Here is a 107,474-nt window from a genome sequence, read left to right on the forward strand (position 1 = left end):
TCCTCCCATTCTCTATCATTTCGGATAGAATCTCCTTCTCTTGGTTTATAGTCTGAAATCCATCCTCCATCTTCTCCACTGACTGCAAACAACTTAATATCTCTCCTTCAACGGCATGCACTCCCGTCTCCAATTTCTCAGATTTCCTCTTCATAACTACAATTTCCTTTTGTAAGACACCCAGCTTTTCTCGGGTCTGCTTTATCTCGGTTTGCAACTTCGTCCTCTCCTCCTCAGACTTGAGTAATTCAGTAGCTTTCCCCCCAAAATGCCAATTTTTTTGTATGAGAACATCTGTTCTACTTTTATCCACATTGTCTATTTCAAATAGTACCTTTTCCGTCTCTTTTTTCTGATTTTCTTCCTCTAGTTTTGATTTTAAGCAGATGAGGTTCTGTCTTAATTCAACTTCAGATTCTTGAGCCTTCAGTTGAGCAACCGCAATCTCTTCCTTTTGGGCTTGAAGATGGGTCAGTTCTTCTTTCTTCAGCTCCAGACAAGTAGAGGATGCTTCCACCTTTGCCCTTGCTTGTGCTTCTCTTTGTTCCCAGTAGACAACAGATGAAGAAATGCTTGAAAGAGAAGATTTCAGAGCCAATAACTTGTTATCGACGATAGTTCTTTTGTCTTGTATCTCCTTAGACAAGAGATTGAGTTCTGAAATTTCATGTTTCTTGACCCAAACACCATTCTCTGCAGCTTCAATTTCTCTGGAGAGTATATCTACTTCAATAGTAGTTTTCTCAAAAAGCCCAAGTAGACTTAAAGCTTCAGCTGCATTTCCAAGCTTATCATGTGCCATGTCCAGCTTCATTCTAGCCAAATGTAGCTCATCTGATGCATCTCTCTCCTCTGCCAACATCTTCAGTTCGCCAAATTTAGAAGTAAATTCTTCTGACATGGGGTTTTCGCCTCCATCCATTTCAACAAGCTTTTCCGGACAATTTAATTCTTCTTTGACTTCCACACTGTTTTGACCATTGGAGCAAAGCATTCTTTTAAATTCATCCCTCTCTTGCATAGCTTTCTCGTATAAACCCATTAGCTTCTCGTTCTCTTCATGCATCTCTTGAAGTTGGTGTTCTAGGTGTTCAATACCTTTATCTTCAGGAAGGCCCGTAGAACCATTATTATGATTTTCAGTTTTATCAGTACGAGCATCCCTCGTAGCTTGCATAGCTTTCTCATATAAATCCATTAGTTTATCATTCTCTTCATGCATTTCTTGAAGTCGGTGCTCTAATTGTTCAATCTCTTTCATCTTCTCCATACCACTCTCTTCAGGAAAGCCCATGGAACCACCATTATTGTGATATTCAGTTTTATCGGCAGCATGAGCATCTCTATCCTGACCAGCTTCTGCAACAGCACCTTCATACAATTCAATCAATTTATTGTTGTCCTCGATTAAAACTTTCAGTTTCATTCTTAGTTCTTCATTCTCTTTGGCCAAAATAATTGCTGTTTCATGGGCTTCTGCTTCTCTTTGACTTGCAGTCGCAATAGCATCGACCATGGTTTTGATCTCCATCTGATCATTTAAAGCAACATCGACTTGTGGTTGTTGCATTGCTTCTATTTTCATAGTTCTGCAAGATTGTTTCTCCTCTTCTAGCTGCATTACCAAATCATCAATCCGCCTGCCAAAATTGTGAAAAATAAGATATCAACAGAAAGCAAGACCAAATTTCACGACTACATCTAAACAATATTATTGTTTTTTATGAGTATAAACTATCAAGAGCATCTTAAGACAGAAAATATCCATCTGATCTGTACAATTGTTTATTTGAGTCTTTTACTATACTTTTTTCAATGTCCAAAGGAATATGGAAGAAAATTGAATGTTTATGATCATCCAAGCATATTAAATTTTGACTGTATTAAGCTCTCAGGTGGGACCCATTAACAAGTTGGATCCAGATCTTCTGAACGCCAGCCATGTGTCGAAATATTGTGCTTAAGGACACTTGGCAATGTGGCAAGGATTGTCACAGTATAGTCATGCAGTAGGGATGTCATGGTATGGACATAAATCAATAAACCACGACTTGCGTAAATGCATCCAGAGAATTAACGTTCTAATGGTGCTGAAAAAGACCTTAAAATAAAGTTCAGTTTACAGGTGTACAAAATATTCTCTCTATTCAAGCATTTTATTCAATATTTTTTTTGAGAAGTAAAGAACTATGAATATAACATTTTATTCAATCTTCAAAAGACTAGACGAGTCAAAAATATTTCCAAATATTCAGAAGCAACTCTGTTAAAAAAAAAAACTCTATTTTTTATAGATAAAGAAGATTTAATTAAACAACTAATAAGAGTGATACACACAAAAAATACTCCATATTGGTGTCAGGAGCAATATTACATAAAAAGTAGATAATAAAATTAATACCTCTCCAAATTTTGTTTTTCTTCAAGGCAGGAATTCAATTTCTTGTGTAGTGCTTCCATTTCACTCTGGTTTTGAATAGCCTGCAAAACATAACATTCCACATATATGTAAAGGAATGTAATGGTGGCAATATGAATTAAATCTAGAGAAACTGAGTTTCGAGTGGAAAAAGATGGAACTCTTGTATGAAGAAGCACACATCACCTGCATACGAAGAAATTCATTCTCCTCATTGATGGCAGAACTCCAAGATGATGTTGGTTCCTGTGTCGAAGTAGCAAATGAATATTAAAGATACAAAGTCTACAACTACAAGAATAACCTTACTTAGAAATTTGGACCTGAACCGAGAAAATATGTATGAAGTTAAAAGAAATGTAGCATAAACCTTGCAAACCACGATATGGGTTGATAGAGAAGAATGGTTGTGATATGGGGGTACAGGAACACAACAACTGCAATTTTCAGGAATCTCTCATACAACCTAGAGATTGATTTCTGGAAAGGACTAGTGGAGCACCTATAGTTTTCAATTGAAATATATTGGTCTCACAAAGCATATATATCTGACACAAATAAATCCTAGGTTTAGGTACCATTGCAATTAGGACTTCTATAGCAATTTCTCTTGAAGAGCCACAAACCTAGGAAGGTGAAGAGAAAACTAAAGAGTTGCCCATTAAGATAAATGAATCAATTAAGAACCATAACGAAGATAATAGATGGTTAAATTTATAGTCCAACTTCAAGTTTGTTTCAGATTCTATATGATAATTTGAGAAACTAAATCTACATAGAAAATTCATGATGACAGAAAAGATGGGTGAATCTTTATCATACCTGACTGGAAGTGAGCAGATTATACTCGTTTTGACCAATGGCTGCCAACTCAGAATTTCCTTTCTAGCATATTATAAAAATTCAAAAGTTTAGAATGACAAGATATACTTATGAAAGTAAGATTCACTGAATACTTAATAATGTATAGCTTGCATTTAACCTCAACTATCCTGGGATCTGTTTGATGCATAAGCTTCCAATCCAATGCTTCGAGTAACTGTACATTTTACAAAATATGCACAGAACTATAAGCAAAAATATGTTCTAAATGACATCAACCACAAATAAGTATATATGCTCATATACCTTATTCTCTAATATCATAATCTGCTCACTCATCGTCTCACGTTCTCCCTCCTCACAAAATGACTTTAACCTGTGAATTAGAGCATGGATCAGCCACAAGGAATGAAGCTTCAGACCACTGTTTTTAAATTTATCATATCAGACTTAATATTGGAGACTTCAAACTCTGACCCAAAAATTACGTTTTGTTCTTGTTATATTTTAAAGGATTACTTCAAAGGTTTTTGTGGAAATGCAGTAGCTTTTATCTTTACTTCTATAATGAGTCATTTTTATTCGTATTTTTTGACATTTTAAACTTTTAATTTCTTTTTTTTTTTTTAAATATTCATCAAGAGCAGTTGTGAGTGTAGTCTTCAAATCAACTTGACTTGACAGTGAAGATGAGCTTCGTGTTTTGAACTGCTTCAAATAATAATTATAAAAAAAAATTGGTTAAAAGTAGGAAAAAAAATTAATAGTAGTATTAATCTTTGGAAAATTAATGGCACGAGGAAAAAGAGTGACACATGAGAATAAAAAACTGCAAGAATACAATCAAGGACATGCCTTCTGAGTTCTTCTTTCAACTGAAGGTTTTCCATGGCAAATCTTGTAACTTCTTGGTTTCGATCCACTTGGTTACGGAGAACCTCTATCTCCTTTAAATACTCCTCCTTTTCTTGCAAAAGATGTTCCTCAGCTGAGATCTTGCCAGAAGAAATTGCCTCCAACCTCTTTATTCCTGCTTCACGAAACCGAAGCCTCATTTTTAAACCTTGTATTTCATCTTCTCTTTGTTTGGCCTGATTCACAGCAAAAGTTTCATATCCTCAAATTTCAATAAAAATGTTCATGCATGTGAAGTTCCACACTAGAATAAAATGAAAAGTGCCCAAAACATATAATGACAATGATTTCTAATTAATATTATCTTTTTTTAAAGTAAAACTGCAGTTAGATACAACCACTTGGGGAGAAGCTTAAGTTAGTCTTTTGTATTAACATGATTTTCACACACAATTTTCTTGTAATTATACAGTTTTCATGTAGGCTTGTCAAGTTTTGCAATAGTCATATCTGACACTCAGTATCCATAGCTGTCATTCAAATACAAGTATCCAGTTAAAATATATAAGAAACATGTGTCATGCTTAAGTACATATAAGCTATCTGATTAAAGATTCTTTTTAATTTTAAAGACAACCATATTTTTATTAGTTACTGACATTTTCAGAAATTGAATAATAGTCACATTCTTGAAAACCTACATTGCATGGATTTTTTTCTAAACAAAACACATATCCGACTCCAATACTCAAAGAAATCTTGTGATAGACTTTGGGATCTCCTTTTGCATTTTCTAACATCACAGGTTTACAAGTTCTACTTTTTTCATCTTAAGTTTTCTATATAAGACATGCAACATTATGTATATTAAATCATAAGATTTTCCCATCCAAATCCATGAATTCTAAGTTTCCGGATTACACATACAACCCTGTCAAAGTGATGAGAACAAAGAGAAATGAAAATTTCAAACTTACTCCCCTTAAAATGTTGATATCCATGACCCACCATTTTCTAAACATACACCAGAAATCAGCTTCATGGGTGATTTCTTTAAGTTGGATTTGAGGATTTTTCATCGAGGGCTTGAACCCTTATGTTTAGATAAAGAAGGAAATGTCGTACATACAACAATGGCTATAAATCATCAATTAGGCTGATTTTTTGTGCGAAGATCCATCAAGGGTAAAAATGTAGGGGGTCAATCAGCCAAATGAGATAGGGAGTTCAACTGGATAAATAAATAAATAAAAAGATAGGGAGTTCAATTTTTATCTTACCAGCTGCATGGCTGCTTGCTTTTCAGCAGCTAATGCCTGAAATGCAATTTCTTTGTCTTTTTCTCTCCTGAAAGCCCCAACAAGGGCCGCTTCGTATTCTTTTTTCTGAAAGTGTGGAGAAAAATATATATATATATATATATTAAACCAACTAGATTGTGAATCAAACAATTTCCACAATCTTGAGAACAGCCATAATAAGTACCCGTGGTGGCATCCTTTTATCAGTCGTAAGTGGACTGAATGATCCCTGAAGTCCTTCCCATTTAAAAGAGCCTGGAGATCCCGGAAAGCATACAGTCCAATTATCATTTTCTTGGTTCTCAATCCCTCCACCATTAACTAAGCCACGCAAACGACTCACTTCTTTCTGGAAATAGATAGCAAGTGAACTAAGAGGCTCTTCAAACCAAAATATGATACAAAATGGAAAACAATAATTTTTTTGTGGCAAGTGAAATGATCACTAGATATGTTATAAGCTATAAAAATGTTCATGGCTAAACCTTCAAAAATGAAAGTCACAAGAATTTACTAAGAAGCTTAAGAAAGCTGATAAACCAAAACCAGCCCGGGTTGTTCCCTTGTTCAAAAACCCTAAGAGCGAAAAGTTTGACTATGGTTTAAAATTCTACATGTATGCAAATCTCTTGATTATTAAATCTCATAAGAAGACAACACATAATTAAATGAAACAAAATCTTTGTCTCATGAAGCGCTGAAGAAGCAATAAAGTTACCTGATTCAGACACTTATGAGATGTGGCAATAGTGGTTGTGTTTAAATATATATAAACAAATTAATGAAAGACTTATTTTAGTTCACTCATAATTCTTAAAAAATAATCCTTAGTTTATTGAAGTTTAATTAATACATATTGAAAAATTACCTTAATTGTTTGAAAACAGAGAGCAGCTTAGTAGTTTAAAAGCCACTTGATCGGATATTGAATAAACCCAAGATTTTCTTCTTCCTTATTGTTATTTTGATGCTTCATCCACACTTTTTATTTATTTATTTACGTGGATCATCTATGTTGGAACTTGACTCTTGTCCAATAAATATTGCAAAAGATGTGAGGTTAAAGTTCTCAATCCAGTCATACCACTATCAGAGAATTAGTACACCATCATGTGAAGTGACATGAGTTAAAGAAAAAGAAGGCACGACCTTCAGTGCATGATTCCCTTTCGAGAGAGAAGAGATTTAAACTCATTGGACATGTATTCTAATTGTATTTAAACAAACTTTCACAGGAATTCTCAAGCACATTTCGCAGATCAGATTTCCATTTTGATGCTAATGGGGCTGGATACCAAATATTCGATTTCACACACACACAAAACAGAAAAAAACGGGAAAAAACTAATTTAATTCTCAACAAATAGGGTACAAAAGAGTGCTGAACAAAAACACATGTTTCACATTTCTTACATGAATGTCTACTTAAAAATATTACAAGTATTGATTGAATCTATATCATACGGGCCAAATCATTTTAGGAAGCTCCAATATCAGTGAGTTTGAGTTTAACCATTTTTAAAGCATATTTCGGGTTGACTAAGGAATATTACGGCACTCTAACACCTCAGAAAGAAAGAATCTCAAAATTTACATTAATACCTTGAGTTCTTGAATCTGTGAACGCATGATAAGGACATCTCCAGATGCATCTTCATTGACAATTGCCTGGAGAATTAAAAATTAAAACAGTTTTACATCAATTATGCCTCTATATAATGATTGAAAGAGGTACACTATCCAAAAAGGTAAATAATGGGTTTAAACCCAAAGATGTATGGAGAATGATGAAGTAAAAAAAACACGAACATTGTTCTTAAGGAACTTAGCCCGTTGTGCGAATTTCAGTGTGCTCAGTGTTTCTAGCGAACAACTGCAAGGAGACAAACAATTTATCAAAAACATATAAATTAGATAAACCAAGGTAAAACGAAAGATTTTTCTAATATAAAAGGTAATCCAGCTTGTTGAAAATTATAGAGATATATTGTTGCATGTCTCTTAGGAATTAAAACATATAACGAATAATATTAGAAGGAAAGAAATGCATATACATGAGTCACATACCAATTAGATGGACTTATATTTGCAATTATAGTTGTTTTGGAGTTCCCTCCGAGTGAGTCCTGAAAAAAAGCAAAATAAAAAAAAGAAAAGGTAGTTTAAGAAGTCGAGCCTGGAAGAAGCTTAAACCAAGCCTGGAAGAATGAATGTCCCACAAGGATAGATAAGTGAAGTCCATGATAAACAATGCACAAATATGATTATTATTATTTTTTTTTGCTTCATATTCCATGCAAGATTTACAATCTCAATTAAACCAAGTACCCAGTGCTAGTTCCACAAAACTCAACTAAATTAGAATATGTTTTGCTTGAGCTATTCATGTTTTTTTGTTGGAAATTTTCTAAGGGATAATTTTGGAATTTCAAAGCATTGTTTTGTCTGGCTTTATTTCAATAGAAACATGCATTTTTATTTAGTATTGTACTTCAACATGTTTAATAAAAGCAACCCTATTTTGGAGGGAAATGAAGTGTTAAAAGTTTCTATAAAATATATAAGATTTAACTTTTAACTAAAAGTTTAGTCTTACAGTGGCTAGGAAAAGAGTTTCCTTCAATCTTATACAAAGAACCTTTCATATTTACTTTGTTACTCTTTAATAAAAGTTTGAATGTGAGTGAAAGTGACGAAGCAATCATGTCTGTGCATGCACACATGACGTACATGTATGCACTTATGAGGTGCACTTAGCATTTTATTCAAATGATGACTCTTGGGAAGGTAGCCTTGAGGAGCCATTTTTATTTTCCAAATATTCAAAATTTTCAATCCCCTCCGTTGGGTGATATAGGATTGGTTGTTGGACTAGTATGTTTGAGTTGGGCTGACCATTGGGTGCTTGATTATCAACCCCTAGTTCATAAATTGACCATTGAACCAATGATTAAAGGATTTCACAATGGGTCGATTATTTGATCATTGAACCAATGATTAAAGGATTTCACAATGGGTCGATTATTTGATCATTGAACCAATGATTAAAGGATTTCACTATGGGTTGATTATTTGATCATGATATTTTGACCACACTCAATCAAGTTGACAATTGATCTTGAGAGGGGATGCAACCATCCAAATTGACCATTAGAAGTTGGGTGCAATGTTTCTATTAATGCAAAAATATTAAGAACAGAGAGATTAGGGACATTTTTGCTAATAACACCATTTGCTATGATAGTTCATACGAAAAGGGGGCAACTAACATTTAAAGAAAGGGTCGGCTTCAACTTGCCTCAGAGATTATTGGGGGTGGACACTAACTCAGTGGTCAATTTGCAAAGAATCATCCCTTCTTAAGACCAACGATCAACTTGTTTGAGCGTGATCAAATTAACCAATGATTAAATAGTCAAGACAGTCAAATCCCTTTGAACAATGGTCAATTCATAGTGCTAAACCTCTTTATCCAAAATTCATCTTGTCGGTCAAGCACCAACTATCAACCCAAGTCCAACAAATGGTATTGAAGATCAAAAGTATACCAGGTAAATAGAAAAGAGATCATTAAGGCTCCTCGTGAGGATGGGTAGGTGTGAAATGCAAAGTGTGACTCATAGGCGCCCAAGGGCACTATGTACACATGCGCAAACATAACACATGGAACGTTCTCGCTTAGTACATGCATGCAAACCTTTTTTTTTTAAATAACAAAGTAAATACAAATTCTTTTCTTAGCCAATGTGGGACTAAACTTCTAGTTAAAAGTTGTCTTATACATTTCCAAAAAATATAAATTTTGAAATTTCATTTTCCTCTAAAATATAATTGCTTTTATTGGAAGAGCTTGAAGAAAAAATACTAAATATCATATGTTTCTTTTGAAATAAAAAGAACAAAATAATGCTTTGAAATTCCGAAATTTCCCCCATTATAATAAAAAATTAGAAAACTTCAAACAGTTACCCATGATTTTTAAAATAATCTGGAAAATAAGAATTGGACATAAGAATAAGATCAAACTAAATACAACCTTCACTGTGCATAAAACATTTTGAACCTTCACTATGCAACCTTTTCAAAGTGATTAGGTTGCTGAGTGAAATATATTCTTGAATTGAGGACCTTATCCAACAAACCACACACACACACACACGGTTTAGAATTACTCATTATTCATTATGAGGCCGTCAAATTTATGTCATTGTATTTATACCCCTAGTTCAATGAGTGCTCTAAAGGAGTCTATTACACCTAAAAAACATCGACTTCAACATGCCTCGGAGATCAGTATTGCTCTTCTTTGTTCTCTTTTGGCTCAATTAATATCCAAAAAAAAATTCCCACATGTTTCAGCCAAGTCAAGTTTTGGGTTAATCAACTCAATCAAGGTTTGCCTCTGTTAAACCATGTCCAATAGTTCTCCAATCCAACAACGAAAGAATTGGCAAAGTCATAGGCTGGTTGAATCATATAGGAATCACCTGTATCCTACCAATTTTTCTTAAATGCTTCAGCCAAGTTGAGCATTGGGTTAACCAAGTCAATAATGGTCAGCTCCCATTAAACCATGTCTAGTAGTTCTTGGATCTAACAAAGAAAAAATTGGGGCCAAGTCATAGGCTGGATGAATCATATAGGATTCATGTGAGTCAAACTACAATAACCTGAATTTTTAAGTAATTGAATCAGCCTATAATATTAAGACTCTAAACCATGTCCATGAATAACTAAAATTTGTAATAAAAAACCACTAATTACCACAAGAAAATGATTCAATGCTAGTTTCATGTAAGTTTGTAAGACCAAAACTTACATGCTTTATAAAGTTACAAAAAAAATCTAAGAACAAAAGAGAATTTGTTATTTCAATAACAAAAAAGTGCTATAGTAAACTAACGAGTGACTTTTACATAAAATAACACCTAGTTAATCCAAGTAACTACTCTTCTCCATACTATCATAGTAAACAATACTTATTTCGTAATAGTCATGAGTTGTACAATTAAAAAAAGACTAAGAACAAAAGAGAACTTGTTCTTTGCATAACAAACAATTGTTATAGCAAATTAAGGAGCGACTTCTGCTTACAACACCACATGATTTCTTAAAGTAACAACTCTTCCATAAGTAAAATAGACAATCTTTCTTTCATACAAGCCATGAGTTATATGCATTTCAATAGAAACTCAATGTCTTTTGGCTAGTTTCAAACACGGGAAAAAAACCCTTATAATATATTGAACAAAATAGTGATATAGGATGATAAAAATTTCTTCTTAAATTTACTTTCACCAAAAAATCTCTCTACCTGAAGCAAAAATGTGAGCTTTGAATCCCGATATGGAACATGGAGAGACTTTCCGTTGGCTATATTCACTAGGTTCATAATCACAAGACTGCAGATCTCAAAAGAAACTCAAATAAAACATCCCTCCCAATTATAAAGCAAACCAAAATAAATTTTGGAAGAAGCAGGGAAAGGAAAGAAAAGAAAAGAAATGACTGGTTAAAAAAAGATGAACATAATATGTCACAACTTGTAGTGTTTAAAAGTGATAAGTAGGGATGAACAAACCCCAATGCTGAAAGTGATTTGTTGATGTTAGTGGCTTCCTTGAGACGTTCACCTTCGGCCCCAGAGCTCTTTTGCCTAAAGTGGGGGTAAAAACAAATACCAGTTCATATGGTGATGTAAAAAACACTATGTTGTCTGAATACAGAATGTTGTATTGAAAACTCAAAAGCCTTACCTCTCCGAACCAGCCAAGTCCACAAGATTAAGCCGAGCAAATCTGTGATGAGTAACACCTTGGGATTCCCACTGCAAATGAAAGTTCAATAAGAATTTTTTGAAATGTCTTATATAAAAAACATCAAGAAAGTAGTTACAAAATCCATTTACAAGTAACTAATAAATATTAACTATGATAACCAGCCAACTAGCAATATTGAATCAATAAAGTTCTTAAACAAGAGCCAAAATTGGTGAAAACCATAAGAGACTTAACATAAAGATATACCCACCTTACTTTCAATAACACAAGTAAACACACTGTGAGAGCGGCTACTTGCACGATTCATATTTGTGGCAGCCACCTTTCTATTTGCTGCACCCTGAAAGAATGAGCATAATAGTTGTCAGGCTACTATCTTCACTACTCAACTAAAAGTTCTAGACGACGAAATATCATTTACATAGCAATAATACTTACTAGACAGTATACCTGATTCATACAATATGAGTCATGGGCCAGGATTCAATCAAAGTATATGTTTCAGTTGTACCCAAACATTTTAAATTAGTGAAATTAAAGTGCAAAATGAAATTTAAAAAAAAAAAAAAATGAAATGTGACAATTTTGAAAGGTAAAAGAATAACTACATAGTTAACCTGCCTCACACTATATGGAACTAATTGTACATAAGATCCTTGCGAGGCCTAGGGAACTCATGTTGATCCAATACATGGATGTCAGACGAATTCAGTAAGTAGCAGTTTTACCTTAATCATTTATATTAACATGCTAAAAGAGATTAGTATTTCTATATAATTAAAATAGTTAATATGTTAAATAATGAGAAGATCAAATTAGTAACTAATTTAGACATTCCCCTTGCCCTAAGATTTGGTGGTTGGGCAAATCAAATACCTTAGTCTAGAACCATACCATGTTCAGGAACCCTATGTGCAACCACTAAAAAGATCAATCTGATAGATAAACTTCTTAAACTTATAAAATGCACAATGTATTATATCAATAATAGCCAATTGGCATATCTAGATAAATAACTGAAAATATTAGAAACCACCACAGACCCTGCATTGGGGAAATTATTATTCAGTAAGCAATATTTCTTACTAGAACATAACAAAACAAGGCAAAATTAGATGAGTACTTGAACAAGTTGTTGAATAACGTCTCGAGCACTTGTGACTTCTAACTCCTTGAGATTTTCCACGTAAACTCCTTTCTTTGCATCTTCCCTTAACTGCAAAATACCAATCAAAACTCTGAATAAGGTGTACACTAGCAAAGAAATAAAGCAAACTTGTTTAAAAAGAGGGACAGAGGATGCAAGGTATCACAATAATCGTGTTAGCTCAACAAGGAAAAGTTATTCATAAAAAGAGCCGTTTTGTTGAGATAGAAAACTCCTCAGGGTTGAGAAAACAAGTTGCACAAGAGAAATTATTGATGGGGAAGCAAGGGATGGGATATCAACATATTTCTGATTATTACCTGTAAATTGATTGAAGATGGATCCAACAGATCTAGAATTTGTTCATTGTATATTTCTAAAAATGAGCATTTACAGGTAAACCTCAACTTCTCATCTCTGCGAGACTCTTTTTCCTGCCACATGCAATCGAAACATGAAGTTCATATGAAATTTACAAGCATATAAAAAAAAGAAAAAGTTTAAATAATTTAGAATAAAACAGAACTGCCAAAGAGACTAATCGCATAAGTAAGAAAGGGAACATAAGAAACTAAACTAACTCCAAAGCTTGAACAGTTATATATTGGAGGCTTTTAATAGAATTAGTAGCTGAAATTCTGAAAGATCTACAACTTTTCCAATATAACAAAATTCTTGTTCATTTTATTAAAAAGTAAAACTGCTAAGAGACTCTCAGCAGTTAAATTGCTTTCAACGTTCATACAACAACAAAAATTCTCTCTTACACTGGTGAACTAAAAACAGATATTGTAACCCTTAACAAAGTTACGTACGTGAACGGAATGAAGTACACTTCAAAAAATAATAATAAATACTTCCACCATGTGTAGCATCTAAAGGCCTTCTTGGACTGTTCATGTAAAACATAACATTTTTACAATTATATGGAATTGAAGTTATTTGCTATAATATAAATTCTTCTAGTTCCATAACATAATTGCGGTTTTTCATTATTCCTTTCAAAGCATCCTGAGATGATAAGAAACTTACCTTTTGGATCCTCAAAAATAAATGCTCAAAAACTCTAGGTGTCATCCCACAATTGACACTGTGTCTTCGAGTGCCTCCCTCAATGTCTCCCAACATCGTGTGGGTCTTCCCACTACCAGTCTACACAGAAACAAATTTGTTTTAATAAATCTGGCCAATAGGTTCGTAGGAACCAAAAAGAAAAAGGGAAAAAAAAGTTAGGCAAGCCTCATTGAAAAAGATTTCATTCATTTTATGGTCCATATGATAAGTATGAAGATGCCCTATAACTATTACTCCAAAGTAACCAAAATAACACATGCTCTAGACTAGACAAACCAACACCAATAGAAAAATATTATCATTTATGTAAAGAAAAACTTTATATACATAATTAAGAGTGCATAGAAAAGTATTTTCTATGGTAAATTGAATGATGTGTCATTTCTTTAAATATGAAACCAATCAAAACTATCAGTACGTGTAAAGATATAGAAAGTTAATTGAAACTCACTTGCCCATAGGCAAACATGCAACTGTTATAGCCTTGCATGCAGTTCTCTACCATTGGTAATCCAGCAACTTTGAAGAGGGTTTCCTGTTAAGTAACTTGAACAAAGTTCATACTAGGACAAGATGACCATTGATCATAGAGAAAGATAAGAAACAAAAAGGTAATCAAAGACTACCTGGGTAACATTCTCATCTGCAACAAGATCGAATGTGAAACGAGATTCTGGATGCCCAATCCAAGTGACTGATTGACAACTATCTTGCCTAACACATTTGTTGTAGCCTTGTAGAGATATTTCAGAATTGTTGAGAGGGCGTATTCGGATGATAACCTACATAATATGAAAAAATCATACATAAAAATAATTAAATGTACACAATGTGCGACTAGTACATGCTATTCGCATATGCTGCAAGGAAGAAAAAAAAAAAAAAGGAAAAAATGTTTAAATCTTGAGTCTTGAGAGTGAGAGAGTGACTTAAGTTGAGACTTGAACTTTGAGAGTAATAGTGTAGAGTAGAGATTAGAGAATATTTATAATTATGTGAGAATGTATTAGAAAATGTAACGAGATTTAATAGTTAGAGACTTTGTGAGGGTAAGAAAGAGATTAGAGGGTAAAAGAGATGTTGTAAAAGGAGAATGGGGGTAAAAGTGGGATATTTATAAGAGAAAAATGAGTTTATGTTATAAAAAAAAAAAGAAGAAAATCTGTGTCCAAAAAATATGTCTTCGCATACAAAAGTATGTCATCGGATATTGTGCAGATAGCATACTTTTATATATGTCATGGTAGCATATGCGAAATATAGTTTGGAAATGGCATATGCAATCACATTTGACAACACTAAATGTACATCAACATTTGAATATGAGATGAATATGATAAAAAATGATGCTATACAAGGACTAAAGCATAGGATGACAGAGTAAGTGTTCTAGTCATACTGAACAATGTCCACCTAGTAGTTGGCCACTATGCATGCTTATCATCGGTTTTAACTAAGGTGTTTCCTCCGTCAGCTTCTCCCATCATTAACGGAAAAACTCCCCGATCCCCTCAGCTTGGAATTAGGGTGTATTTGTAAAAAAACTCTACCTCAGGTATCACTTCTACCGCATAACCTCAGGACTGGACCTTGTAATACTATCTATCAGCAACCACACCATAACTTTGTGATATCCACCTTTGACAAATCTAGTTGCATAGGTTTCTAAACATAAATGGCATATGAAGTAAGTTTCAATAATATATTTTCACCACAGAACTATGAGCTATACTCACTTCAAGGAAACATGAACTATGGTTGTACCCATGTTCTGCCAGGGTAATATAATGGTACAACAATTGTGTCAGGACGATAAACTGAAAGAAGTCATCTCCTTGTGTATGTGTGCTGGGAATGGGGATGTTGTGATCCTACCACTCCACATGTTCCACGAAGGCGATCATCTACCTAATAGTTAAAAAATGGATCTTTTAGGTAAATATTTGATGCAAATAGGTAACTGAAATTGCCTAATATATGAACTATGGTCGTACCCATGTTATGATCAGGATGTCACAATCACCCAATCAAAGATGATTCAGAACAATGCGATGTTTAAGTTGGAACCAATTGAATGGTGAGTCCTAACCCCATGAAAGAGAGATGTTTATGGCACAAGCAAGGAAAAAAGGCTTCTTCACACCATATCCTTTCGCAAAAAAATCCAAAACATTGTAGAAACGAGGTTCCATTTTCAATTAATTTTGCACAAATTTTGTCCAATAAATGTTCTATATACAATGTGAATTAAACATAGACTTGGGATACTCTCATGAGAAAGAATATTTTCATAAGTAGAGACTCACATTGTGACCATTAAAATGGTCAAATATAGCTACAGATGACATTTTTAATACAGCGTTCAACTCTTCACTGCAGAAATATTCAAGAAATCTCACATTTTGAACACATTTAAGTTGACTGGAAGATCGAGCAGCGATTCAAGAAGAAATTACCCATAACAAAACACAACCTTTTTAGGGTTTTTAAAAAACGTAAACGCATCACAGTAGTAATCCACAAAAACCTAATCAAGATGCTAACTAAACCAAATTTAATCCTAAATTTGGAAAATATGCATCAAATAAAGTTACCTGAACATTGTGATCCTTCCAGAAAGAGGGATCTTCATGCAACTCGAAGCTCTGATTCGACGATCCTCCACTGATAACTCCACAATCGTCTTTATCACCATTACTCCGGATCGCAGACGCAGTAGTTGCGGATTGAAAAAAGCTATCTTTTGAAGAAGATTTGAATAGAGCCGGAGAACTTCGGACTGAATCCGAATCAGAGGGTTCTTGAAACCCAAATCGGCTTCTGAGAGAGCTCGCAGCATCAGAGAATAACGGCATTTTTTATATTCTCAAACCCTAAGAGAGAACTAAAATTTAGGTTTTCAGAAAGAGAAAATGGAGAAGAGAATTAGGGCTTAAAGAAAATGAAAATTGCAAAATCTGGGGGAGAGAAATCTAAAGAAATGTGGAAGTATACCAAATGGGGGGGAATGAGTGATATTTGAAAAATTAGATTCCAGATCGAGCGGCTGAGATAGTTTTGGATTAACGGTCATGAAACCACGGATTCAAATTTTTAGACCGTTTTGATGGAGAGATGTCAGAGAGACTTTAATCGATCTATTCCTCTTGTAGAATTTGAAATCTCTGTTTAATTACGTTTTTGCCCCTTTGGCCTTATCATTATTATTAAAAGTTAAAACCATAGTTTAAACCGGACTGAACCGGTGGTCCGACCAGATTTTGTGCAAACTCAGCTCGATTAGTGAAGAATTGGTTTTGTCAATTTTGTGAAAATAAAATGAAGGCATTTTAGGTGTGCAAAGGGAAAATTTTCTTTATAAAAAATCCCTAACTATTTGGGGTATCTTTATAGTCTATTTAGTAAGTTTTTTATATCTAAATGATCCCTCAACCTCACCTCACCTCACCTCCCCTATAATATTTTGAGAGTACTCAAGCTACCCTTTTCTTATCTTTTTCACATAGCAATTTTTTTTTTTTTCACGTCAATGATAAATGGAGAATGATATACTCCCAATTTTAAATATTTAGGTGTCGATCTATTTCCTCCTTTTTGTAACAAAAAAGAAATGATGAACAAAATAATGATTCTAAATTTTTTGAAGATTTCATTATAACATTAGATTTGAATGTCTATTTTGCAACTATAATATTCATCTAATATCAAGGTCTAAAAAATCAAATCACATTTGCAGTGTTAAAGTCATCACTTTTTATTATCGAATTCAACCTTTTTATTGTCAAGGTCAACAATTTAGTGTCATGTTCAATATTTTTTGTATTGTCAAGTTCAACAATTTTTATTGGTAAAATAAAAAAAACAAAGTAGTGTTAAATTCAACATTTCTTTTGTAGTCTAGAGTTCAATACTTCTTATTGTTGAGTTCAACATTTTGTCTTTGAGATAAATATTTTTAGCTTCTAAGTTCAACATTTTTTAGCTTGAATGTTGCCAATTTTAGTGTTGACTCAACATTTTTTATTGTTGAGTTCAACATGTTGATCTTACCAATAAAAATATTGAACTAGACAATAAAAATGGTGAAGCTGACACTAAAGTTGTTGATCTCGACACTACAAATATGAATCAAATTTTATCAATTTTTTTAACCTTTACACTAGATAGATCCTCTTGAAATGCCTAAAATACACTTTTCAAAATTTGTAGAATCCCATCTTAACTCGTCATTATATTTATAAAAGTCATCAAATATATATATATATATATATATCTGTGTGTGTATGTGTGTGTGTGTGTGTGTGTGTGTAGGGTCAGGTTTGGCAATAAATGTTAGAAAGCTAGCCAACACATTTGTCCTTGTAAACATCCCATTTTTGTGACTGTTTGATTCGATAACTTATCCTTTGATTGTCGTAGATCTCTAATGATGAACACATGAAATATGTGAAGAGACAAAAGCTTGCGAGAGAACCTCTCTCATTTCCTTTCCAATCTTTCTCTATTCTCTATCCTTGGAACTCGACATAGCAAGTACACATGCTTAGGACCGTACATTTTTACTTAACATAACAAGTATGTACACTTAAGATTGCTACACATTTTGATGACCTATAGACCTCGCAATGCTAGGGAATACGACTTTCAGACTTAGAAAAAATCACATTGCGAACCAAATGAAATCGTTCATCAAAATTCAAAAAAATTAACAAAATAATGAAAATAGCCATCGTGGTTCCCACACTTCCAAAATGTCTCGAAAATATTTTCATTAATTTTAGAACTAGATTTTGAGTTTAGGAAACTAAAATTAGTGAAAACAGAAAAATTTATGAAGAATTGCAAAAAATGACCAAAATGCCCATTGACGTCAATTTTTATTTAGAAAATCTCAATTCCTAGGAAATACGACTTAAAATAAACTTCCAACAATATTTATGCATATCGAGAAAATACTAATGATCTCGCATTTAGGAAGATCTCAAAATTTCATATAAAATAACAAATTTCTCACATGAAATGACGAATTTTCTCACGCTAAATGCCAACTATCAATCGGCACATGAAAAGATGAAATGTATGCCATTTAAATTTTACTTATTACGCCTCAACTCAAAGTACAAAGTGAAGAATTATATTGAGGAAAGGTGGGGTGTCAATAGTAATCTTCATGTTATGACAAATCCTTTAAGATTGATCAATTGATCTTGAAAATCAATCATCTATCACCAATTTTAGGAAAATGCAAATGTAATCACCAATCGATAAATAAAATCAAACCAACTAACAAATTAATATTACCCAAAATAAATTAAAACATTCGAAAGTCAATTGTTAATTTCAAGATTAATAAGAAACTAATGGATATCGATCGCTATCCCATGTGTCTAAGTTAGAGATCATTTAGAATTCACTCTTCTACAAGTTTGGATCAAAGGAGCAAAGCCATAAGAAAGAGATGAGTCCCAATGGGACTCTACCTCTCTCAATCTCTCTTTTCCTTCTATTTAAACACATCCAAAAAATAAATAAAAAAAGAAAACATAAAGAAATCACAACAAGAAGGGATTGAACCTTGGGCAGCAACAAGTGAAAAATCTGAGAAGAAGAGAAGAAGAATAATTCTTCTTCAAGTCCAAAAATCGAAACTCAGACCACCCACTCCTTCATCTTCTCCATTCAAACCAGTTCACCTTCGTCATCCCTAACCATCAACATTTCTGCCATTAAACTTTCATACCAACTCACTTCCGTCCTCATCTTCCATTAACTTTTCCCATTAAAACAAACTGAACCTCATCTTCACTTCCCTCAATTAAAACAAATCGAACCAAACACCACTCTCCATCACTTTTTCTTGCTGCTCAAACACCATCACCATCACCGTCACCTTCCTTTGTTTCTGCCATTAAAACCAAACCTGACCTTCTTTCACCTCATTTTTTTAACCCATTAAACTACCTGCTCTACACCCACTTTACATTCATTTTTACCATCCATAGACCCCACAACAAACCCCGTTGCTGACAAATATCAGCCCCAAATCCGAGCCAGTAGAACAACTTTATCCTCCATTCATGTTTTTGCAGACAGTCCTACACGTTTTAATCAAATGCAAATAATTTTCTCTAGAAAAATCGAATCCTCGAGTCATGTTTTGCGTTAAAAATTAGAAATGAAGGACTTTCCAAAAATATATCACAAGGCTTTAAAATCTTATCCAATTAGTAAAGATTTTCCCATGAAGTTGTTGCAAAATTCAAGATGAAATCTGAGGCAGTCTGACACTTTTTAATCTAACACATATATCTTTTTTTTACAAAATATTGGTTTATGAACGACTTTTTGCGTTGGAAACTAGACATATAAAAATTTTCAATCGCATATTGTACACTTACTAACTCTTTCCTAATCAATACAAATTTGTCTGTGAAGTTGAGATAAAATTTAATATATGACCTTGATTTGCATACTTATTAAAGCCCAACTCGTTCAATAAATTTTTTGAATGAATCGCGGCAATCAAATTTCCAAGAGCGCTTTCAATCCTATGTGGTTTAAAAGTTTTGAATCAAGCTGATTTTTTGTGAGAATGATCTCTATGGTGAGGAGATCATCCTCATCCTCATAAAAAATCAGCCCAATTTGAAATTTCTAACCAATCAAAAATGGTTTAAAATTGTGGATTGTCGATTTTTTATCAAAAATTGTAAACCACTATTGATGGATTTAGAAGTTTCAAATTGGGCTGATTTTTTGTGAGGATGATCTCCTCACCATATAGATCATCCTCACAAAAAATTAGATCCATCTGAAACTTTTAAGCAATATAGGATAACGTTGGTTACTGAACGCCACCCATATATATGTATATGGACATCGCTCGATAGACGAAGTTTTGTCTTATATGACTAAAAAGTTTTGGAATGGGCTGATTTTTTATGAGGATGATCTCTATAGTGAGGAGATCATCCTCACAAAAAATCAGCCCATTGTGAAACCTCTAATCCCATGAAAAGTGGTTATAAACTAACAAAGTCCATCTTTTCACAGATATCTCCCATGAAAAAAGAGGAGAAATTCCTTGAACTCATGAGTTGTATTATGCTCTAAGGCATTTCATACTACCAAAGGGAATAGGACATCACATATTTTCATAGATTGACTCACTGCTTCTTGAAATATAACACATTATTTTTAGATTTTCTACAATCATTTTTTAATAAATAAAAATAATTTGTTTTGTGTACATATATATAAGGATCATTTGGTAACATTCTTGTAATGGATTACGAGACTAATAATCAATTATTAGCCTCAGTTAATTTTGAGACGCGATAGTGACGTTAGATAAATTGTGACATAATTAATTAATTTAAAAAATTGATTATTTTATAAACAAGTGAGACTTGTTTGCAAAATAAAAAAATATTTTACGATCGTGCGCGACGCTAGAGTTGAAAGATTCAACAAATCTCTAACATTTTCTCATCTCTTTCTTTCTCTGTGATAAGTCAATGGTGGAAGAATCACATATTCTTAGGGAGTTTCATCCTTCCTCCTCTCTCTCTCTCTCTCTGTGAAATCCTCAATTGTCATTCTCTCTCATTCTGGTCAGAAAAGAAACCATCGTCTCTCTCAGGAAGTGAAGAATCTACATGGAGGTCCATCTCAAATATATTTTGGAGGTTAAGAAATACAAAATTCCTTTTTTTATCCATCAAAGTAATCTATTTTTCATTAGTTAATCAATAACCCTAATTGTTGCATTTTGGAAGATCTTAGATAAGAAATGATATAAATGCCCTTTTATTCAATCCATAACGAAAAAAAAAAATCCTTAAATTTTCTTATCATAGCAGTCATATTAATAATAGTTTGCCCCCTGGCTTTGGTCCACTTTTGGATGAGTCAAATCGTTCTAGGTTAAGTCAAATCAACTTCTATACAGAAAATTATGACTGAGTCCGACTTGCCTTACTAAGTAACAATTTGATCCAATGCTTCAAGGTTGTAGAGGATTAAATGCTATAAACTTTAAATAAAAAAAATCTCAAAAAATAATAATTTTTCACTGTCAAATTTAATTTCAATTTTAAGTTTGAGAGTTATGTGAAAGTTCGGTAATCGTAATTTACAAAACCTTGGATCAAGTTCAAGCAAAAGTATATTTTCATTTTTATTTTTATATTTTTTGGATTTGAATTAGTGGAAGCAACTTAAGAGGGCTGTGGTGTTGGATATCTATTTGAGCAACTTGACCCTTAGTAAGACTCAAATCTTTACTAAGTTGGTTAGTAAAATATTTCTGTATGTTTTTTAATCATAATTTGGATTAATAGAAGCTCCAACCACAAAATGTCATTTTATTATAATAAAAAATTATCAAACCAATTTTACTAGACCAAATTCCTGGAAAAATGTTTAATCCGACAGATTTCGGATGAGGAGAACAAATTAGGGGTGCACATTGGATTGGGTAAATCCGAGATCCGAACCAATCCGAAGCTTTTGGATTGGATTGGTTCGGATTAAACACACACGGTTCGGGTACGGATCGAAGAAAAAAAAATCCGATTAATTTGGTTCGATTCCGGATTAGGATATAATAGAACTGAACCAATCCGAAAACCGAACCAATTATATATATATATATATATATAATTATTTAAAAAATAAAAATTTCGGTTTTTTATTTCTTTCTTCTTCTTCCTTTTAATTTTTTTATTATCCCAAAGTCCACGTTTAAAAAAAGTCCTACTTGTTTTAAAGGTTTGAAGATTGGAGGAGATAGAATGCTTGGATTGAGGAAGAAGGTATTTATTTTCAATAAGTATGAGAATCGAGAATCGATCCGAACCAATCCGAACCAAAATTGGATTGGATTGGTTCGGTTCTATAGGGTAATTGGATTGGTTCGGTTTCAAATTTGTAGAACCGATCATGTTTGGTTCGGTTCCAATTTTGCCAAAATCCGAACCAATCCGAACCATGTGCACCCCTAGAACGAATCACAGTCTAAAGATTTGTGGTCCGCTAGACAAATTATGTTCCTCCATCTCTGTCCTATTGGGCCTTTCTTTTTGATATCTCAAATCCTTCTACTAATTGACTTTCTCTTAGCTTATCACCTTTCATAACAATTCTTACACATTTTATCAAAGAAAATTCCAAAGAGACTTACCACGACACTGAGCTGACATGGAGGTGTGCTTAAAACCATAGATGCTTTTCCTCGAGATACAAGTGAAAAGAATCTATGATTCTGAACATACCTCCAATTCAGCTCAGTGTCGAATATGCAGTGTCATCTACAGTCACTCTTGCAACGTTCTTTATCAGATCCATTTATTTCTAATTTTACCTTTCCACTCATCTATCTCAACAACACCGTCTCTGCCGCACTTGACCTATGTTGAACATGATGCTTCTAATTATACATGAATAATATTTTCCCAAACAAAAATAGAATAATTCCCTAAATAAATAAATAAAAAAAAACAGAGAAGATAGGGAATGTTAATGATCTTATTTCATACACATCTGAAATGTCAATAATACTCAAAAGTGGGGCAGAATTGTTACCTTATACAGTAGAAGCAGTTAGGAAGATGAACTGTTAACAGAAATTATCAAATTTATGTTTTAAATACAAACATGAGGAGGAATGAGCTTTCCTGGATTCATGATATTGTTAGGATCTAAAACTGCCTTTATTCTTTTCATTGTCCTCAAAGCCTCTATTCCAAGCTCTTTTTCAAGGTACTGGAATTACAAACAAACTTCTGTTAGACCAATCATTATTATTTTTACAATAATCAAAAACATAAAATTCTACACTGCATTGCATTATTGCTTCTTTTTTAGATATTCCAGTATTTCAGTAATAACATTTTAAATCTGTGCCAAACAGAATAAGTGGCTACACCAAACTTTTTTTTTAAATACCACACGCCATATACGAATAGACACAAAGGCTTCTAAACCAAAAAGGAAAAAAAAAAATGGGGGATAAAGGGAATCCAACAGCAGCCACTGTTGTGCAATTGTCTGGTATTCTGTTTCTTTTTTAGGGTTACTAAAAAGGGAATTATGTAATATTTTCTTAAGGGGTTTCTTCAATTTTGGGGGTTTTCTGTTTTGGGAAGATAAATGTGTTTTAACAACTCCCGGCTTTATAAATAAAGATTTATAGGACTGTAAAACTGAAGAGAAAATAATAATTGTTCTTGTTATGATTCGTGGACATAGGCACACTGCCGAACCATGTAAACCCTTGTGTTTATTGTGTGATTTTTGTTTTTGCTCTCTTTATTACTTCGTATGGAGAGGAAATACAGATTGACTGTTTTCTGAGATCTTACTTTCTCTTTTCATTTGGGGTTTAATACGATGGTAGTGAAGAGTTCAAACATGAAGTTCGAGGTCAAGAGATTTGACATGAGTGGTAGTTTCAATCTCTGGCAAAAAAGGGTGAAGGATATCTTGGTTCAACATGGCCTGGCTAGAGTGTCTTGAAAGAGAAGTCCAGTAAACCAGAGAATATGACAGACGGTTGTGAGGTGGTTCCTATGATTTGAGAGGACGAGTCGAGGTCCCTCTTTGGAATCGACTAGGCAGTCGGCTCAGGACACCTACACATGTTCATTGGCCGTGTGATCGAACCGGGTGGACCAAGATGATTCAATGATGTGTCTAGCTGGTGATTTTACAAGGCCAATGGTTGTTTGCGGAATTACTAGACAGGTGATTGAGTCGGGTAATTCACGTTTGAGGTAGAGTTGCATACCGGGCATAGGTGATGCAAAGTACGTTGTGGAAGATGTGCAATTTCTCTCCAAGGTGGTTTTGGTATTTAGGCAAAGGTGGAGCAATGGGCACGTGTGATAGGTTATTGTCCCAGGTCTACGGTGAACAGAATTCAAGACAAGGTGGAGATTTTTGTGCAATTGTCTTGTAATTCTTTTTTCCTTTTTAGGGTTACTTAAAAGAGAATTATGTAATATTTTCTTAAGGTTTTATTATTTTCTTACTATTTTGGGGGTTTTCTGTTTTGGGGAGATAAACGCATCCCAGCTTTATAAATAGAGATCTCTAGGGCTATAAAATTGACGAGAAAATAGTGATTGTTCTTGTTCTAATCCGTGGACCTACCACACTGCTGAACCACGTAAATCCTTGTGTTTCATGCAATTTTTTGTCATCTTTGAAGTTTTGTTTTTTCAAAGCCACCTCTCTCTCCAATCAGTCCCTTCAGAACAGATTTTCTCACCTAAGTCGAAAGCCTAGAACTATTATGGAGAAGAATAAATGGAAAAGGGGTAGTCATTGAAAAAACAAAATTAGAATGGTCATTCACACCATGGTTTAAAAATTCACTTTGTCCCGATGTTTCGGTTTTTGAAGGTTTTTCCGAAACGATCCCAAAACATTGAAACATTAATAATATTAAAAAAACAAAATCTTCCTCAAGAGACCATGGTCAAGGGCCACGTCACCAGTTTTAAAACACAGGAGTGTTTCAAATATTTACTAAAACATGAGGCGTGGTCTAGATGACCCAGTCTTCAACAGAAGACCAAGGTCAAGCCATCTCATCCATTTGAAAAACTACTTGAGATGAAAAACTGCCCTAATTTCATAGAGACGAATGGAAAGAAGTCGATCAAAACATGAGGGGTGGTCTAAATGACCCAGTCTTCAATACAACTGGGTCAAGCTATCTCATCCGTTTGAAAAACCATTTGAGACAAAAAACTGCCCTAATTTCATAGAGACGAAGAGAAGAATGGAAAGAAGTCGATCAACCACCAGGTACACCCCTCTCTCTCATATACATCTCTCTTTCCCCCATATCTATCCCTTTCTCTCTCGCGGATCTCTTTTTCTCCCCAGATTTCTCTCTCTCTCTCTCTCTCTCACACACACACACGCACACACACATTTCTCTTTCTCCCTCAGATCTCTCGTGTAGACTCGTGGATTAAGAAAAATCATAGAGAAAATGATTGAAATTTCAAAAAAATTGGATTCAAGATCGTTTCGTCTTTTGATCGGCTGAAAAACGGAAATGTTTCGTACGAAACATTACGAAACAAAATGGATCTTTAAACCATGATCCACACCACCTCAAACACGTAATTTATTTTTATTATTGGGTGTTTTATGAAAAAAAAGTGTGGGAGTCTAAGTTCCTAATATTAAACAACATTACTAGAGAAAAGCACACATCTAGAAATTGAACATCTATTAGACCCCTAGCTCAGTTGGGTTGATATATTGCAAAGGAACTTTGAGGTTGTGGGTTCAAGTCCAGTTTACCCACAAAAAAAAAAAAAAACTCCTTAAATTGTGTGCACATTACACCAATGTAGATTGGGGAACATTATGTTTACATTTACTAGGTCTTACAAAACTATCTTTCACTTATCTAAGCAAATTTGTTAAACAATAGAATATAAGGATCTAACAAAAAGAAAATAAACGAGAACATAAAGGGAAAAAAAAGAGAGTTATAGAAGGAATGCATGTTTACTATGTGTCTATTTATATAGTAACATTGCAACAAAAACTTGTAGTGGCGTCAATGCGGGCCATGGTGGCCAGGATTTGAACTGTATGATAAGGCTAGGTCAACAGGCCTATTCAAAATTTATCTGACCCGATCCCAGCCCATTAATACCCCCCTATACTAAAGTAGTAGTTGGTGTGCATGGTGCAACATATAGTAAGCCATGGTGCAATGATAATGCTGGCTACTTTGGCCCGATGGTGTTGGAAAAAGGTGAAACTCAATGATGCTACATGCCATGGTACGCTATTTCAAATGCATAACTGAGAAATACATACCTTCATTTTCCCAGTTCCAACACCATGTTCTCCAGTACATGTCCCTGTTCAAATATAAAGAGCAGATCTTAAAACTACAGTGGCAGTACAAGTGTAAAAACTAGCTATCTAGAAGGTGAGATACAGTAGATAAGTCAAGAATGAGCAATTACCCACTTTTTCGTATTTTTATATGCAGTAAGCAGTTAGCATAGAGCATATAGCACATAACCTAATTTCAAAGCCCAGAGGTGTTATGTTTGGCTAAACCGCCCAATGAATAGATTCGAAAAGGATTTATCTGTGGTATCTAATGATTTTAGTAACTTCTTTGAGATTGAACATAAATATCAGAAAGAGCGTTGAAGAGATTATGCAAAGGAATAGTCCTGGACCTATCCAATCAAACTCGAGGACAAGTTTTTCTCCAACAGAGAGAGAATGATACAAACCAAAGTAGAAGGCCTTCTAAATCGTCCAGTCGTAGATCAAAGATCAATAGTTGTTTGAAGCCACAAAATGTGAAAATGCAAGTTAAGGAGATCCAGGTTCTCCAATTCAATCGACCCTAGCTGTCATTAATTTCTAAGACAACTTTTACCTCATATCTCGAACTGAAAAGCAGTAAGATGTGTTCGAAAGATTATTCTAATACCTATGATAGTTATTTCGTGACTTATATGGAGGTTATGATGCTTTGGGCATCAATACTGTGTTGAAAGTCTTGACTTTTGATGGTGATAGAAGTTTTTCTTGTTTTGCACTACCACCTTTCCAACTTCCAGCATCACAGTATCAAGCTCGTTACCAGTAGAGATAAACCATAACCAATTCCTTGTTTCCTCCTCTACCTCTATCTCTAAACACAACCCTCCTACTTCAATCTTATTGATTTAATGGGGAAAGGTGGGGCGAGAGAAAATTTCATTACTGGAATCTCAGAACCTTATCAGTTACCACAGAAGTCATGGGTTTTGGGAGAAATCACAAGGTTTCGTGTAGTTTTTTATGTTTTACTTTACTTTTTTTGTAAAAATGTAGCTGAGACATGCAAAAACATTTTAAATCAAATGTGGAACACTTGGGAATTTGATATTTTACTAATATTTCGTACAGGTGAGGTCAAAAGCCAAAGTATCTCAAATGAGACAAAGTGAGATTTTGAACCAAGATTTTCACATCTACTGACCAGGAAATAAGTACAGGTAGAGAGATTTTCAAGACACCATCCAAAAGGTCAAAATCTGACTAACAAAAACCCACCATCCCAATATTTTATTAAGAGCAAGAATTGCTTAAATATTGGTTCCTAGTATTATCAGTACCTTCCATTGATAAGGCAGTATGAACCATGAAGTGGTTTAATCTCTCCGCTTCCTGCCGTTGCTCTTCTTGGGCAGGATCAAATAGAATAAGAGTATGAAAGTTCCCATCACCAGCATGAGCAATGACTGTACTGGAGTTAGAAACGGCAACATAGATAAGTTGACTCATGGAAAATCCTCCATTGCTAAATATGTTTTAACCTAATTCAGTTATTTTTTAAGCTTGGTATGTATTTAGAATAAACCAACATACCACACCAAGGGTGATGCAGTAAGCTCTTGTTTAGATTTTGATATTAATTCTGCAAGCCGTGACAAAGGAACACATACATCCTGCAAGAAAAATAGAATATGTGAAAATTTCCTGGGACAGTCAAGGCAGAGAAAATAAAAAGTTGATCATACCATACAGAAAGAGTATTGACAAAGAAGGAAAAACGAGACAGGGTAGTTGGTTAGTTTTAATCTTTTTTTTTACACAATACAACAACAAAAATAAGTGAAAACAAATATGGTAGTTAAGCTTTCTAGCAACTCTTACAATGGTGACAAGATTGAAAAGTCCAACAACAAAGGAAAAAAAAAAAAAAAACACAAGGTAGTTAAGCTTTCTCAAATGTTTTTGGTTAAAAGCAAGGACCAGACTGACAATCATTGAGATGAATATTCCCATCCCTTTTTCATGTAATTAAAGTGCTGGGAATGCCCATAAATATGCAAAGTCTAGTGTCGCAAAACTTTGCGGTCTTTGGAGTGATTTTTGAGATGGCAAATTTTTGAGCCATTCCTTGACGGAAATCATGGGGGCATGCAAAACTTTGAAGTGATGCGTGGTTGACGGAGGGAAACCAACCACCTGATAAAATTTTGACTGGAGACTGCAGTACTTTTGTTTACATTGTTTTGTGGGCATACCAAGCAGGTCCTTATAATCAAATCAAGGTAAAACTTAGCAGAACCAATTTGCAATAATGATCAGATGAATTAACTTGCACGGTCTAATCAAGTTTGAAGTACAGAAGTTTTACATCTTATTCTTTTGAACGGTATGCTTTACATCTTACTTTAATTAATGACAAGAATTTTCACTCACGACACATCATATAAATTCACAACTTCCACATCAACAAAATTCCAAATACACTATAAGATAGTAAAATCTAATATGTTAACAAAGACTGACCGAAATCATTGCTTCAAAAGCAGGCTCCATCGCAAAGCAAGCCCAGAGTGCCTCCTTCCTTATCTACATGCAAGGAACCACCATATTAGATTTACCAGAAATTGAAAGAAAAGGGTAAATGTCATGCCTATTTCTACCAAGTTTCTCACATGGACATCATCACACAGACAACTTCATTAGTTAAAATCGTAACATTTGCAATAAATAATTAAAAATGGACAACATTTGATGGTGCAAGGTGAAAACTATTGCAAAGATATACAACAAAATAAAATCAAGGTCACCCTTGAAAAGGTATATGAGAGTTCTGAACCACTTTTCCATAAAACTTAGTCAACTATGTTTACTAGCTAGAAAAAGAAATAGGGAAAAAAAAAGGCCGCTGGGGCATCATAATGACAGCTCAAACTTCCAAGTACTTAGATTGAGAGTGTGAAGAAACATGTAGACGATAGCCATGGGAACATCAAAAGCCACCAACAAATCCATTTAATGCATCAATAAGAAGGGCATACATTCTCTTTATATTAAGGTTGTAAGTGCTTGGAAAGAAATTTGATGATGAAACTATATAGTGATTTTAAGTTCAAGTTGCATGCAAGGATTACAAGAAATCTCCCTCATTCAGGAGTATGAACATTTCCTACTTAATGATGTAATTTGTATGGTTTAGCAATGCTTCCATGTGAATGGACATTTCCTACTTAAGGGATGGCTTGTGTTGGCTCTTTAAGACAACTATCCAAATTATTCGAAAGACATTAAAAAATTGCCCTCCAAAAGATTACAGATTACCCTAAATCATTGTACAAAGCAGAAATTATAGATTTTTATTGCTTTTGGAAAAAAAGTGCCAAAATATTGATTGTCACAAAGGGTTCATTTCCAATATTTATACAATAAAACACAACAGTGGACCTCACTCCCTTTATCCACCATAATAAAGAGGGGCTCAGATTTAATTTCGTTACAAATCTCGAGGATAACTTTTAACTTAATTGCCTTTACTCTTCTCTTCCTTTCTAAGCATACCCTTCCAACTTTATTCCCTTTATTCTTCTACCCCTTTTCTAAGAATACCCCTCTAACTTTATTCTCTTTCCTTTACTACCCCTTTTCCAATAATATCCCTCTTTATTGCCTTTCCTCTTCTACCCTCTTAAACCCAAAGAGAATGTCTGGCATAGGCAAACTCTAGTGTGTGTGTGTAGTAAAACACAACAGAGGACCCCACTCCCTTTATCCCCCACATAAAGAGGCGTTGGGATTTACTTTCCTTACGAATCTCAAGGAAAACTTTTAACTTTATTATTTCAGTTGAAGTTTAGAAAAAAAAGAGTTTATTTGATTAATTAGCCCTAATCAGGCTTTAAAGCATTACAAAGTCTGTATTTAGTAAAAAGACTAAAAAGGACATACTAAAATAAGAAACCTAATAATAACAGAATTATTTAACACTCCCCCTCAAGTTGGTGCGTGGATATCAACAACACCCAACTTGGACAAGACACCTTCAAAGGCAGTTTTGCTAACACCTTGAGTAAGAATATCAGCGAGTTGTTGAGATGTAGGTACAAAGGGAGTACAAATCTGTCCAGAAACAATCTTTTCTCTAATAAAATGACGATCAACTTCGATATGTTTTGTTCTATCATGCGGAACCGGATTCGCTGCTATGTTAATAGTTGATTTATTATCGCAATAAAGTAAGAACGGGACAAGCACAGGAAGACAAAACATCTACTAGTAAGATCTTGAGCCACAACAACTCACACACTCCAAGTACCATAGCTCTGTATTCAGACTCAGCACTTGATCGAGAGACCACATCCTGTTTCTTACTTCGCCAAGTTACCACCAACTTTAGTACAATATCCAGAAGTAGACCGTTTATCAGTTACTGAACCATCATAATTTGCATCTGTCTATGACTCAACACAAAGATGACCATGATTACCAAAAAAAATACTTCGACTAGGACATCCTTTAAGATATCTAAGAATGCAATAGACAGCAGTAAGATGAGAAGTTCGAGGTGAGTGCATAAACTGGCTTACAACACTAACAGCATAGGTAATATCAGGGTGAGTCATAGACAAGTAGATCAATTTTCCCACAAGACGCTGATACTGGCCAATATCCGACACATACTCCCCTTCAGAATCAGCCAACCTGGGATTCTGCTCAATAGGAGTATCAGCTGGACGAGAACCAAGCTAAACTGAGTCACTGAGTAAATCGAGGACATACTTACGCTGAGAAATAAATATACCAGAATGGGACCAAGCAACCTCAATACCCAAAGAATAGCGAAGATGCCCAAGGTCCTTAATCTCAAATTGACGTCCTAAGTAAGTTTTGACCTCGGCAATGCCATCATCATCATCTCCAGCAAGAACAATATCATACACACAAACAATCAGAGCAACAGTTTTGCCTCGGGAGTGACGTAAGAAGAGAGTGTGATCAGCAGAACTCTGATCGAACCCAAAATGATGTATTGCATTAGTAAAGTGCTCAGACCAGGCACAAGGAGACTGCTTCAGGCCATAAAGAGAATGGCAAAGACGACAGACATGTGTAGGAGAAGCAGATGTAAGAAAGTCAGGAGGTTGGACCATATAGACTATTTCTTGCAAATCACCATTGAGAAATGCATTCTTGACATCCAATTGAAAAAAAAGGCCACTCTTTGATAGCGGCAACAGAAAGGAGAACACGAATGATAGTCATCTTGGCAACCAGAGCAAATGTCTCCTGATAATCAATCCCGTAAGTCTGAGCATAACCCTTGGCCACCAGACGGGCCTTATAACGAGCAATAGAACCATCTGGATTATGCTTAAGAGTGAAGACCCAACGACAACCCACAAGTTTCCTACCAGGTGGAAGAGGAACAAGATCCCAAGTTTGAGTCTTTTCAAAAGCATTCAATTCATCAATCATAGCTGCCCGCTACTCAGGATGGGTAAGAGCATCTGCAACAGTAGTAAGAAGAGAAACAACAGAAACAGAAGCAAGAAAACTCCGATAGAAGGGTGAGAGAGTAGAATCAAATATATAATTAGAAATGGGGTAGGTACAAGTGTGCTTCCCCTTACGACTTGCAATAGGACGATCATCACAGGGAATAGACGGAGGCGGAGCTGGAGGCGAGGAGGTGAGCTGGTCTGGCATAGAAGTGATGGTAGTATCGCGTGGACGTTGAGAGTAAACCTACAATGGAGGAGTTAACGAACTGACAGGAGTTGGAGAAGGAGGAACTGGCAGGGGAAGAGGAAATAAAGAAGAGAAATGATCATCAGAGGAATCTAGGAAAAACCACTCAGATGGAATGTCGACATGTTCATTGTAGTATGGGGTTTGTTCAAAAAAGGAAACATCTCGAGAAATGAACCACCGTCGAGAAAGAGGATGGTAACAACGGTATCCTTTCTGGGTAAAGGAATAACCCAAAAAAATACATTTAACGGCCTTAGGGTCAAGTTTAGTACGAGTTTGGTCAAGAATTTGAATAAAACAGACACACCCGAACACACGCGGAGGAAATGGAAACACAGGACTACTCGGATAGAGTCGAGAAAGGGGCGTGGCAAACTGAAGGACCCGAGAGGGGGTTCGATTAATAAGATAAACAGAGGTAAGCACTGCATCGGCCTAATAGGATTGGGGCACATTCATGCTAATAGAGAGGGCACGGACTAACTCTAGAATATGACGATTTTTCCTTTCTGATCAACCATTCTGCTGAAGAGTCTTAACATTGGACATTTGATGCTCAATGCCAGACTCCAAACAAAGTTTCAAGACCTCACTGTAGGTGTACTCCGAACCATGATCAGACCGGAAGGTCTTAACAGTACGACCAAACTGCGTATGAACCATAACAAGAAATCGTTTAAAAATTCCAAAAACTTCACTTTTGTTTTTCATAAGATAGACCCACGTGGTACGACTGTAGTCATCGATGAATAAGACAAAATATCGAAAACCAAGAGTTGAGGTGACGGGTGAAAGAGCCCACACATCAGAATGGATTAGGCCAAACATAGCAGGTGCAGTAGTATTCATACTAATAGGATAAGAGGAATGCACATGTTTAGTTAATTGACAAGTTTCACAAGAAAATTCAAGTAAATTTTTATTATTAAACAAAGCAGGGAACATGTGTTTCAAATATCCAAAAGAAATATGGCCTAAGCGTAAGGGCCAACGCATTACAAGAGCCTTATTAGACTGACTACTATTACTAATTTGGGAAGTAGAATGGGTGCTACGTAAACTAGGTATGTCCAAGAGATACAGTCTATGCACTTCACGTTCAGTGCCAATCGTCCTCTTTGACTCCAAATCCTGAAAGATATAATGAGAGAGATAAAAAATCACACTACAATGAAGGGAGTTCAAAGAAGATAAGGGAAAAACTCTCAACAACACCCTTGCTGTGAATACAGGCTCCAAATAGCATATGTGCTAATCGCAGCCCTCTAACCAGATCCAAAAAACACCCTGTGAGGCTCCAAACAGCCTCTGTGCTAATCACAGATTTCAGACAAATCTCCAAACAGCCTCTGTACTGATCGTAGGCTCCAAACTGCACCTCTGCAGTGATCGTAACCCTCAAAACAACCTTCTGTTATGATTGCAAGTCTCTAACAGAACCTCTGCAGTGATTGTAAGCCTCAAAAACACCTGCTGATATGATCGCAAGGTTCTAACTGCACCTCTGCAGTGATCGCAAGCCTCAAAACAAGGTTTTGCTATGATTGTAAGATGTCAAAGACAACAAAACAACAATCTGCTATAATAGGAAGACACTAACAGGATGTTTGTTGTGTCGCAGGAGAAATAATAGCAAACTGTTGTAATCTAGCGGGTCAAAAATAGCCTAACGATAGCAATTGCTGTGTCACAATGCACTGTGGAGGTGTCGCAGGCTTAATCTTCAGCAAACCATCACATTGCTGTTGTCGCCAACCCCAAACAGCAGTGTTGCTGATGGAACAGCCTGATTGCAGGCTTCAAACAGGTCTTAGGCTCCTATCGCATGATGCGATTAGGGTATACAGTAAAGAAGAACCCCCGTAGGGGTGATAAAAATGAAGTCCAGAGGTGTGGAGGGGATTTAAGGAAGATGAGGGCAGTAAAAATTTGAGCAGATGAAGAAGTGGGTGGTGCTAGAGGTCGAGAGAGCTTGGCTCTGATACCAAGTTGAAGTTTAGAAAAAGAAGAGTTTATTTGATTAATTAGCCCTAATCAGGCTTTATAGCATTACAAAGTCTGTATTTAGTAAAAAGACTAAAAAGGACATACTAAAATAAGAAACATAATAATAACATAATTATTTAACGGTTTCCTATTCTCTTCCTTTCTAAGAATACCCCTACAACTTTATTGTCTTTCCTCTACTACCCATTTCCAACTCCAACTTTATTGTTTTTCCTCTTTTACCCCATTAACGCAAAAGAGGATACCCATGCCGAAGGCATAGACAAACTCTAGTATATATATACACATATTACGTGTATCTAAGCCTTATATATTTGGGATATTTATTTCCAAACAAGATTTTGTGGTATCGCTACTGGGAACCGACTCGCGTCTGTCTTTCTTACATGAGTTCTAAGAAAGAGAGTCAAGTTTATGGGAAGTAGGGAGAGTTTCTATTTTGTAGACCACAAATTTGTATAGTAAAGGGAGGAGTACAACTCCCCTAAAATCTCTTATTTTTTGCAGCTTTAACGAATCTTATTGGTGTATAACTCCCCTTAACCCCAATCTTCTGTAAGAGATTAATCCAAATAACCTTAGAACCCAAGTCTTAAACCTCTAGCCTAAACAATTATTTCTCTCCCAAACAAGCCATATGCGATCTCTAGGGTAAAATTTTTTACCCTCATCTTTATCTTATTGTTTGATGAGTAAATCTACTAGATTAAAGAGGGAAAAAAGAAAAAAGATACAAAAGAAGGACAAGAAGACCTGCCTGAAAAAAAGAATAAGGAGAAAAATGCAAAAGAAAAAGGACAAAAGCTGATGACTACTACACCCATATTTTTATCCTCACCTTTTACAATGAGATTGTATCTCCTTCAACCTTGAACAATAGGATTTTGAGAGAAAAAGGAGTTAATGATGTGTATTGGTGACACATGACAAAAGCAGTTATAAGGGATATTTTTAAACCTAAAACATATTTTTTTCTTTACAATATTTATCTCTAAAATGCTGATTCTTACGAATGTTTAGAAACGTTTTGAACGTAATGTTCAATTTTGTTTCGATTTTTTTCCTTGACCAAAACATTTATCCGAAACAAAATTTTAAACCTAATAACAACCTTTAGAAGTTAGTTATGATTCTCTATAGCTTTTCCAACACCTGAAGTTTTGACAAGCCAAAGAGTGAAGATTTTGACTTCTAAATGGCTTGGAGGCGTTCCGGCATGACAAATCTAGTTGGACCAAGTGAAGCCTTTTTCATAGATCAGGCTTGTTTGGTTCACTTAGATCACAAATCTTAGCAAATATTCATCATTTTAGCTCAAGAAAACCCAATTCATAGATAACACAACTTACTGGAAAACCACATAACCCTAGCCTTATCTTCAGATTTCGTAATTTAATTATGGGTATGTAACTAACGAACATCCCTTTGACACTGTTGAGAGGGAAATAAGCTAATCAGAATCAACATATTGGCTTAGAACTACCATGAAAACCATCACAAACCTGAAGAGGAAAAATAAGATTTCCTACAGGCAATCCAAAAGCATGGGATATGGTCCAATGATCCAGAAAAGTCTATCTACCCTCTCAAACATCAGCAGTTCACCACCACTAGCATCTATGCTTTATCCTCAATACTTTTTTTTGACAAGTAAAAAAGATTAGTGGTTAGACAGGTGAAGTTGGGTTAAGGGGGTTTGAACCTAGGACATCAAAGCAATTCTCCACACATCTTACCAACTTGGCTAAGTTGGCACTTACTTTTCCCAAATACAGGAATGTAAAGTTTAACATCATTTTGCAATTCCTTCTTATTTTAAGCCAACTCTGTTAACCAACCATCTATCCCAAAAGGTCGACCTGTTAGGAATGGGACAAACAATGAATATAAATGGGTCATGGGCTAAATAGGAATATGATAGTACATAACACCTGGGAGGAGGCAAATCCCAAACTCAACCCCAACCTCCCACAAGCACGTGCATGCACACCACTCCCCACCCCCACCCAAAGGGTGGAAAGAATCAAACCCATGACTAATACAGACCTTCTGCTCTGATACAATGTTAACCAACAATCTATCCAAAAAGGTCAACCTATCAGGAATAAAATTAGGTAAAGGAAGAAAAGTCAACCTGTTAGGGGGTCATCTCATCCTCCTTTTTTGAAATAAAATTTATACTTAATAAAAAAAATCTATCCCAAAAAGGCAACCTATTAGGAAGGTATCGAACAATGAATATAAGAGGGTTATGAGCTAAACAGGGATACAATAAATATAACACCCAAAGCAGGCCAATCCCTCCTCAACAAACTCTGCCTGTGAAGTGTTTCATTTACCTACATTCTGTCCCAAGCCCAGAAAAAGAGGCTTATATCAGGTCGGCAGCCAATGTAAAAAAAATTTTCACGTCCTGGAATCTGAACATCAATGGGTCCAATTGAAAATGCAAAGAATTCAAGCACTTGGTCAGAGATTGGAATAAACTTGTGTTTGGAAATGTTACCACTTACTTTTTGATTTAGTGAAAGAAATAGCCAATATGCAAATAGCCAGACACATGCTTTCATCAATCCCTGAACCGAGTAATGAAGAAAAAACTAACATGAATCGATATATTAAGGCTCAACTGCACACTACAGCGCATTATTTCCATAGAAACCCTCTGACACAAGTCAAAGTGTGCAACCTCCTTTATCCAGGCTTGGGGCTAGCAATGCAGCAGGCCTAATGCTCATATAGGCAGAGTTCCTCACAAACACTCCCTTGTAAATTTAATTATATAAGATTAGTAAATAAATCCATTCTAGAAGGAGCATAGGACAAACAGAAAAGCCTACAATAACTATGTCTATATGTATCAAAACAAAAATAAATCAAGCCCATTGCAAACAGAAATAAACCAGGGTCCCTAGCAGTCAACTGATTTGATGGAGACAATTCAATTCCTGTAAGAATTTGTAACTAATTTTACCTTCCACAATTCCTTTTTAGCTTCTGGGTCCTCTGCAAAAACAAAATCAGAACCATTATGTTCAGAAACAAGATTCTGAACAATCAATGTTTGCTCACGTGAATATGCTTCTGAAAATAATACAGGAGAAAAATTATCACTTAGAACACAAGACTGAGGATCATCAAGTGCAAGTCATACAAAAAAAAAGCCATGTATGCATACAGGACATAGCGGATTTGGTCATGAGAAGCAAGTGCAACATATAATCCAAGACAGATAGACAGAAACTACACACATGCACAATAGAGTGAGGAACACTCCATTGGATGTATACTGGCATCCTGCAGAAGAGATCCTTCTATATTATAAATCAGCATATCCTGATTTCAAAAGAGTTAATTCAGATTCAAGAATAAAGCACTCAGGAAAACTCAAATTTTGCAATGAGGAATTTTTTCAGAGTGGTCACAAGGAAAAAAAGATTTGTTAGCTAAATTTTTTCGGTTCGATTTCAAAGAAGAGATACATGATGTAACATGAAGATGGGTTTCAAAAAAGGGTCAAATTAGTTGAGGGGGGTTGGTAACTAAAATTGAGAGTGGGATGGATAAAAGGTGATAACAATAGTGCTTTCTTCATCCATGTGGTCCATAGCAGCTCTTTCAAAGAGATGGGAATATATATAGACACCATCCCTGGGAAAGCCTGACGGCCTGGTGGTCGGCGTAACAATAATGACATTTGTCGATATGCCACCGCCTGTTTACTAAGATCATCATAGATTATTAATGCGTGCATTCCATTATCGCGGAAATATTCCCCCATGGCACACCCAGAATATGGGGCCAGAAATTGCAGAGGAGCAGGATCCGAAGCGGTGGCTGCTACAAGAATGGAATATTCCAAAGCATTCGCTTCTGAAAGAATTTGAACTAATTGTGCCACAGTTGAGCGTTTCTGTCCAATCGCTACATAGACACAATACAATGTCTCACTCTCAGAGGGGCCCCTTGAGTTCATTTGCTTTTGGTTCAATATGGTATCGATAGCTATAGCTGGCACATACACTCTAATTTCTTATCTAGATTGGCCACCACGGGTTCAAAATATTAGGAGAGGACTGTTTAATGAAAGAAACCATGGATTTCTATGAAGAATTGTATTCAAATTGGGGCAGTCCAAGACACTACCTGGACAATCTGTCTTTTGACCAAATTTTGGATGACTAATAACATGGGAGGCCTTTTCATGAGGACGAGGTTTGGGAGATCATAAGATGGAAGGATGAAGATAAATCTACTGGATCTGATAGTTTTACAGTGACCCTTTTCTCAGAAAAGGAAAAAAAAAAAAAAACGGTGTTGCAGTGAGGTTATTGAGGAAGATTTTCTGTAGGTGGTGAAGAAATTACAAGGCAAGGCCTACCTTGAGTCATGCTCCACTGGCACCTCCATGGTCTTGATCCCTAAGAAGAATGGGGTAGAGGATCTATCAGCTCTGATGCAGATTAGTCTGGTGGGTACAACATATAAGATATTCACTAAAACACTAGCAACAAGAATAAAGACGGTCATGGCCTCAGTGATTGCACCAAAGCAAGGAGGTTCCATTAAATGGAAACAAATTTTGGATTACATCCATGCAAATGAATGTATTGGTACTAAAAAAAGGAGAGTAGACCAAATGCTATGTATAAGATTTATCCTGAGAATGCCTACGATTACATTAATTGGGATGTTTTAGAATATATGATGAAAATGGCATGTTTCAGTGTATCTGGATAAGATGGATTATGAGGTGTATATCATCAACGGCCTTCTCGATCATGATGAATGAGAGTCCTTGGGGTTATTTCAAGAGCTCTAAGGGTCTAAGACAAGGCAGATCTTCTCATCGTTCCTTCTTGATAAATTGGTCCAGTCCCCAAGGAAACTTGCTTCAAGAAAGGTCTGACAAGGCCACATCAAAGGCTTTGTGGCTAAAACTGGAGGGGCATAATCTTCTCACCATTCCTTTTTTACATAATGGTGGAGTCCCTAGAGAAACTTGTTCAAAAAAGGTCCGAGGAGGAAAAATCAAAGGCTTTGTGTGTAAAATTGGGAGGGTCATGATCTATCAATTTTAGCTTGCTGATAATAAATTGGTATTCATGGATGCATTCCATTCCCAACTTAGATTTTTCAAGGGGTTGTTATACTATTTTGAAGTGGTGTCATGCCTAGCCATAAAGCTGTCAAAAATTGAAGTTTGCAAGCTACGGATCAAAGGCCATATGGGATTCGATGCCAGAACAAGATGCAAGAATAAGAACATAGAAAACTAGATTTTACTCCAGAGGAAACAAATTGACTCTTATCAAGAGTCATTATCCAGCATGCCAGTTTATTTTCTCCTTTTTTCATTCATGAAGTCAGGTGAAAAGCGTTTGGACAAATTTTTCAGCAAATTCTTGTGGAATGACAAGGATAGGTCAAATAAGATTCATCTAGTCCAACGGAATAAGGTCGATCTAGAAAAACAATGGAGGTAGGAATGCAGAACCTAAGATAAAAATGGCTCTAATGGGGAAGTGGCTTTAAAGGTTTAGTCTACACCAGAATTGTCTAAGAAGGAAGATCATTCAAGCAAAATATGGAGGCTGGAGTTTAGGATGGGCAAGTGGAGCAAGTAAGACCTCGTCAGATGTGAGACAGAAAGACATCCCCAAGGTTTTGCCCGAATTTCGTGAAAGGGTGAAGTTCAAGGTTTTGGAAGATTGCTGGTATGGGGAGGCACCTCTGATGAATCAGTTTCATACCTTAACTCCATTTCACTGAATCAAAATAAGCTTTTGCGAAAATTTTCTTATTGAGTCTAAGAGTGATACATCTTAGAACTTTGGACTCAAAGAAAGTTCCAATGATTGGGAGGTGAACTCCCCAGCCAACCTTACCAAAAGCTTCTTGAGCATTCCATTCTCCGATACTCAGTTTTGGTTAAGAGTCAAGATGGCTCCTTCACGGATTATTTTATCACTTTCTCACGAGCGTATCTCAAGATAGTTCTGATGCTCCGGCTATTCTGGGATCCAAAGTGGTATTTTGTCTAGATTGCCACTCTGGATAAAATCCTTCTTTTTTTTTTGTCTAATAAGCAAAGAATTTTACTAAGAAACGAAAGAAAAAGGGTGATCAAGATGAACAACCTAAATACAAGAAACAAAAACAGTAACAACACACACAAAGAAAGTCAGTGGAGAATCTCAAGGAAACTGTGACAGCCGGTCATCTCATTCCCAGAACTTCATCATAGTAGATTTTTTGCCCATTGTGTAAAGTTAGGGGGAGTATCAACAGATTATATCTCTCACACTGATATTGCCAAATCCATCTGGTCCCCCTGTTTTAATCTCTCAGCCATTCACTGGATTCTTCCTTGGTCTGATCTCTGACCATTCTAGAATTGACAACCATCGACTTTCTCTTCAAGGAGTATCATTTGGAATTTGATCTCCTTTACTGTGGTTTGAGGTCTCTGAAAGGAGAGAAACAAGATGTCTTTAGAAGGGAAGGAACAGTGATTCCATGACATCATCCTTAGAGTTAAAACCTTTTCTATTGGTCTAAGTTTTTTAACAAGTTTAAGGGTCGATTATTTGAGGATTTCCTTTTTTAGACGGAAGCAAGTGATCCTTGGAGATGCCTAATTTCTCTTTGAATTGTTTATTTTGCTAAATACATTATTAAACCTAAAAAAAAAAAAAAAAACTATGACATAAGATTATAGACTGTTGAAATTAATAAAGGGGCAAAAATTGTGGAAAAGAGGACCAGGTGGACAAGAAATGACAAAAATACCATTTTTCTATCGCACAGAATTTTAAGGAAACTGCAATAAGATATCATATTTCTTGGGAGAAATGCATTTAGAATATATGATGTTTCACCTGTGCCAATAAATTCAAACATCAATGTTGGAAGTTCAGGCAAACTCTTCCCATTGGCGATATTGATAGCCTTCACTTGAACCTCATCCAACAGCTCTACCCTCGAAACCTAAATGAGGACAAAGAGAAAATATGCAAAGGAGCCAAGTAAGTAATCAACATGCCTCTTATCCAATAAAATATTTATCAACAATTAGCAATGCTTCTCAACCACAATTTTTACCCAATTATTTATCAACAATTAATAATCAACATGCTTCTCCACTCCACATGGCCATAGGTTATTCCCATGTCAATTTGACCCACCATACCCATCAACCCAATATCCTTCTAGAGTCAATGCACTCACTAGCAATTAGCAACCCCTTTTATCATCTCTCCTTCCCTCTGGCCCACCACACCCATCTCCCCCGTATCCTTCTAAAGTCAATGCACTCACTAGCAATTAGTAACCCCTTTTATCACCTCTCTCTCTCTCTCTCTTATTTACAGTAGAGGAAGCTATGAAATTTCAATGTCAACATATTTTCGGTCTCCAAGGAAAAGAAAATTCTCAACTCAGTGTTTAAATAATACCTTTTTCATGGAATTGATGGAATATGGAGAAATTTTACGTTGAAACTTTAGAAAACGTTGTTTAAAAAAAGAGCATGAAGCACCCCTAAACTATCAACAATAATGAATATATATTTTTTAATATGTACCAACTATAATAAATATCCATAGAAACCAAGGAAATAAATGTTAAGGGAGTTCTATTACATGTTGACTCAAGTCTCTAAGGGCCTACACACAAATGTAACTATATTTATACATGAAAATAATAACAATCACATTGGTTTCAGTATATAAATAAATAAATAAAAAAACTCATGACTATATGACTTGCATTTCCCTTGACAAAGTTTAAAATCTCGACTCGAGGAGATGTCCAGGTGAGGGATAAAAACTAACATTTCCCGACTGAGACATTCCAAAACATCCAATTTTGGGGTCAATTGTTTTTTCTTCAGTCTCGGACAAAAATTCTGGTTCACAAAACTTTGAACCATGTCCCTCATGACCCAGAATACTAAATGAGAAATCACCATCCTCATAAAACTCAACCTCCCTTATAACTCGAACCAAGTGTGTTGTCCTCTAGACAGCCTATTAGAAGCCTCTGCATGTCTAATCTCACTTTGAGACATGTTGTGTACTGTACTCCACAAACTGCAAACTTCAAAGTCCATGATTTTTTTTTTTTTTTTTACTTTTTTTGTTTTTATTAATAAAATTCTTACAAGTTTCAATGAAGTATACACTAATATTCAATTGTTACCCAAAACGCATATAGGAATCGATTTTGATAAAAAAAAAAAAAAAAAAAAATTATTGGGGTTTGGATAGGTTCTAAATGACAGTTGAGAAGTTTGATTTTCTAAGCTATCAAAAAAATTAAGAAATAATGCAATTTCTTTATCGCATTTAAAAAACAAATGGTGGAAATACCTTGTTCATAAAAAACTAAGCAAAATGAATAGGGATTTCAAAGAAAATTTTGCAAAAAGAACTTCAAGTGTCTTGATGTTGGTGCTAGGAAAGGAAGATAGTTTGCCTATGTTATGTTTCCTAGATATTTAAAAATGCGTGGTGTATCTATGTCGTGTTCATATCAGGTACATCTTGCATCCTTGTCGTAGTTGGGCATCAAGGTTTCTAAGCTCTTCTCATATTTTTAAAACATATGCTGATCTCCTTGGTTCTTATTGTTGTCAAGTGTCTAGTTTCTTATGGGTGTGTGTGTTTGTATCATTTTTGGTGTGTGTGTATGTATGAGGATATACTTGTACATTTAAAATCTTCTCTTCATCTTAATATACAAAGGCTTGTAGGATCATTGCCCTGTAAGCATGTTTTCCCAAATAATCAAGTTGGTATCAAAGCTAGGGTTTCCCTTGCTCCTTTTTCTGCTGATGTCAACATGATGTCATGATGACATCAGCCCTGTTCAGCTCCAAACCTCCATTGATGAGTGCTTCCGATGGAGTTTCATCTCTCAGGTCTCATGGACTCCTCAAATCTGGATTTTGAGGTCACTTGATGTGGTTTTCGAGCAATTGCAGGTTGTGAACTCATCGTCCTCAATTTGCATGTTTTGTTGATATCTCTTCATCCAACTCTCCGATTTTCAACCCCATTAAAAAGTAGGTCATTTTTGGCTCTAAATCCCATCTACAACCTCTGATCTTTGGATCATCGAGGTTTGATAGGGTTTTTTACCCTTCTTTTTCAATTTCAGCTCTTAGGAAACCCATTTCTACATCGCGTTTTTCTGTTTCTGGCTAATGAAGCTCTCTTTGGTTGTCAACATCTTGCTCATTGATTTCATCTAGGATCCAACTTCTTTACTCTTGTTTATCCGATATCATAATAATTGCTTTTTGGTGAAGCATCTTTGTAATGGATTATAAATCCCTTGTTCCTCCCACCCTCTTCAATCAGATTGCTAAATCTATCATCAATTTAACGTTCAGTGGTGATAATTTTCTCGCGTAGCGTCGACCTATTACTCTCTACATTGGGGGTTGATCGAAGATGGGTTATCTTACCGAGGATACTTGATGTAGATGGGCTTGTTGACACTTATCTTAATGTCGCTAATCGAGTTAAGCGTTGAAGAAAGAAATCAGCAATATTGACAAACCGAGTTGACTCAATCAAACCGGGTCAACTTGGATTTCACCAGCCTGGTTCAGGTTAACCCAGTTGGGTCAAGACTCATCCCAACTTTGATTTTAGCCATATGTCTTTAAGTTATTTTAGTTTTAAGTTATTTAGAAGTTGGTTAGTTTCTCTTTCAACTCTAAGAAATTTCTATTTTGTTTAGTTTCTAAGTTTTTTAGGTTTTAATTTATTTTCTAATTTCTATTTTTGTTTTAAATTCATTTTTATTATTTAGACTATAATTAGAAGTGTTCCAATTTGAGTAATAGGATTAGAAAGTTAGCATTATGCATAGATAGGTTAGGAATGTTAATTTTTTATCTTTTAGTAGGGTATTAAATTGTTATGATGGAGTTATCTATAAAAAGAGCTCCAAATCCGAAAAATAATAATAATCAATTAATTCAATTATCTTTTCTCTTTTAATTACTTTTTAGCTTTATGCTTTATTTTCTTTCAAACTATTACTTGTTTATCAATTGAATCTATTGATTTAAATTGATTTTGAGTGTTCTATTGAATACAATATCTTAATTCTTATCGAATCTATTGATTCACACGCTTCCGCTACATATTAACTTGGTTAGACTGAGTCAACTCGATCCAATCTTTGACTGGTTCCCAAGACCTAGTCCAACTTTCTCTTAGGACTCTTTCTTTTATTAAGTTTCTATTTTTTAAGTTGCTAAAGTAATCCTAATTAGTTTCTATTTCAATTTTAGAAAGTTTCATTTCCTAATTGGTTTTTAATTTGTTTTATGTTTCTATTCTTCTTTAATTCGTTTTTATTCTTTAGATTATAACTACAAGTCCTTTTAGATGTTCAAATTGAGTTCTAATAGAATTAGAAGGTTGGTATGTTATAGATAGATAAAAAGTTACATTTTAGCATTTCAGAAGTTTTCTAAGTTGTTATGGAGTTATCTATATAAGGAGCTCCAATAAACAAATTCAATAGTTAGTTTTTTTTAAGATTGAATAATAAAAGAAAAAGAAGAGACTTTTCTTCCTTTTTTTTTTTTTAGCATAAGAGCTCGATATTGGTTATTAATTTTAGTGTTTGCGATTGATTTCCATCAATCTCAAACTTCGATTGAAGTTTCTAGTCTATTTTGCTCGACATAGAGATTCTGCATTACTCCTACTTCTTGGGATTTCACCCTAGAACCAAATTTTTAACAAACTCTAGATTTGTGTACTCTACCCTGCATCAGTTAGTATTAGAGACATACTCTTTTGTTTTTCAACATGTCGATGGGTACAAGGAGCCATGATCATTTAAAGAGAGACGCACGAGAACACATTAAGCGCGAGAAATACATAACGCATTTGAGGAAATTACTGCTCAAATTGATAATGTTCATCAATCAATTGATGAGAGATTGGAAGTGAATTTAAAGCAAATTCAAGCCAAGTGCGACGAAGAGTTGGCAAAGCATGATAGAACGATAGAGGAACTTCAAAGGAAGAAACAAACTCTTAAAGAGAGACTTAAATCATTTCGGAGTGAAATTCAATCCGTAGTCAAAGCCGAACTAGAACAACCACTACAGAGAGTTCGCCAAGTTGAAGAAGATGTTTTACAATTCTCTACACGTCTGTATTCTCTTTCTCAATTTGCTGATGAAAGTATCTCTTCCCATCCTCAAGTTGTTTCTGCCACCAAAATCCTCCCCCAACTCTCCATAGCCAAAATTGAAATTCCCCATGCCCAACCCTCCCTCCCCAACAAAATTATTTTGTTCCACCATCTTCAAACCAAGTTGTTCACGTATTTTACCCCAACATTATACCTCTCTGAAACACCAAAATCATCATCAACTTCCATAAGACACTACCTATTCACCAAACCCAAAACAAGTATCTCCCCATTACCCAAATCTACCATCTGGATGACACTCACCATGAGGAGTTACATGTTTTTTCGAAGTATGGCAACGACACACAAAGGCAAAATTTTTAACGCCAAGTGGGAAAATGTTTCCAAACTTGAGGTGCCTACCTTCCATGGGACTATGGAACCCAAATTATATCTTGTTTGAGTAGTCCTAACTAAAGACAAGATGGCTTCAGGAGGAAACCTTGCTTTCAAGAAGATTGGGCCTTAAGAAGTGCTAAAGAAGATTAATTATAAAAGCCAACCAGCTCAACCTACCCGCCACTATACGCATTTTCAATGTTTTAAATGTCAAGCTCCTATCTCCATACTTTGGTGATAATACTTCCGATGATGCTACTGTGAATTCGAGGGCAAATTCTCTCCAACTTGGGGAGAAAGATGTATTAGGCTTACCGATACTTATCTCAATGTCTATGATCGAGTTAAGAAGCGTCGAAGAAAGAAATCAACAACATGGACTAAGTCAAATCTGTTTGAACGAGTCAACTCGATCCAATCTTTGACCGATCCACAAGACCTAGTCCAACTTCTCTTAGGACTTTTTCTTTTATTGAGTTCTATTTTTTATGTTGTTTAAGTAATCCTAATTAGTTTCTATTTTAATTTTAGAAAGTTTTATTTCCTAATTAGTTTCCAATTTGTTTTATGTTTCTATTTTTCTTTAAATACGTTTTTATTCTTTAGATTATAATTAGAAGTCCTTTAAGGTGTCCAAATTGAATTCTAATAGGATTAAAAGGTTAGTAATATGTTATAGATAGATTAAAAAGTTACTTTTTAGTATTTTAGAAGTTTTCTAACTTGTTATGGAGTTATCTATATAAGGAGCTCTAATAAACAAATTCAACAGTTAGTTTTTTTTAAGATTGAATAATAAAAGGAAAAGAAGAGACTTTTCTTCCCTTTTCTTAATGTTAGTGTTTGCAATTGATTTCCATCAATCTCAAACTTAGATTGAAGTATCTAGTCTGTTTTGCTCGACATAGAGATTCTTCATTACTCCTACGTCTTGGGATTTCACCTTAGAACCAGATTTTTAACATAAACTCTAGATTTGTGTGTTCTACCCTACATCAATACTCCTCGGCCTATTGATGTTGGTACTATTACTAATTGAGATTTTGAGAATTGCATCATTATGAACTGGCTTCTCAACTCTATTGAGTCCTAGATTATTGCCAAGTACATTTTTTATAAGATTGCTCATCAGGTGTGGACCTCACTTTCACAGACGTATGCCATGGCGAAAATGATATGCGAATCTACCAACTTATTCGTCAGTTAGATACTTTTCAATAGGGAGACAATTTTGTTTCTGATTATTACAGTGTCCTCTAGAGCAATTGGGAAGAGCTAAGTCAATATAAACCTCTTTATATGCTCCAACCTGAGTCTACTAAGATTGTTGCCAAGCAGGTTAAGCGTCACTAGATCTATGATTTTTTGGGAGGTCTTCGCACTGAGTAAGAGCAATTGCGCACTCAGATTCTAATGACATGCCTTATTCCTCCACCTCACACCATCTATGCCACAATTTTGAGCGACGAGCGTTGTCATGCAGTTATATCTTCAGGGACTTCCTCAGTTGCTCATCATGATCGTATTGCTTTTGTCAGTGCCTTTCATTCTCCCATTCATCCCTCTATTGGACGTGGTCGAGAGAATGATTGAGGTTGTAGTGGCCATAGTCACTCCAGTATGATATGTTCTCATTGTGGTATTGTGAGACATGACTATGCTCAGCGTTATTGTCTCCATGGTTATCCTGAGGGCTACCGTTCTCATTCTGTTGTTGTTGCTACCAATAATTCAACAGTTGTTGATGCTTCCCAACCTAAGTCTACTATTGATGCTTTGAGCTCCATGAAAACACAAATGGCTGAAATTATGCGTACCACTATGTTACTTTGTGCTGAGATGCAGCTTCCATCCAACCCTACTGCTACTGCTACAGTTGACCCATCCTCCTCGGCAACTTCAGGTATCCATGATTCTTCAGCTTATGCAGTCACTACTACATCATCCCCTACTCAGTGGGTCATAGACTCATGAGCCACTGACCACATGACGGGTGAGTCATAGAGTTATTCCTTATATTCTCCACCTTCCTCTCCAAAAAGAAGTTTGCCTTCCTAATGGTTTTTCTACACTTGTTACTGGGATAGAAACCATCCTTACCTCTTTTCTCTCTGTCTCATGTATGTTCCTCATTTTTTTAGTAATCTTTCTATCAGTAGTCTTATTAACCACTTAAATTGTTATGTTATTTTTTACCCTACCGATTGTGTTTTTCAGGACTTGTACGAGGAGGATTATTGGTAGGGGTGTCGAGAAAGGAGGCTTATATTACTACACTTACTCTTCGACTTTTGTTGTTGCCTCCACTACTGATGGCGACCTTTCTACTATTTTTCCTTTTTCTATAGATGCTAGTGTGGATACTTCAAATTTGTGGCATGCCAAGCTTGGGCATGTTGGCTTTCAGACCTTGTGTGCTTTAATTCCCAAATTTAGTCTTTTTTTTTTCTTCATCTAAATTTCAATGTGCGGTTTGTGAACTCACTAAACATGTTAGAAATATTTATCTTTCACGCATGCATCGTTGTAAGTTCATGTTTGAGTTGGTTCACTCTGATGTTTGGGGTCCTTCCCCAACCACATCTCTTGATGGTTTTCGCTACTATGTTACCTTTATTGATGACTACTCTCGCGCCACTTGGGTCTACCTTATGAAATCTAAGGATGAAGTTTTTTCTAAATTTCACAAATTTCATATTATGGTGTCCACCCTGTTTGGTACTCCGATTAAAGCTCTTCGGTCTGATAATGGTGGTGAGTATTGGTCCACTCCCTTTGTCCACTATCTTCTTGGCCATGGTCTTATCCATCAATTTACTTGTCCTTATACCCCTCAACAAAATGGTGTTGCTTAAAAGCCGCCATTTGGTTGGGGTGCCTGCTCTTTGTTACGTGATATGTAGATTCCTAACACCTACTAATCCATGGTTATTCTTACTGCCTGTTTCCTGATCAATCGCATGCCTTCTCGGATTCTTCATGGACATACTCCATTCCAGACTATTCATCCCGGGCGTCCCATTTTTCCCATTGAGCCACGTGTCTTTGGTTGTACCTGCTTTGTTCAGGATCTTCGTCCTAGTCGTCACAAGTTAGACGATAACGCGGTTCGTTGCGTTTTTGTTGGTTATTCTAGTATGTCTAAAGGATATCGCTGTTATGATCCTACATCTCGTCGGTTCTTTACTTCCATGGATGTTACCTTTTTTGAGGATGTTCCTTATTTTTCTAGAGATCCTTCTACCCCTCATGTATCCTTGCCTTTGCCCGTCCCAGTTGATCTTCCTCAACCGAAGGAGTATCTCACTTATGTTCGTCGCAAGTGGCATGGTTCCTCCTCTCATGCACCGCAACCACCTCTCTCCACGCAGGCACCTCTGGTAGGTCTTTCTCACCCTATTGATGCACCCACTGCTTCTCTTATTCCTACTGATACTATTAGTCCTACTGAGACTTCTGCTCTTGAGTTGCCTATTGCTCTTCGTAAGGGAGTTCGTAAGTGTGTAACACCTTACCCGCTTGCTAGATATGTTTCTTACCAAGCTATTTATTTTCCTTATCAAGAGGCAATTTGATTTGCATGGAAAAGTAAAAAACAACCAGTGGTATCTCGCTCGAGTGCTGAAGCTGAGTATAGGGCTATTGCTCATGGTACATGTGAGCTTCTTTGGCTTCGATCTCTTCTGTGTGAGTTAGGATTTCCTATCAGGAGATCTATGCCGCTATATTGTGACAATGAAGCAGCGGAGAAGATTGCCTCTGATTCTGTTTTGCATGAGCGAACCAAGCATATAGAAGTTGATATACACTTTGTCCGTGAAAAAGTCCAAGATGGTTCGCTTAGGTTGCAACATGTCTCTTCCTCTCATCAGCTCGCAGATATATTCACTAAAGTTGTCGAGCCATCCATCCTTTAGGATGTCACTGTCAAGTTGGGCATGTTGGATGTTTAAGCTACAACTTGAAGGGAGTGTTGTAAAGTGTCTAGTTTCTTATGGGTGTGTGTTTATATCATTTTTGGTGTGTGTATGTATGAGGATATACTTGTAAATCTATAATCTTCTCTTCATCTTAATATACAAAGGCTTGTAGGGTCATTGCCCTCTAAGCATGTTTTTTCCCAAATAATCAAGCCTCATATCTATCCCTTTAAGATAGGACACTTATCATAACCATCGATGACAATAAGAAAATCATGAAACAACATGAAGGTTTTAACAACCCCTTACCCAAGTCAGGATGCTTCTCATTTAAGTTGTGAATTAAATTATTGGATGAAAGCTACCATCCAAAAGGACAACCAAAATGAGAGACCCCCAAGGAACTTGAACTCCAACTTACTAGAACAAAGCAGGTATGAGAAGAGAATATGAGAATTCATGTTTCTTAGTCTGCAAAGAACTCTTAAAGATCAATCAGAAAAGCAAAACCAAAAATAAAGAGAACCTAACTCCAGCTTACTAGAGCAAAGCAGGGATGAAAAGGGAATATGACAATTGCAGCCGAAATTCTACCTGTATTCCAGAAAGCATAGTGGCAATGGCAACATCAGCTGCATCCTTAACCGATGGAAAATTGCACATTGCAACCTACAATATCATTGAATCAAAAGCAGAAATTTGAGAATGCAGGCAGACATATCTGGTAATCCATAATCAATGTGAAACATGGAACAAGAACTCAAATCACTTGACAGAACACCATTATTATTAATGGAGAGATAACAATTGCAGGGTAAATATATGTTAGACGAGGACTGATTTTGATAAGGTTGATGTCCCCTATAGCCATTTAATGAATTTGAAGTTATGCATAACTAGAGACTCCCAAACAAATCCTTCTATAACAATCAATAGTTCATGCAAAATATATACAAGACATAGCAACAACAACAAAAAAGAGCATACAAACTGGAAAAAAAACATATAGAAAAAAAAAAAAAAAAGCAATTGACTTGCTTTTATAACTAACTTATCACCAAAAAAAAGTATGAGAGGAATTTTGGGACTCTCCACATAGAGCTCATGTTGCCAATGTTAATAATGAAACTATTACCAGGATCATGGTTTAAAAATTTGTTTTGTTCCAGTGTTCCGATTTTTTCAAAAACCAAAACGACACTGAAACATTATGAAACATTCAAAACACTAATAATATTTTAAAAACAATAAGTCTTTCGAAAGTGACCATGGTCAAGGGGCATATCTTCAATTTGAAAACATAGGGTATATCAAATATTTAACAAAATATATGGGGGCTGGTCTAAATGACCCAATCTTCTAGAGAAGACTAAGGTCAAGGGAAAATAAATGAGGATGCTAGAGACATACTAGTTCCTATCTCTCTCAATTGATCTATCGATGTAAACACCTCTCTATAGAGCAAAAGCATGGGTACCTCTCTCTCTCTCTCTCTCTCTCCCCCCCCCCCCCCGATCTGGCAATTCCATATCACTCCTCTCTCCAAATTAATTTGTCCAGATTTCTCTCTCCACAAATCTCTCCACCAGTTTTTTGTTTCTTTTTCCCACAAATCTCTCTTGTAAATCTGTAAATCAGAAGAAAAAAAAAAAGTTAACAGAAATTGAATGAAACTTCAAATGTTTCGATTTCCATGTGGTTTTGTCTCGACAAGTTGAAAATCCAAAATGTTTCGTACGAAAAGAAACAGATATTTAAACCATGACTAGGATAACCATAGAACTGGTGCAATTCATCCTTTTTCCAACCTTGAGATATATGGTTCAAGTTCTCTGTGACCAGTTCGAGGATAAAGGAAGCAATCTTGATCATTGCAAAAGCTCCCCCACCACATCCATCAAACATCACTTTTGCTTATCATGTGTCTCAGACTCTCAATTTCCACCTTCAATGCATTTTCATTTCCCTATGCTTCCCTCAGAATGCATATCAGTGGTGAAATCTCCCTTTTTTTTATCTTCATCTCTTTCATTTGAAGGAGAGATGGTTAAACATGCAAAAGGAGGCTTATTTTATTAATTTATGTCTACTTAACTTAGAATTTTTCTGACATTATAATTGTACTTATAACTTGTATACTTGAATTATATATATGGACAAACAAACCAAGCTAGGAAACCAAAGTGAACCAAGAAATGAATTATCTCTACCCAACTAATGGGGACATCAAAGCTTGAAGAGTATAATTTATTTGTATTTAATTTTATGTTTAAGGACTTTATTTTTATGTTTTTGGGCTTATTTTCATGTTTTATTGGCCCATGCTCTTAATATAATGTTTAGGGGTAGTTCGATAAATTTAACTTGTTTTTTATTTAGGTTTACAAGGGTTTAAACTTTAGGAAATTGTAAGTTACGAAAATTAGGTCATTTATTTAGTATTTTAGTTTTATTATGATTCTTAGATTTATTTTCTTTATGTATAGATTGTACTAGGATTTTTTTTTTAACGAAGAATAATTATGAATAAAAAAAAGAGCTTGAGCTTTGATCTTCCCGACAATGCGTGTGGTGTGGAGCCATTTTATAGTGAGTCCAAGATAACATTCATTTTCTCTATCAATTTTTGTATTTCTTTTTTAATTTTTTAATTTTTCTTGATTTTCTTTTTGTTCCTTGTTCTTGATTTTCGAAATCCCTTTCTTGAATTCCTGAATTCTTGAAAACCTTTCCTGCAACCTTAACATTTTTTCTCAATCCTTAATCTTTTCCTCCTTTCCTTTAACCCTTATCCAACCCCAACTAAAATATCGTAATTTGCAAAACTTTGCATTTTATATCTCAATAGTCAATTGAGATTTTGGAAATCATTTTCTTATTGTCACCCAAATCCGTAAATCCAAACCAATTTCCTTAAAACCATATTTTTGTTTCTCTTCTTCCCTCATCATCCTGCATCAAATTTGGCATCAAAATCTAAGTTTAGACAACCAAAACATTAGTAGATCACGTTGAAGGAAGATAGACACATCAGGCATGGTTCTCTGATGAACTAACAATTATGTTGTCAAACATGCCACTCTTGGGCATATTTTTGTTGTATTCGTGACCACATTATACAGGAAAGCGAAGAGCACCGACAACGAGATGAAAAATGGTATGAAGAGCTCAAACAACAGAACTTACGCTGCAAGTGCAATTGCGGTGGACATTATAAATCAAATTGTTCAACTTCAGTTCTTACCAGAAAATAAGAGTCCAACGTTTAGTTTGATGAAATCTATAAGAGTGTGGAGGGTGCCTTGAATGAGAAGCAAGTTAGGATCAGATTGTATGTGGATTATAGAGACTTTATATACTGGGGAATTACCAAAATTTTATTTCGATAGTGGCGAAATCTTCCTAATCAAGAAAAATTGATGGGGGACATCAAAGCTTGTAGAGTAGATTTTATTTTTATTTAATTTCTGTTTTATGACTTTACTTTTATGTTTTTTGTGCTTATTTTCATGTTTTATGTTAAAATAAGTCTAGATGTCCTTTTTGGTCTTTTTACCTACTTAAATTATGTAAACACTTTAAAGCCTAATTAGGGCTAATTATTATGATAATCTTTTTCTCTCAACTTTTAACTTGGTATAAGAGCCTGCGATCTGAATCTCTATCGAACTCCTTCTTCCACTACAAACTCAATCGACTCATTCTTCCTTGGAACAAAACTCTACATCACTCATCTTCAACCCATATCACCCCTACGGGGGTTCTTTGTTGCTGCAAACCCCATGCGATAGGGAGTTAAGTTGGTTCAGAGCCTGCGATCAGGCTATACTCATAGCAACGATGCTGTTTAGGGCCTGCGACACCCAAGGTGGCTGTATCTCAGCCTTGCGACACCCCTGGTGGCTGTAATGAAGTCGTGTGACACCCCTAATGGCTATAGTGAAGTCGTGTGACACCCCTGGTGGCTGTAGTGAAGTCGTGCGACACCTACAGTAGCAGCCTGGACATCTGCAATTACAGCAGGTGATTTGTTTAAGTGTTTTCAACACAATAGGTGGCTGTTCTGCTTTGTACGACACAGCTAGTGGTTGTCTGAGCCCTACAACCATAGCAGGTAGTTGAATCTTCAGCAGACGACACTAGTAAGTTGTAGTTCTAACCTGTGCGACACAACAGGTGACTGTGTTTTAATTTTTTGATTCCCATAGTGGTTATATGAGGGTGCCGGCAGTGTTTTTGAACACCTACGAAGTTTTTTGATCACATCAGGATGCTGTTTGAGGTTGTTCTCCCACTTATCTTGCTCATTGATTACCTATACTTGCGGTAATGATTACTTGGGTCACCCACAACAGTGCTTAATCCGCCCTTACAGCTCTTTTGATCATGCATTGTCACCTTTAGGGTGCTGCGATCACTTTATCATAGGGAGTTGTGCCTTCATCTTCTTGAGCTCTCTTCAAACCAAAGTACTCGGATTATTTGATGGCCTCTAAGTCATCCTCTTCCTCGATCACTGGTACTAGTAATGGATCGAGTGGTTTTCCGTCTCATTCAACCGACTTTCCCGGCATTCAAATCACTACCGTGAAATTAGATGGTCCTAACTATATTCTTTGGGCATGATCGGTTGAAATGTTCATTGGTGGAAAAGGGAAGATCGATTACCTCACAGGGACGGACAAACAACCTACACAGACCGACAATTCTTACTCCCAGTGGTTTGCTAATGATTCTATGATCTGTTTTTGGCTAGTTTCATCTATGCAACCACACATTGCAGCTGGTTTTATGTTCTCCTCGACAGCAAAACAGATATGGGATTCCGCAAAGAGTATTTACTCGCAACGACGAAACAATGTCCGGATTTTTAACTTAGAGCGTGAGATTTCTCATCTCTCGTAAGGTGACTCTTCTGTTACTACCCATATATCACAACTACGTGCTCGGTGGGAAGAGTTGACATTTTATTCCTCGTATTACGCTTGGAAGGACCCTCTTGATGAGATATTGTATGCGTCAATTCTGGACAAGAATCGGGTTTTTCAATTTTTAACAGGTCTCTGGGATGAGTTTGAGTATGCGAGAGTTCATTTATTGGGTATGGATCATTTTCCGTCCCTCCAGACTGCGTATTCTTATGTCTTGGCTGATGAGAGTTGTCGTGCCGCTGTCCTACCTCTTTCTTTAGGAGATCACTTCGCTATGCTTGCTCGCCTACCTTCTCCACAGCCCTCCAGTGGATCTCTGCCTACTCGTCAGCGACATAAGTGTGATCATTGTGGAAAGTTGGGTCATGTGAAGGCTCGTTGTTATGCACTTCATAGTCGTCCTAATTAGAACCGTCAACAGTCTCAACGATCTTCAGCTCATGTAGTCTTTCAGAAAACAACTGATTTAGCACATCCTTTAGCTACTACTTCCTCATTGGAATCAGTATCTCTATCACAAGTCGAGCTTGACAAGTTTAGGAAATTCTTCAATCAGATGGAAACCTCATCTTAGCCGGTTTCTACCTTCCCTCACTCAGGTACCTTTGCATCTGCACACAGTGTTTCCACCATTTCCTCACCATAGATCATTGATTATGGTGCCTCAGATAACATGACCGGTACGTCTTCTTTTTTTCAAACTTATAGTGTTTATTCTGGTCATTGCAAGGTTCACCTGGCCGATGGTTCTTTGTTTTTTATAGCTGGTCAAGGTCATTTTCCTATTACATCTTCGTTATCCCTACATAACACACTTCATGTTCCTCAACTAACTACTAACCTTATATCTATCAGTAGTCTTACTAAAAATTTGAACTGCAGTGTAACCTTTTATCCCTCTCATTGTGTCTTTCAGGATCTGGGGTCAAAGAGGACGATTGGAACTGGACGTGAAGTGCATGGATTGTATCTCTTGGACATACCCTGTTCACCTAGTATCCATTCTATTTTTCAACTTAGTAGTAGTAGTCAATCTAATAAGGCTCTTGTAATGCGTTGGCACTTACGCTTAGGTCATATTTCTTTTGGTTATTTGAAACACATGTTCCCTGCTTTATTTAATAATAACAAGTAGCTTGATTTTTCTTGTGAAACTTGACAATTAGCTAAACATGTGCGTTCGTCTTATCCTGTTAGTATGAATAATACTGCACCTGCTTTGTTTGACTTAATTCATTCAGATGTGTGGGGTCCTTCCTCAGTCGTATCCACTCTTGGTTTTCGTTATTTTGTTTTATTTATCGATAACCATAGTCATACTACTTGGGTTTATCTTATAAAACACAAGAGTGAAGTTTGTGGGATGTTCAAGCAATTTCTTGTTATGGTCCAAACCCAGTTCGGTCGTACAGTCAAAACCTTCCGTTCTGATTATGGAACTGAGTACACCTATAGTGAGGTCTTAAAACTTTGTTTAGAGTCTGGCATTGAGCATCAAATGTCTAATGTTAAGACCCCTCAGCAGAATGGTCGTTCAGAACGGAAAAATCATCATATTCTAGAGTTAGCCCGTGCCATCTCTATTAGTATGAACATGCCACAATCCCATTGGGCTGATGCAGTTCTTACTGCTGTATATCTTATTAATCGAACCCCCTCCCGGGCTCTTCAGTTTGCCACGCCTCTCTCAGCTTTGTCCGGATCGTCCCGTGTTTTCCCTGTCTCCGCGTGTGTTTGGGTGCATCTGTTTTGTTCAAATTCTTGACCAAACTCGTACTAAACTTGACCCTAAGGCCGTAAAATGTATTTTTTTGGGTTATTCCTCTACCCGAAAGGTAATCGTTGTTACCATCCTCCTTCTCGACGACGTTTCATTTCTCGGGATGTTTCATTTTTTGAGCATACCCCATACTACAATGGGTCCGTTGGCATTCAATCTGAGTGATTTCCCCTAGACTCTCCTGATGATCCCCTGCCTGTCCCCTTTCTTCTTCCATTACCTGTTCCTCCCTCTCCACCCCCTGTTAGTTTGTCATCTCCTCCCCTACAGGTTTACTCTCGGCGTCCACGTGATACTACCATTACTCCTATGCCAGATCAGCTCGACTCCTCGCCTCCAGCTCCGCCTCGTTTTGTTCCCTGTGATGATCGTCCTATTGCCACTCGTAAGGGTAAGCGTACTTGTACTTATCCTATTTCTAATTATGTTTCTGATTCTGCACTCTCACCCTCCTATCGGAGTTTTCTTGCTTCTATTTCCGCTATTTCTCTTCCTACTACTATTGTAGATGTTATTATCCATCCTGAGTGGCGAGCAACTATGATTGATGAGTTGACTGCTCTTGACAAGACTCAGACTTGGAAAATTGTTCCTCTCCCACCTGGGAGGAAAGCTGTGGGATGTCGTTGGGTTTTCACTCTTAAGCATAATCCGGATGGTTCTATTGCTCGTTATAAGGCCCGTCTGGTGGCCAAGGGTTATGCTCAGACTTATGGGATTGATTATCAAGAGACATTTGCTCCGGTTGCCAAGATGACCTCCATTCGTGTTCTCCTTTCTGTTGCCTCTATTCGAGGCTGGCCTCTCTATCAGTTAGATGTCAAGAATGCATTTCTAAATGGTGATCTACAGGAAAAAGTGTATATGGTCCAACCTCTTGGGTTTCTTTCATCAACTTCTCATACCCATGTTTGTCGTCTTCGCCGTTCGCTTTATGGCCTAAAGCAGTCCCCTCCCGCATTGTCTGAGCGTTTTACTATGCCCATGCATCAATTTGGATTCCATCAGAGCTCTGCTGATCACACTCTGTTTTTGCGTCACTCCCAGGGTAAAACTGTTGCTCTGATTGTTTATGTGGATGATATTGTTCTTACTGGAGATGATGATGATGGCATTACCGAGGTAAAAACTTAGGCCGTCAATTTGAGATTAAGGACCTTGGCAATCTTCGCTCTTTTCTGGCTATTGAGGTTGCGCGATCCCGGTCTGGTATATTTATTTCTCAACGCAAGTATGTCTTGGATTTACTTAATGACTCCGGTCAGCTTGGTTCTCGTCCCGCTGATACTCCTATTGAGCAGAATCATAGGTTGGTTGATTCTGAGGGGGAGTGTGTGTTGGATATTGGTCAGTATCAACTTCTTGTGGGAAAATTGATCTATTTGTCTATGACTCGTCCTGACATTGCCTATGCTGTTAGTATTATAAGTCAGTTTATGCACTCACCTCGAACATCTCATCTTACTGTAGTTTATCGTATTCTTAGATATCTTAAGGGATGTCCTAGTCGAGTTATTTTGTTCAGTAATCATGGTCATCTTCATGTTGAGGCATGGACAGATGCAGATTAAGCTAGTTCAGTGACTGATAGACGGTCTACTTCTGGGTATTGTACTAAAGTTGGTGGCAACTTGGTAATATGGCGCAGTAAAAAGCAGGATGTGGTTTCTCAGTCGAGTGCTGAGTCAGAATACAGAGCTATGGCACTTGGAGTATGTGAGTTGTTGCTCAAGATCTTACTAGTTGACTAGTGTCTTCCTATGCCAGTCCCATTCTTACTATATTGTGATAATAAATTAGCTATTAACATAGTGGCAAATCTGGTTCAGCATGACAAAATGAAACATATCGAAGTTGATCGTCATTTCATCGAAAAAAAATTGTTTCTGGACAGATTTGTACTCCTTTTGTTCCTACATCTCAACAACTCGCTGATGTTCTTACCAAAGATGTTAGCAAAACCACCTTTGAAAGCGTCTTGTCCAAGTTGGGCGTTATTGATATCCACGGACCAACTTGAGGGGGAGTGTTAAAATAAGTCTAGATGTCCTTTTTGGTCTTTTTACCTACTTAGCTTATGTAAACACTTTAAAGCCTAATTAGGACTAATTATTATGATAATCTTTTTCTCTCAACTTTTAACTTTTTATTATCCCTTGGTGTTAATATAATGTTTAGGGGTAGTTTAGTAAATTTAGTGTCTTTTATTTAAGTTTACAAGGGTTTAAAATTTATGAGAGAAAAAATTATGAAAATTAAGTTATTTATTTGATATTTTAGTTTTATTAGAATTCTTGGATTTATTTTCTTTATATATAGATTGTATTAGGATTTTTTTAACGAAGAATAATGATGAATAAAAAATAAAGTTTGAGCTTTGATCTTCCCAACAATGGGTGTGGTGTGAGTCCATTTTGGAGTGAGTCCGAGAAAACATTTTTTTTCTCTATCGATGTCTCTATTTTTTTTAATCTTTTGTTTTTCTTGGTTTTCTTCTAGTTTTGTATTGATTTTGTTGAATTCTTGATTCTTTTTTTACTATATATACATAGGTATCCAGACTTAGTCCAACTAATCCCATGGGTGTCCAAAATTCTTGATTCTTGAAACCCCTTTCTTGATTCTTGAATTCTGGAAAACCTTTCCTGTAACCTTTAACATTTTTCTTAATCCTTAATTTTTTTCACCTTTCCTTTAACCCTTATCCAACTCCAACCAAAATATCGTAATTTGAAAAACTATGCATTTTATATCTCAATAGCCAATTGGGATTTTGAAAACCTTTTTTCCTTCGATATATTTAGGGATCCAACTCAAAACCAATTGGCAATGAGTGGAGAAGCATAGAAGTTTATAAAGAGAGAGACAAGACAATGAGTGTCTGATGTGGGACTAAACTCAACAACTCAACACGCCCCCGCACATGTGGGTTGGATTGGGCCAGAGCACGTGAAGATATGAACTGGGTGACGTGGAGGAGAGGCAGGCCCGCTCTGATACCATAATAGATTTGGAGGTCCAACTCAAAACAATTGGCAAAGAGTGGATAAGCCCAAGAGCTTATAAGGGGAGAGACAAGGCAATGAGCATCTGATGTGGGACTAAACTCAACAATTCAACATCCTTATTAACGCCAAATCCTTAAAACCCAATTACAAATCCTAAACCAATTTCCCTAAACCCCTATTTTTTTTTCTCTTCTTCCCTCAATTTTCTTGCATCAATACCCCTACAAACTAGGTTCATTCTAGAGTGGCGAACTACGAACCCAAATTCGAATGAAGAGAACAGACAAACAAAGTAACATAGATCAAGAGTTCTTGCTAGCATTTCGAAATATTTCCTCTCGATTCACTGTGCCAAAAAGTGTGGAGCTTAAACTTTGAAAAGATGTGTAGGGACTTTTTGGGGCACGATAATAAAAACAATGAAGGAAATTCCACCTAGTTAATTGAAAACACATATGATAATCTAAAAACCAAGGCGAGCTAGAGTTCAAAAGACCACTATCAGGAACTCTACGTTGTTCGGAAAATGGCAATAGAGATTTTGTATCGACCAGATAGTCTATGACGAACAATAATTTCTATCAAGTTCAGGGAGGATGAACTTGGTTGTGAGAGCAGATCAATATGTTCTTTCGATTGCGGTGTTTGAAAAGACATTATTAAGGTTCTTCCAAGAGTTTTATTCAGAATTAGGAAAGGTAACAAGGTTTTTCTTGGTAGCATCCTAGGGTAACGCATCGTCTTTGACGGAGCAATATCCATCTTTGTATGCGTTATCAAATAAGAAGATGATGCCATTTGCAAACTTTATGGTAGGAACAGGTAAAACAAGGGGATGGGATTTGAGTTTCCAAAAATTATCCAATGACTAGGAAGTTGACATGATTTCTAACATCACTGATTGCATCTCATATCTCAAAAAATCAAGAAGAAGAGGATTGTTGGGTTTGGGATGGTAGTTGAGACGGGGTATTCTCCGTCACACCTTTTTATAACTTCCTCACCACCGCAGACTTCTTTTCCTACAGACACAGTGTGGGGTCCCAATGTTCCATTGAAAACATATTTTTTCAGTTGGTTAGCGACATAGAATGGGATTCTAACTATGGACAATATCATTCACAAACGTTTTTACCACAACTAATTTTTGTCATGTGTAGAAGAAAGGAGAAGTTGTCAATAATCACCTTTTCTTCACTGCTCATATGCTCAGGATATTTGGACTCTCTTTGAAATCTCCACTGATTTCCCTAGCTCTGGCATAGCAGGTTTTGATGGATGGCATCAGCTTGGGCTCCCTTTTTTAGCTTCTTAGTGGACATTATGGGTCATAACCCCATTTATTCTCTGTTGGGGAATTTGGAAAGAAAGGAATGATCAAATCTTTGAGGGGCATGAACATTCAATCCAAGAGATTATAATCAGATGGGATAGAGTTTGTAATATTAGAGATTCTTAGGTCATTTAGGCTTTTATAGGCCATAGAAAAGTGCATTGTCTTCTTATTTGTTTGAACTCCTTTTTCTCCGATAGATCTCTTTGATTCCCATTTTAATGGAGTTTTATTTTATCAAATACACACGCACACATGCATGGGTGCAGGCACACACATGTTTCACGTAACTTGAATTTATTGTTTGAGCAGCTGCTTTTAGATGTTTTATGTGTACGATACATGGCTTGTAACAATACACATTGGAACTCAACATGCTGGACAGATGCATTGTGCAGACTCCCGTGGTCTCAGACCAACATTTGTGCTTAAGGCGCACAATGAAATTCACCTAAATTATTGAGTTATATTTCATTAAAAAATGATTAAGAAGACCGACCAACCAAATAAAGAAAAAAAAATAAAAGGGAGAAAATAAATTTCTTGCATGGCCGAAGCGACATGAATGCTATACATTCACCCCCATCTCCCTAAAAAAAATCAATAAAGGCCTCTTTAAATTCCTTAAAACACCTTACACCTTAAAAAGAAAAGAGGGGGGAAGCAAACTCAAAATGGAAAAAACTTTCTAGGAACTCTTTAATGGGGGACATTAAAGCTTAAAAAGTAGATTTTATGTATTTTTTTTTTTCCTTTAGGTTTTGGGCTTTTATTTTATGTTGTTTGGGCTTATTTTCATGTTTTATTAGCCCAGGGTCCTAGTATAATATTTAGGTGTAATTTGATAGCTTTATAATATCTTTTATTTAAGTTTATGAGGGTTGAAAATTTAGGAGAGAGAAAGTTACGAAAATTACCTGATTTATTTGGTATTTTAGTTTTATTAAAATTCTTAAATTGATTTTTTTTTTTTTTTTTTTATATAGATTGTATTAGGATTTTTTTTTTTAAAGAAGAATTTGATGATGAATAAAGAATGAGTTTCTTTTCTAGGAGTTTCTTGAAGTAATTCTCCACCATTCTTGGTGTGATTCCAAGGTTCTATCCTTCTATCCCATCTCTTTTCTTTTCATCTTTTCTCTTCTTATTGATTTGCTTTGAATTTTCTTGTTCTTGAATTTTAGAATTTTGATTCTTAAATCTCGATTATTGATTTCTTGAAACCCTTTCCCGCAACCTCTAATCCTTACCCTACAAACCTAAATCCTTGATCATAATTGCAAAATGCTGCAGTCAAACCCCACAACCAAACTCTTGGGGTTTATCCTAAACGTTTGAGGTGTAGCCCAATCCCAAACCAGATTTTCTCTTCCCTCACTGTCTTGCATCAATTTGATTCTTAAATAATCCTTACCCTACAGACCTTAACCTTAACCATTTCCTTTACCATAAAAACCTAGATCCTCGATCATAATTGCAAAATGCAACAGTCAAACCCCACAACCAAACTCTTGGGGTTTCTCCTAAACATTTGAGGTGTGCCCAAATCGTAACCCAATCCCAAACCAGATTTCCATCCCCAGATTTCTTCTTCTTCCCTCACTGTCCTGCATCACTCTCTCTCTATCTTCAAAGATGTGGCAATTACGTTCCTTCAAGACAGCAAACCCCATGACAAAACACTTGGAGTTTACCCTAAACGTTTAAGGTGTAGCCCAAATCTTAACCCAATCCCAAACCAGATTTGCTCCTCTCACCGTCCTACATAACTCTTGCTCTCTATTTTCAAAGATGTGGCAATTTTGTTCCTTCAAGAGACTCCAGCAAATGGCAAAAGTTCCATAATACTCTCTTAGCGGCCGAAAAGAGCCTCACAACCAAAACCAACTTTCAAATAAAGCACCAATGGAGTTCGGGAAACAGCCATTGATGTTAAATAGGAAGAAGAAATGATCCCAAACTTCTTAAGGCCACAAAACAATGAAGGAGGAGGTGGTCCACTGATTCCCCATCGCATATACACATCACATAAAAATTGCCCTTGAAGACGACCCATCTAATGAAGAGTCCGAGGTAAAAAAAAAAATTCTAGAAACAGTTGACCACAAAAAAAAAAAAGGCAACTTTCGACAAAACTCTTGGGCCCCAAACCATAATGGAAGAAAGGAACTAGAACTTGGGAGAACCAATATTCAGTAGAAAGACTTAACCAAAAACAGTCTATCTTTACTAGCCACCCACTCCCAACCACCATCATCCTCAGGATCCAAATCCATCCTTGAGATATTACTCACCAGATCAGAAATCCTTGTTTGATAAGAAACAAATTTATGAGAGTTGTATCAATGCAATCATATACCTCAGACATCAAGAGACCTGTGTGTTAGCCCCACATTACCTCCTAGCAAGGATTAGGCAGTAAATAAACTAGGATTTTTTATTTATCATAAAAGTAAATAATCTAGGATTAGAAGTTCATTATAGGTTTGCCACAATAACAATTTGAAGAACTAACAAAAATACCATAATCATATGGAATCAAACACATGAAGCAGGACAATGAAGTTTAAAAGATTAAAAGAGAGAGAGAGAGAGAGAGAGTAATGGCATTGAATGAAGAGCAGAAGGTACCACTGAGTACTGGGGAATTTTCTGAAGCTTTAGAGTAACCTCTGTTATTACACCCAGGGTTCCTTCACTTCCAATGATCAACCGGGTCAAATCATACCTAAGATAGAAGTAACCAAAAAGGTTAACGGTCTGACCAATGTATGGATAAAGAATCATTTCTTATGTACTTTAACAAGACTAATACTTTATAAACCACAAGCACATTGAATGATCTCCTTATAAAACTCATGCAGCTAGAAAAACTGGTATTGAATCAATAAAAAACGAGGCCGATCATAGCTAACCTTTATTACTCAAAAAAGAAAAAAAAAAACCAAAGCTGAAAATATCCAAACCATAATGAGACATAAACACAACAGCAAATGTGCGCACAGGCAAAATAAACTACAAATGATACAAACTTAGAAAACCCAATGGAATCAGAAAATAGTACAAATAGAATTGGACTGAAACAGACAAAACTTTAAGTTCGGTGTGAGCCCTTTTCACTCAATGGACACAACATTCCCTTCAAAGATGTAATAAGAGAATTGGCACCACAAACATGGTAGATAGTAGCTATAATGTCACTTAAAGAAATATATAGTAGTTTTCAAACTCAGGGCTGCATCAAACAAGTTTCAAAAGTCTAAAAAATGTATTGATATCAAGTTTAAACTAATAATAAATCCCTTAACTTCCAAGCAGTATCACCTATCAACAAAAGGAAACACAAGCGTCTAAAGCTCATGTCTATCTCAAACAAATGAGATACATCATAAAAATTGCAGCAATATATGCCTCAACTCAGTTAAAAGCAGCTTGGCAAAAATAGAGCTCCGTGGAATGTCACCAACTTTGAAGAATACACCACCTATATTCTTAATATTTTATCCCTTTAGTAGACTGTGAGGCCAATTAAAAAAAAAATGCCAGTTCCTTGTGTAAACTTCAGAAACCACACTGATCCACATGATTTGTTCCACTCCCACTTCTTAAAAAAGCAACTTTTCATTGGTAATCATCCTTTAGAATTTAACAAGTGGAATCTGGAAGTGTATATCATCTAATGTGCTTCACTGGAAAAATTGAAAAGAGTCCCGGTTTCCTGTTGAGACTTCTTTGACTAGAGTTGGAAATAGGAACTCTTTTTTCTTTTTCTTTTATGAATATTTACCGTTGGGGAAATATCATATGCTGACTTAGGAATGAAATTCCTTGAGAATAATGAAGCACAGGCCCATTTGTAAATAGACCCAAAAAAAAAGTTTCTTAGCTGAAGGAAATTGCAATCCAAGAAATCTACTTTGAGCTATATACTTTTTGAATCAAACATAATAAGATATACAAACACACCCTGCAGCACTCTTCCGGGCACGAGATCCTGTCTTCACAACATCCCCATTTGCTAGCACTACCTGCAACAGAAACAAATATTTGAAAATCTGCACTGACCGACTGAAGCATGATCTAGAATGGAACAAACCTACCTTGAGATTGATGACATTATCTCGCATAGTTCCATACCTACAAACTAAAGAAATCATTAAATCCAATTAAAAAACCTAAATAACGTTTTCTTCAAAAATGGTACTATAAAAGTTCATAGAAAATGTATATGGAAAGAGTTTTAACTCGTACAATTATGTAGATAATGAGACGAAAAAAAAAAAAAAAGATTCAAAAGATAAAGTAACAATAACCAAGATAAACATATAAAAAGATCTTTAATAACAAAGCAGAGATGCTCAATTCCATGGTTCTTAAGATCAAAATCTCTATACTCTCCTCGATGGAATATTTACACTTAATGGGATATCAACAGAGATGCATTTCCTTTAGGTGAGTGTTCTTTTTTAGGTAGGCTCAATATGGTGCATCACCCAATCAACATACAATTTCAATTTAAATTTACATTCTTTTCTTTTCTCTTTTGTGAGCAAAGGGCTGTTGAGCTAGAGACAACAGATTCCTATGCTCTAATGTTACCTATTTGCTAACAGCCATTTACAGGAGAAAGGAAAGTTTTTGGAATAAGATAAGTAACAATATATTCCTATGAGAATGAAAGCACACCATCAAGTAAATTCTAAATTATAACTAATTTTTGCAAGAAAAATAGGATTAATAAATTAAGTCAGTTAGAAATGAAAACTTACAAACCTTACGGCTAAAGAACCAGAGCAACGTGTGGAACACATGCCACCAATGGTTGCACCAGGCCCTGTTAATCAATGAAATTGAAGGGGATAAGTCCTAAACACAATTCAACTGGCCAAAAAGATTTTATCTGGTGCATTAGGTGAGAAGCACAGCATATAAAAACCATAAGAGATAAATCCTATGGAAGATTCAGATAAGCAAATTAAATTCATTAATAGAGTTATATTCTACTTTGAGCTTTCATATTTAAAATCCTCAATAGAGATTCAGCAGCAGATGGTGCGAACAAAAGCAGCTAACTCATAACCTGGCCCTAGATCCCTTTGCTTGGGGCTCCCACCTCTTGTATACACATGGTAAAGAAACAATCGAGTTTCACCTAGCATCAATATTCAATCTAAAGTTACCTATTAAAAAAATGCAATTTAAAGCGGCAGACTGAACATAATTTCGGGGAAAACTTGGCGGTATAGCAAATAAAATAGGATCCTCCTACATAATCATGCAGGAAACAATGGACAACATTGAACCACATTAAACTTGAGAGTAATTTACCAATTTTTCCTGAATGCAAGCAAATTTTTTTTTTTCTAATGGAAAAGGGAGGTCGAGATAACCAACCAAAGGATACAGACAAGATAAAGCCAAAAATGGAAAACAAGGACAACCACTCAACCAATTCCCTGACACAGGATTACCTCATCTCAAGGTTACAAGCCCTTTACAAGAAAATCTTCAAAGGAAATACCCCTGAATTCCTTAAAAAGTTTACAACAAAAATACAACGACAAAGAAGAGACAATGAAATCCTGCAGAGATATCAAAAGCCTGATCATTTCTTTCCTTCCAAAGACTCCAACATATGGCAAAGGGAACCAAACCCCACAACCTGCTCTTGGACTTGGAAAAGGAATGCCTCAGAATAACCAAGAACCAATCATTTCGCCAGCTACTTTCCTCAACAAATCATTTGCAATCTTCATCTTGAGAACAGAGAGGAGTACGTTCAACAGCAAGCTACCTCTCATCTAAATGTATATTGAAACCCTAAATAACTTATCTCTACTCTTCCCTACCAGCCTCCATCCGATTCAGCATCCCATCACCAATTCATAAATAACAATCCACACTAATAGAACAAGTGTCCTTTTTGCTGTGCAGCTCTTCCTTGACATCCAATCACCAATTCATAAATAACAATCCACACTAATACAACAAGTGTCGTTTTTGCTGTGCAGTTCTTCCTTGCATTAGTTTTGTCCAACAAAAAGTGAACTACAGGAAAAGACAAAAACTAATAAACAAAAAGAACTTGTATTTGGTATATCTAAACTTCAAGTCCCCTCACCACCATCCAACTAATATATATAGCTGTTCAACATCAGCTTATTTATCCTACATTTCACCCCCCAAAGAAGAGCCACAAGATCTTGCGTAATCCAACGGCTCAAAGCATTCCAAAAGCCAAATACTTGCTCACTTATAGCTGTTCAAAAATTGCAACAACCTTGCTGCGACCTCCCTGCGGCTTAACAAAAACCGAAACCATTCTTCTTCAACGAAAGAATGGTCTGCAACTCTCTCTCTCTCTCTCTCACACACACCTTGAACCTTTTCTTCTTCACAGCCTCACAATTGAACCCTAATCGATGCAACTCTCACTCTCTCTCTCTACAACTCTCTTTGGAACTTCCCTTCTCTTGAGTTAAAGGTAATTTCTTCCCCTGTTTCACTCTCCATTTTAATTGTAAGTCAATCATATTCATCTGGTTTCTAATAGGATTATTGTTTATTTGTTGTTCTAAAATTACATCCAAGTAAGAGAAAATGATAAAGTTTCACATTGCAAAATTAAAAATCTCATGTGTTTTTTATGAGTATAAATTTTATTAAGAAGAGAAAAGAAATAGCTACAACAATGGCGATCGAGATGAGTGGCCACAAAGCAAGCTCACTCTAACGATTACGTAGCGAGTCCCATCTAAATACAAAGTCCTAAAAAAACACGCCTTTAAAATTAGGCCACAGCTTACACCAAAAGAACATGAGACCTAAGATGTCTAGGATAATCTCCTTTGTTGGAGTTTCCAAGCCTTTTGAAGATCCTCATATTCTTCTCCAACCATAGCCCCAAGTAGTAGCAAGTCACCAAAGGATTTTCATTCTCCTCTTGAACATAGACAAATTCCAACTTTGGAAAAGAGATAGCGTGGAACTAGGAGAAGATTTGAAAGTTTTAGGGTTAGGGTTTTTGTGGAGAAGAAGAAAAGAGATGAAAAGAGAGTTGTTTTATTCTCTCTCTCACTACGAGAGCAGTAGTTTTCTCATTGGAATGCTTAATGAATAATGTGTGGTCAGCTTGACTCTGCTTGTAACCATACCCCACCATGGCACAATGAAACTTTTCAAATCATGCTCTAGGAAACTATTTCAAGACATATAACACCTTTTTTTAGTCTACACACTTTCCTTTCAACAGCTGAACATTTAAAACCAGGAGGAGGTATCAGATACACTTCTTTTTCCAAGTCACCATGCAAAAAAGCATTCTTCACATCAAATTGTAGTAATGGCCAATCTTGATTGGCTGTAAGGATGACAACACTCTAATAGAGTTCATTTTTGCTACCGGAGCAAATGTTTCACAGTAGTTAATGCCATGAGTTTGAGTGTAACTCTTGGCGACAAGTTTGGCTTTATACCTATCCACTGATCCATCTGGGCGATGCTTCACAATAAAGATCCATTTACATCCCACTGGATTCTTTCCTCTAGGAAGAATAACCATATCCCAAGTATTATTCTTCTCAAGGGCCTACATTTCCTCCTCCATTACCTTTTTCCAACTTGGTTGACATAGGGCATCAACAACACTACGAGGAACAAATACTGAGGACAAAACAATAGCAAAAACGCGATAGGAGGAAGATAAAACATCATATGAAACAAAATTGAACATAGGATGTCAAGTACATTACCGAACTCATTTTCTAATTGCAATGGGAAGATTAGAATTATCAACTTTAGGAGTAGGGATATTACCTTTTGATGAATGGATTTGGGGAGTATTCATGGTTGGGCTCATGAGGACTCTCTTTAGTGCCTTTGTCACGTCGAGAATACATAAGTAATTATTTCTCTTATTGTATAATAGGAATTAAAGATAATTTAGGGAAAAGTATATTCTTTTATTTCTGAATAATCTTTCAGTACATGGTTCAAGGAAATATATAGGGAAAAAAGACAACTGGTCTACCATACAAATAAATAAGGAAAGAATTTAAATTAAAATAACAATCCCTTTGATCAAGGGATGCATAATAAAATCTGCTAATTACCAGATTTAGTCATTGGCTAAATCTGTTTATTTCAGCCAATTAAGTCCTAAAAATCATAACATTAAATTCAGAATTTCCACACTCCCCCTCAAGCTGGGGAGTAAATGTCAATCATCCCCAGCTTGGATATTAGTGGTTCAAATTTAATTCTTGGAAGGCCTTTTGTAAGAACATCAGCTATTTGAAGATTTGTTGGAGTATGGTTGAGACTAAGTATGCCACCCTCAATCTTCTCCTTGATAAAATGCCAGTCCAGCTCCACATGCTTAGTTCTGTCGTGATGGACTAGATTTTTAGCAATACTTATTGCAGCCATGTTATCACAAAATACCTTCATTGAGGTGTTTGTGATTTTCAATTCTTCAAGAATTCTCTTCAGCCACATTCCTTCGCAGATTCCTTGTGCTAAAACTCGAAATTCTGCTTCGGCACTACTCCTTGCTACCACAGTCTGTTTTTTACTCCTCCATGTGACTAAATTTCCCCAAACGTAGGTACAATAGCTAGTTGTAGATCTTCTATCAGTGATGTTTCCAGCAAATCAACATCAGTGAAAATCTCAATCTCTTTGCTGGTATTTTTCTTGAAAAACAACCCCTTTCCTAGTGACATTTTGAGATATCTAAGAATTCTATTCGCTGCCTCTTGGTGAACCTCTTTTGGATCATTCATAAACTGACTTATAAAGCTAACAACGAACCCAATGTCGGGTCTAGTGTGGGAGAGAGAAATGAGTTTCCCCGCTAGGCGTTGGTACTCTCCTTTATCAATGGGTAGACTGCCTTCTTCTAAGCATGCTTTGTAACCTGGTTCCATAGGTGTGTCAGCTGGCTTACACCCTAACATACCTGTCTCCTTGAGTAGGTCCAACACATACTTTCATTGAAAAACTACAATCCCTGGTTTTGATCTTGCTACCTCCATGCCAAGGAAATATTTGAGATATCCTAGGTCTTTAATTTCAAATTCTTTAGCGAGTCCCTTCTTTAGATTCTCAATTTCTTCATGGAAATCTCCGGTAATAATTATATCATCCACATAAACAATAAGAATAGAAATCCTCCCACCTATAGTGTTTGACAAACATGGTATGATTGGTTTGCCCCTGTACGTATCCATGTTGCTTGACTGCTCTTGTGAATCTGTCAAACCAAGCCCTTGGTGATTGTTTGAGTCCATAAAGTGATTTTCGAAGTTTGCACACTTTGTAGGCATTGTTCTTGGTCTCGAAACCTGGTGGAATCTCCATATATACTTCTTCCTCTAGGTCTCCATTTAAAAATGCATTCTTGACATCCATCTGATGTAGGGGCCACTGAAGATTAGTAGCTAGTGAGAGTAGAACACGAACGGTATTTAACTTAGCAACCGGTGATAAGGTTTCTTGATAGAGAATACTGTAAGTTTGAGTGAATCCTTTTGCTACCAATCTGGCTTTATACCGATCTATACTTCCATCTTATTTGTATTTGACGTTGAAGACCCATTTACATCCCACGGGTCATTTTCCTTGTGGCAATTCAGAGAGTTCCCATGTGCCATTCTTCTTAAGGGCTGTAATCTCTTCTCCAATAGCTATCCTCCACTCAAGCTTACCTAGAGCTTCTTGAACATTTCTAGGTATTTCAACAATAGACATATTAGTAACAAAAGCACGATATTGAGAAGACAACCCCTTATAGGAAATGAACCGAGGTATAGGATGTTGAGTGCAAGATCTTACTCCTTTCCTTAAAGCAATAGGGATGCCTAAGTCATTATCAGTATGAGAGTTATGATTTGTTTTACCTAAAAGTTCTGAACTTGGATTAGTCGGATTGGACTTTTGAGTTTGCTCAGGGAGTGTAGGAGACTCCTCTTTTAGGACTTTTTTCCACCTTGAATAAACATATAACTCTTTGTTGGTAGTGGTCTGATTATGGATTTCTGGAGTGAGTGTATTGGGGGACATTTATGAACTTTTTGGTGTGAGAATAGGCAAGGTAGGCTTGGATGAAGAGTTATATGGCTCATAGGATGACTCTTTTGAAGGAAACTCAGTTTCCAACTCATTTTGTAGGCTTGGATTAACAATTGGAATATTAGATGCAGGAGTAAAGGTAGGCTTGGATGGTGTGACATTAGGCAGCCAAAAACCACATCCATTTGTGTTTGAGTTCTCCCCCTGAATGTGAGTGTTTTGATAATAAGGTTGATTCTCAAAGAAAGTTACATCCATAGTGGCATAGGTTTTCTTGGTAACAGGAGAGTGACATTTATACCCTTTTTGTGTGGAGGAATATCCTAGAAACAAACATTTTATGACTCTAGGATCAAGTTTGCTAGAGTTAGGTTGGTGGTTATGGACAAAAGCAGTGCACCCAAATATTTTTAGTGGAAAGGAGGAGAGTATTCGAAGCTAAGTATAGGATTGATAGAGGGTTTGCCATGGTGTTTGAAAATGGATAACTCTAGATGGCATTCTATTGATGAGATACGTAGCCGTGAGGACTGCCTCTCCCCAAAAATAACTTGGGACATTCATGGTGTACATAATGGATCGGACCACCTCCAAAAAGTGTCTGTTTTTTCTTTCTACAACCCCATTTTGTTGGGGTGTATTCACACAAGAACTCTAGTGGATTATTCCATGGGTTGAAGATTGAATTGAAATAATCTGTGGCATTGTCAATCCTAAGAATATTGATTTTAGCTTGAAATTGATTTTGGACCATACTAAAGAAAATTTTCAAGATGATACCTGCATCTGATTTTTGTCTCATTAAATACACCCACGTAACTCTTGTATGATCATCAATGAATGAGATAAACCATTTAAATCCAGAAATGTTATTGACCCGAGAAGATCCCCAAATATCACCATGAATGATAGAAAACTGCTGAGATGTTTTATAACCTTGGATTAGATAATTATTTCTCACAAATTTCGAAATTTGACATGCCTCACATTGAAAGTGTTTGGCGGTTTTATTATTGAATAAACTAAGAAACAACTTTTTCAAGTAGAGAAAATTAGAATGTCCTAATCTATAATGCCACAACATAATAGCATTTTCTTTATTGGACAAAACAGAAAATGACACACTACTAGCAAATAGAGTTTGTTCATCAGGATTACTAGGAGTCTTCCACTACACTCCTTAGCATTGCCAATCGTCCTCCCCGATTCCAAGTCCTAAAATTCACAATGAGTAGAACAAAAATTTAGTAACACAGTTCATATCCCTTGTAAGTTAACTAATAGACAATAGGCTACAAGATAATTTGGGAACCAACAGAACACATTTTAGGGTCAAATTATTGGAAATGACCACTGAACCCATTCCTACCACCTTAGATAGAGACCCATCAGCTATTCTCACCATAAAGTCCACGGAATAAGGGTTGTACATATGGAAAAGTGAAGCATTACCAGTCATGTGATCCGACACACCAAAGTCTATTATCCAAGGAGTTGAAATTTCTATATGTGATTTTAAAACCACTGCAGGATTACCTCTTTGTACCACCAAACTTGTGCTCGTGGTAGAATTATGTTGAGGGAACTGTGGTGCTATTGAAGAGGAACTGAACATTTTTTTAAGCAGTTCTAACTGTCCTTTGCTAAACAGATTTGTCACAGGTGTAGCTATGGTGTTTCTTCGGCTGAGGTGAAACCACGACTTTCTACTGCCCCCTTTGGCTTCCAATCTGGAGGTTTGCCATGGAGTTTCCAACATTTCTTACGGGTATGACCAAGTCGACTGCAGTGATCACACCAAGGTCGTTTACCTCACTTGTTCATGCATGGATCATGATTGGATCTCCCATTTAGAGTAAAATTCCTAGACACCAAGGCTGATCCTTTTGAGTTAGATGAGAGAAGAGGAGGATCATCAGATAACATCACCTTACGACGTCCCTCTTCCTGTCGTACTTCAGCAAATGCCTCCTATGTTGAAGGAAAAGGATCTCGGGCCACCACACGACCACGGACTTCATCAAGATTCCGATTTAGCCCAACCAAAAAATCATACACCCGTTCACTTTCGAGCTTGCACCGTTGTTTGACAATACACTTAGCACAGACGAAGTCATCATCAGTGAATAGGTCATGTTCTTGCCATAAATCTTGGAGATCAGAAAAGTACTGAGTCACTAAATTTGTACCTTGCTTTAAAGCCTTTAGCTTTGACCGGAGTTCGAATATTTGAAAAGCATTGCCAAGATCTGAATACATTCTGCGGGCTGCATCCCAGACTTCTTTAGCTGTTTTGAAGAATAAATAGCGACGACTAATCTTTGGCTCCATGGAGTTGATAAGCCATGCGAGAACAATAGAGTTTTCAGCCATCCAAGTGTTGTAGGTGGAACTGGTTGGTGAGGGAGCAGCAAGCTCACCTGTGATGTAACCAAGTTTGCCTCGGCCACAGATAACAATCTTGATAGATTGTGCCCACTGCAGATAATTTTTTCCATCCAACTTGTGGGATGTGATATGAAGAGAAGAAAGATCACTCCGAAAAGAGTAGTAATGGAGGAAGAATTAGGTGTCTCAACTTGGACTTGGGACTAGTCAGAAGTTGGGGATTCAGGGTTATCTCCTATCATGGCAGCACCGTATTTCACCATTTTAGGGAGGAAGAATCAGATTTCCAGCTCTGATACCATAAAGATAATTTAGGGAAAAGTATATTCTTTTATTTCTGAATAATCTTTCAATACATGGTTCAAGGAAATATATAGGAAAAAAAGACAATTGGTCTGCTATACAAATCTTTCCTAAATAAGGAAAGAATTTAAATTAAAATAACAATCCCTTTGATGAAGGGATGCACAATAAAATCTACTAATCTACCTGATTTAGTCATTGACTAAATCTGTTTATTTCAGTCAATTAAGTCCTAAAAATCATAACATTAAATTCAGATTTTCCACAGGAATCTCTCCCTAGCCATTATTATTGCCGACTTGTAATTCTTTCTTTTGTATAATAGGTACCTTACCCTGGCCATCATCACCACTGTTATGACCACTATCAACATTGTCAAAGGGAAGAGGAAGAGGACAAGACAACGAATCTTGGGGAAAAAACATCTCTCTACTTTCATTTGTCTCTCCCTAGAGAGATGTATTCCAAGAGGAATAAAAAGAGGTAGACTCCAAAAATGTTACATCCATAGATACAAAATATTTACGAGAAGGGGGATGATAACATTTATAACCCTTTTAATTAGAAGGATACTCAAGAAAGACACATTTGATGGCCTTAGGATCGAGTTTATTGCGGTCGGCTCGAGAGACAAACAAAACACACACACCCAAAGACTTTGGGTGAATGAGAAACACCTTATCAAGAGAAGACACAACCTCAATGGGAATTTTAAATCCCAAGATACATGAAAGCATGCGATTAATAAAAAACGTACCAGTTAAGAGAGCATCCGACCAAAACACTTTCAGTACGTTCATAGTAAATAAGAGAACTCTAATAACTTCCAATAAGTGACGATTTTTTCTCTCAGCCACGCCATTTTGTTGAGAAGTACTTACACAAGTGGTTTGGTGAATAATATCATGCTCACCAAAAAATGAAACAAGACCATCAGACATGTATTATCCACCATTATTAGATCTAATGACTTTAATTTTTACACAAAATTGTGTTTCAATCATTTTGTGAAAGAGTTTAAATACAAAATACACATCACTTTTAGCTTTGAGTAAGTAAACCCAGGTAACACGAGAAAAATCATCCACAAACGTAACAAAATAATGAAAACCACGTAATGAGGTAAATGGGGAAGGCCCCCACACATCAGAATGAACAAGAGAAAAAGGTGAACTGCTTTTGTTACCATTAGCAGGATAAGAGGTTCTACAATGTTTAACAATGACACAGAAATAGAACAAAATAACTGAGGAAATAAGCGTTTAAGTAACAAAAAAGATGGATGGCTAAGACGCCTATGCCACTGTAATAACTCCTCAAAACGATGGCCACTCCAAACAGTAAATGGATGCTTCTTGAGATAACAACCCGTGATGAGGGATCCAAAAAATAAAGTCCTCCTTCGTCATGCCCCATACCAATCGTCCTCCTCATATCCAAGTCCTAGAAAACATAATAAGAAGAAAAAAAAATGATGCTACAATTTAATGATTTTGTGATATGACTCATAAAAATGAGGTTTAAAGCGAAATTAGGGACATGAAGAACAGATAATAAAGTCATAGATGGATGAGCAATAACATTACCCTTGCCAACTATAGAAGAATAAGAACCATCGGCAACTTCTACTTTGTCCCTATCAGAACAAATATGATAAGATGAAAAAAATGAAGGCATACCAGTGATATGATCCGATGCCCTTGAATCAATAACCTAAGAACTGTTAGGAGTGGAAACAAATGCACTGAAGGCCGAGACCGAAGTACTTGAGTAAACGACTGTAGATATAGAAACCGTACTAGGAGGCTCCAATTGAGCCATAAAACGCCGAAAAGCTTCAATTTCACCTCGAGAGAGGTTAGTACTATTAGATGCTGATGTTAGAGTTGGAGTAGGCTCTAATGTCTCCATGGAAGTAATAGAAAGAGCGCTTGAACCCCTTCCACTATTGTAACGACTACCTCCTCAGCCAACGGCAAATGAACCTATGTGATGGACGGCCATAAAGATCCCAACAAGTATCCTTAATATGGCAAGTACAACCACATTTTTCACATTTCAACTTATCTTTATCATCAACAGTTGTCCCTAAACAACCACTGCCTCGAGCACGATCTCCATTGCGACCTCCTCTTTGGGACATCAAGGCTAAAGCTAATCTCTCATAAATGGTAGGTTGGAACATAGCATTACGACGACACTCCTCACGAAGCAAGTAGGAATATACTGTAATTAATGATGGAAGAAGTTCCTTTCTTAGAATTTGAACCCTGACTTGTTCGTACTCAGAGTTTAAACTGGCAAGTAACTCAAATACACGATTTTCTGGAACCAACTTCTTATACACAATAGCATCGATAGAACAATGGGCCCGAAATGTTTGATAATGATCCAACTCTTCCCATAGATGTCGGAAAGTGGAGTAATATGTAGACAATGGCTTATCACCTTGCCTCATCTGCCAAATACTATGGTGCAACTCATACACACGAGCTATGTTCCCTACTTCTGAATGTCTCTATAATTGCATCCCATATCTCCTTGACGGTTTGCAAAAATAAGTAATTATTGCTAATGTCGGGTTGCATAGAATGGAGAAGCCAAGACATAACAATAGCATTCTCTGCATCTTATCTGTCAAAGGTTGGATCTTTAGAATAAAGAATTGGTAAACTACCGGTTAAATATCCATTTTGCCTTTTCCTTTAATATATAGTATGGCCGATTTAGACCAAACAAAGAAATTATTGGCATCTAGCTTCACTGTAGTGATCTAAAGATTAAGGGCAATACTTTGAGGCATACTCATACTCCCTTCACCATTCAAAGGCACATTCGAAGACTAACTAACCTTAAACATTGTAAAAAAGCCTTTCGAAAAAAACAACAAACACCTTGTGAACACGAAATACACTTCACTAGATACCCGAAATTGATGTACACTTCACCCGATGGAGAAACACACTTATTATCCTCTTTAACAACACATGGAAAGCATTAGAATATGGAGAACAAGTCAATCCAAATAAAAAATAGCACAAGAAATTAGATTTGCATAAAAAAACACCATTTTCAATCAAAAAATCAGAAAATGGGTCCAAAGAAAGGATCATCGAAGCTTTAATATCTGATCAATCAATCAACAGCCACCACCATTAGATTCCTCATAAAAAAACGACCAAACTACTCATGTCCAAACTCAAAAGCAAGTAATTGAAATGAACAGACGGAGAGAAAATGATAAATCTTGAATTTTCGTCATTTTTGTTGATTTTCCATAACTTGTTCAAAACAACTCCAAATCGCATAAAACTTGTTTAAAAAATTCTCTAAAATCACCCTCTTAAAAACAATCATAAAAGATTAAAATATTCGACAAAAACAGCGTCAGATGACGTCAGCACACCGACTACTAACTTCATCAGACGCAGCAAATAAGAGAGCCTTCTTGTCTTTCTCCTTTTTCTTTAAATTTGTCTCTAACGTCCTTTTTGATCTTGAGCTCTGATACCAAGTAGATTTGAGAGTTTTAGGGTTAAGGTTTTGTGGAGAAGAAGAAAAGAGATGAAGAGAGAGTTGTTTTATTCTATCTCTCACTCATATATATATATATGGGTGGGGTTCCATAGACACATAAAGCTACTCATAAAGCTACAACGTTTTTGTCTTATATGATTAAAAAGGTTTGGAATGGGCTGATTTTTTGTGAGGATGATCTCTGTGGTGAGGGGATCATCCTTGCAAAAAATCATTCCATTCCAAAACTTCTAACCCCATCAAAAGTGATTTACAAAAATTGGACGGTCTAAAATTTTTCAACTTATAAACATGGGGCTATAAGTTTCATAATGGGCTAATTTTTGGCAAGGATGATCTCCTCACCATAGAGATCATCCTCACAAAAAATCAGCCCATTCCAAACATTTTTGCCCATATAAGACAAAACATGTTGTAGCTTTATGAGTAGCTTTATGTGTATACGGATCCTAATCCTTTATATATATATATATATAAGAGTGTTACTAATAACAAAAAAAACCTTGAAAAATTGTAAATAACCAAAAAACCCTTAAAAGAATTTCTACACTAGGGACCACCCAGGCCAAAGAAATGGGACCACACAAGAGAGGATGTTTTGCAATAGATTAGGATGTGTTCCACTGATTCGACGTTCAAGTTATAAAGGAAACAAAAATTTGGAGTCACAAAACCCTTACGAATTAGGTTGTCAAGAGTGGGTAATTTGTTGAGTGTTGCTAATCAAGAGAAAAAACGCACCTTGGAGGGAAGCTTGGTACCCCACACGAGTGTTGTGGGAAAATGGTAGAAGGAGATAGTGGAAGCATGCAATCTGGCTGCAAAAAACTTAACGTTGAAGATATTACTTTTCATACGAGTCCACTCCAATTCACAAGATGAATCTTTTTCGCCTTGTTTTTGTCGTTCCAAAGGAAGTCTCTAATAATTTTCTCCAGTCTCTCTTCCACCTTTCTAGGGATGGTAAACAAAAAGGGGTGGTAGACTAGAATGCTTGCCAAGGTACCATTGATTAATGTGAGCTTTCCCCCCTTGGATAGGTATCTCACTTTCCAAGAATTAAGCCTCTTCGCCATGCACTCCAACACCGAATCCCAAATGGACCTACACCTATAATCTACACCTAAAGGTAAACCTAGGTAAGAATTCGGGAAGGATTCCCTTTGGCAACCGAACATCATCGCCCATCTCAAGACACCCGTATTGCAACCAATCCCAAATATTTTGCTTTTCCTGAAATTGATCCTCAGCCCCAACACCGCCTTGAAGCAATACAACACATCCCTCAAGTACCTCACTTGATTATCCAAAGCATCCATAAAAAATAGGGTGTCATCAACAAATTGAAGGAAAGACACTTGAATCCTCAGCTCCAACAGAAATCCTTGAAATTTTGCCTAGATTCTCGACCCTTGTAAGGAAGAGGCCAAGCACTTCGACCACCAAGACAAACAAAAGCAGAGATAATAGGTCCTCTGCCTCAAGCCTCAAGAGCTTTTAAAAACGCCTGCTGGGCTACCATTCATCAAGATGGAAGACGAGGTCGTGGTAACACACTTCATCACCTATTTTATCCAATTATCCCCAAAGCTCATGCGTTGCATCAGATAGGTAAAAAAAAATTCAATTCACATGATCATAAGCTTTGTGCATACCAATTTTGCATTTTAGCTCTAGTTTTCTCGACTTTCTCCTAAAGTCAATGCATTCATTAGCAATAAGGACCCCATCAAGGATTTGTCTTCCATTCACAAAAGCCCCTTGCTCAGGACTGATCAGATCTCCCTACACAACTTTCAATTTATTTGCCAACACTTTGGCCACTAGCCTATAGGTGGACCACACTAGACTTATTGGTCTAAAATCCTCAAGGTCCTTAGCTCCCAACTTCTTTGGGATTAAAACAATGAAGGAATTGTTGAGGCCGTAATCCAAGTACTTCCTTTCTTGAAGATCCACAATCATGTTCATAAAATAATCTTTAACCGTGTCCCAACATCTCTCGAAGAAAGCCAAGGTGAAACCGTCGAGGCCTGGATCCTTTTCCCCACTCAACGATGCTAGCGCATTAATGACCTCCACCTCAATTTTCATTTCTAGTTATTCTCTCCACTCTACTGAAATTGCACCCTGTTGGATTAAAACCACATGTGAGAATTCAATCTAAAACAGAACCACACAAGAAAAGAAGACAAGAACATACAACACAGTAAGGTTTTACGAGGTTCGGATCCAAAATTGGAATCCTACGTCCCCGAGAGGCTTAACACCACCAATCACTATCAAGAACCAAAGTAATACACCATCAAGCAGTACAATTCTCTTCTCTCTTCGCTGTTATAGGCTTTCTTAATGGCCAAACAGGACTCTTAGAACAAGAACCTTGAAACACAGTCAAAAAACCTCACTTCCCTAAACCCTTTTACACCCAAAGATCTCCTATGAATTCTATACTCACAATGATACATATAAGACCCTTTTATAGATCAAGGGAATGAGAATACAACAAAGAAACAGCCTGTCCTTAATCGATCAAGAACAAGAAAAGGAACTAACTAACTAACTATCAATTCAACTACCTCATAAAACTAACTTTACCGTTAGTCACACGTGGCAGCTGCTAGTTTGTAAACCACCAAACTAACAATTCTCCACCTTAGTTCTCAAATTCTAGCAGATGTTGGCAGTGTTAAGAGTGCTGGTTTAATCACTCGCCTCCTTCCATCTGAATCAAGTCCAAACAGTGACTGAACTTGTTTAGTGGAACTATTTTAGTTGCCATGTTTGCAGGGTTGTTGGCAGTTGAGATCTTCTCCAACCTGACTTGTCCTGAGCTCACCACATCTCTGATAAAATGGAACCTTACATCAACATGCTTTGTTCTTTCATGGAATATTGGGTTCTTGTAAAGTTGAATGGCACTTTGACTGTACGAGTACAAAATAGTCTTTGCTTCTGTGACTTCCAATTCCTTGATCAAACCTTGTAGCCACAACGCTTCTTTTATAGCCTCTGTTGCTGCAATGTATTCAGCCTCAGTGGTTGATAGAGCCACTATAGACTGAAGTTGTGATTTCCAGCTCACTGGACCTCCACTTAAGGTGAAAACATAACCAGTTGTAGACCTTTTTCTATCTGCATCTCCAGCAAAATCAGAATCAACAAAACCAACTACCCCAAACTCATTTTCATTTCCTCCAAACCTCAATCCTACACTCAAGGACCCCTTCAAATACCTCAGTAACCTTTTCACTCCTTCCCAATGTTATCTACCTGGGTTGGACATATACCTGCTCAGATTGCTAACAGCATGAGCAATATCAGATCTTGAACAGACCATGGCATACATGACAGATCCGATGGCATTGGCATAAGGGACATTCTCCATATTCTTCCTCTCTTCATCAGTGTTTGGACATTGGGCAGAAGAAAACTTGAAGTATGTAGCCAATGCAATACTAACTGGTTTAGCATCCTGCATAGAGAATCTCTTTAGCACCTTTTCAAGATAATTCTTTTGCGACAAGAATAACCTTCTCTCTTCTTTGTTCCTGGAAATCTCCATACCCAGGATTTTCTTGGCATACCCCAGATCTTTCATGTCAAACTCTGACTGTAATAGAGTTTTCAAATTTGAAACTTCTTGCTTATCTCTGCAGGCCAGCAGCATATCATCTACATAAATGAGCAAGAAAATCACATCTCTTGTTTTCAGCTTCTTATAATAAAAGCACCCATGATAGTTGCTCCTCCTGAAATCAATCTTAATGACAAAAGAGTCAAACTTCTTATACCATTGGCGAGGTGATTGTTTCAGACCATATAAAGACTTTTTAGGCAGACAAACCAAGTCTTTACGTCCTGGTTCTTCAAACCCCTCAAGTTGGGCCATGTAAATTCTTTCCTCCAAGTTACCATGTAAGAAGGCAGTCTTTACATCTAACTGCTCCAACTCCCAATCAAACTGAGCTACAATTGCCATTAACACCCTAATTGAAGTGTGCTTCACAACTGGAGAGAAGATTTCAGTGTACTCAATCCCCTCTCTTTGTGTAAAGCCTTTGGCTACTAGTCTAGCCTTAAATCTTTTGGGATCCTTTGGTGTCAAATCTTCCTTCCTTTTGAACACCCACTTGCATCCCACAATCTTCTGATTAGGTGGTTTCTTGACCAAGGTCCAGGTATGGTTTTTCTGCATTGATTCAAACTCTTCACTCATTGCACTGAGCCAATTACTAGAGTCATTACTGCTTACAGCTTCAACATATGAATTTGGTTCAAGTTCTTCATATTCCTCAGCAGTTGCTAAAGCATAAGCAATGAGATCTGCATAGCCAAACCTCACGGGAAGTTTAATGGTTCTTCTATGTCTATCTCTTGTGAGACTATAATTAGTAATGGTATCATCCTGCTGCTGTCCGTCAACAACCTGTTGTTCAGTGATTTGGTCTGTACTTCTATCTTCTGATTGTTCAGTTTCGGCATCTGGTTGGTCAATTTCAGTTTCTAGTTGAGTTACAGTTTCAGGCAACCCAAGTAGCTCCATCTCAAACTCAAAATACTCCTTATCATCATTAGACAGCTTTTGCATGGAACCAGTTGGTGCATCTTGTGTTCCTGCAAGGTTAATTCTAATACAAGGCATAATATCTTCATTAAAAACCACATCTCTACTGATAATGATTTTAATTCCAGGTGAATCTTTAACTAATAATCTGTAACCTTTCACACCTTCAAGGTAGCCAAGAAAAACACATTTTATTGATCTCGGTTCCAACTTTCCCTCATTTTGATGTGCAAAGGCCTGACAACCAAAAACCTTTAGATTGCTATAGTCAGCTGGTTTTCCATTCCAAATTTCTTCCGGTGTCTTAAAATTCAAAGCACTCAATGGTATTCTATTGATCAAATAGCAAGCAGTTTTTGTAGCTTCAACCCAGAAAAACTTTGAAAGACCAGAGCTATATAACATGCATCTCACTCTATCTAAAATGGTCCTATTCATTCTCTCAGCTAGGCCATTTTGTTGAGGGGTACCTCTTACAGTCTTGAGTTAGCTCGTGCCATCTCTATTGGCATGAACGTGCCCCAATCCTATTGGGCTGATGCAGTACTTACTGCCGTTTATCTTATTAATCGGACCCCCTCCCGGGTTCTTCAGTTTGCCACGCCCCTTTCTAAGCTCTGTCCGGATCGTCCCCTTTTTCCACTTCCTCCGCGTGTTTTTGGGTGCGTCTGTTTTGTTCAAATTCTTGATCAAACTCGTACTAAGCTTGACCCTAAGGCTGTGAAATGTATTTTTTTGGGTTATTCTTCTACCCAGAAAGGATACAGGTGTTACCATCCTCCTTCTCGACGACGGTTCATTTCAAGGGATGTTTCCTTTTTTGAGCATACTCCGTACTACAATGGGTCTGTTGTCATTCAGTCTGAGTTGTTTCCCTTAGAGTCATCTACTGATCCTTTTCCTCCTTTATTTCCTCTTCCTTTGCCTGTTCCTCCTTCTCCACCCCCTGTCAGTTCGTTACCTCCTCTTTTGCAGGTTTACTCTCGACGTTCTCGCGATACTACCATCACTCCTCTGCCAGACCAGGTCGCCTCCTCGCCTCCGGCTCCGCCTCCTGTTTCCTGTGATGATCGTCCTGTTGCTATTCGTAAGGGTAAGCGTACTTGTACTTATCCAATTTCTAATTATATATCTGATTCGGCCCTCTCACCCTCCTATCGGAGTTTTCTTGCTTCGGTTTCCGCTGTTTCTCTTCCAACTACTGTTGCAGATGCTATTAACCACCCTGAGTGGCGCGCAGCTATGATTGATGAGTTGAATGCCCTTGAAAAGACTCAGACTTGGGAAATTGTACCTCTTCCACCTGGTAGGAAGGCTGTGGGATGTCGCTGGGTTTTCAATCTTAAGCATAATCCGGATGGCTCTGTGGCTCGTTATAAGGCCCGTCTAGTGGCCAAGGGTTATGCTCAGACCTATGGTATTGATTATCAGGAGACGTTTGCTCCGGTTGCCAAGATGACCACCATTCGCGTTCTTCTGTCTGTTGCTGCTATCAAAGGTTGGTCTCTCTTTCAGTTGGATGTCAAAAATGCGTTTCTCAATGGTGATCTTCAGGAAGAAGTCTTTATGGTCCAACCTCCTGGGTTTCTTCCATCTGCTTCTCCGACACATGTCTGCCGCCTTCGTCGTTCTCTTTATGGTCTGAAACAATCGCCTCGTGCATGGTCTGAGCGCTTTACTAAAGCCATGCATCAGTGTGGTTTTCATCAGAGTTCTGCTGATCACACTCTCTTCTTGCGTCACTCCCAAGGAAAAATTGTCGCTCTGATTGTTTATGTGGATGATATTGTTCTTACGGGAGATGATGATGTTGGCATTGCCGAGGTTAAAACTTACTTAGGGCGTCAATTTGAGATAACAGACCTTGGACATCTTCGTTATTTTTTGGGTATTGAGGTTGCACGGTCTCCCTCCGGTATATTTATTTCTCAGCGCAAGTATGTTCTGGATTTACTCAGTGACTCTGGTCAGCTTGGTTCTCGTCCCGCTGATACTCCTATTGAGCAGAATCACAGGTTGGCTGATTCTGAGGGGGAGTGTTTGGAGGATATTGGTCGGTATCAGCGTCTGGTGGGAAAATTGATCTACTTGTCTATGACTCGCCCTGACATTGCCTATGCTGTTAGTGTTGTAAGTCAGTTTATGCACTCACCTCGAACATCTCACCTTACTGCTGTCTATCGTATTCTTAGATATCTTAAGGGATGTCCTGGTCGAGGTATCTTGTTTAGTAACCATGGTCATCTTCGCATTGAGGCATGGACTGATGCAGATTATGCTGGTTCAGTGACTGATAGACGGTCTACTTCTGGGTATTTAACTAAGGTTGGTGGTAACTTGGTAACTTGGCGCAGTAAGAAACAGGATGTGGTTTCTCGGTCCAGTGCTGAGTCAGAATACCGAGCTATGGCACTTGGAGTGTGTGAGTTACTGTGGCTGAAGATTTTACTAACAGACTTGTGTCTACCTGTGCCAGTCCCATTCTTACTTTATTGCGATAATAAATCAGCTATTAGCATAGTGGCAAATCCGGTTCAGCATGACAGAACGAAACATATCGAAGTTGATCGTCATTTTATTAGAGAAAAGATTGTTTCTGGACAGATTTGTACTCCATTTGTACCTACATCTCAACAACTTGCTGATATTCTGACTAAAGGTGTTGGAAAAATAGCCTTTGAAGGTGTCTTGTCCAAGTTGGGTGTGATTGATATCCACGCACCAACTTGAGGGGGAGTGTTAGATTAGCACATAGTTATTAGGTTTCTTAATATGTAGGTCCTTTTTAGTCTTTTCCTTATTTCAATCTTTGTAATGCTTTAAAGCCTAATTAGGGCTAATAATTAAAACTAATACAATTCAAGCTTTCAATTGAAACAAACAGCTTCCCTTCTCTTCCCTTGAATGTGTATCCATCTCCATCAAGAGTCCCAAGTGACAGTAGGTTTCTCTTGAGATCAGGCACATGTCTCACATCTTTCAGGATCCTGGTTATCCCATCAAACATTTTGATTGCAACAGTCCCAATACCAATCACATTGCAAGCAATGTTATTTCCCATAAGAACTCTACCTCCATCAACAGCTTGATACTTTTGAAACCATTCTCTTCTTGGACACATGTGGTAGCTACACCCTGAATCCAAGACCCATTCTTGAGAAATCTGATCTGATGAAGCAGTCAATACCTCGGCACTGACAAATTCTTCCTTGACAATTGATGCTTTTGCAGGGGTTTGCTCAGTTCAATTGCCATTACTTCTTCTTTCTGGACATAGTCTTCTTATGTGGCCCATCTTATTACAGTGATAATACTCTGTCCTTGAGTAGTCCTTCTTGCTAGTCAATTTGGACCTTGTGTTTGATCTTGGTCGACTATTGATATTGTCCCTCTTAGCTGGTCTTCCTCTTGCAATAAGCCCTTCAGCATTGTTTGTGGGCTTTTCATTGCTCTTCAAATCAAGCAATTTTGAATTCAGAGCATTGAGTATGTCATCAATGGATATTGTCTCTCTTCCATATTTAAGAGTTTCTTTAAAATTCTTAAATGTTTTAGGGAGAGAATTCAGTAGTATAACTGCTTTGTCTTCTTCATCAATCTTTATATCAAGATCTTCAAGATCCAGTATCAGCTTATTAAACTCATCCAATAAGTCTTCAACTGACTTGCTTTCATCCATTTTATACCCAAAGAACCTTTCATTTAGATAAATCCGATTTGGGAGTGCCTTTGTCTTGTCTAGTTCTTCTAGTTTCTTCTAAACTGCAGCAACTGTCTTTTCTTTGGAAATTTGATGAAGAACCTGATCAAACAAACACAAGATAATAGAACTATAGGCCTTGTTAGCCATTTCTGCCTTATATTTAGCTGGCATGTCTTCGGGTAGACTTTCTTCTGGTAATAAGGCTTTCTCCACACCCTGCTGAGTTAAGATAGCCTTCATCTTCATTTTCTATAACGAGAAATCATTCTTCCCTGTGAATTTCTCAATGTCAAACTTAGTTGTTGACATTTTCTTGATCAAATCCTTGACCAAGTTCTGATACCAGTTTGTTGGATTAAAACCACACGTGAGAATTCAATCTAAAACAGAACCACACAAGAAAAGAAGACAAGAACATACAACACAGCAAGGTTTTACGAGGTTCGAATCCAAAATTGGAATCCTACGTCCCCAGGAGGCTTAACACCACCAATCCACTATCAAGAACCAAAGTAATACACCCTCAAACAGTACAATTCTCTTCTCTCTTTGCTGTTATAGGCTTTCTTAATGGCCAAACAGGACTCTTAGAACAAAAACCTTGAAACATAGTCAGAAAACCTCACTTCCCTAAACCCTTTTACACCCAAAGATCTCCTATGAATTTTGTACTCACAATGATACATATAAGACCCTTTTATAGATCAAGGGAATGAGAATACAACAAAGAAACAGCTTGTCCTTAACCGATCAAGAACAAGAAAATGAACTAACTAACTAACTAACTATCAATTCAACTACCTCATAAAACCAACTTAACCGTTTGTAAACCACTAAACTAACACACCCAATTCTAAAATTTATGGGACAGGCCTAAAGTCTTGATCCTCCTCAAACAACTTCCTATAGAATTCAACTATTCCTTCCCTAATTCATGAACATTCTAACTAGTGAATCGTTTCCTTCCTCTCATTTGTACTAGTAAATCTAATGTACACAAACTAGGTAGAATAAGCTAGAAGTGTTTCCAGGAGATTAATACATCTTTGACGTGGTGTAGGAACCAAAAATGATAGAAAACAATTCTTTAGAACCTGATATTTATATTAGAACAAAGATTCCTAATACTGAAATCAACAAGCTCTCAAAAAAATCATCAATATTAGTAACCATTACCATCAATTTCATAATGCTTGCCAAAAAAATTTCTTGATATACTAGTTGGTTGATCAAGTAACGGATAGTAATTATAAAAAAGGAACTATAAGATAAATGCCAGGTTTACTTTTAAAATGATCTACCAACAAGATAGCAATACACATGATGCCCAATTGCAATTAGAGCTCATCTTTTGATAGATATAGAGATCATCTAAGCCAAAGTAGGAGAAGAAAGAAAAAAAAAAAAAGGAATCCTTAATTAGGTGTTTGATAGATGGAGAATGCGAGAGAGAGAGAGAGAGATCGTTGCAATTGGAAGGAGAATGCGAGACAAAGAGAGTGGACCTCAAGGGTCTCACACCAATATTTTGAATTTCCTTTGGTACCTCTCAAGGGCTTCATATTGTTATCAAGAGAGTGAACCGCCAATCTTGGGTTAACCTTGTCATTTAGTGTAATGACCTGAAAATTTTAACACGTATCTCAAGACTAGATTGTAAGTTCTAATTCCATAAATTTTGAGTTTATTTTAATGACTTAAAAGTTTGGATTTTGATTTATTAATATTTGGGAAAATCCATCATCGCCAATAGATTCAGAGGGGTAGAGAAACATACTTTAGCTTATAAGCACATCTTAATCAAAAGTCAATCGAAAAAATTATCAAATCATCGAGTTTCGCATCAAGTATTTACCAAATAAGTAAAAGACATAATTTGGGAAATTTGATCACACCGTTAGTTTTCTATCGAAAATTAACCAAATAGGTTATAAGATTGTTGAAATCAGAATTTGGAAAAACAAATTCGAAAATGACCATTTCGTCCTGCTTTGGCTATAAATATGAAACTTAAAGAAAAATCTATTTCTTTCTCATTTTTTTCCCTTAACCTAACACAGTCCCAATTTTCTTCCACGTTCCAACCTAGATCTACAACTATAGACTAAGATTTGAGGCTCGACGAATAAGAAGAAAAGATTAACCACAATGAAAGTTTCGATTTGATCCAAAGAAATTTGATATTTATCAACGTGGAACTTCGAGATAATTCCTAGATTTAGTAGCGTAGAGGTTGATCCGGTAGTCGTTGAAGAAAGAAAAGATCATCACCTTAGCGAGAGCTTCACTTTGATCCAAGAATTTTCGTTCTTAGCCGGGTGAACGATTTCGTAATCGGACAGTCATGATCATCTCAAGCCGATTTTCAATCTGATCTTTCATAGAATGAGCTAATCAAGTAACATACATTCCCTTCTACCTTTTAGTTACATAAATTTCCATCGAAAATGATATTGATCTATGATATTATTCTCATTTTCCAATTATCAATAAATTGACAAAATTTGTGTATGTTCGATTTGATTTAAACGTAGTTCTAAATTTTCTATCGAGTAAATTTTGTTTCATCGAATTTTCATGAAGTTTAAGTTGATAGAGTTTTAAGTATTCATGAATTTGCATCGAATTGGCAAACAACAAAGACATTTCAACTTCCACAACAAATTCACGAGTCCAATTCGCATTTTCCCCTTGCTACCGGTTCCACCGGTCTATGGCAATGTTCCCACCAGTTGCTACCGGTCCAAAAACTGGTGCCACCAATTTTTGCAAAATTCTATCAGAATTTGTTTTTGGAATTTTGTGTTGTTTGGTCATGGTGTCAATATACAAAAACTACTTTATTTTCATTAAAAACATTTAAGTAAATGTCCATGTACTTTAAGTTCTTTAATGAAATTAAGGGATTACCCCCATTTAGAAACAATGGGAATGTTTCAATAATCCATATTTCAAAATATCAAAATCTAATTTTTGGTTCCAAGAACAAAACATAATTTACGACGTTTTCGTCAGATTTTGAAATCCCATAAAGCTATAAAATTTGCATGATGTCAATACATTTATTCAAGGCTTTCATCACGAAAAATCCTTTTTACGTTTAGAAAACTTTGAAGATCAAGTTTCCAACACTTGGCCAAATTTTCACAATTTTCTACAATTTTAATTATTTTATGATTTTAAAATCTTTTCCGAATCTTTTCTAATCAACCAAGATCTTCTAATGAAATTGGTTGGTGCTTTAGAATCACAAACACTTTCTAAAAAACTATATACTTTGGTAGATATGTAGGAAGGTAGACGAAGGATTGATCAATTGATTGATGGATAGATAGATAGATGGATAATGAGAATGTATATTCTCGACTGATTGATGGGATAGTGACTCCAAAAGTATGCAATGGCTCAGTCCAACACTACTACATGATAGTAGATAGATGAGTATATCTCATACATTCCCACGACCACGTGAAAATATGATTGATGGATTGATGGATGGATAGATGAAACCGGAGATCACTACCATTGTGTTGTATTTTCAATAAATAAATAAAAAACTAGTATTATTACAAAACAAAATTTATTTTGTTTACTAGTAAAGGATTGTAGAAAACCTAGAAAGAGTGATGCGTTGCTATATTTCCGGAAGCGACAGGTTAATCTAGGATAACACTTGATGTTCTATGCTCTCTGGTAGTATGGGATGCCTTAGAGCATAGTATAACTTGTGAGATTCGGGAATTTCTATTCTTCTTTCTTGCGATCATGTGTGTAAAGACGGTCTCTGTATAGTGTAGTGGTAGTCGAAGTTCACATGTATTGCCTCTTGATAGGCTTAGATGCGGGGAGTTCACTCATAAGCTAGCTGGTGATCACTTTTAGTTTGTAGTCATCAAACGAATGACCGACATAATTGGTCTGAGTATTCGGACCTTGATCAACGGCCCATTCTAAGCCAGATAAATGGTCACCCAAATGTGGTAAACATCGACCAACCACAAAATCAAATGCTAACGATGGGATTTCATATCACGATGAGTTTGGAATATCGAGTCCCTGTTGAGGCTATCGTATCGGCGTGTTCCTCAACCCTCTTATCGATTACACCACTGTGTTCTTATTATGTATTTTTCTTTTCTTTTGTGATGATAGATGATTTACGTAAAGGTATGATAGATTATCTTCATTATGAACTAATATATTGATGATTACTATAGCTACTTACTGTTTTCGTTTAGACATTATCCAAATGTTATCTTGTATTAAAGCTTACATTATTTAAATTGTTCAGTTTGATTATGTGTTGCATTTGTAACTAATTGTTAGAATGGCGTTTATCCTACTGAGTAACTCCCCTGTTACTCATCCTATCATTCACCCTTATAGATTTTTCAACTTTAGATTAGCCTTTCTTTGGGGAGTCGTTCGAGAAGACTCCTGAAGAGGATTATGTAGATGTCTTGCCGCCGTCGTCGATTTGACGATTAGTATATGATTTTAGCGGTTATTTGATTATAGATTAAAAAAAACATATGTTTGTTAGAGGTTTTTGTAATCTAATGTGTTATGAGATTGAGGATTTGAATTATAACTATGTTTGATGATAACTTCCACATACGCTAGATAAATAATCAGAAAGTATTATGTTTGTTATGCAGAGAATCAGTGGTATTTTTTTTTTTTTTTGAAAAGTATAATATATTGAAAAAGGAGGGAAAACAGATTACAGGAGGCCGAGAAAGCCTCTCAAAGAGCTACAGAAAGAAAGCAAAAACATCAAGAATTACATAAAGAACTCCATCTAAAGACAAAATCATCAAAAGTAGTCCCCTTGAATTGTATGTTCTGCTTGGACCATAAGTACAACAAACCCAAGATCTCCAAGAAGCTGCCGTGATCACTTCTCGTCTTGCCATTGAAAACCCTATTATTTCTCTCGTTCCACACCCCCAAGCAATAGCCGAGGGAAGAATAGCCCAAAGGAATCTTTTTCTGGGAGAGAAATCATTATTGGCCCACCCTTCTACCAACGAGGAGAACTTACTAGGAAAGACCCACTGAATATGAAATAACCCAAGAAAATATGACCAAATTTTGTGAGAAAAGGAACAATGGATTAAAATATGGTCAACAGATTCTTCATCCTTCAAACAAAGCGGGCAACAATTAGGTGTAATCCATCCCCGAATGATCAAGTTATCTAATGTTAGAATTTTACCAAGGCAAGCCAACCACACAAAAAAGGAAATTTTGTAAGGAATTGAATTGGACCAAATACTGGTTCCCATAGATAATCGATCTATATGAGTGTTTAGCCAATTATGAAAAGATCTAACAGAGAATCTCAAGTCCTTCGTCCTCGTCCATTCCCACCTGTCCTGATTACTCACATCAAGAAGTCGCGAATTCAAGAGCTCAAGGAAAGATGTCACCTCAGTTAGCTCCCAATCATTAAAGTTTCTCCTAAACCCCAAATCCCAAGAAGAGCTGGAATCATTGCTAGTCAAACACTGATGTATAGTTTCATTTTTTTTTCGAGAACAAGCGTACAAAGACGGAAATTGAGCCGCTAGAGGCGATGTGCCACCCCAACTATCCTCCCAGAATCTAATTTTGTCTCCCTTTCCTGCCTTGAATCTGATTCCTTTCTCAAACTCCTCTCTTACTTTTTGAATCCCCTTCCAAATACTACACCCATACGTGCCTTTGGCTTCATTGCTATACCAACCTAGTCTCTCTTCCCCATATTTGGCCGTGATGATCCTCCTCCAAAGTTTATCCTTCTCCTCCCCAAACCTCCAAATCCATTTCCCTAACAGAGCTCTATTAGCAAGTCTAAGACCCCTAATCCCCAAACCCCCTTTCTTCTTGGGCTTACAGATAATCTTCCACTTGACTAGGTGATACTTCCTTCTCCCATGCCTATCATTCCATAAAAAATTCCTCATCATCTTTTCCAGTCTAAACTCGACAGACCTTAAGATTCATCACACCTTAAGATTCTAATATAAGAATCCTTGAGATTCGTGTTGAGATTTTGAGACGTGACATTTAGGACCAAATTGACCTGGCTTAGAAATTTTGTGACAAAAGATAAAAATGCCCCTAGTTTTGGGGGGGAGGGGAACCTCGTATCCATTTGGGATAAAGCTGAACACAAACAACTTTAGAAAATGCCCCAACTATGAGAGGAAACCTTGAACTTCTTGGACTAGGATGCTCCCTATGAGGAGTATATATATATATATATATATGCTGATGGAGGCATAGACTTCCTGCATAGTAGGCATCTAAGAATTCTGCTGTGTACCCTGATCTGAAGTTGAATTCGAGAGGAGAAGCCGGAAATCCTTGTAAACTACAGGCCAGCAGACTGGTTACTCTCAAGTAGCATACTCTAATGTTCAGTGTCCATCTTAAAAGTAGTAAAACCCATTAAAGCTCAAAAGACATCTCAGTAGCTTCAGCATTTCAATTTTGAATCAGGTTCAGAAGTTTAGATCACAAAATGGGGAAATCGTTCATTTCCTACGTTAACAACTGTCCATTTGACTTATAACACTTGCATCCATAAGAATTTAATGAATTATCATAATCTCAAGAAGCATATACCTGTTCAGTCCTTTCTCTCATGTTACATTGGACCTTTAATTATAAAGCAGTCACTATACAAAGCCGATACTCTTTAACAGTCATGTACTAATTCAAATGCTAGGTCAAACATCATGTTTTTTTACTACTAATCAAAGAAGAAAAAGAGAAAAAGAAGTTATGTAAAGATTCAAAGAATATTAATCTCTGAATAGGCATTTCAATTTTGTATTAGGTTTAGATATTTAGAAATGCAAATAAGGGAAACCATTCCCAACCTTAACAATTATACATTTGACTTATAAGACTCGCATTTATAAGATGTTAATGAATTCCCATGCAGCAAACACTAGTTTCCTTTCTCTCATGCTACGTATGACCTTCAATCATGAAGCAGTCACCATTCAAAACCGATACTCGTTAATATGATGTCATGTACTAATTCAAATGTAAATATATGGAGGTCAAACATATTTTTGACCTGTAATCAAAGGGGGAAAAAACACATGTAAAGATTCAATTCTTGGGCAAAAGTGTACCCATACTAATTTTTTAGTACGAACGTAGCTAACAGAACTATCTAAAAATAGCATTTGCCAGAAGGGGGTTTGCTTACGCTTGCATGTTTTCAATAAGTTCTAAGCTGACCTGGATCAAGTGGAAAGAAAAGACCATAAGGCTCCAGGTATTCATTCAGCTCCATCCATCCAATTCCAGGCTCAACAACCACATCCATGTCCTCGACATGTAACGATTTAACACTCTGAAAGAAAACACTTATTCAATGAGCATACAATCAAAGGTAAGGAATACAAAAGAAAAAAAGGTTATTCATTTGGTAATGCTAATGATGCAATCACAAGCTCAAATTTATGGTGATCTAGCTTGCAACCAATATTGTATTCACCATGATGCCAAACAAGTTCACCATCATGTATATGCTAAAATAGTCGTGATTTTCTGATGCCCCCTCTAACACACGTGGCATGGGCTAGAACCACAGATTTTTCCCTCGGGATACACAACTGTGCATCCCCATAAATATGTGCAGTTGTGTATCCCCAGGAATAGAATCTATGGTTCTAGCACATGCCAAGTCTGCAGGTGTGTGTCAGAGTTGGATGTCAGAAAATCATTATTCATGCTGAAATCATCTTGAAATATTTGCCCCGAATCAAAATACCAGCACCCAATTCTTCTCGAGTTCTATTTACATATAAAAGAACATTTCCTCCGGGGCTTAATAGTCCCGGCCCGGACTGCTACTAAATCTTATGGATATATACATTATATATTTAGTTAGATGAACATTTTTCTAGTAAAACTTAAATAAATGTAAAATACATTGAATAATAACAATTGAACCCTCATCTATAACCATTATAGGTTAAATAAGTCAATAATTTCCAATTTGATTGGATAATCTTTAAAAACAATTTTTTTTTTTGAAAAGTACACTTTTTATCAAAAATATCAAATTCTAGTCATTGCCCGAAACCATTAGGACCAGGCTAGGGCTTAGTCAACTTAGGCCAGATAGGAGTATAGGGCTGGTTTAGATAGGGCCCCCTCTTTAAGGCCGGGTTAGTGCTCAACCAAGCCCGGCCCGAACACACCCATTGCCAACCTAAGTAATGAGATTGTCCATAGTAAAAAATCATACCCAAGCCACAATTTCTACAAGAAATGCCACTTTGTCTGAAAGAGGAACTTTCCAAGCCAACTTAGTTGAAAGGACAAAACAATGAAGTGTTTAGCCAGTTATATAAAGATTTGACTGTGAGCACCCCACTAGGAGGTTGTTTCCAAGCCTTTCCAAACCTGTTCAAAAGAGCTTCCACCTCATCATTTTCCCAGTCCATAAGATTCCTTCTAAACACCAAGTTCTAGAAGCCCCTCCCCCACCCCAAAAAAAAAAAAGTGTTTAATAGTTTCTACCCACCACCTCTTTTAGGTTAGATATGGTATTAATAGTAGACAATTTTTCCTTGATTGAAGTCATCCTTCCACCTTTCAATAGATAACCCTTCTTCCAAGAGGCCAATCTCTTTGGATCTCTCCATAATAGGAACCCAAATAGATTTTACTATATAATTTGCTCCCAATGGTAGCCCAAGATTGGACGTTATAAGCCACCTACACCACAAACCAAGCTCATAGCCAACACAACATCCATAACCCCCAAATAACTCACATATGGAAAGGATCAGCCATTGCAAAAAGTGTTGCTCTCAATTCTAGGTTTCATGTTCTTGTGGAGCAAAAAAAATTCCAGATTCAGAGGGAACTTTTTTGAAGATTGTGTACAAATGGGAGCTTTTATGTTTCGCTTGAGAGTGTTGCTTTGGATTGTTGGCATTTCTATGTAATTATTTCTGTCTTGTTTTGTTTGGTGTCCCCCTTGGCCACTTATCTCTTTTTTTATTAATAACATTTTTTTTTTTTTTTTTTGCTTTGCCTATCAAATAAAAAAAAAAAAACAGAAAGACAGATTTATGCAAAGACCTCAAACCAATATCCCTTAAATGGTCCAAAACATTGTCCATCTCCAAAACCTCACATTTACAAAATGTTTATGCATGAATATCGAGTTCAATTTCCAGATCTGTGCAGTAAATTTTGTGATGTGCAATATGAACCACCGCAGATTTCATTCATAAAAATGAATTTGATACTTCTTAACCGAAGGTTATCATTGCATACACCTCCATGTGGAGACAATGTGTAACCATCACACACAAGATCCTAGAACAAATAAAAACGTGTTCCAAGATATACAATTTCATTAACCAAAGGTTATCATTGCACAATAGATGATCTCATAGCTGGTCTACCAAGTGTTAGTCTATTGTAACTGTATTATGTAGATACATTGCACACTTTCAAGTTGGCAACCCCTAGCTCATTCTTCAGCAGCATCACCCCTAATGAAAGTCTATGGCAGTTTCAAAATGTACGATGCTAGTTAAGTAAGTTAAATACATTATGCTTAGAGTTTGTAAAGAATATTCAACATTCTTAAAGCATAAGTCTTTTAGGTATAGTTCTAACAAATTAGTAAATAAATAACAATAGTTGAACAAAAGTACACAAGCGAAAAGACTATTGAGTTACGCTCACGAAGCATAATTTATGATAAGAAATGGTTAATTCATACTTTCATCAATGACATGTCAATGCATACACCTCCATGTGGAGACAATGTGTGACCCTCAATTGATGTGGCTCCACCATATGGTACAACAGGGACCTGTTTACAAGAAGAAGGAGAACCAAATTAGTACTAGCTTTAACAAGGCCAAACTCATCCATCATACGCAGTTGAAGTCGTGCAAACAATTGATGAGATCATCTAACAGATCTCTTCATTCATAATTTATGCCAGCTTAGTGAGTGTATGCTAGTGATGCCTTAGTGGGTGTATGCTAGTGATGCCTTCAAAAATAACTTTACTAGTAATTTAAAATGAAGTAGAAAGGGGCGATGTTAAAGCAAAGTTGGATCTTGCCTAGTTTTAAAGGGAAAAAAGAGGTAGTAGGGCACGTCTACAAGAGCTTACAAAAAAAAGTAACTCACACCTTATGCTTGTTACAAGATGTGACTATCTTAGATACTTCCTCTTCGGACCTACACGTTCAAATAACGAATTATGATACTATTCAAGAAAAAACTATGAAAGATGACATTTCAATTGATGATAATGACAGATGATACTCTGCAATTTTGGTTGGATCACAAAAGCAGCAGGATACAGACAAGAATTACATAAATAGTTCCTGAAATATCCCATAAGTAAGTAGTACTTTTTTTATGCTACATTGCCAATCCCAAGCCCAGATAAAGGATATGTCAGGTGGTCAACCAACACAAAAAACTTTCATCTCCTACATAAATCATGATCCTTCCGTATTTATTTTTTGAAGGTGTGGGTTCAGACATGGAGAAAAAAGATTCATTCAGCCAAGCCAGATTTTTGGGGTGAGATTTCATATTTTAGCATTGCCACAACATGAGCAAAGAATAAAAATATTCACCGCGTGCCCACTGATCAGAATGCCGGGTTTGATGAACTACTATGCCATGTGATATCTACAAAGTTGGGGCACTTATGATTGAGGAAACCATTACGTTTTGATTTTATGAAAATGAAGTAATAACATGATATAACATGTTAAAAAATTATCAATCAAACCTTGGAAAAACAATCACGTCGGGAATATTTACAGCTTTATGAAAACTGTTCTGTGGTTTTCCATGAAAGTATCTCTCGTCATAATCCAACGACATGTTACCCTGTACAAACAACACCATAATAAACAATCTACAAACAAAACCCCAACTTGATTAAAAATCCCATCTTTCAATTTGGAAAATCAAATAAACCAAGTCAGCAAAAAAGCTCCCCGATTAAAGGGGAAAAAGAGAAAAAATGTAAATCAGAAACTGAGAAACTAATATTACTCCACAAATGGACTCCAACTCATTGATAAGCTCTTGCGGAACCTCCTTGTGAGAACCTTCAACGACAAAACCGGTGCTTCTTTTGCCCCCAACATCGCCACCTCTGAAACCAAACATCAAATCAAGACATAATCAACTTGAGCAATCGATAGCATTTCTCTAATATATCATATTCTGTAAAACGAACTTAACCAGAACATCCATAAGCGATTTCTCTTCATTGAGGATCTAAAAACTGACAATTTCCTTTATTAAAAAAACGAAAAAACTTCTTCACGATAATCGAATTTGGTCCAATAAATTATTAAGTACAAAATTTAGAGCGAAAAAATTCGCACCTGTGATCGATTTGGACATCGCAGAGAGAGGGAGTTGTTTGAATGTTATCTAGGGTAAAAGATGATCCAGCTGAAACTGCGAGAGCTAGAGGGAGAAGAGAGCTTGACCATGAGAACAAAGGTTTCTTCTTGTCTTTCGAGTTCAGAACCTTTGATATATATGAGTTTTGAGAGCGATAATGGTGGGAAGTTGAGTTCTGAATAATTCTGTAAATGTTCTTCGAAGAAGAACTGAAACGAAAGAACCACGAAGAGAACGCCATGAATGAGAGAGAGAGAGAACTCGTAAACACTGAATCGGTACGCATATAGGATTAACAAGAGAGAGAGAGAGAATAATGATAACCTGACTCCCCCTCTATCCGGACGTGGAATGTACACCCATAGATTTTTTTTCCTCGGGACACACAATGTACATCCCCATAAATATTTGTGTATCCAAAGATAAAAAGACATCTACAGTCAAGAGAGGAGAGGGAGAGTTGGAAAATCACGACTCAGAATACTCTGCACATAGACTACGAAGTACAAACGCTGGGGTTAAAAAGAGAAAATTACATAGTGCACCTTATAACATGGACTTTTTTATAATTCCTCTTCCTTTTTGGTGATTATTACTTGGTGCTTGAGTCATCTCGGCCTCGCCCAACCATAGGAATATACAAGTTGTCTCAAGATTCACATCATCTCACGAGATAAACAAGATGTCTCGAATCGATGTTTTGAAAATCTTGATCGAGTCAATCGGGATTTTATAATTTTTTATTAAAAAATTAATTATTTTTAGAATTTAAATATTTATTATATAAATAAAAGATGATTTTATGACTAAACATCTTATAATTTATTTATTTTATTAAAAATCATAATTATTTTAATTTAAATATTTGTAAATTAATCATTATAAACTGAATTAAAAGGTTTCTCTCATGTCAAACGAGTTGACTTATCTGAAATAACTCGGTCTTGTTCATGGACGAGACGAGACATCAAACCGACTTTAGTGCATATGTCACTAAGTAATCTTATTAGCATACTTATCCAGTGTTTACAAGTTGCCTCTCTCTCTCTCTCTCTCTCTCTCTCTCTCTCTCATTCATGGTGTTCTTTTGTTTCAATTCTTCTTCGACGAACATTTATAGAATTATTCAAAACTCATCCTTCCAACATAATCGTTCTCAAAACTCATATATATATATATATATATATCAAAGGTTATGAACTTGAAAGGCAAAAAGAAACCTCTGTTCTCATAGTCAAGCTCTCTTCTCCATCTCATTATCACAATTTTAGTTGGATCATCATTTGCCCTGGAAAACATTCATACAACTCTTTCTTTCTACAATGTCCAAATCAATCACACGTGCAAAAAAAATCTCTTTAAATTTCCTACTTAATAATTTATCGAACCAAATTTCGATTATTGTGAAGAAGTTTTTCAGATTTTTCATTTTTTTAAAGAAAATTATCGATTTTTAGATCCTCAATGAAGAAAAATCGCTAACCTTAGAAGGTTTCAATGAGGATTTTAAGCTTTAATCTTACTTGTTTTCCTTACCTTAACATTCCAATCAAGTTGAAGTCGTTTACATGAGAAAGTTTTGTTCAGTGGGTACCTATCAAATTAATTTTGTAATGTTCAGAATCTATTTGGTAATATTGTAGACACCTCATTTTTGCATTTGTCTAATTCGACAATTCCTCACTCGGTTATTGTAGATTCATAATGATGAGTGCAAAGAACTCGAAAGATTACAAGTATTGTCCCTGATTTCTCCTGTTTCTAGTCCTCCATCTCCTTCACTCATTACAATTCAAAATAGAGATTTACGCATGCTTAGGATCGCTACACCTTACACCCAATTTAGCAAGCACGTACACTTAGGTTCGCTACACATTTCAATAACCTAGGAACATCACGACGCTAAGAAAATATGATCTCGAGACTTATAAATAATCACGTTATGACTAAAAGAAACTTTACGCCAAAATTTATGAAAACTTGTGAAAATAAATAAAATGATGAAAATATCCCTCATAAATATCAGACTTCCGAAAAATCTCGAAAGTACCTTCATTGAATTTAGAATATGATTTCGAGTCTAACAGGACCCAAGTCAACGAAAAAAAAGAAATTTATGAAAAATCACAAAAATGATCGAAACACCCCTCAATATCCGACTTTGACCTAGAGACTTTGACTCTTAAGAAAACATGATCAAAAATAAATCATCAACGGATTTACGAGCATCAGAGATCTAAAAAAAAATCAACATGAAAAGATGAAAAATAAATAAAAAATTTTAACTTCAATTAATCAACCAAACAAAATAAATTTAAATCCAATCGATCAACAAATTGAAATTAAAATCCAATCGACTAAAAATTGAAATTAAAATCCAACCGACCAATCAAATTAAAGTTAAAAATCAATCAACCAATTAAAATTTAATCGACCAACAAAGTTCAAATTAAAATTCGATCAATCAATAAATTTAACTAACTAATCAACCAATTAAAAGTCAAATTAAAATAAATTGACCCATAAAATTCTAATTCAATTCAAAACAACCATTCAAAGTTAAAAATAAAATTAAAATCAACCAATCAAGATGTAAGTGATGGAGAACTAGTAAGTTTCAAGTAGCGTATGGTCGCCACTCTCTTTACAAAACTTGGTTCGATCAAGACAAATTTCTAAAAGGAATGATAGAGGTGGACCCCACAAATCAACATCAAGAATAAAAAATAAGAAATAATTAAGTAAACAAGCAAGAGTCAAAAAGGGAACCTAATAACCAAATGGGCAACTCATTTGTTCAGCTCACTTGTTCGAATCTATCAAGAGGAAGGCCCCACAAATTTCTTAAAAAGAATCACTCATAAAGAGAAAAATTCTCCATCATAATTTTCTAATACACAATAAGACAACAATCAATATGAGTGGTCATCCATCATAAAAGACCAATTTCTTCTGTCTAATGTTTGACCTATAGGTCCATCAAACGACGCTCCTAACATTTATCAAATAGTAGATTAATACAATTTGATTGCATTCAATGTATTTGTTCCACTTAGATCAATAAATGTGTGTTTCTTTTAAATCATTTGTCCAAATAATGAGTAACTTAGATTATCTTTTTATTCAAATAACAACGTCAAAATCCTAACCAAATCAAAGTAAATAAAATTATCCACCATAGGACCGAAGGAAGTTTTGGAAAAGGACAATGGAAGTAAAAGAAAGAAAAGAAAAAAAAAACTTTTGTTTGTGATATGAAGTTCCAGCAATGGACGACCATTGGTTCTAAGATTTTGTTTCATGGATAACAATAGAAATGCGAAGAACGATTAGGCCCACACATTGAAGGAAAAACATGTAGAAAGAAAACCCTTAACTCACAAAACTTCCTTTTACATCATGTAGAGTTGGGTTTACATAGAAATTGTTACCATAAAATTCATTAACTTTAAAAACAACAAAGATATGATACTCGAATGTAAAAGATTTAAACATATTATTTCAATTTTGGATCAAATGTTGACATTCACTAAATTATATGCCCTTGAGCATGTATAGTGCCAAATATGTAAAAGTAACTCCAATATCCACCACAACAAAAATTGCTTGGTGACTATTCAATTATCAATCTCATAGGTGAGAACAATGTCCTGATTTTCAAAGCGATACTTAGTCCTCTTCTAGCCTCCTCTTGTTATCCAAGTGAAGTATTTATAGCACTAAGTTCAATTTTGACGTTCAAGCCTACCATGACAGGTTCTGCAGAATTGTGGATATCGTCTTTTTCTAAATGACTTTCGTCGTTGTCGATCAATCAACGAGTGGAAGGCGATGCAATTTCTATGATATCATAGTGTGTGCACCAACTAAATGGCAAGATCAAGTGTACTAACTTTTCTAGATGGGATGGAAAGCTATCTGAGTGGCTATCTATCATAACGCCAAGTCAAACCCCACCATAAGTGTTATTTACAGTATCCAACATAAACAAGATTGTGTCGTATGTATCTAAATAAATGAAACCTACGAATTTGGATAAGTAGCTCTCATTCTTTCTACGTTTTCCTTATTTTTCAAAGAATAAAATAGATTCCTTGGTACTAATAATTTTTTATTGACGTGTCACTAATTTATTGGTGTTGGACATTTTTAAGTGGTCAACTGGATATGATATTGAAAAAATCCAAAAGATTTTGACAATATTTTACCACCTATCATATCATTATCTTTTAATAACCCTTTTATTTATTTTACTTGTTTAATTTTTTTACTAATATTATGCAACATAATGTTGTAGACACCCCATTTTTGCACTCGCCTGATTAATCAACTCGTCAACCCGATCGCAATGATTCCCAATGATGGATGTGTATTCCATTGCTTTATTTTGTTACCAGATGTGTTTCAGAAATCCGGATGAGGTATCTCGAACTGACAAAACCTTAGAAACCACGCTACGCTAGGAAAATACGATACAGAAACATAGAAATCATCATTTTACAGACAAAAAGAAGTTTCACGATAAAAATCACTAAAAATTAATAAAATTACCAAAATACTCCTAACATCAAAACGACCCTAGAGCCTACGTTACGCTTAGGAGAACTCTCTCAAACACATAAAACAACAAATCGAAACCAAATAAATCACTTCGCCAATTTTCACAAAATTTGACAGAATTACAAAAATGCCCCTCATAAAGTTCATGACCATTTCACACAAAAAATTTCATAAATGACACAAACCAATATTCTCATTGAATTTCTTACGAAAAATTGATTCTAAAACATCCTAAAAACATTAAAAACTGACTTAAAACGTGAAAAGTCATCTCTGGGGGTAAAACGGTAATTTCATAATTTTCATAATTAAAAATTTTGAAATTAATAAATAAAAAATTAAATAATTAAAGTGAAACATTGATGAAATTAATTTAAAATTTTGAATTAAAAAAATCGATCAATCGGACTTTCAAGTAAAATTGTTGAGTGTTCGTGAGATATTTCTTTAAGGATCCCTCCATTTGGGGGTCCAAAGAATTAAAGATATTTTAGAGAGGGATTCTCCAAAATTTTAAAGTCAATCAAGCAAGACTAAGGTCAAGGTATTAAAGTCAATCAAGCAAGACTGAAGTCAAAATTAAAGTCAATTAAGAAAGACTAAAGTCAAGATATTAAAAGTCAATCAATTAAGACTAAAGTCAAAATATTAAAAGTTAATCAAATAAGACCAAAAGTCGAAATCATAATAGAGTTCTAATTAAATAATAACTCTATCTAATAGAGTTCTAACTAAAAAATAATTTTAATTAAAACATAATTCTACCTAAAACAATTCTAACTAAAAAACAACTCTAATTAAAAGAACTCTAATTAAATACTAACTCTATCCAAATCAACCCTTAAAAAATTCTATAAATAGGGGTGCTCACACCCTATTTTCGTATCAAATCATAAACCCTAAGAGAAATAGGTCTAAAAGCCCCCTAGCCTCCCATAAACCCTAGTTTTGGAGTCCCAACTCCTTACCTAACATCGCTTCTTCGATTTTAGCCTAGAAAACACCTAAAAGCCCTACGAAAACACCCAAAAACCCATAACAAACTTGAAGAATTCAGATCAAAAAAGGAGATACCTTACCTCGAAGATCAGAAATCCAAATCCGGAGATAGAACGAAGCAAGGAATACGGTACAAAGAGCAATTTTTATTGGATCTGAGGGAACAAGGTCTTTGCTATCGGAAAGGTATAATTTCTTTTTTTTTATCTAGGTTTTTTTAGTAATGTAACTTATTTGGGAAGTTAGTAGAGACCGGCTTTGACCGGGCGGAGTTGGTGCCTAACACCTTCCAATCCCGTAACATGATCCCCGAATTCAGTTTTTTCTGTTCTAGATTAGTTCTTTATCTATATTAGAGTCATTGATCGGTTCCTAGACCGTAATAACTAGGTGGCGACTCCCAAACCTCAAGGGTCAAAAGCGGATCCGCGCACCCCGCGGATCGAGGGCGCTTTCAAATGTATATATGTATAGGAAATTAATTATAATTGATCTTAAAAAGAGTAGTGGGTAACTTATGGAAATCAAGATGATCAAGTGCGAAGAATAACAATTGTAATAGAATGAAGAAAATTGAGCTTTAGAATTCTGGTAACTCAATGAGGTTTTGTATGAGTTACCTAAGGATCAAGTACTGTCTAATAAAATTTGTTTCCCCCTCCCATCCCGTTTTAGTCGTAGGAGAGTTTGACCCAAGAATCTAAATTTGAAAGAAAAATATTGGCTTCAAATGACTCATGTATAATGTCAAATGTACAATTGAGATGGGAGAATTTCCCTCGAGATTCCTATTGGAAACAATTACCTAAGAAAGATATGTTTTCCCTCCCATCTTAGTAATACCTTTGATGCACACATTTGAACTTAGAAAAAGACCAATTTGAAATAACCTCCAAGATTAGGTGAGTGCATCATGTTCTTGCTCATTTGGTATCGTAGATCATGGATTATTCTAACAATCAAACACAACTTAAATAACAAATCTCATGAATTTTCTTAACAATCATCAACACTTTTATCATTAAAAAGTGATACAAAAAATTTTATTCTCCCAAGACAAGTGATGAACATTGAATTATAGAGTTGAAGGTATGGTTATTTATTCAACAACAAAATTTCTAAAAGGAAGATCATATGAATGCTGAAAAATAGAATGAACATTTGATTTAGGAAAGAGAATAAAATAATTTTTATTACAGATGACATTTAGAGAAGCAAACATGATTCATATAAGAAAATATATGTGCAATATGCTTATATTACATGTGTTAAATATGGCCATTTGTATGTTAAAATTTTATATAAGAATCGATTAAGTATATTTATACCTTCTATGTAAAATCAAATCATGGAAATATCTACCTAACATAGCATAAAGCATATGGCTTCTATATAATTTTAATCAATGTAAGTTTATCCTTGAAGCATGTACTCTCTGATATGTAGATTTCAAATTGTTATATAAAAGTCGGGCATTCATTAAGAATTATAAGTGCTCATCATGTGAATTTACAAATATGTACACATATGTATATCACTAGATCTAGGGATTTTTGAATTTATACCTACCAAGGTTTAGGCAAATAGTTGAGATCCCCGTAGATTTATTTCAAACAATTGAAATACCCTTATCTTCAACCACTTTCAAAAGCCTTATTTTTCTTGTCCAATAATCTTAATTTGCATGTAATTGGCGTTTGGTCACAAAATCAACTCTTGTTCTTAGCATTAATTGGCTAAATTTTTTTGTTTTTCTAAATCAATAAAATAATTTTTTTTTACCATAGATGACTTCCCCCATTAAATCAAGGATTGAAGATGACGGATTTGTGGGGAAAATATCACAACTAATAATACATTCAAATAACAAGATTAGCCTCATACACTGCCTTAGCCTTTGAATTAAAATATTTTTAATAAACAAAAACTATTTATTTATTAATCTAATTTTTTTATATAATTAATCTAGAAAAACAAGTAAAATAGCAGTATTACCGAATAAATTGATGTGCAATAGTGACAAATACTTTTTGAAACTAAATCTAAAGAAGCAAATATTACAAATTATCCAAGAACAACGACCGACTCAACATTGACAAACATAAATTTATGGTGGTTGATGCTCATGAATAAGAAACAACATGTTACAAAGATGAAAGAGAACCCTTAGAGATGAGTGGGGTGAAGTTCATATAGAAGTTTGCCAAAAGATTTGTGAAGTTTAGAAGAAATAAAGATAAATTACTTGATTACATAAGATTTGGATAGTTGTTGTATACAACAATGTTAGACACCACAAACGTTCAACTAGTTATGATCTTTTAGAACTTTATAGTACTTTTGTTTTCTTGATTAATATCACAAGATACCCCCAACCCCAGTAGTTTCTTTCTCAATAGTTACTATTTTAGTAGTGTTGGATGTCTTTAGTTCTCCAACTAGTTATCTCCTTGGGAAAATTCAGAAGATTTTCACAAAATTGGTAAGTTGTTGAATTTGTTTATATTAATAATCTTTCAATTTTTTGCTTTGGATATATATTGAACCAAGAAGAACTCTATCAAGTTTCCTCTTTAATGGAACCGATTCTATGGGTAACCTGGTTTTAATATCTGGTATCTCTTGCTTGAGTGTCACCATCTTATTGGCATTGTGTCGCCCCGCCAAACGCTAACACAAATCCCGAGGTCAAACCTTGAAGCTTGGACAATTTTCTTCGTTTATGTTAGCGTTTTACAGAACTCAAAACAAAGAAAAACCGATAACCAACAGATCCTGCATAGGACAATGAACCAAAATATACAAAGTGTGGAAGACAGTAAACTGCGAATATCGTAGAATTTGATCAGAGTTGTGCAAAAAGAAGGAAATATACAGGATTACAAAAAATTTCTCACTTTAACATACACCTAGCACTCGGTCCTAAAAAGAACATATACCGCTCCTAGGACGAACGAACTCTTAGTAGAAGTAGTCATGGTGGTCACCGGGTAACGGACTCTGGTTGTCAATATGACCCATCAGGTAGTCCTCGCTAGATGGCTTTACGACTGTCTCTCCGGCTGCAGGCTCTGAAACTAAAAAAAAGAAGTAAAGGGTGAGAAACAATAGTTATCCAGTAGGTCCACAAACAGCCCCTACTAATAACCTCACCTATTATATACGAATAAGCAAATTGAAACATTTCAATACATGCAAGTTTTATTATTACAACTACGGTTAACTGGTACGTATAGCCAGGGATGAGCAACTAAACAGTTTTAAAGGTTCACATGGCATCAATCATCAGTATTCACTATACATTATCATTTTTATACAAATAATTTGATAACATTAAAATGACAAGCATGCTTTGCAGTTTATAATTCAAAATATAACAACATATACATAATACAAAATGGTGGAGTAGTGGAATTAGAGAGTTGGGATTCACGACTGGATCGCTCCCAGTCGGGACATGATGTTACAACATAAAACTGGCTTTTAGTTCCTGATTTTGTAGTCGGTCGCTGCTCTTACCACACTGGTGACCATTTATCTGGCTCAGGTGGGCTGTTTGACGTGACCGTAAGCAATGGATTTCTTTTCGATGTGTCAGAACGTTCGACTACTACTAGATCATTAGTGATCATTGACCAATCATCTTTGTCTATGCCTATCAGGCGTGCATGTGATTCCCAAAATAAACACTCCATTCGGATACGACCACCTTTACAATACACGTTCACTGGTAAAGATAGAAGGGAATGGACCCGGATTCCAGCTGTGACTCTACTCTCATATGTGTCCCATACCACGTATGAGCTTGGTGGTCCTTACCGTACATCCCAAGCTAGTACACCACTCCGGATGACATAATGCACTATCTCTTCAGGCATTCACAGACTCTTTAACAGCTCACAAGATAGCTACGTATATATATATATATATATATATATATATATATATATATATATCACTTTTATTTAAAAATAAACGAGAAATTAACAGAACATGGTCGGGAGTGGATATCCAGTTTCCTACCATGCAACTATGGCCACTCGGCTTAAAATAAACAATAGTACTCGGAGCCTCTGCGCCAACATAAATTTAAATAAACATGCAATCCCTTCACCAACCTACACCCAACATATAACGTAAAATGCAGACGTCACCCCTTGATGTGATTTTGACATTCTACCGATTCATCATTTTCCCATTCTACCGTGTTTTTACTTCTCGACTTTTCATATCAAATATTTCTTTTTCAAGCTTGAAAATACAATTTGATCATTCGATCGAAAAACTATCAAATTTTTGTTAAAACAGGGTCCCAATAGGTATGCGAAGCCAAACTGCCAAAATTGGAAAAATCGGTGAAAGTTTGACTAAGTGTCGGAAACTCGATTTTTCAAAGTTGTCGAAATTGAAAATGGATTTTTATAAATGAATGCCCTCGATAATATAAGAAGAGCCATGTAATTTTGTAACCTAATTCAAAGAAATACAAAAGATATCACACGAATACTTAAAACATTCCCGTCGTGATGAAAATTTGTTTATTTTTTTTCCACTTCGTTTGAAGGAGTTACGGGGGGTCATAAGTAGTTGATTTGACATGTTAAAAGCATGAGGAATCCAAAAACAATATCAGAAAAAAAAATTTGGACACTTTTTGATTTTCACGGTAGCACCGTGAATAGTGCACGGCGCCACACGGTAGCACAGTGACTGGAGCACGGTGGCACCGTCAGAACGCTGGAAATTCACGAATTTTTTCATTTTTTTCTTTGTTTTTCACTCGTTTTCAATTCTAATAACCCACTCACGGATCTAATAATTAAATCACGATAAAATACATCAAATACCTTATGTCTAGCATGAATTTGAAGCAACTACAACAACATTCTATGATTTTTAAAAGACAACAAAAGTTTTGAAAGATCCCTAAATGCAATTTTTTTTCGAAATCTACAGTTATTAATAAGAGTTGAGAGTCTCCTACTTGGTTTGTGGTTGCCAATGGCGATGAACCAACACAAATGGTCAATGTTTGACGGCTCGAAGTTCCGATAATAGTTGAACTCAGGTGCCAATGGTCGAGTTGATTTCAAAACCCTCTTTAAATGTGTTCTTCCCTTTTTCAATGATGATGGACAACTCTCCCTTAGTTTTGATGAGACTCTAAGTGGGTATAGATGAACCTACATGCTAATTTTTGTGAGAGAACAAGAGAAAGAAATGAAAATGAAGGTTAAACGGGTTGAAGGCGTGGAGTTCGTCGATGCCGACAACTTTCTCTCATTCGTCGATGATCAACTCAGGTTCGCTTGCGATAGATCTTGATGGGAAAGGTTGAAACCCTAGGGTTGGAGAATGGGCTGATTCTTTGTGAGTTGGAGAGGAGAAAATGAATAAAAAAATAAGTTGGTTCTTTTTATAATAAAAGCTGAGG

The 107,474-nt window shown here is 36.1% G+C and overlaps 2 protein-coding genes across 3 annotated transcripts in view; both read right to left on the reverse strand.

The window, feature by feature from the left end:
• The window catches only part of LOC147400212 (P-loop containing nucleoside triphosphate hydrolases superfamily protein), a 16,970-nt gene extending 459 nt beyond the window's left edge, over positions 1–16,511 (reverse strand). The window contains exons 1-22 of the mRNA XM_086445827.1: positions 15,993–16,511; positions 14,025–14,180; positions 13,850–13,933; positions 13,357–13,476; positions 12,645–12,758; positions 12,301–12,393; positions 11,428–11,517; positions 11,154–11,224; positions 10,979–11,053; positions 10,712–10,799; positions 7,465–7,523; positions 7,207–7,270; positions 7,000–7,065; positions 5,582–5,746; positions 5,377–5,481; positions 4,097–4,332; positions 3,548–3,617; positions 3,402–3,458; positions 3,242–3,304; positions 2,606–2,665; positions 2,402–2,481; positions 1–1,640 (exon numbers count right to left, since the gene is read on the reverse strand). The exon at positions 1–1,640 is cut by the window's left edge and continues 459 nt beyond it. Of these exons, the coding sequence (XP_086301953.1) occupies positions 1–1,640; positions 2,402–2,481; positions 2,606–2,665; positions 3,242–3,304; positions 3,402–3,458; positions 3,548–3,617; positions 4,097–4,332; positions 5,377–5,481; positions 5,582–5,746; positions 7,000–7,065; positions 7,207–7,270; positions 7,465–7,523; positions 10,712–10,799; positions 10,979–11,053; positions 11,154–11,224; positions 11,428–11,517; positions 12,301–12,393; positions 12,645–12,758; positions 13,357–13,476; positions 13,850–13,933; positions 14,025–14,180; positions 15,993–16,253 (3,817 nt within the window). The 5' untranslated portion in view covers positions 16,254–16,511. The remainder of the gene's footprint in view (positions 1,641–2,401; positions 2,482–2,605; positions 2,666–3,241; positions 3,305–3,401; positions 3,459–3,547; positions 3,618–4,096; positions 4,333–5,376; positions 5,482–5,581; positions 5,747–6,999; positions 7,066–7,206; positions 7,271–7,464; positions 7,524–10,711; positions 10,800–10,978; positions 11,054–11,153; positions 11,225–11,427; positions 11,518–12,300; positions 12,394–12,644; positions 12,759–13,356; positions 13,477–13,849; positions 13,934–14,024; positions 14,181–15,992) is intronic.
• Positions 16,512–22,908: 6,397 nt separating this feature from the next.
• LOC147400213 (FAD-linked oxidases family protein) lies at positions 22,909–96,819 on the reverse strand. Of its 2 annotated transcripts, XM_086445828.1 has the most exons (18): positions 96,460–96,813; positions 96,122–96,224; positions 95,853–95,953; positions 95,239–95,287; positions 94,818–94,910; positions 92,309–92,423; positions 65,274–65,334; positions 64,597–64,637; positions 64,467–64,524; positions 63,132–63,228; positions 50,043–50,117; positions 40,845–40,953; positions 36,938–37,047; positions 28,735–28,797; positions 27,805–27,884; positions 27,552–27,682; positions 26,248–26,291; positions 22,909–23,163 (listed from the first exon to the last, which is right to left on the reverse strand). In XM_086445828.1, exons 1-18 carry the CDS (start codon positions 96,765–96,767, stop codon positions 23,044–23,046), a joined length of 1,758 nt encoding a protein of 585 aa, XP_086301954.1. In that variant the 5' UTR covers positions 96,768–96,813; the 3' UTR covers positions 22,909–23,043. The 2 variants fall into 2 exon arrangements, 1 of the variants encoding a protein (XP_086301954.1); XR_015179231.1 differs by lacking the exon at positions 22,909–23,163 and having other exon boundaries at positions 27,552–27,677; positions 96,460–96,819.
• Between the last annotated feature and the right edge of the window lie 10,655 nt (positions 96,820–107,474).

This window comes from Akebia trifoliata, chromosome 6 (assembly GCF_017979445.1).
Source record: "Akebia trifoliata isolate Shusen 1 chromosome 6, ASM1797944v1, whole genome shotgun sequence".
Taxonomy (NCBI): domain Eukaryota; kingdom Viridiplantae; phylum Streptophyta; class Magnoliopsida; order Ranunculales; family Lardizabalaceae; genus Akebia; species Akebia trifoliata.

Bases quoted from the DNA above. Each gene is read 5' to 3' on its own strand.
- LOC147400213 (XM_086445828.1), bottom strand. From the start codon at position 96,767: ATGCGTACCGATTCAGTGTTTACGAGTTCTCTCTCTCTCTCATTCATG. The intron at 37,048-40,844 runs GTGAAACATCAT...TATTATTTTCAG, and splicing joins GTTTGAATTTATTGGCACAG to AAGCATATTCACGTGAGCAA. The intron at 27,885-28,734 runs GTCAGTCTTTGT...TTTTTCTTGCAG, and splicing joins CTTTTGAAGCAATGATTTCG to GATGTATGTGTTCCTTTGTC.